Consider the following 144179-nt stretch of genomic DNA (forward strand, 5'->3'; position numbering starts at 1 on the left):
TATACTACAAAGGTACAGTAATTAAGACAGTATGGTACTGGCACATAAAGAGAAAGACAGATGAATGGAACAGGATAGAAAGCCCAGAGATAAACCCACGCACATATGGTCACCTTATCTTTGATAAAGGAGGCAAGAATATACAGTGGAGAAATGACAGCCTCTTCAATACGTGGTGCTGGGAAAACTGGACAGGTACATGTAAAAGTATGAGATTAGAACACTCCCTAACACCATACAAAATAATAAACTCACAATGGATTATAGACCTAAATGTAAGGCCAGACACTATCAAACTCTTAGAGGAAAACATAGGCAGAACACTCTATGACATAAATCACAGCATATCCTTTTTGACCCACCTCCTAGAGAAATGGAAATAAAAACAAAAATAAACAAATGGGACCTAAGGAAACTTAGAAGCTTTTGCACAACAAAGGAAACCATAAACAAGACCAAAAGACAACCCTCAGGAGAAAATATTTGCAAATGAAGCAACTGACAGGATTAATCTCCAAAATTTACAAGCAGCTCATGCAGCTCAATAACAAAAACAAACAAACAACCCAATCCAAAAATGGGCAGAAGACCTAAATAGACATTTCTCCAAAGAAGATATACAGACTGCCAACAAACACATGAAAGAATGCTCAACATCATTAATCAGTAGAGAAATGCAAATCAAAACTACAATGAGATATCATCTCACACCGGTCAGAATGGCCATCATCAAAAAATCTAGAAACAATAAATACTGGAGAGGGTGTGAAGAAAAGGGAACACTCTTGCACTGCTGGTGGGAATGTAAATTGATACAGCTACTATGGAGAACAGTATGGAGGTTCCTTAAAAAACTACAAATAGAACTAGCATATGACCCAGCAATCCCAGTACTGGGCATGTACCCTGAGAAAACCATAATTCAAAAAGAGTCATATACCAAAATGTTCATTGCAGCTCTATTTACAATAGCCAGGACATGGAATCAACCTAAGTGTCCATCAACAGATGAATGGATGAAGAAGATGTGGCATATATATACAATGGAATATTACTCAGTCATAAAAAGAAATGAAATTGAGTTATTTGTAGTGAGGTGGATGGACCTAGAGTCTCATACAGAGTGAAGTAAGTCATAAAGAGAAAAACAAATACCATATGCTAACACATATACATGGAATCTAAGAAAAAAAAAAGTCATGAAGAACCTAGGTGTAAGGCGGGAATAAAGACACAGACCTACTAGAGAATGGACTTGAGGATATGGAGAGGGGGAAGGGTAAGCTGTGACAAAGTGAGAGAGTGGCATGGACATATATATACTACTAAATCTAAAATAGATAGCTAGTGGGAAGCAGCCGCATAGCAAAGGGACATCAGCTCGGTTGTTTGTGACCACCCAGAGGAGTGGGATAGGGAGGGTGGGAGGGAGGGAGACACAAGAGGGAAGAGATATGGGAACATATGTGTATGTATAACTGATTCACTTTGTTATAAAGCAGAAACTAGCACACCATTGTAAAGCAATTATACTCCAATAAATATGTTTTTAAAAAAAAGAATTTAGATAGAGGACTTATCCCCAGAATAGAGCTATCATCTGAGACATCTACAAAACTATGGGCTAAATGTCATGGGGGGAAACTTGGCAGGGCCTGGAAATCAGTGTTCATTCTGTATCCCATTATTTTTGTATGGCCCAGCAAACATTTGTTTACTAAACATTTGCTTTTCTATCTCCATGCGAATTGCCATCTTCCCCTTTGAAGTCCGAAATCACAATCCCCAACAGCTACTTTTGTCTTTGGCTAAATGTTGCATTTAAGGTAAGGGCTTAAACCATTTTGGTGAGTTACTCAGCTTTTCTAGATCTCTCCCATGTATACATGTTATTAAACTTTTATTAGATTTCCTCCTGTTAATCTGTCTCATGTCAGTTTAATTCTTAGAGAAGCCAGAAGAACCTAGAAGTGTAGAGGAAAATTTCTTCCTCCCCAATACTAGTCAATGATTCCTCGAAGTCTGTTTTCTCCTCTGTAAAATAGGAATAATAATTGTATTAAATGTTTCACAGAGCCACTTGGCATATAACTGTTACATAAATGTGAGATATATTGTATTACTTCCCTGATATCCACACATCAATCCCACTAGCAAGTTCCCTTTATTTTCAAAGTATTCCAGACCCTGACCATTCCTTTTCATGTCTATTGTTTTTTCCCTAGTTCAAAACACAATCACCTCCTTCATGTAAAGGCCTCACAATTGACCCTGCTGCACCTGCAATTTTCCCCTCCGCTAACCATCTATTCAAAAGTCAGAGCCAGTTCATTCACGAGAAAGAGACAATACGGCAGAGTAGAAGGACATGAGCTCACCTCTTCTTATGGAAACAGCAGAATCACAACTAACTGCTGAACAATCATTGACCAAAAAAAAAAAAAAAAAAAAGAGCTGGAAACTACCAAAAAAAGATACCCTACATCCAAAGACAAAGAAGAAGCCACGATAAGATGGTAGGATGGGTGCAATCACTATAAAATCAAATCCCATAAATGTCAGGTGGGCCACCTACGAATGGGAAGAGAATTATACCACAGAGGTTCTCCCACACGAGTGAAAGTTCTGAGCCCCACATCAGGCACCCTAGCCTGGGGGTCTGGCAACAGGAGAAGAAGCCCCCAGAGAATCTGGCTTGGAAGTCAAGTGGGGTTTGATCACAAGAATTCCACAGAACTGGGGTAAACAGAAACTGCACTCTTGGAGAGTGCATACAGGGTCTTGTGCACACCAGGACTCAGGGGAAAAGGTGGTGACCTCATAAGAGACAGGTCCAGACTTACCTGCTAGTATTGGAGGGTCTCCTGAAGAGGCAAGCGCAGCTGTGCCTCACTGTGGGGACAAGGACACTGGCAGCAGTAGTTCTGGGGAGTACTCATTGGCATGAGCCTTCTTAGAGTCTGCTACTTTCTCACCAAGCCCTGGTCCCACCCAAGAGCCTTTAGACTCCAGTGCTGGGAAGCCTCAGGCCAAACAACAAACAGAGCAGGAGCACTGCCAAATGCATCAGCAGACAGGCAATTTAAGGTCATTTTGAACACAGAGCTGCCCATGAAATGCACACCCTGACATGGCCCTACCCACCAAAGCAACAAGACCTAGCTCCACACAGCAGTGGGCAGGTACCAGTCCCTCCCACTAGGAGGCCTGCACAAGCAAGGGGGACAGACAGCAGAAGCAAAACGAACTACAGTCCTGCAGCCTGTGGAATGGGAACCATAATCACAGAAAGCTAGAAACAATGAGATGGCAGAGGAATATGTCAACAGATGAAGCAAAAACATAAAACCCCAGGAAGACAACTAAGTAAAGTGGAGATAGGCAATCAACACACACACAAAAATTCAGAATAATGATAGTAAAGATGATCCAAGATCTTGGAAAAAGAATGGAGGAACAGAAGAAGAGGATATACAAGAAATGTTAAAAAAAGAACTAGAAGAACTAAAGAACAAACAAAGTGAGCTAAACGATAAAATAACTGAAATGAAAAATACACTACAAGGAATCGATAGCAGAATAACTGAGGCAGAAGACCGGATAAGTGAGCTGGAAGATAGAATGGTGGAAATTACCAGCATGGAACAGAGTAAAGAAAAAAGAATTAAAAGAAATGAGGACAGTTTAAGAGACCTCTGGGACAGCATTAAATGCACAAACATTCACATTTTTCCTATCTAGGACATAGGGGTCCTAGAAGGAGAAGAGAAAGAGAAAGCACCTGAGAAAATATTTGAAGAGATAATAGCTGAAAACTTCCCTAACTTGGAAAAGAAATCATCCACCCAGATCCAAGAAGTGCAGAGAGTCCAGTCAGGATAAACCGAAGGAGGAACATGATGAAACACATAGTAATCAAACTGACAAAAATTAAAGCCAAAGAGAAAATATTAAAAGCAACAAAGAAAAAGTAACAGACAACATAAAAGGGAATTCCCATAAGGTTATCAGCAGATTTCTCAGCAGAAAATACACTGCAGGCCAGAAGGGAATGGTATGATACATTTAAAGTGATGAAAGGGAAGAATCTACAACTAAGAATCTTCTACCCAGCAAAGATCTCATTCAGATTCAACATAGAATCAAAAGCTTTGCAGATAAACAAAAGCTAAGAGAACTCAGCACCCCCAGACCAGTTTTGCAACAAATGCTAAAGGAAATTCTCTAAGTGGAAAAGAAAAGGCCACAACTAGAAACAAGAAAATTATAAATGGAAAAGCTCACCGGTAAAGGCAATCATACAGTAAATGTAGGAAATCATCCACACACAAATATGATATCAAAAGCAGCAATCATGAGAAGAGGAAAGTACAAATGCAGGATATTGGAAATGCATTTGAAATTAAAAGCCCAGCAGCTCAAACAATCTTCTTTATATATAGACTGCTATATCAAAACCTCATGGTAATTGCAAATTGAAAATCTACAATAGATACATACACACAAAAGAAAAAGGAATCCAAACACAACACTAAAATTAGTCATCAAATCACAAGACAAGCAAACAAAAGGTAAGAAAATGACCTACAAAAACAAACCTAAAACAATTAACAACATGGCAATAAGAAATTTAATATCGATAACTACCTTAAACATAAACTGATTAAATGCTCCCACCAAAAGACATAGACTGGCTGAATGGAAACAAAAACAAGACCCATATACATGCTGTCTACAGGAGATCCACTTCAAATCTAGGGACACATGCAGACTGAAAGTGAGGAAATGGAAAAAGTTATGCCATGCAAATGTAAATTAAAAGAAAGCTGGAGTAGCAAAACTCATATCAGACACAATAGACTTTAAGATAAAGACTGTTACAAGAGAAAAAGGACACTAAAAAATGATCAAGAGATCAATCCAAGAAGAGGATATAAAAATTATAAATATATATGCACCCAACATAGGAGCATCTCAATATATAAGGCATATACTCACAGCCATAAAAGGAGAAATCGACAGTAACACAGTAATAGTGGAGCATTCTAACACCCCACTTTCATCAAGACAGAAAATTAATAGGGAAACGCCTTAAATGACATATTAGACCAGATGGAATGAATTGATATTTATAGAGCATTCCATCCAAAAGCAGCAGAATACACATTCTTCTCAAATGCATGTGGAACATTCTCCAGGACTGGTCTCATGCTAGGCCACAAAATGAGCCTCAGTAAATTTAAGAAAATTGAAATCATATCAAGCATCTTTTCTAACCACAAAGTTATGAGATTAGAAATCAACTACAAGAAAAAAAATGTAAAAAACACAAACACATGGAAGCTAAAGACTATGCTACTAAACAACCAATGGACAACTGAAGAAATAAAAGAGGAAATCAAAAAATACCTATAAAGACAAATGAAAATATAAGCACAATGATCCAAAACCTATGGGACACAGCAAAAGCAGTCCTAAGAGGGAAGATCAGATCAATACAATCTTACTTCAGGAAACAAGAAAAATCACAAATAAAAAACTTAACTTTACACCTAAAGCAGCAAGAGAAAGAAGAACAAACAAGACCCAAAGTTAGTAGAAGGAAATAAATCATAAAGATCAGAGCAGGAATAAATGAAATAGAGATGAAGAAAATAATAGAAAAGATCAATGAAACTAAAAACTTGTTCTTTGAAAAGGTAAGCAAAATTGAGAAACCTTTAGCCAGACTCATCAAGAAAAAAAGGGAGAGCACTCAAATCAATAAAATTAGAAAGAAAAAGGAGAAGTTACAATGGACGGCACAGAAATACAAAGGATGACCTAAAGTCTGTCATACAGGGTGAAGTAAGTCAGAAAGAGAAAAACAAATACCGTATGCTAATGTATATATGTGGAATTAAAAAAAAAAGAAAAAAAAACACACAATGATTCTGAAGAACCTAGGGACAGGACAGGAATAAAGATGCAGATGTAGAGAATGGACTTGAGGACATGGGGAGGTAAGCTGAGACGAAGTGAGAGAGTGGCATTGACATATATACACTACCAAATATAAAATAGGTAGCTAGTGGGAAGCAGCTGCATAGCACAGGGAGATCAGCTCAGTGTTTCGTGACCACCTAGAGGGATGGGATAGGGAGGGTGGGAGGGAGACACAAGAGGGAGGGGATATGGGGATATATGTATACATATAGCTGATTCACTCTGTTATACAGCAACAACTAACACAACAATGTAAAGCAATTATACTCCAATAAAGATGTTAAAAAAAATCTTAACTATATGCCAATAAAATGGACAACCTGGAAGAAATGGACAAATTCTTAGAAAGAAGCAATCTTTCAAGACTGAACCAGGTAGAAACAGAGAATATGAACAGGCCACTCACAAGTACTGTATTGAAACTGTAATTTAAAAATTACTAAAAAACAAAAGTTCAGGACCTGATGGCTTCACAGGCAAATTCTATCAAATATTTAGAGAAGAGTAACACATCCTTCTGAAACTATTTCAAAAAATTGCAGAGAAAGAACCACTACCAAACTCATTCTACGAGGCCACAATCACCCTTATACCAAAACCAGACAAATATACCACAGAAAAAGAAAATTACCAGCCAATATCATTGATGAACATAGATGCATAAATCCTCAACAAAATACAAGGGGCCCAATCCAACAATACATTAAAAGGATCATACAACATGATCAAATGGGATTTATCCTAGAGATGCAAGGCTTTTTCAATATCCACAAATCAGTGTGATACACCACATTAACAAAATGAAGAATAAAAAACATATGATCATCTCAATAGATGCAGAAAAAGCTTTTGGCAAAATTCAATACCCATTTATGACAAAAACTCTTCAGAAACTGGGCATAGAGGGAACATACCTCAACATAATCAAGGCCATATATGACAAACCAATAGTTAACATCATACTCAATGGTAAAAATCTGAAAGCCTTTTCTCTAAGATCAAGAACAAGACAAGGATATTCACACTCACCACTTTCACTCAACACAGTTTTGGTAGTCCCAGCCATGGCAATCAGAGAAGAAAAAGAAATAAAAGGAATCTAAATTGGAAAGGAAGAATTAAAACTGTCACTGCTTGCAGATGACATGATAGTATACGTAGAAAGTTCTAAAGATGCTACCAGGAAACTAGTAGAGCTCATCTATGAATCTGGTATGATTGCAGAGTACAAAATTAACATACAGAAATCTCTTGCATTCTTATACACTAACAACAAAAGATCAGAAAGAGAAATTAAGGAAACAATCCCATTTAACATCACATCAAAAAGAATAAAATACCTAGGAATAAGCCTACCTAAGGAGACAAAATGCCTGTACTCTGAAAACTATAAGACGTTATTAAAAGAAATCAAAGATGACACAAACAGACGGAAAGATACACCATGGGTTGGAAGAATCAATGTTGTCAAAATGACTATACTACCCAAAGAAATCTACCAATTCAGTGCAATCCCTATCAAATTACCAAAGGCATTTTTCACAGAACTAGAACAAAAAATTTTAAAAATTTGTATGGAGATACAAAAGACCCCCAATATTCAAAGCAATCTTGAGAAAGAAAACCGGAGCTGGAGGAATCCAGCTCCCTGATTCCTCTTCAGACTATGTTACAAAGCTACAGTCATCAAAACAGTAGGGTAGGGCTTCCCTGGTGGCACAGTTGTTGAGTCTGCCTGCCAATGCAGGGGACGCGGGTTCGTGCCCCAGTCTGGGAAGATCCCACATGCCGCGGAGCGGCTGGGCCCGTGAGCCATGGCTACTGAGCTTGTGCGTCCAGAGCCTGTTCTCCACAACGGGAGAGGCCACAACAGTGAGAGGCCCGCATACAGCAAAAACAAACAAACAAACAAACCAAAAAAAAAACAGTAGGGTACTGGCACAAAAACAAACATATAGGGAAACGGAACAGGATAGAAAGCCCAGAAATAAACCCATGCATCTATGATGAATTAATTTAGGACTAAGGAGTCAAGAATATACAATGGAGAAAAGACAGGCTCTTCAATAAATGGTGCTGGGAAAACTGGACAGCTACATGTAAAAAATGACAGTAGAACAATTCTTTAACACCATACAGAAAAATAAACTCAAATGGATTAAATATCTAATAGTATAGTATCATATAAAACCTGATACTATAAAACTCTTACAGGAAACATAGGCAGAACACTCTTTGATATAAATCACAGCAATATCTTTTTTGATCTGTCTCCTGGAGTAATGGAAATAGAAACAAAAATACACAAATGGGACCTAATGAAACTTAAAACCTTTTGCACAGAAAAGGAAACCATAAACAAGATGAAAAGACAATCCTCAGAATGGGAGAAAATATTTGCAAATGATGTGACTGACAAGGGATTAATCTCCAAAATTTACAAACAGCTCATGCAGCTCAATATCAAAAACAGAAAAATAAAACAATCAAAAAATGGGCAGAAGACCTAAATAGGCATTTCTCCAAAGCAGACATACAGATGGCCAAGAGGCACATGAATGGATGCTCGATATTGATATTAGAGAAATGCAAATCAAAACTACAATGAGATATCACCTCACACCAGTCAGAATGGCCATCATCAAAAATTCTGCAAACAATAAATGCTGGAGAGGCTGTGGAGTAAAGGGAACCCTCCTATACTGTTGGTGGGAATGTAAACTGGTACAGCCACTATTGAGAACAGTATGGAGATTCCTTAAAAAACTAAAAATAGAGCTACCATATGATCCAGCAATACCAGTCCTGGGCATATATATGGAGAAAACCATGGTTTGAAAGGATACATGCACCCCAAGTTTCATTGCAGCACTGGTTACAATAGCCAAGACATGGAAGCAACCTAAATGTCCATCAACAGAGGAATGGATAAAGAAGATGTGGTACATATATACAATGGAATATTACTCAGCCGTTAAAAAGAATGAAATAATGCCATTTGCAGCAACATATTACAGATGGACCTGGAGATTATCATACTAAATGAAGTAAGTCAGACAAAGACAAATAGCATATGATATTGCTTGTATGCAGAATCTAAACAAACTAATTTGTAAAACAGAAACAGAGTCACAGACTTAGAAAATAACCTTATGGTTACCATAAGGGAAATGTGGTGGGGAGAGAGAAATTTTGGCATTTGGGATTGACATATACACACTACTACATTTAAAGTAGATAGCCAACAAGGACCTACTATATAGCACAGGGGCTCTGCTCAATATCCTTTAACAACCTAAAAGGGAAAAGAAGCTGGAAAATAATAGATAAATGTATATGTATAACTGAATCACTTTGCTGTACACCTGAAACTAACACAATATTGTTAATCAAATATACTCCAATATAAAATATTTTTATAAGTCCATTAATGCAATCCATCATAGCAGCAAGATAAAGAAAATGATCAGATAATAAGATAATGATAATCTGATAAAATAAACTAACACAAAAAAACATTTCACAAAATCCAATAGTTGTTCATGATAAAAAAGAGAAAAACTCTGAAAGCTTGAAATAGAAGGAAACTTCCTCAAATTAATAAAGAGTATCCATCAAAAAACCTGTAACTATCATTATTTTGAATGTTAAACAATTGAATGTTAACCCCCTCATAGTGGAAACAAGGCAAGCATGTCCACTCTCACCAGTTTTATCCCTACATAGTACTGAAAATTCTAGCCACTTCAACAAGGCAAGAAAATAAATGAAAGACATATAGATTGGAAAGGAAGAAATAAAGCTGTTGTTATTTACAGATGAAATGATTGTCTAAACAGAAAATCCCAATGAATCTAGGGAAAAATCCCTCCTGGAACTAACAAATGATTTCAGCAAATTACAGTATATAAGAGAGAGAAAAATCAATCTCATTTATATATACTAGAAACAATCATTTTGAAACTGAAATTAAAAACACAAGGCAATTTATAATCATTACAGTTTTATATTTAGTTGTAAACTTAACAAAGCATGTATAGGATCTAAATAGTGAAAACTATAACATTGATATATGCAAATGTAAAACATAAAACTATAAATGTAAGTTGATAAAACATTTTTTCAAAATATGAGAAAATCTTTTGGATCTAGGGCTAGGCAATGAGTTTTTGGACTTAACACCAACAGCATGATCCATAACAGGAAGAATTGGTAAACTGGAACTTACTTGAATAATAAAAAAAAACTTTTACTTCGTGAAAGACCCTGTGAAAAGGATGAAAAGACAAGTTACAGACTGGGAGAAAATCCTCGCAGACTGCATATCCAACAAATGTTATCTAGAATATATGAAGAATTGTTAAAACTGAACAGTAAAAAACAATCTAATTAGAAAATGGATGAAAGACATAAACAGGCATTTCACTAAAAATGATATATCTCTTGAAAGATTGGGATTGACACATATACACTATTGATACTATGTATAGAATAGACAACTAATGAGGGCATATTGTATCGCACAAGGAACTCCACTTAATGAACTGTGGTGATCAAAATGGGAAGGAAATCCATAAAAGAGGTGGTATGTGTATATGTATAGCTGATTCATTTTGCTGTACAGTAGAAACGAACACAACGTTGTAAAGAAACTATACTGCAATAGAAATTAATTTTTAAAAAGATATATCTTCACTGAAGATGGCATATAAGCACATTAAAAGATATTCAACATTATAAGCTATTAAAGAAATGTGAATTAAAACTACAATGAGATATCACTACACATTAGAATGACAAAAAAATAATAGTGGCAATACCAAATGCTGGTGAGAATGTGGAATAACTGGATCCCTCACATTGCTGGTGGGAATGTTACTGTGGTACAGTCACTCTTGAGAACAGTGTGGCAGTTTCTTAAAAATTTAAACTTGCAATTACCATCTGACCCTGCTATTGCTATTGCACTCAGATATTTATCTCAGAGAAATAAAACTTACATCCATGCAAAAATTTGTACAGGAATTTTCACAGTAGCTTTTTCACAGTAGCTTCATGATATCAAAATACTGGGAAAAACTCAGATGTCCTTCAATAGGTGAATGGTTAAACAGACCAAGGTACTTCGGAATACTATTTAACAATAACAAAGGATGAGCTATTAATATATGCAACAGTTTGGATGTATCTCAAGGGAATTATGCTGAATGAAAAAAGTCACTCCCCAAATACCACAAAGTGTATGATTTCATTTATATTATACCATTCTTGAAATAATAAACTTTTAAAATAGGAGAACAGAGGAATGGTTGCCAGGAGTTAAAGATGGTAGGGGTAGGGTTGGTGGGGGGTGATGAGTGTGGCTATAAAATAGCAACAGAAGGGATCCTTGTACTGATGGAACTGTTCTGTATCCTGACTATATCAGTGTCAATATCCTGTTTGTGATTATGCAAGGTTTTCCTTTTGAAGGAAATAAGGTAAAAAGTACATGGTATCTTTCTGTATTATTTCTTACAACTGCATGTAAAATTATCTACCATTATCTAAAATATATTTTTTAATGTTTAATTTAAAAAGTTTTTGGGAGTTCCCTGGTGGCCTAGTGGTTAGGATTCTGGGCTTTCACTGCTGTGGCCCGAGTTCAATTCCTGGTCAGGGAACTGAGATCCTGCAAGCTCTGTAGTGCAGAAACAGAAAAAGGTTTTGATCCTAGAGAAAAATGTCTTTCTCCTAATTACTCCAGGTAATATCCCAGAGAAGACTCTGACTGCCCCAATTTGGCTTATGTGTCCATCTCTAAACAAATTGGTATGTTAATGGGGTTATTCTGATTGAGTAGCTTGTGTCACATTACCACTTTATTGAAGAGATGGATTCACATGATTGACAGCCACATCAATTAGGGCAGGGACAACTTTCAAAAGGTTGAAATACACAGCAGAAAAAAATTAACAAGTAGTCTCTCCCTTTTTTCTCTCTCTCTCTCCTTTTACTGTGGAAAATATTTATTAGTCTGTACAACTTGGTTTTAATAAACTGTTGACTGACATGTTACAATAAATTTCCAAGATTTTCATTGCAATGGTATTTTGCCACACATCAAAATCTTGAAGTAATATACCATTCTCAAATCGTCATTTAGTGTTTGTTTTGCTTTTTCGTTTTTAACATCTTTATTGGAGTATAAATGGTGTGTTTACAAAGGTGTGTTAGTTTCTGGCGTATAAGAAAGTGAATCAGCTATACATATACATACATCCCCATATCTCCTCCCTCTTGCATCTCCCTCCCACCCTCTCTATCCCACCCCTCTAGGTGGACACAAAGTACCAAGGTGATCTCCCTGTGCTATGCATCTTCTTCCCACTAGCTATTTTACATTTGGTAGTGTATATATGTCCATGCCACTCTCTCACTTCTTCCCAGCTTACCCTTCCCCCTCCCCGTGTCCTCAAGTCCATTCTCTACGTCTGCATCTTTATTCCTGTCCTGCCTCTAGGTTCTTCAGAAACTTTTTTTTTTTAGATTCCATATATATGTGTTTTAAATATCAACTGGCCATTTATGGCAGTCACAAGATGCAGATATTCATAAACATTACATAAAGGTTAGCCCAGTAGACAAACTAATACACAGTAATGAGTTGATCCACTGGTCAAAACAGAAGTTTTAAGGATGGTGATCAGCTGTGCCTAGGAGGGTAGGTCAAAGAGACAAAAAATTCTTCTCTCTCACTTTTGTTGTCTCAGATCAAGGAGCATGTATTTCAGGGAACAAGTGAGGCTCAGTTTTCCCCCAAGAGGTATCTAAGAACTTACCTAGGACTTCACCATGGAGTTATGAATTCCAGTTTGAAGCAAACAGACTTCATATTCAGCAGGTCTGGAGACAGATCCAGTCACAGGTGGAGTATAGTAAGCTTCATGGGGTAGTAAGCCCAAGGTCAAAATTATCCAGATCTAGGGCCCTCATAGCAAGTCCCAGGATTCTTATAACGTGGGAAAGGAGTTTTTAAAGAACACAAGCTTCATCTTCCCTGGTCCAGGGGACCTATCTGGGCCTATCCCCTGGGGTCCCAGAAGACAACTGATATCAGCCCTAGAGAAGCAGGAAGATAGGGTGTGTAAAGTGGATCTAACCAAAGCAAGGTACTGGTGTTTAGAGTGAGATGATGCTTGTCCTGTGGTCACGAAATGGGCTCTTATAGTGTGGTTCTGTGGTTCTGGAGATATCAAGACTACTGCAGTAGTCTTCAGTAAAGGTAAAAACTTCCTAGGAACTTCTGGTGTCAGAACTGGGTAGGTTTGTCAGGCTTAAGAGAAGAGCGACACTGGTTTAACTGGAATGCATAGACAGGGCTGATCTTGGATTTCAGGGCCTGAAAGAGTAGATCCTTCCAGTTAGGTGTCCCCAGAGCTTGATGGACCTAAGCCATGAGTTCTCCCCTAACTTCCTACCACTTCCAAACAGGAATGGACTTTGGAAATCCAAACATAGATTCACTTCTGAAGAACAGAGTAGTTCACGGATGTTAAATATATTTTATTCCATGTTCAAATTATGACTGATTACTTATGACTACCTGGATGCCCTGTTGAAAAGGATTTGGAGGCTACACTAGGCCTTAGCAGGAAAAAGTGTCATGACAATTTATTAATGTTTGTCATGGTACAGAAAGGGGTAGTGGCATCATACATGCTGTATCCTTAATTTGATGATATATATATATAGGGTGTTCATGCCCCATTGTCTAGGGGGAATTATTCAATAAAAGTTAGGGCTTTTGCATTATATAGGAATGCACCTTCGAAAAGACTTGTATCAGGAATACTTGAATGTCACAATTCTAGCTTGATGAATAGGGGGAAGAAATATGTGGGATAAATTACAATAAATGATCAAGAGATTGGGGTTTATAATACAATGATGGACTCTGGAGGGTCACAAGGCATGTGGAACTCTGAAGACAGTGGTGTTAATGGGGCTTCTTGGCTGTTTTCAAGGGAAGGGAGATAACTTGCTAGGTGTTTTTGGTAGCAAGAAACAAAATCCCACTCAAACTAGCAAGAGAACAGAGAAAGCAAGGGAAACCAGCATTAATTTGAATTGGAACTAAAAATTAGAGTAAGAAACTATGATGACTTTTTTGTCTGTCAGGGCTATATGGTCTATTTCATCTTGGCTTCTTTCTAAAAGTTTCTCCTCTTCTTTCCTTTTAATCAACTTATTAGTTGTCTCTACATATTCCTCTTGTACATGGCTAAATTTCCTATCCAAATCTACATGGTTTTTCAACTTCACCACCTGCTACCATTTCTTCAACAGTCCAACAGCCTGACATGCCATAATGAAACCATGACAAAAAACAATAAGTTGCACTTCAGACAAGTGGTTGACATAGAGGGGTTCAATATGAACTACGAGGGACCATTGACATTTATATTTGTTTCAGGTGGTAGAACAAAATGGAACCTGAAAGTGGGTGGAATTGTCCAATTAAGATAGTAGGAGGAGAGAAAGGAAAGTGTAGTCAAGACAAGAAGTTTGTACTCTACCCTTCTAGCAAGACTAGAATCATGTTTTTAAAAAGCGAAGCTAGCAGCATTTTGGAGAAAAGAGAGGTAGCTAACAGTGGAAGGAAGAAGAGAAGTTTAAACGTTATTACAGCGGTTCAAGTAAGACATTATGAGGGTTTTCTCTAAAGCTGTGGAAGTGAAGATGGAGAGAATACCTAGGAGTGGAATTGCTAGGTCTATGGTAAGTGCATGTTCAACTTTATAATAAAGTGCCAAACTGGTTTCCAAAGTGACCATACCATGCAATTTACCACATCATCATAAACACTTAGTGTTTGTTAGTCTTCTTATTTTTAGCTATTGTAATAATTCTATAGTGGTATCTCAATGTGGTTTCAACTTGTATTTCCTTAATGACTAATGTTTTAGAATAATTTTTCATGTACTAATTTACTATTCATTCATATATATTCTTCAGTAAAGTGTCCTAGTCATTTGCCTATTTTACTGGGTTGTTTATCTTACTATTATTCAGTTACACGATTACTTTATATATTCTGAATACGTAACATTTATCAGACATGTGACTTGCAAATATTTGCTCCTAGACCGTGGTTCTGGAGAAGCAAATGTCATTGTTTGATGAAGTTTGATTGATTAGTTTTAACGGTTCATGCTGTATATTTTTATATTTTTATAAGTATTTGTGAGCTTTGTTTTGAGGCATAGTTAAATTACTTGGAAACAGTTTGATTCTTTCAGGTATTGTTTGTAAACTTTGTTAAACAGGAATATAGCAGCATTTAGTCTAAGGCTAGTTTTTCGATGCTGCTGAGACAAATTCCTTCTGAGTTCTCTACCTAATAAACCATTAATTATAGGTCTGGCTTATAGGAACAGAAGAGTTCTTCTGGTCCATGTTTTATCTAAGGATTGTTTCCTCTAAACATTTTGGTCCTTTCACTGACTTTGGGAAGTTTTTTCACATATGTTCACTATTCATTACTTAGCTAACATCTCAAGGGGCATTTTCTGCAGTCAGTAAGTACCCTCTCCAATCAGCTAACTCCTCTCTGGTAACCGTCCCTAAAATTCTAGCTGCCTTACTCTCTCTGAATTCTATTCCCTGTCTCCTCAATTCAGCGAGACCACTGGGCTGATTGGGTTTTACCTTGTGGTGCTTTAGCCTAGTCCCTGTCTGCAGGCAGTAAGCTAGGGAAATCATAGACATCACTTCATTCTCAGGTCTCAGAGATCATAGTTCTATGCTGCTTCTTGTTCAATATCTTACAACAGCTGTTTAATATATTATTCTAGCTGTGTAAAGTAAGATGGTAAGTCCAGCCACCATTGCTCATGGTTGGAAGTGGAAGTCCCCAAACCAAGCTTGTTGACTCACTGTTCAATTCTCTTACTGAATTAGTCCAAGCTCCCAGGAAAATACCTCCATTTGTCTAAAACTTTGAGTTCTAACTAATGAATCAATCATTAGTCACCATGTCTTCTACAACCTTTGATACATTAGCCTTGCAAGTCTCTCAAGCATTCCCAGGTGTCCTGAGACCACACTTTGTAAATCATTGTGTTAAGAGACACATAGTCAAATATTTACTGACAAAATGTTATAATGTCTGAAATTATGTATATGGCAGATGAGGCATGGTGGACAGAGAGTTGTTATATATTGAAGCTAGATGGTAGATCCGTAGGGGCTCATTATACCAATCTCTCTTATTTTGTGTATGTTTGTGATTTTTCAAATAAAATGTTCAAAAAATCAAAGTTTATTGTTTTCAATTGGATTGAATTTTCACTCTCCCTGTAATTCAGCTTTTCCTGAGAAGCATTTAGATATGAAGCTTTCAGAGGTGAAACCAAAGACCCTGTTCATATGGCCATCCACCATCTCCCTCTATACTGTCTTTATTTCCAGATGGAAGGAGATTAGTGTCAGGAAGAGTCATAACTTTCTCCTGGAGAGTTTCTAGGTAATTATCCCGATAAATATAATTAAACCATGTATTATTTGGAGGGTCTATTACGGTCAGGCCAGCTCTTCTGGGCAGCTTGGTGTAATGAAGCATGCATGATATTGATGGAAGGCAACCTAAGTTCTAGTCTAAGTCCTGCCACTTACCAACAGTATGATACTGGGCAACTGACTTATTCTGGGACACTACCCAAATTGAAAGTCACTCTGATCATTTGTCCACCAATATTTCAGCTCCATACTGTTCTGCAGTGACACACTCTCCCAATATTGCCCTTTCTCTGAGTACTTCCATGTGCTCTCCAGAGCACCCATTTAAAGGGATTAAAAATTACCCATATCAAATCTTCAACAAAATAATAGAAAAGGAAATCCAGTAGCATATTTAAAGGATGCTGACCATGGCTACCATGATCAAGTGAGGTTTATCCTGGGAATGTGAGGGTGGTTCAACATCATAAAATCAATCAACGGAACACATCACAATAAGAGAATGGAGAAAAAAAGGCCCACAGGATCAGCTCAATTGTTGCAGAAAAGGCATTTAACAAGATCCAAAGTCCTTTTATGGAAAAAAGTAAAGCACTCAGCAAACTAGGGAAAGGAGGGAACTTCCTCAACATGACAAAGGACAATTATGAAAAACTCACAGCTAACATTACATACTCACTGTCGAAAAACTGGAAGTTTTAACTGTAAAATCAAGAATAAGAAAAATATATCCACTTTCACCTCTGCTATCCTACATTGTATTAGAAGCTCTATCAGGGAAACTAGGCAAGAAGAAGAAAAGGTTTCCAAATTGAAAAGAAAGAAGTAGCAATATCTCAACTCACAGATGACATAATCACATATATATATATTAATAAAGAATCCACAAATAATACTAGACCTAATAGATGAATTCATCAAAGTTGAAGGGTAAAAGATTCACACACAAAAGTTGTTCTTCAATACACCAGCAATGAAAATCTAGAAAAGAAATTAAGAAAACAATTCCATTTACAATAGCATTCAAAATAATAAAATACATAGGAATACATTTAATCAAGAAGCTGAAAGATGTATACACTGAAAAACTACAAAATGATGCTGAAAAAAACGAAGACCTACAGAAATGGAAACACATTTTGGTTCTTGGATTAAAATATTTAATATTCTTAAGATGGCAATAATATCCAAAGTGATCGACAGATTCAGTGCAATTGGTACTAATTCAGTGCAATAAAAATTCCAATGGCTTAACAAATGAAAGGATGCTCAACATCACTAATCATTAGTGAAATGCAAATCAAAACTACAATATGGTACCACCTCACACCAGTCAAAATGGTTATCATCAAAAAATCTACAAACAATATATGCTGGAGAGGGTGTGGAGAAAAGGGAACCCTCTTGCACTGTTGGTGGGAATGTAAATTGATACAGCCACTATGGAGAACAATATGGAAGTTCCTTAAAAAACCAAAAATAGAACCACCATATGACCCAGCAACCCCACTACTGGGCATATACCCTGAGAAAACCATAATTCAAAAAGAGTCACGTACCACAATGTTCACTAAAACACTATTTACAATAGCCAGGAAATGGAAGCAACCTAAGTGTCCATTGACAAATGAATGGATAAAAAAGATGTGGAACATATATACAATGGAATATTACTCAGCCATAAAAAGAAATGAAATTGAGTTATTTGTAGTGAGGTGGATGGACCTAGAGTCTGTCATACAGAGTGAAGTACGTCAGAAAGAATAAAACAAGTACCGTATGCTAACACATATATATGGAATCTGAAAAAAAAAAAAGGTTCTGAAGAACCTAGGAGCAGGATAGGAATAAGGACGCAGAGGTAGAGGATGGACTTGAGGACACAGGGAGGAGGAAGGGTAAGCTGGGAATAAGTGAGAGAGTGGTATGGACTTATATATACTATCAAATGTAAAATAGACAGCTAGTGGGAAGGAGATGCATAGCACAGGGAGGTCACCTTGGTACTTTGTAACCACCTGGAGGGGTGGAATAGGAAGGGTGGGAGGGAGAGGCAAGAGGGAGGAGATATGGGGATATATGTATATGTACAGTTGATTCACTTTGTTATGAAGCAGAAACTAACACACCATGGCAAAGCAAATATACTCCAATAAAGATGTTAAAAAAAAATTCCAATGGCCTTTTGGAGAAATGGAAAACTTTTTCTTTTTTTAAATTTAATTTATTTTTTATACAGCAGGTTTTATTAGTTATCTATTTTATACATATTAGTGTATATATGTCAATCCCAATCTCCCAATTCATCACAACACCACCACCCCGCCACTTTCACCCCTTGGTATCCATACGTTTGTTCGCTACATCTGTGTCTCAATTTCTGCCTTGCAAACTGGTTCATCTGTACCATTTCTCTGGATTCCACATATATGTATTATTATACAATATTTGTTTTTATCTTTCTGCCCTACCAGTCTCTAAGTCCATCCATGTCTCTACAAATGACCAAGTTTCATTCCTATTTATGGCTAAGTAATATTCCATTGTATAAATGTATCACATCTTTTTTTTTTTACATCCTTATTGGAGTATAATTGCTTTACAATGGTGTGCTAGTTTCTGCATTATAACAAAGTGAATCAGTTATACATATACATATGTTCCCATATCTCTTCCCTCTTGCATCTCCCTCTCTCCCACCCTCCCTATCCCATCCCTCTAGGTGGTCACAAAGCACTGAGCTGATCTCCCTGTGCTATGCGGCTGCTTCCCACTAGCTATCTATTTTATGTTTGGTAGTGTATATATGTCCACGGCACTCTCTCGCTTTGTCACAGCTTACCCTTCCCCCTCCCTATATCCTCAAGTCCATTCTCTATAGGTCTGTGTCTTTATTCCTGTCTTACCCCTAGGTTCTTCATGACATTTTTTTCTTAAATTCCATATATATGTGTTAGCATATGGTATTTGTCTTTCTCTTTCTGACTTACTTCACTCTGTATGACAGACTCTAGGTCCATCCACCTCATATATCACATCTTCTTTATCCATTAATCTGTTGATGTGCATTTAGGTTGCTTCAATGACATAGCTATTGTAAATAGTGCTGAGATGAACACTGGGGTGTATGTGTCTTTTTGAATTATGGTTTTCTGTGGGTATATGCCCATTAGTGGGATTGTTGGGTCATATGGTAGTTCTGTTTTTAGTTTTTTTTAAACATCTTAATTAGAGTATAATTGCTTTACAATGGTGTGTCAGTTACTGCTTTATAACAAAGTGAATTAGTTATACATATACATATGTCCCCATATCTCTTCCCTCTTGCATCTCCCTCCCTCCCACCCTCCCTATCCCACCCCTCTAGGTGGTCACAAAGCACCGAGCTGATCTCCCTGTGCTATGCAGCTGCTTCCCACTAGCTATCTATTTTACATTTGGTAGTGTATGTATGTCGATGACACTCTCTCACTTTGTCTCAGCTTACCCATCCTCCTCCCCATATCCTCAAATCCATTCTCTAGTAGGTCTGCATCTTTATTCCCATCTGGCCCCTAGGTTCTTCTGACCATTTTCTTTTTTTTTTTTTAGATTCCATATATCTGTGTTAGCATACGATATTTGTTTTTCTCTTTCTGACTTGCTTCACTCTGTATGACAGTCTCTAAGTCCATCCACCTCACTACAAATTCAGTTTCATTCATTTTTATGGCTGAGTAATATTCCATTGTATATGTATGCCACAACTTCTTTATGCATTCATCTGTTGATGGACACTTAGGTTGCTTCCATGTCCTGGCTATTGTAAATAGAGCTGCAATGAACATTTTGGTAAATGACTCTTTTTGAATTATGGTTTTCTTAGGGTATATGCCCAGTAGTGGGATTGCTGGGTCATATGGTAGTTCTATTTGTAGTTTTTTTAAATTTTTTTTTAATTTTATTTATTTATTTATTTTTATTTGTAGTTTTTTTTTTTTTTAACATCTTTATTGGGGTATAATTGCTTTACAATGGTGTGTTAGTTTCTGCTTTATAACAAAGTGAATCAGTCATACATAAACATATGTTCCCATATGTCTTCCCTGTTGTGTCTCCCTCCCTCCCACCCTCCCCATCCCACCCCTCCAGGCTGTCACAAAGCACCGAGCCAATATCCCTGTGCCATGCGGCTGCTTCCCACTAGCTATCTACCTTACTGCGTTTGTTACTATGTATATGCCCATGACTCTCTCTCGCCCTGTCACAGCTCACCCTTCCCCCTCCCCATAACCTCAAGTCCGTTCTCTAAGAGGTCTGCGTCTTTATTCCTGCTTTACCCCTAGGTTCTTCATGACATTTTTTTCTTAAATTCCATATATATGTGTTAGCATATGGTATTTGTCTTTTTCTTTCTGACTTACTTCACTCTGTATGACAGACTCTAGGTCTATCCACCTCATTACAAATAGCTCAATTTCGTTTCTTTTTATGGCTGAGTAATATTCCATTGTATATATGTGCCACATCTTCTTTATCCATTCATCCGATGACGGGCACTTAGGTTGTTTCCATCTCCGGGCTATTGTAAATAGAGCTGCAATGAACATTTTGGTACATGACTCTTTTTGAATTTTGGTTTTCTCAGGGTATATGCCCAGTAGTGGGATTGCTGGGTCATATGTTAGTTCTATTTGTAGTTTTTTAAGGAACCTCCATACTGTTCTCCATAGTGGCTGAACCAATTCACATTCCCACCAGCAGTGCAAGAGTTTTCCCTTTTCTCCACACCCTCTCCAGCATTTATTGTTTCTAGATTTTTTGATGATGGCCATTCTGACTGGTGTGAGATGATATCTCATTGTAGTTTTGATTTGCATTTCTCTAATGATTAATGATGTTGAGCATTCTTTCATGTGTTTGTTGGCAGTCTGTATATCTTCTTTGGAGAAACGTCTATTTAGGTCTTCTGCCCATTTTTGGATTGGGTTGTTTGTTTTCTTGTTATTGAGCTGCATGAGCTGCTTGTAAATTTTGGAGATTAATCCTTTGTCGGTTGCTTCATTTGCAAATATTTTCTCCCATTCTGAGGGTTGTCTTTTGGTCTTGTTTATGGTTTCCTTTGCTGTGCAAAAGCTTTGAAGTTTCATTAGGTCCCATTTGTTTATTTTTGTTTTTATTTCCATTACTCTAGGAGGTGGGTCAGAAAAGATCTTGCTTTGATTTATGTCATAGAGTGTTCTGCCTATGTTTTCCTCTAAGAGTTTGATAGTTTCTGGCCTTACATTTAGGTCTTTAATCCATTTTGAGCTTATTTTTGTGTATGGTGTTAGGGAGTGATCTAATCTCATACTTTTACATGTACCTGTCCAGTTTTCCCAGCACCACTTATTGAAGAGGCTGTCCTTTCTCCATTGTACATTACTGCCATCTTTATCAAAGATAAGGTGTCCATATGTGCATGGATTTATCTCTGGGCTTTCTATCCTGTTCCATTGATCCATCTTTCTGTTTTTGTGCCAGTACCATACCGTCTTGATGACTGTAGCTTTGTAGTATAGTCTGAAGTCAGGGAGCCTGATTCCTCCAGTTCCTTCTTTCGTTCTCAAGATTGCTTTGGCTATTCGGGGTCTTTTGTGTTTCCATACAAATTGTGAAATTTTTTGTTCTAGTTCTGTGAAAAATGCCAGTGGTAGTTTGATAGGGATTGCATTGAATCTATAGATTGCTTTGGGTAGTAGAGTCATTTTCACAATGTTGATTCTTCCAATCCAAGAACATGGTATATCTCTCCATCGATTTATATCATCTTTAATTTCTTTCATCAGTGTCTTATAATTTTCTGCATACAGGTCTTTTGTCTCCTTAGGTAGGTTTATTCCTAGATATTTTATTCTTTTTGTTGCAATGGTAAATGGGAGTGTTTTCTTGATTTCACTTTCAGATTTTTCATCATTAGTATATAGGAATGCCAGAGATTTCTGTGCATTAATTTTGTATCCTGCCACTTTACCAAATTCAGTGATTAGCTCTAGTAGTTTTCTGGTAGCATCTTTAGAGTTCTCTATGTATAGGATCATGTCATCTGCAAACAGTGACAGCTTTACTTCTTCTTTTCCAATTTGGATTCCTTTTATTTCCTTTTCTTCTCTGATTGCTGTGGCTAAAACTTCCAAAACAATGTTGAATAATAGTGGTGAGAGTGGGCAACCTTGTCTTGTTCCTGATCTTAGTGGAAATGCTTTCAGTTTTTCACCATTGAGGATGATGTTTGCTGTGGGCTTGTCATATATGGCCTTTATTATGTTGAGGAAAGTTCCCTCTATGCCTACTTTCTGCAGGGTTTTTATCATAAATGGGTGTTGAATTTTGTCAAAAGCTTTCTCTGCATCTATTGAGATGATCATATGGTTTTTCTCCTTCAATTTGTTAATATGGTTTATCACATTGATAGATTTGCGTATATTGAAGAATCCTTGCATTCCTGGAATAAACCCCACTTGATCATGGTGTATGATCCTTTTAATGTGCTGTTGGATTCTGTTTGCTAGTATTTTGTTGAGGATTTTTGCATCTATGTTCATCAGTGATATTGGCCTGTAGTTTTCTTTCTTTGTGACATCCTTGTCTGGTTTTGGTATCAAGGTGATGGTGGCCTCGTAGAAGGAGTTAGGGAGTGGTCCTCCCTCTGCTATATTTTGGAAGAGTTTGAGAAGGATAGGTGTTAGCTCTTCTCTAAATGTTTGATAGAATTCGCCTGTGAAGCCATCTGGTCCTGGGCTTTTCTTTGTTGGAAGATTTTTAATCACAGTTTCAATTTCAGTGCTTGTGATTGGTCTGTTCATATTTTCTATTTCTTCCTGATTCAGTCTTGGCAGGTTGTGCATTTCTAAGAATTTGTCCATTTCTTCCAGATTGTCCATTTTATTGGCATAGAGTTGTTTGTAGTAATCTCTCATGATCTCTTTTATCTCTGCAGTGTCAGTTGTTACCTCTCCTTTTTCATTTCTAATTCTATTGATTTGAGTCTTCTCCCTTTTTTTCTTGATGAGTCTGGCTAGTGGTTTATCTATTTTGTTTATCTTCTCAAAGAACCAGCTTTTAGTTTTATTGATCTTTGCTATTGTTTCCTTCATTTCTTTTTCATTTATTTCTGATCTGATTTTTATGATTTCTTTCCTTCTGCTAGCTTTGGGGTTTTTTTGTTCTTCTTTCTCTAATTGCTTGAGGTGCAAGGTTAGGTTGTTTATTCGAGATGTTTCCTGCTTCTTAAGGTGGGCTTGTATTGCTATAAACTTCCCCCTTAGAACTGCTTTTGCTGCATCCCACAGGTTTTGGGTCGTTGTGTCTCCATTGTCATTTGTTTCTAGGTATTTTTTGATTTCCTCTTTGATTTCTTCAGTGATCTCTTCATTATTAAGTAGTGTATTGTTTAGCCTCCATGTGTTTGTATTTTTTACAGATCTTTTCCTGTAATTGATATCTAGTCTCATGGCGTTGTGGTCAGAAAAGATACTTGATACAATTTCAATTTTCTTAAATTTACCAAGGCTTGATTTGTGACCTAAGATATGATCTATCCTGGAGAATGTTCCATGAGCACTTGAGAAAAATGTGTATTCTGTTGTTTTTGGATGGAGTGTCCTATAAATATCAATTAAGTCCATCTTGTTTAATGTATCACTTAAAGCTTGTGTTTCCTTATTTATTTTCATTTTGGATGATCTGTCCATGGGTGAAAGTGGGGTGTTTAAGTCCCCTACTATGAATGTGTTACTGTCGATTTCCCCTTTTATGGCTGTTAGTATTTGCCTTATGTATTGAGGTGCTCCTATGTTGGGTGCATAAATATTTACAATTGTTATATCTTCTTCTTGGATCGATCCCTTGATCATTATGTAGTGTCCTTCTTTGTCTCTTTTAATAGTCCTTATTTTAAAGTCTATTTTGTCTGATATGAGAATTGCTACTCCAGCTTTCTTTTGGCTTCCATTTGCATGGAATATCTTTTTCCATCCCCTTACTTTCAGTCTGTATGTGTCTCTAGGTCTGAAGTGGGTCTCTTGTAGACAGCATATATAAGGGTCTTGTTTTTGTATCCATTCAGCTAATCTGTGTCTTTTGGTGGGAGCATTTAGTCCATTTACATTTAAGGTAATTATCGATATGTATGTTCCTATTCCCATTTTCTAAATTGTTTTGGGTTCGTTATTATAGGTCTTTTCCTTCTCTTGTGTTTCTTGCCTAGAGAAGATCCTTTAGCATTTGTTGTAAAGCTGGTTTGGTGGTGCTGAACTCTCTCAGCTTTTGCTTGTCTGTAAAGGTTTTAATTTCTCCATCAAATCTGAATGAGATCCTTGCTGGGTAGAGTAGTCTTGGCTGCATGTTTTTCTCCTTCATCACTTTCAGTATGTCCTGCCACTCCCTTCTGGCTTGTAGGGTTTCTGCTGAGAGATCAGCTGTTAACCTTATGGGGATTCCCTTATGTGTTATTTGTTGTTTTTCCCTTGCTGCTTTTAATATGCTTTCTTTGTATTTAATTTTTGACAGTTTGATTAATATGTGTCTTGGCGTATTTCTCCTTGTATTTATCTTGTATGGGACTCTCTGTGCTTCCTGGACTTGATTAACTATTTCCTTTCCCATATTAGGGAAGTTTTCAACTATAATCTCTTCAAATATTTCCTCAGTCCCTTTCTTTTTCTCTTCTTCTTCTGGAACCCCTATAATTCGAATGTTGGTGCGTTTAATGTTGTCCCAGAGGTCTCTGAGACTGTCCTCAGTTCTTTTCATTCTTTTTTCTTTATTCTGCTCTGCAGTAGTTATTTCCACTATTTTATCTTCCAGGTCACTTATCCGTTCTTCTGCCTCAGTTATTCTGCTATTGATCCCATCTAGAGTACTTTTAATTTCATTTATTGTGTTGTTCATCGTTGCTTGTTTCATCTTTAGTTCTTCTAGGTCCTTGTTAACTGATTCTTGCATTTTGTCCAATCTATTGTCCATTCTATCTCCAAGATTTCGGATCAACCTTACTATCATTATTCTGAATTCTCTTTCAGGTAGACTGCCTATTTCCTCTTCATTTGTTAGGTCTGGTGCATTTTTATCTTGCTCCTTTATCTGCTGTGTGTTTTTCTGTCTTCTCATTTTGCTTATCTTACTGTGTTTGGGGTCTCGTTTTTGCAGGCTGCAGGTTTGTAGTTCCTCCTGTTTTTGATGTCTGTCTCCAGTGGCTAAGGTTGGTTCAGTGGGTTGTGTAGGCTTCCTGGTGGAGGGGGCTAATGCCTGTGTTGTGGTGGATGAGGCTGGATCTTGTCTCTCTAGTGGGCAGGTTCACGTCTGGTGGTGTGTTTGGGGGTGTCTGTGGCCTTATTATGATTTTAGGCAGCCTCTCTGCTAATGGGTGGGGTTGTGTTCCTGTTTTGCTAGTTGTTTGGCATAGGTTTTCCAGCACTGTGGCTTGCTGGTCGTTGAGTGAAGCTGGGTGCTGGTGTTAAGATGGAGGTCTCTGGGAGATTTTCGCCGTTTGATATTATGTGGAGCTGGGAGGTCTCTTGTTGATCAGTGTCCTGAAGTTGGCTGTCCTACCTCAGAGGCAGAGCCCTGCCTCCTGGCTGGAGCACCAAAAGCTTTTCATCCACAGGCTCAGGATAAAAGGGAGAAAAAGTAGAGGGAATTAGTAGAAGTATGAGGAAAGAAAGAAGGAAAGGAAGGTAGGAAGGAAGGAAGAAAGAAAGAAAGAAGCAAAGAAGGAAAGAAGGCAAGAAGGAAAGAAAGGAGGGAGGGAGGGAGGGAGGGAGGAAGGAAGGAGGGAAAGAAGGAAAAAAGACAGAAAGAAAGAAGATACAGTAAAAATAAAATAAAGTATAATAAAGTTATTGAATTAAAAACTTCTTATTTAGAAAAAAAAAAAAAGGGACGGAAAGAACCTTAGGACAAATGTTGGAAGCAAAGCTATACAGACAAAATCTTACACAGAAGCATACACATACACCCTCACTAAAAGAGGTAAATGGGGAAAAATCCTAAATCTTGCTGTCAGAGACCACCTCCTCAATTTGGGATGATTCGTTGTCTAAAGGAGGGAAGGAAGGATGGAAAGAAAGAAAGAAAGAACGAAGGTAAAGTGTAATAAGGTTATTAAAATTAATTATTAAGAAAAAAAATTAAAAAAAAAAACATGGACGGATAGAACCCTAGGACAAATGGTGGAAGCAAGACTATACAGACAAGATCTCACACAGAAGCATACACATACACATTCACAAAAAGAGGAAAGGGGGAAAAATCATAGATCTTGCTCCTAAAGTCCACTTCCTTAATTTGGGATGATTGGTTGTCTATTCAGGTATTCCACAGATGCAGGGTACATCAAGTTGATTGTGGAGCTTTAATCCGCTGCTTCTGAGGCTGCTGGGAGAGATTTCCCTTTCTCTTCTTTGTTCTCACAGCTCCCAGGGCTAAGCTTTGGATTTGGCCCTGCCACTGCGTGTAGATCGCTGGAGGGCGTCTGTTTTTTGCTCAGACAGGATGGGGTTAAAAGAGCCGCTGATTGGGGGCTCTGGCGCACTCAGGCCGGTGGGGACGAAGGGGCACAGAGTGCGGGGCGGGCCTGCGGTGGCAAAGGCCGGCGTGACTTTGCACCAGCCTGAGGCGCGCTGTGCGCTCTCCCGGGGATGTTGTCCCTGGATCCCGGGAACCCGGCAGTGGCGGGCTGCACAGGCTCCGCGGAGGAGGGGTGTGGAGAGTGACCTGTGCTCGCACACAGGCCCCTCGGTGGCGGCAGCAGCAGCCTTAACGTCTCCCGCCCGCCTCTGGGGTCCGCGCTTTTAGCCGCGGCTTGCGCCCGTCTCTGGATTCCGCGCTTTCAGCCGCGGCTCGCGCCCGTCTCTGGATTCCGCGCTTTCAGCCGCGGCTCGCGCCTGCCTCTGGATTCCGCGCTTTCAGCCGCGGCTCGCGCCCGTCTCTGGATTCCGCGCTTTCAGCCGCGGCTCGCGCCCGTCTCTGGAGTTCCTTTAAGCAGCGTTCTTAAACCCCTCTCCTCACGCCCCAGAAAACAAAGAGGGAAGGAAAAGTCTCCTGCCTCTTCTGCAGGTGCAGGCTTTTCCCCGGACTCCCTCCCGGCTAGCTGTGGTGCACTAACCCCTTCAGGCTATGTTCAAGCCGCCAACCCCAGTCCTCTCCCTGCGCTCCGGCCTCAGCTCACAGCCCCGCCCGCCCCGGCGGGTGAGCAGACAAGCCTCTCGGGCTGGTGAGTGCCGGTCGGCACCGATCCTCTGTGCGGGAATCTCCCCGCTTTGCCCTCCGCACCCGTTGCTGTGCACTCCTCCGCAGCTTCGAAGCTCCCCCCTCCGCCTCCCGCAGTCTCCGCCCGCGAAGGGGCTTCCTAGAGTGTGGAAACTTTTCCTCCTTCACAGCTCCCTCCCACTGGTGCAGGTGCCATCCCTATTCTTTTGTCTCTGTTTTTTCTTTTGCCCTACCCAGGTATGTGGGGAGTTTCTTGCCTTTTGGGAGGTCTGAGGTCTTCTGCCAGCCTTCAGTAGGTGTTCGTAGGAGTTGTTCCACGTGTAGTTGTATTTCTGGTGTATCTGTGGGGAGGAAGGTGATCTCCGCGTCTTACTCTTCCGCCATCTTCCGCCTTCCCCCCTATTTGTAGTTTTTTAAGGAACCTCAATACTGTTCTCCATAGTGGCTGTATCAGTTTACATTCCCACCAACAGGGCAAGAGAGTTCCCTTTTCGCCACATCCTCTCCAGCATTTGTTGTTTGTAGATTTTCTGATGACGCCCATTCTAATGGGTGTGAGGTGATACCTCATTATAGTTTTGATTTGCATTTCTCTAATAATTAGTGATGTTGAGCAGATTTTAATGTGCCTCTTGGCCATCTCTATGTCTTCTTTGTAGAAATGTCTATTTAGGACTTCTGTACATTTTTTGATTGGGTTGTTTGTTTTTTTAATAGTAAGCTGCATGAGCTGTTATATATTGTGGAGATTAATCCTTTGTCTGTTGATTTGTTTACAAATATTTGCTCCCATTCTAAGGGTTGTCTTTTCGTTTTGTTTATAGTTTCCTTTGCTGTGAAAAAATGTTTAAGTTTCATTACATCCTGTCTCTTTATTTTTGTTGTTATTTCCATTGCTCTAGGAGGTGGATCAAAAAGATCTTGCTGTGATTTTTGTCAGAGTGTTCTTCTTATGTTTTCCTCTAAGAGTTTTCTACTGTTCGGTCTTACATTTAAGTCTTTAATCCATTTTGAGTTTATTTCTGTGTATGGTGTTAAGGAGTGTTCTAATATCATTCTTTTATATGTAGCTGCCCAGTTATCCCAGCAGCAGTTAATGAAGAGACTGTCCATTCTCCACTGTAGATCCTTGCCTCCTCTGTCATAGATAGATTAGTTGACCATAGGTGCGTGGCTTTATCTCTGGGCTTTCTATCTTGTTTCATTGACCTATATTTCTGTTTTTGTGCCAGTATCACATTGTCTTTATAACTGTAGCTTTGTAGTATAGTCTGAAGTCAAGGAGTCTGATTCCTCCATCTCTGTTTTTTTTTTTTTCCCTCAAGTTTGCTTTAGCTCTTTTGGGTCTTTTGTGTCTTCATACAAATTTTAAGATTTTTTGTTCTACTTCTGTAAAAAATGCCATTGTTAATTTGATAGAGATTGCATTGAATCTGTAGATTGCTTTGGGAAGTATAGTCATTTTCACAATATTAGTTCTTCTAATCCAAGAACATGGTATATATCTCCATCTGTTTGTGTCGTCTTTGATTTCTTTCATTAGTGTTTTATAGTTTCCTGAGTATAGATCTTTTGTCTCCTTAGGTAGGTTTATTCGTAGTTATTTAATTCCTTTTGTTGCAATGGTGAATGGGAGTGTTTTCTTAGTTTCACTTTCAGATTTTTCATCATTAGTGTATAGGAATGCAAGAGATTTCTGTGCATGAATTTTGTATCCTGCAACTTTACCAAATTCTTTGATTAGCTCTAATAGTTTTCTGGTGACATCTTTAGGAATCTATGTATAGTAACATGTCGTCGACAAACAGTGATAGTTTTACTTCTTCTTTTCCGGTTTGTATTCCTTCTATTTCTTTTTCTTCTCTGATTGCTGTGGCTAGGACTTCCAAAATTATGTTGAATAATAGTTGTGAGAGTGAACATCCTTGTCTTCTTCCTGATCTTAGAGGAAATGTATTCAGTTTTTCACCATTGAAAATGATGTTTGCTGTGGGTTTGTTGTATATGGCCTTTATTATGTTGAGGTAGATTCCCTCTATGACCACTTTCTGGAGAGTTTTTATCATAAATAAGTGTTGAATTTTGCAAAAAGCTTTTTCTGCATCTTTTGATATGATCATATGGTTTTTATTTTTCAATTTGCTAATGTGGTGTATCACATTGATTGATTTCCCTATACTGAAGAATCCTTGCAACCCTGGGATAAATCCCACTTATTCGCAGTGTTTGACCCTTGTAATATATTGCTGGATCCTCTTTGCTAGTATTTTGTTCAGGATTTTTGCATCTATATTCAACAGGGATGTTGGTCTGTATTTTTCTTTTATTGTATTATCTCTGTCTGGTTTTCGTATCTGTGTGATGGTGGCCTCATAGAATGAGTTTGGGAGTGTTCCTTCTTCTTCAGTTTTTTGGAAGTTTGAGAAGGAAAGGTGTTAGCTCTTCTCTAAATGTTTAATAGAATTCACCTGTGAAGCCATCTGGTCCTGGACTTTTCTTAGTTGGAAGATTTTTTAATCACAGTTTCAATTTCATTACTTGTGATTGGTCTGTTCATATTTTTTATTTCTCCCTGGTTCAGTCATTGAAGGTTATACCTTTCTAAGAATTTGTCCATTTTTTCCAGGTTGTACATTTTATTGGAATAGAGTTGCGTGTAGTAGTCTCTTATGATGCTGTATATTTCCACGGTGTCCATTGTAACTTCTCCTTTTTCATTTCTGGTTTTTTTGATTTGACTCCTCTCCCTCTTTTTCTTGTTGAGTCTTGCTAAAGGTTTATCAATTTTGTTTATGTTCTCAAAGAACCTGCTTTTAGTTTTACTGATATTTGCTATGGTTTTCTTTGTTTCTATTTCATTTATTTTTGCTCTGATCTTTATGATTTCTTTCCTTCTACTAACTTTGGGTTTTGTTTGTTCTTCTTTCACTAGTTCCCTTTGGTGTAACGTGAGATTGTTTATCTGAGATTTTTCTTTTTCGGGGGTAGGATTGTATTGCTGTAAACTTCCCACTTAGAACCATTTTTTCTGCAGCCCATAAGTTTTGTATCATCATGTTTTCATTGTCATTTGTCTCTAGGGTTTATTTTTTTATTTCTACTTTGACTTCTTCAGTGATCTCTTGGTTATTTAGTAAAGTATCGTTTAGCCTCCATGTGTTTGTGTTTTTTACAGTTTTTTCCTCTGTAATTTATTTCTAATATTATAGTGTTGATTTGGAAAAGATGCTTGGTATGACCACTTTTCTTAAAATTACTGAGGCTTGATTTGGGACCCAAGATGTGATCTATCCTAGAGAATATTCTGTGTGCACTTGAGAACAATGTATAATCTGCAGTTTTCGGATGGAATGTGCTGTAAATCTATCTGGTCCAATGTGTCATTTAAAGCCTGTGTTTCCTTATTAATTTTCTGTCTGGATGATCTGTCCATTGGTGTAAATGAGGTGTTAAGGTTTCCCACTATTATTGTGTTACTGTCACTTTCATCTATTATAGCTGTTAGCATTTACCTTATATATTGAGGTGCTCCTATGCTGGGTACATATATATTTATAATTGTTATATCTTCTTCTTGGATTGATCACTTGATCATTATGTAGTGTCCTTCCTTGTCTCGTGTAACCTTCTTTATTTTAAAGTCTATTTTATCTGATGAGTATTGCTACTCCAGCTTTCTTTTGATTTCCATTTACATGGACTATCTTTTTCCATCCCCTCACTTTCAGGCTGCATGTGTCCCTAGGTCTGAAGTGGGTCTCTTGTAGACAGAATATATATGGATCTTGTTTTTGTATCCATTCAGCGACCCTCTGTCTTTTGGTTGGAGCAGTTAATCCATTCACATTTAAGGTAATTATCAATATGTATGTTCTTATTACCATTTTGTTAACTGTTTTGCGTTCGTTTTTGTAGGTCCTTTTTCTTCGCTTGTGTTTCCCACTTAGAGAAGTTCCTTTAGCATTTGTTGTAGAGCTGGTTTGGTGGTGCTGAATTCTCTTATCTTTTGCTTGTCTGCAAAGCTTTGTATTTCACCACTGAATCTGAATGAGATCCTTGCTGGGTAATCTTGGTTGTAGGTTCTTCTCCTTCATCACTTTAAATATATCATGCCACTCCCTTCTGGCTTGTAGAGTTTCAGCTGAGAAATCAACTGTTAACCTTATGGGAGTTCCCTTGTATGTTTTTTGTCATTTTCCCCTTGTTGCTTTTAATAATTATTCTTTGTTTTCAAAAAAAAAATAATAATTATTCTTTGTTTTCAATTTTTGTCAATTTGATTACTGTGTGTCTCGGCAAGTTTACCCTTGGGTTTAGCCTGCCTGAGACTCTCTGAACTTCCTGGACTTAGGTCATTATTTCCTTTCCCATGTTAGGGAAATTTTCCACTATAATCACTTCTAATATTTCCTCAGGTCCTTTCTCTCTCTCTTCTCCTTCTGGGACCCCTATTATGTGAATGTTGGTGCATTTAATGTTGTCCCAGAGGTCTCTTACACTACCTTCTTTTCTTTTGCTTATTTTTTTCTTTATTCTGTTCCATGGCAGTGAATTCCACCATACTGTCTTCCAGGGCACTTATCTGTTCTTCTGCCTCAGTTATTCTGGTATTGATTACTTCCAGTGTATTTTTCATTTCAGTTATTGTATTGTTTATCTCTGTTTGTTTGTTCATTAATTCTTCTAGGTGTTTGTTCTTTAATTCTACTAGGTCTTTGTTAAACATTTCTTGCATCTTCTTGATCTTTGCCTCCATTCTTTTTCCAACATCCTGTATCATCTTCACTATCATTATTATGAATTATTTTTCTGGAAGGTTGCCTATCTCCACTTCCTTTAATTGTTTTTCTGGTGTTTTATATTCTTCCTTCATCCTTCTCTGCCTTTTCATTTTTCTAGCTTTCTGTGAATGTGGTTTTCATTCCACAGGCTGCAAGATTGTAGTTCTTCTTGTTTCTGCTGTCTGCTATCTTGTGGATGAAGCTATCTAAGAGACTTGTACAAGCTTCCTGATGGGAGGATCTGGTGGTGTGTAGAGCTGGTTGTTGCTCTGGTGGGCAGAGCTCAGTAAAACTTTAATCCACTTGTCTGCTGATGGGTGGGTCTGAGTTCCCTCCCTGTTGGTTGTTTGGCCTGATGTGACCCAGCACTGGAGACTACTGGCTCTTTGGTGGGGCTAATGGTGGCATCTGGGAGGGCTCAGGCCAAGGAGTACTTCCCAGAACTTCTGCTGCCAGTGTCTTTTTTCCCATGGTGAGCCACAGACACCTGCCTCTGCAGGAGACCCTCCAACACTAGCAGGTATGTCTGATTCAGTCTCCTATGGGGTCACTTCTCCTTCCCCTTGGTTCCTGATGCACACCCTAATTTGTGTGTCCCCTCCAAGTGTGGAGTCTCTGTTTCCATTAGTCCTGTTGAAGTCCTGTAATCAAATCCTGTTAGCCTTCAAGGCCTGATTCTCTGGGAATTCCTCCTCCCATTGCCAGACCCCCAGGTGGCGAAGCCTGATATGGTGCTCAGAACCTTTACTCCAGTGGGTGGACTTCTGTGGTATAATTGTTCTCCACTTTGTGAGTCACCCACTCAGCAGTTATGGGATTTGATTTTTTGTGATTGTGTGCCTCCTACCATCTCATTGTGGCTTCTCCTTTGTCTTTGGATGTGGGGTGGTTTTTTTCGTGAGTTCCAATGTCTTCCTGTTGATGATTGTTCAGCAGTTAGTTGTGATTCCAGTGCTCTCCCAAGAGGGCTAGACATTATATTGAGAAATGGAAAAGTCGATCCTCAAATTTATGTGACAATTTTGAAAAAGAAGAACAAAACTGGAGGACTCACATTTCCCAATTTTGAAACTTAATGCAAAGACACTGTAATCAAAACAAAGCAGTACCAACATGAGGACAGACATATAGAACAATGGAATATAATTGAGAGTCTAGAAATAAATTCATACATTTATGGCCAGTTGATTTTTGAAAAATGTGCCAATTCCACTCACCAGAAAAAGAATAGTCTCTTCAACAAATGGTAAATGGGATGACTGGATATCAACCTGCAAACCAAAATGAAGGTGGACCACTTCTTTACACCATATAAAAAATAACTCAAAATGGATCAAGGACACAAATATAGGAACAAAAATCATAAAACTCCTAGAAGAAAGCATAGGTCAAATCAACATGACCTTGGATTTTTCAACAGTTTCTTAGCTATGACACCAAAAGCATGAACAACAAAAGAAAAAAAATTTATATAAATTGGATCTTGTCAACATTAGAAAATTTTGTGCATCAAAGTACATGATCAAGAATGTGAAAAGACAACATACAGAATGTGAGAAAAAGTTTGTAAACCATATATGTAATGAGTCTAATATTCAGAATATATAAAGAACTCTTAACAACACAAAAACAAAAAGACAACCCAGTTAAAAATGAGCAAGTCCAAATTACATATTTGGACTTGTCCAAATTACATATACAATGGCCAAAATTACATATTTGTAATTTGTCCAAATTACATATACAATGGCCAAAATTACATATTTGTAATTTGTCCAAATTACATATACAATGGCCAAAAAAAAACCCCCAAACCTGAAAACATACTCAATATCATTGGTTATTTGGGAAATCCAAATCCAAACTGCAATGAAGTGCCACTTTTCACACATTAGGATGGCTATAATTTTTAAAAATGGAAAACAATAAGTATTGGAAAGGATGGAGGAATTGGAAGCCTCATACATTGTTGGTGGGAATGTAAAATGGTTCAGATTCTGTGGTAAACAGTTTTGCATTTCCTCAAAAAGATAAACATAAAATTATCATAAGACCCAGAAATTCCACTCCTTATGTATGTATATACCCAAAATAATGGGAAAGAAGTACTAAAACAAGTACATGTACGCTCTTGTTCATAAGCAGCACTATACACAATAGTCAAAGTCTGGAAACAGCTCAAATGTCTATTAAAGGATAAATGGATAAATTGTGGTATGTGTGTATAATGGAAAATTATTTACTCATTAAAATAATATAGCACTAATACATGCTACAATATGAATGAATCTCCAAAAACATGATGTGAAGTGAAAGACAAATATAAAAGGTTACATATTGTATGATTCTGCTTATATGGGATATCCAGATAGGTACTTCTATAAAAGTAGAACACAGACTGGCGTTTTCTGGGGACCAGGGTAAAGGGGAGACAGGAAGAAACTGTTTAAATTGTGTAGAATTTTACCTTGGAGTGATGGAAATACTTTGGAACTAGATAAAAGTGGTGGTTTTACAGACAACGGACTAAATGCAACAGAAATATTAATTTTAATTTATGTGGATTTTACTTCAATAATTTGTAACATATAATAAAACTGCGAGGAGCTTCAAGATGGTGGAAGAGTAAGACGTGGAGACCACCTTCCTCCCCACAGATACACCAGAAATACATCTACACGTGGAACAACTCCTACAGAACACCTACTGAAGGCTGGCAGAAGACCTCAGACCTCCCAAAAGGCAAGAAACTCCCCATGCACCTGGGTAGGGCAAAAGAAAAAAGAGAGACAAAAGAATAGGGATGGGACTGCACCAGTGGGAGGGAGCAGTGAAGAAGGAAAGGTTTCCACACACTAGGAAGCTGCTTCGTGGGCGGAGACTGCTGGTGGTGGAGGGGAGAAGCTTCAGAGCCATGGAGGAGAGTGTAGCAACAGGGGTGCAGAGGGCAAAGTGGAGAGATTCCCACACAGAGGATCGGAGCCAACGAGCACTCACCAGCCTGAGAGGCTTGTCTGCTAATCCGCCGGGAGGGGTGGGGGCTGGGAGTTGAGGCTCGGGCTTCGGAGGTCGGATCCCTGGGAGAGGACTGGGGTAGGCTGCGTGAACACAGTCTGAATGGGGCTAGTGCGCCAAATCTAGCTGGGAGGGAGTCCAGGAAAAAGTCTGGAGCTGCTGAAGACGCAAAAGACTTCGTCTTGCCTCTTTGCTTTGAGGTGCACGGGGAGAAGGGATTAAGAGCGCTGCGTAAAGGAGCTCCAGAGACGGGCGTGAGCCGCGGCTATCAACATGGACCCCAGAGACGCTAAGGCTGCTGCTGCAGTCACCACGGAGGCTATGTGCAAGCACAAGTCATATCCACACCTCCCCTCCTGAGAGCCTGAGCAGCCCACCACTGCCAGGGTCCCGAGATCCAGGGACAAATTCCCCGGAAAAATACATGGTGTGCCTCAGGCTGTTGCAACATCACGGCCTCTGCAACCGCAGGCTCACCCTGCATTCCGTACTCCTCCCTCGCGGCGTCCTGAGTGAGCCAGAACCACCTAATCAGCTGCTCCTTTAACCTCGCCCTGTCTGAGGGAAGAAAAGACGCCCTCAAGCGACCTGCAAGCAGAGGCGGGGCCAAATCCAAAGCTGAAGCACAGGAGCTGTGAGAACAAAGAAGAAAAAGGGGAATCTCTCCCGGCCGCTTCAGCAGCAGCGGATTAAATCTCCACAATCAACTTGATGTACCCTGCATCTGTGGAGTTCCTGAATAGACAACAAATCATCCCAAATTGAAGAGGTGGACTTTGGGAGAAAGGACATATGTATTTTTTTCTCTTTTTCTCTTTTTGTCAGTGTGTATGTGGATGCTTCTGTGTGTGATTTTACCTGTATAGCTTTGTTTTTACCATTTGTCCCAGAAATGAGAAGAAAAGGAAATAAAAGGAATCCAGCTCGGAAAAGAAGAAGTAAAGATGTCACTGTTTGCACATGACATGATACTATATACATGGAGAATCCTAAAAATGCTACCAGAAAACTACTAGAGCTAATGAATGAATTGATAAATAGCAGTATACAAAATTAATGCACAGAAATCTCTTGCATTCCTATACACTAATGATGAAAAATCGGAGAGTGAAATTAAGAAAACACTCCCATTTACCACTGCCACAAAAAGAATTATATACCTAGGAATAAACTATGTAAGGAGAAAAAAGACCTGTATGCAGAAAAGTATAAGACACTGATGAAATAAATTAAAGATGATACAAATAGATGGAGAGATATACCATGTTCTTGGATTGGAAGAATCAACATTGTGAAAATGACTATACTATCCAAAGCAATCTACAGATTCAATGCAATTCCTATCAAAGTACCACTGGCATTTTTCACAAAAGCAGAACAAAAAATTTCACAATTTGTATGAGAACACAAAAGACCCCAAATACCCAAAAGCAGTCTTCAGAAAGAAAAATGGAGCTGTAGGAATCAGGCTCCCTGACTTCAGAGAATACCACAAAGCTAAAGTAATGAAGACAGTATGGTACTGGCACAAAAACAGAAATATAGATCAATGGAACAGGATAGAAAGCCCAGAGATAAACCCACACACATGTGGTCACCTTATCTTTGATAAAGGAGGCAAGAATACACAGTGGAGAAAAGACAGCCTCTTCAATAAGTGCTGCTGTGAAAACTAGACAGCTACATGTAAAATAATGAAATTAGACCACTCCCTACTACCACCGTACACACACAGAAAATAAAACTCATAATGGATTAAAGACCTAAATTTAAGGCCAGACAGTACACACGCTTAGAAGAAAACATAGGCAAACACTCTATGACATAAATCACAGCAAGATCCTTTTTGACCCACCTCCTAGAGAAATGGAAATGAAAACAAAAATAAACAAATGGGACCTAATGAAACTTAAAAGCGTCTGCACAGCAAAGGAATCCACAAGACGAAAAGACAACCCTCAGAATGGGAGAGAATATTTGCAAATGAAGCAACTGACAAAGGATTAATCTCCAAAATTTACAAGCAGCTCATGCAGGTCAATGTCAAAAAAATGAACAACCCAATCTAAAAATGGGCAGATGACCTAAATAGACATTTCTCCAAAGAGATATACAGACTGCCAACAAACACATGAAAGAATGCTCAACATCATTAATCATTAGAGAAATGCAAATCAAAACTACAATGAGATATCATCTCACACTGGTCAGAATGGCCATCATTAAAAAATCTATAAACAACCAATGCTAGAGAGGGTTTGGAGAAAAGGGAACCTTCTTGCACTGTTGGTGGGAATGTAAATTGATACAGCCACTACGGAGAACAGTATGAATGTTCCTTAAAAATCTAAAACTAGAACTACCATACGACCCAGCAATCCCACTACTGGGTATATACCCTGAGAAAACTATAACTCAAAATTGTCATGTACCAAAATGTTCATTGCAGCTCTATTTACAATAGCCAGGAAGGACACGGAAGCAATCTAAGTGTCCATCAACAGGTGAATGGATGAAGAAGATGTGGCACATATATACAATGGAATATTATTCAGCCCTAAAAAGAAACGAAATTGAGTTTTTGTAGTGAGGTGGATAGACTTAGAGTCTGTCATACAGAGTGACGTAAGTCAGAAATGGAAAAACAAATACTGTATGCTAACACATATATATGGAATCTAATACATATATATATGGTCATGAAAAACTAGGGGCAAGATGGGAATAAAGACACAGACGTACTGGAGAATGGACTTGAGGGTACGGGGAGGGGAAGGTAAGCTGTGACAAAGTGAGAGAGTGCCATGGACATATATACACTACCAAACGTACAATAGATAGCTAGTGGGAAGCAGCTACATAGCACAGGGAGATCAGCTCGGTGCTTTGTGACCACCTAGACGGGTGGGATAGGGAGGGTGGGAGGGAGGGAGAGGCAGGAGTGAGAGATATGGGGACATATGTATATGTATAACTGATTCACTTTGTTATAAAGCAGAAACTAGCACACCATTGTAAAGCAATTATACTCCAATAAAGATGTTTAAAAATAACACAAAAACCAGGTTATATCCTTTCTTCCTCCATGGTGAAAGCTTGCTGTTCCCTGAGGATATCACATGCTCTCCTCCTCTCTGTGGTAGATGATGCTTTTCACTCACAAACCAGAGAAACAGAATCCATGTTCTGCTTGCTCCCAATTGCTGTTTTCTTCTCTCATACACAGAATCTTCTTCTGAAGCTCACGCCCTTATCTTATAATACTGTTATAGAACTGTGTCATTTACCAACCTCCTATTCACTATCTTGCATTCATTGAGGAATTTGGCTTCTGGAATAGCTTATTTTCTGTTCCAAGTTTTGTCATTATCTTAACTCCCTTCAATTTTCATATTCATCCTCAATCCTGTACCCCCTGTTCCTTCTCCTTATTTCCAATTATCTTTTCTCATGGTCCTACCTTGAACTTTGTTATAAGCTGAAATTCTTTACCCTTGAAACAATAAAATTTAATCTACTACCATCTCTCCATCTCTTTCTTGGGGGAGACATTACTGCCCAGCAAGGTCTGGATATTCCACATCTGGAATGCAGCATGTGGGAAAGTTAGATGATTTCTAAAGATTTTAAGGAGGTCGGACACCTATTTTAGTGGCTGAAATTGTCCCATTGTTGTGTTCAAGGCCAGCCCATCCACTAGAAGTTTGGATGTCATCCTTTCCTTTCTCCTTGGAAAACTCAGTGGATTAATCATATTCTCTCCTGTATCTTCAACTTCATTTTTCTCTTGGCTGTTTTAAAGAATATAAACTTTCCCAAGACTCTTCCATTAAAAAAAAAAAAAAGACCTCCCTCAATCTCATGAGCATCTTCAGCTATCATCTGATTTTCCTTTTCCAGAGTTATTACATTTACACCTTCCACTACCTCATTGCTCTATGTTCTATTATCTCAATCCTAATGTCAAATTTATATATTGCTGTATAATAAAATGTCCCAGAACTTAGTGAGTTAAAAAATAGTAATTTTATTATACTCATTATTGTGCATTTCAGCAATTAAGCTAAGGTCCACTGGACAATTCTACTCCAGAAAGCATTTACTGGGGTCACTAGGTGGCATTCAGCTGGTGGTTGGTCTGGTGTGGAGGATCCAAGACAGGTTCACACACATGCCTGCTGTCTTGGTGAGGATATCTGAAAAGTTGGCCTCAGTGGATTTCTATCACTTTTCATGTTGTCTCAGGCCCTCTGCATGTGGTACATCCCAAAGAGAGATCAGCCTTTTTCCATGGTGGCTTAGCATTCCAAAAGACAGACTGAGGAAGAAAGAAACTTCATGGCTTTCTATGACCTATGCTTCGAAATTAGGCAGCATCCAATTATACTGCATTCTATTTGTTAAACTGACTCACAAGGCCAACCCTGATGCAAGGAGAGGAAATTTCACAAGGGCATAATTACTGGGAGGTATGGTTAACTGAAGTCACATGTTTTAGTCTACCACACCCATACAACTCCTCAACCCACCGCAACCTGGCCTACATGGTCTACCACTCTACTGAAATTGCAATATTCAAGGTAAACAAAGTCTTCCTCCTAGTTGTTAAATCCAATAGATGTTTTTAAGTACTTTTTTTTTTTGGCTTGTTTTTCTGCTGAATTATACCCTACTGACAACTAAATCTTTCTTGAATTTTTCCTGTATTCCTTGTATTTATCCTGTATTCACCATCTATTCAACTGCCCAAGACAAAAAACTGAAATTCATACTTTTACCTTCTTTATTATTCCCTTTCATATGTCCTTAATCTCTGAACATTCAATTTGCTAAAAATATTTTTAATTTGTCTACTTTTCTCCAACCTAGATAGTAGATGTGATAAAGGACTCAGTGGGGAAATTACCCTGGCATTCTGGCTTGTAAGTTGTAAAGAATTTATAGTTTACTACAGTAAGCTCAAATACTTTTAGTAGAGGTTTCTAGGAGATATCAAAATAGGATATACTCAATGAGACAATCAAGTAGGTGGCAGTGGGATCAGGTCTGTCAAGAGTGAAGCTGTTAGCTCACAAGAAGTCCCAAGTTCCTGCTTACCCACCTTCTTACACTCCCAAACATGTCATCCTGAAACACTATCACACTGACCTTGTGTATTTGTAAAAATATCCATTGGCAAGCCATATATTCTGGATCTAACACCTAGGTACTGAGTATGTTTTCTTACAACATCACTGGAACTATTTGCTACATTGGTTATAAGTTAAATAACCATGACCAGGAAGGTTCTGGTTTCTGGTAAAGGCTAAGTATCTCCTTCCCTCAGACAACAGCTATGTATTTTGGGTAAAATATAAAAAACAAAAAATAAACAAACAACTACCTAAAGGCACTATCAAGCAACATAAAGCAGGCATAAACTAAAGGAAATTCTGAACTTGAAAGAAAGGAACAAAATTAGGTGATATTTCAATTTTTTAGAGCTTTTAGCCAGAGGGCAAGTCACAATAAGTTCCTTACTGAGTGTCTAAATCTGGTATAGAAAACCTTCAGTCTTACTGGCATGAAGAACCAGAGGACAGAGTTTCAGTTCACCTACAGCAGCTGGAAAGTATGGGTGTAAAATCCTGAAAAGGATCCAAAGAGTGAGAGCCCTAAATTTTGTGTATAAACTTTGTCCAAATCTCTGGCCAACTATAAATGCAGGAAGCATGCTCCAGGCAGTCTAGGTAAAGCTGAAAGAACTGAATAAATATTGTAAGTGCTGCCCACCTCAGAAGAGACAGTTTATATTTGAGTTCAGCCAAGTTAACTGCTTATGAAAACAAAACAAAACAATATTTTTCAAAGGAACAAAATGTAGTCCAAATTCTCTACAACACATCTTATACAAAGTCCATTTCAAACTAACATATATATGAAGAAAGGAGAAAATATGACCCATAATCAAAAAAAGTTGCTAAAAATGGACCCTGAGATGACACAGATGTTGGAACTAGTAACATTTTAAAACAGCTATGCCCAAAGATTTAAATAAAAATGTTTAAATTGAATAGTGACCAGGAAACTTATATGCACAAATACATTGCAACTATGTAAAAATGACCAGCTGATAGGTGGGAAATCAACTCCAGGTCTAAGAAAGACTGAGCATGACAATCATAGCTAGGAATTAAAGTACCTACTGACACTGTTAGTTCAAGGCCTTATTGTTTCTCGCATACACTATACAGTGTCAAAAATAATGTTCCTGTTTTTGGCCACTACTGACTGTACCCTACTTCCCACACACACAAGCCCTAAATGCAACTTCAACATTGATTCCAGAATTACCTTTAAGAACACAGTATTATTTAGAATATTATTGATTGCAAGTGAACTAAAACACAACTTTAATTCAGGCAAAAAGAGGAATTTTTTAAAAGGTGACATAATTACAGGAAGGGGAAGAATGTAAGCGAGCCTCAAGTTCAAGTAAGACCAGAGACTTAAACACAAATAGATTTCTTTCTTTCTGTCTCTCATCCTTACCTGTTCATTTTATTCTCTTAGACCAATTTCCTCCCCGTGGCTATAAAAGAACTACCACATGTTCCTGAGCTATACATCTCCAAGTTTTGCCAGAAAAGTAGGACAGAATATTTTTACCCAGATTCAGTTAGAAATACTCTAGGGAAGAATTCTGATTTCCTGACCTAGGTGACATACACTTAACCTCAACCAATCAAATCAATGGTGACCAGGGAGAGGGATACTATGATTGGAAGTCTCTACTAGAACTCCATGATTGGAGGAGGGAAAAACAGCTCTCCTCAAAAACAAAAGGTATTATTACCAGAAGAAGAGAGAAATATACCCCCTCAAAAAAATGTTCATTCCAACAGATTTCCTCTACTCTATTCCAGTTGGTGACACCTATATCAGGATCATGGGGTTTCTCTTACAGTCGAGATTGCTCATTGTTCCCCAGTATGTGCACCATTCTTCTCCTCTTACTTCTTATTTTGCTGCTTGAAACATGAATATGATGGCTGGAGTTCTGTCTTGTACCATCATGTTGAGGTATACACCCTGGAGATGATAGAGCTAGTAGGAGCCCACCCATGAGCTTTAGGATAAAAGAGGAATATATTTATGTATTGTTACTTGGATCTCTGCTAACTCAAATTTGGACTTAATTCCAACTAAAACTCCCTTCAGTCCCCATACCTAACCAAGGCAAAGCAAATAAAGATTGAGAGTGGGTTGAACCAAAACACATGGAATTTAATCTAGGCTATTCCATGTACTAGTTTTTGACCCTCATCTTCTTTCTGTGCATTAATTTCCTGATGCTTAAAATGAGGGCTATACTCTTATCTATTTCATTGAGTGGTTATGAGGATTAAATGAGGTAATACCTGTAAGCATGTAGTAAATGTTCAATTAAGTATTAGCTACTTTTGATGCTTCCCAGTTTTACCCACTAAATAGATTGGAAGTCTTTGCTTTCCTCAACAACCCAACTGCTACTCCACTCCACTCCAATGAGCTCTTTTCTTCAGTCCCACTCCCCCATAGCATCCTCTTCACTGTCTAAGGCTAACCTTTCTAAACCACCTCAAAGACTAGATCAACTGGTCTTTGAAGTCCCTCAAGTGCTCCTCATCACCTACATAATGAAGCCCTGGTGGCTTAGTCTGGTGTTCAAGGCTCTTTGGGATGAGTGCTCAACTGGCCATACTGGCCTCACCACATCCCACATCCTAGCGACACTTAACTAGTTGCCACTATCACAACTGCTACACACACACACACACACACACACACACACACACATATACAGACACACACACACACACACAAGTACCAACCTCTCCTATTCCCACTCTCTTGAAACTCTCCTCCCTTGGCTTTTGTGGCTCCACACTTTCTTACTTTTCTTTCAATACCTCTGGCTTTTCCCTCTCCATTGTTTTTACAGGATTCTCATTTTCTACCCTCTCTATAAGTTTCAGAGTTCCCCTGGATCTCATCCTCAGGTCACTTCCATTTGCACTGCATGTCCTCTCCCTGAGAGATGATATCTGCTATCTAGCTTTTAACAACCACCTAAATGCTCATGACTCCTAGATCTATACTTTCACTTATAATCTCTTTCCTGATCATTGATCTCACACATCCCACTGGATAATGCCACATGAACATCACACACACTTCAAATTGACTTTGCTTTCCACACTCCAAACCTGCCTCTTCTTTTCATTCTGAATCTCTGTTAGTGGTACTATCATTATCCAAACTTGAATCCTGGAACTTTTCACTCTCACCCTGCATATCTAAGGAATTACTTACAAGTGCTATCAAAATCACCTTCTCAATAACTCCAATCTGTTTCCTCTCTATCCTCACTGCCTCTGATCTGGTTCTCGTCCCCATCCTCTCTATCTTGAATTCCTGAAGTAACTTCCTTCCAATTCTCCCTGCCTACAGTCAATAATGCCTCCAATCCATTTGGCAACTTGAGTACCTACCTACCTTGAAAAATCTTATATTATTACTGACATGCTTGAAACTATTCACTGTTTCCCATTGCCCAGTCAGACAAAATTATTCAGTTTCCCGTAGTTGTTAAATACTTGCTATGTGCCAGAGACTATGTTAGGTATTAAGGATAAAGTGTTGAACATGAGATGACAACTGCCTTTAAGGAATTTACTATATAGTTTAGAAGGAGAACACATAAACACATAATTATGATATAATGTAATAAGTTCTGTGATAGAAATACAGGACTTCAGGAGTGAAAAGTTGAGTCCACAGAGAGCAGGGGCTTTGACTTCTTAATCTTTGTATCCCCAAATCCTGCTTCAATGTCTGATGCAATATACATTTAAAAAATACTGAACAGACAATCCTCTCTGATTTTGTTTGTAAAATGGGGATGAAAACTTCTTCATCACATACCAAGTAAATGCAATGAATGGACTTTGCTCAAATCTTAATTTGAATCGACCAATTATAAATTATTTTTATAAGAAAACCAGGGCTTCCCTGGTGATGCAGTGGTTGAGAGTCTGCCTGCCGATGCAGGGGACATGGGTTCATGCCCCGGTCCGGGAAGATCCCACATGCCGCGGAGGGGCTGGGCCCGTGAGCCATGGCCGCTGAGCCTGTGCATCCAGAGCCTCTGCTCTGCAGCAGGAGAAGCCACAACAGTGAGAGGCCCGCATACCGCAAAAAAAAAAAAACAAAAAAAAAACAAAAAAAAAAAAAACAGAGAAATCTACATAGTAATGGAACATTTAATGATTTAAGGAGTGTTGTTATGTTTTTAAGATGTGAAAATGATACTGTGGTTATGTTTTTCTGTTTGTTTGTTTTAAGTTCTTATCTCTTCTCTCTTAGAGAAGCATTTACAAATTAAATGATATAATGTCTGAAATTTGCCTCAAAATATTTCAGTGGTGGTGGGGTGTAGGGAGTGACGGTACAGATGAAACAAGATCAGCCATGCATTTGTTAATAATCACTGAAGCTGGATGATGGATTTGTTGGGGTAATTACATGAAATGATTTTATATAAAATGCTTGATATAGTGCCCACCTCTTCAAAAAATGTTAGTTTTGCTTCTCCCCTATCCTTTTTTCCCTCTACTCGTGGTGGGGCATATCAAAGTTAACAGGAAGTCAGTGGAATTGGAATTAGATGTTCATTATCTGGTGAACTGTAAACATATTGAGCACATTTCTCTCTTCTGTCTGATTATGACAGAGTGGCTGGAGTGCCAGACAGCTTCCTGAGCAGCCTGAAGCAGGAATGTCAATTTCCAACAACAAAGGAAAGAAAAGGAAAAAGTCATGACTTAAAGCTCTAGGGAGAAGAGAGAGAAATCTTATAAACATTCTCTGGGCTGAAAGAAGCTGGCATATTCTAGTGTTTTCCTCTGCTGGTGACTCTCTTCTGCAATATTGCCACCTTGTGGCTATCAGCGTCACATTACCTGTTTCTGGATGCAAAGCTTGCTCTGAAAGCTCTGACTGTTCTATAAAATTTCTGAAAGTAAATGCCCTCTGTCAGTGAAAAGTTTCCTGATTCCTTCAAACAATATTCATATCCTCCCTCTTACCCTTTAAAGTGTCTTGTACTTGTGCTGGAAAAACTGAACAGCTACGTGTACAAGAATGAAATTAGAACATTCTCTAACACCATACATAAAAATAAAATAAAATAAAAATGTATTAAAGACCTAAATGTAAGACCTGATACTATAAACTACTAGAGGAAAACATAGGAAGATCCCTCTTTGACTTAAATTGCAACATTATTTTTTAGATCCATCTCCTAAAACAAAGTAAACAAACAAACAAAACCAAAATGGGACCTAATTAAACCTCAAAACTTTTGCACAGCAAAGGAAACCATAGACAAAATGAAAAGACAACCTACAGAATGGGAGAAAAATTTTGCAAATTATGCAATTGGCAAGGGCTTAATTTCCAAAATATAAAAACAGCTCATATAGCTCCATATCAAAAAAAAAAACAACCCAATCAAAAAAATGAGTGGAAAATCTAAATAGACATTTCTTCAAAGAAGACACACAGATGGCTGAGAGGCACATGAAAAGATGCTTAACATCACTAATTGTCAGAGAAATGCAAATCAAAACAACAATGAGTTATCATCTCACACCAGTCAGAATGGCCATCATTAAAAAGTCTACAAATAATAAATGCTGGAGATGGTGTGGAGAAAAAGGAATCCTCCTACACTGTTGGTGGGAATGTAAATTGGTGCAGCCACTATGGAGAACAGTATGGAGATTCTTTAAAAACTAAAAACAGTTACCATACGATCCAGCAATCCTACTTGTGGACATATATATGGAGAAAACTCTAATTTGAAAAGATAAATGCACCCCAATGTTCATTGCAGCACTATTTACAGTAGTCAGGACGTGGAAGCAACCTAAGTGTCCATCGACAGAGGAATGGATAAAGAAGATGTGGTACATATATACAATGGACTATTAGCCTTAAAGAAGAACAAAATAAAGCCATTTGCAGCAACATGGATGGACCTACAGATTGTCATACTGAGTGAAGTAAGCCAGGCTAAGCAAGATAAATATCATATGATATAGCTTATCTGTGGAATCTTTAAAAAGTGTACAAATGAAATTATCTACAAAACAGAAATAAAGTTACAAATGTAGAATACAAACTTATGATTACCAGCGAGTAAGAGCGGGAGAGATAAATTGGAATATTGGGATTGACATATACACACTACTATATATAAAATAGATAAGTAATTAGGACCTACTGTATAGCACAGGGAACTCTACTCAATACTCTGTAGTGGCCTATATGGGAAAAGAGTCTCATAAAGAGTGGCTATATATATATGTATAACTGATTAACTTTGCTGTACACCTGAAATTAACACAATACTGTAAATAAACTATACTCCAATAAAAATTTAAGAAAAGAAGAAAAGAAATTATACATGACCCCAATGTTCATAGCAGCACTATTTACAATAGCCAAGATATGGAAGCAACCTAAATGTCCATTGATAGATGAATGGATAAAGAAAATGTGGTATATACATATACAATGCACTATTACTCAGCTATAGAAAAGAATTAAATGTCTATCTGCAACAACATGGATGGACTTAGAGGTTACCATATTTAGTGAAGTAAGTCAGAAAGATAAAGAGAAAGCTAGAAAAATTATATAAATGAACTTATTTAGAAATAGACTCACAGACATAGAAAACAAACCTATGGTTACCAAAGGGGATAGTGTGTATGGGGGGGGGCAGAGATAAATTAAGAGTTTGGGATTAACATATACACACTACTGTATATAAGACAGATAAACAAAAAGACCTACTGTATAGCACAGGGAACTATATTCAATGAAAATAAAATAAAGTGCCTTGTACTCAGTATCTGCTGCAGCATCTATTACATTACAACTGTTTACCCATCCACATTCATCAATTCATTTAACAAACTTATTTTGTAAGTGTCTACTCTGGGACAGATACCAAGTTAAGCACTGGAGATAAACTGATAATTAAAGCTAGTTGAACAAAAACATGTAAACAGAATTTAAATAATGTAATATTTTTGAGTGTTTAGTAACTTTTCTAAATGTTTTACAATATATGCATTAACTCATTTACTTTTCACAACTTTATGACACTATTATTTTCTCCATTTTACAGATAAGGAGACAAAGGCACAGAGAGGTTACATAAATTGCCCAAGATCACACAGTAGTTTCAAGGTACAGAAATACAACTGATTTTTGCATGCTCACCTTGTATCCTTCAATTTTGCTGAATTTGTTTATTAGTTCTGATAGTGCTTTTGTGTGTATTATTTAGAATTTTCTATCTATAGAATTATGCCATCTGTTAATAGAGATAGTTTTACTTCTTTTCAACTTGGATACATTTTATTTCTCCTCTTTGCCCATTTGTTCTGGCTAGAACTTCCAGTATAATGTTGAACAACAGTGGTAAAAATGGGCACCCTTGTTCTTATCTTTGGGGGAAATACTTTTTTATCTTTTATCATTGAGTGAGATGTTAGTTGTGAAATTTTCATAATTAATATAATTAGAAATGAAAATGGGGACAATACTAATGGTTTTATAGAAATAAAAAGGATTATAAAAGAGCACCATGAACTATTGTTCACCAACAAATTGGAAAACCTAGATAAAATGGAAAAATTCTAAGAAACACACAATCTATAATATTTCACTTAATAAGGAATAGAAAATCTGAACAGACCTATACAAGTAAGGAGATTTAATCCATAATCAAAGAAAAACTTTCAACAAAGCAAAAGTTGGTGTCAAAATGCTCAAGTGGTGAATTCTATCAGACATTTTAAAAAGTTAACACCTATTCTTCTCAAACTCTTTCAAAATATTGAATATGGGGGAACATTTCCTAACTCATTCCATGATGCTAGTATTACACTGATATCAGGGCCAGACTAAAACACTACAAGAAAAGAAAACTATAGACCAATACCACTTATGTATATTGTTGAAAAAATCCTCAAAAATATTCTAGAAAACTGAATTCATCAACATATTAAAAGGATTATGCATCATGACTATGTAAGACTTATTCCTGGAATGAAAAGATGATTCAACACAATGAAAAAGGCAAATAAATTAGTATTATGATGAAGATATTTTCGATATCAGGGACCTCCTTGTGGATTCCTTAGGAGTCCAGAGACCATGTTGGAAAAGCTACAAGCATAACTCCTTTCCTGCCACATAGGTTATTACTTTAGACTTATTGAATTATCTAATTTAGATTTTTTAATACTGAGACTTTTATCTTAAATCACACTTGCTTGTACATACATAAGAAAATATTTTAAAAAGTAATTTACTAAGGTATTCCTAAAGCTTTCTTACATTAAGAGTTTGGCTCTTCTGAAATGTTTTTGAGTTCAATGTCAATGATGTTCATGATCTTGCACAGAGCATCATTCCATGGGGCATCAAAAGTATTTATGATGCAGAATTTTTAAAAAGAATACTACATTATCTTCTCTAGAATCTTCTTCCTACGTGCCAACACCCATTCTGCAAGTTTAGATGCTGATGCTTTCTTGTTCTTACTAGAGAGTGTCAACAGAAGATTTTCAGAAACTGTCGGCCCTTATACTACTTCTTTCAATAATCCTTAAATGATTTATTAATTGATATAAAGGAATTGCAGTTGTCCACTCATGCCAAAATATTTAAGAGACTCAGGCAATGAAAACTGCTATATCATGACCACGCCTGACCAACAGTGATTATAAGATGCCATCATGACATAAATGCTGATTTCACATATTTCAAAATGTTTAAAAGCATGACTTAGAATTGATTAAATATAGTATTTTAAGTAACAAAATAGCAAGGTGCAGAACAGCGTGTAGAGTGTGTCTCCATTTGTTTGAAAATGTGGGTTTTATCCACAAATGTGCTTGCCTATGCATAGACAAGGTCTAGAACATACACTCTTGTGTTTTCATAACAGCAAATTGATTCCTCTGGAGAGGGTAACTGGTAGCTGAAGGGCAGAGGTGGAATGAAGATTTTATACTGTGTACCCCCATATACTGTTTAGATGTCTTACTATGTCCATCTATTAATTTTTCAATCATAAAAAGCTAGTCTAAATAAAAAATTACACATATTATTAAAACTCATTTTTGTCTTTTACATAGGACTTTCTTAATTACTTTGTGTTTCCTAGGAAGTTGAAACTTCTCCCAGTAAATCACTGAGTATTGTCCTTTACTTCTGACTCAGGCTTGCGGTTCCATTATCCATTTTTCTTACCACTGTCTCCTGTCTTTCTACTGTAATAAATTACCTCAAACTTAGAAACTTAAAATAACACAAATTTATTATCTAACAATTCTGGGGGTCAGAAGTCAAAAATAAATCTTCCTGCACTAAAATGAAAGTTTTAGCAGGGCTGCTTTCCTTACAACTGTCCTTGGGGAGTATCTGTTTCTTGCCTTTTCCAGTTTCTAGAAGCCTCCTACATTCTTTGATTTGTGGCCTTACTCTTCCATCTTCAAAACCAGCAACATCAAATCAACTAATTTCCATGCTGACATCTTTCTACTTCTGTCTTCCCTCCCTCTTCCACTTTTAAAGACTCCTGTGATTATGTTGGGTGCACCTGTATAATCCAGAATAATCTCCTTATTTTAAGGTCAGTAAATTAGCAACCTTAATTCCATCTGTAACCTTAATTACACTTTGCCATGTAACCTAATAAATCACAAGTTCTGGGGATTAAGAATATGCACATCTTTGGTGGACCATTATTCTCTCTACTACATGCTTATTTGGGTCTAACTCTGGAATTACCACTTCCTGATTCAGAGGTGATTGCCATTGGAGTCTTCTCTACTTGCATTCAAGTCACTCTGACTTTTCTCTGCTCCAAAGATTACAAAATCTGGTAACAAAATAACTAATTTTATTATCAAGTGTACTTCCATTCAGTTCCTCACATTCCTACCTAATAGCTTTGTTACTTTGAAGAAATCACTTATTTTTCCGTGTTTCTCTTTTGTTATTTCTAAAATCAGCACAATTACACCTACTCCAACTAATTCATTTCAAAAACATTTACTAGGTAGCTACTACATATCAAACATTAGGCTGGCAGCTGGAGATTCAGAACTAAAACTGCTTCAGTTCCTGTCTTTATGGAGCTCACAACCTAGTAGGGAAATAATACAAATTACACATGGTATGACAAAAAATATATATTGATACACATAGAAAGGAGTGGTTGATTCTGATCATAGCCTCAGGAAGGTGGTAACTATGTGTGAGCTAGACATTACAATCTTATAAAGTATTTACCAGAGAGATAAGGAATTGCCTAATATGTTCTGAAAATTCCAAGCTATCCAGTACTGATGGAGCATGGGATGGGCACTTCTGTTTTTCTCTGTATCTTGGCTGTTGAGAATAAGGCTGCAATAAAGATGAGAGGGCATATACCTCTTCAATATCCTCCTTTTATTTAATTTGGGTATATGGTCAGAAGTGGAATTATTGTATAATATGTTAGATATATGTTTAATTTATTGAGAAACCTCCACATTATTTTCCATAGTGGTTGAACAAGTTTACATTTCCATGAACAATGTACAAGGGTTCACTTTTTGCCACATCCTCACCAATACTTGTTTTCTCTTGTCTTCTTGTTGATAGCCATTCTAAAAGGTAAGAGGTGATATCTCACTGTAGTTTTGATTTGCATTTTCATGATGATTAGTGATGTTGAGCATCTTTTGTTTTACCTGTTAACCATTTGTATGTCTTTGGAAAAATATCTATTTAGTTATTTTGCCCATTTTAATTTAATTTTTGTTATTGAATTAAATGAGTACTTTATATACTTTGGTTATTAACCCATTATCATTACATGGTTTGCAAATGTTTTCTCCCATTCCATAGGTTGCTTTTCAATTTTGTTGTTTCTTTTGCGTGCAGATACTTTTTAGTTTGATGTCCCACTTGCTGTGGTTTGCTTTTGTTGTTTGTGTTTTCAATGTCATATCCAGAAAATAATTGCCAAAACCAATGACAAGGGTCTTCTCCCCTAAGTTTTATTGTAGGAATTTTATGGTATTGGGTCTTATGGCTAACTCTTTGATCCATTTCCAGTTAATTTTTGTGAGCGGTATAATATATGGGTCCAATTTCATTGTTCTGCATGTGTTTATCCAGTTTTCCTGGCACCGTTTGTTGAAGAGACTATACTTTTCTCATTGGGTGTTCTTGTCTCCATAGTTGACTATTAGTTAATGTATATGTGGAGGTTTAATTCTGGGCTATATATTCTGTTCCATTGGTCTATGTGTGTATTTTTTATGCCAGTTTCATAATGTCTTTCCTGAGAAAAAAGAACAAGGCCAGAGGTATCACATTTCCTGGTTTCAAACTGCACTGCAAAGTCATTCTGATTCTTTATATGATATAGGTTATTCACGTTTGGATCTGTAAGAAACTCATTGGATATGTATCCCCTCTCAGAATAAACTAATTTCTCAAACAATAAGTATCCTTATGCTATCATTACATCAATATATATTTTTTAATCTTTTGGCTGCACCACACGGCATGTGGGATCTTAGTTCCCCGACCAGGGATCGAATCCACGTTCCCTGAATTGGAAGTGCAGAGTCTTAACCACTGGACCACCAGGGAAGTCCCCAATAAATTTTTTTAAAGCCAGCCATCCTTGGTTTCCAATGCTCTTCATGTTCATTTTTATTTTTCAAAGTTTCCAGGGTTACATCTCTTTATGAAGCAATATATATCTCAATCATATTATAGTGCACAGCAAACAACACAACAGAAGAAATTAATACTGTTCTAAAAATAAGAGCACCACAAGGTAGATTTCCCACCTCCACTGCCTTGAATCAGGCACTTACCTTCTTTTGGAAAATTGCCAACAGCCCACTAACATTTTTCCTTCTGTAGTCTACCTATCTCTTTACCACCCTCTCAATCCATCTTCTTTCAGACTATCCTTTGTAACCATAGTTCTCATTACAATATCCATTCCTCTCTCATACCCCATACTGACTCAAAAACCATTTACAGAATCATGCCCTAAATCATGGTCATAATATTCAAGGTGCTCTATATTCTGATTCTTACCACAACTCTTTCCTACACAATGTGATATTCTGGAGGTAAAGTGAGGGAAACAAAATACTGGTTTTCTCATCAGACAGATTTGGGAATGAATTGCTATCCTGCTACTAACTTTTTTTGTGACCTTGGTCAAATTACTTAGCCTTTTGGGGCTACAGTCCCCTCATCTGTGAAACAGAGTTTATTGCCTACAATCACAGGAATACTGAGAAAAAAATATCATGTCTATAAAACTACCTTGTTAAATTCCTTGTACACAGTAGGATTTACCAGACATCTTTCAAACACGCTGCATCCTTTCATGCCTTTCTCCTTGTTCATGTCACTCACTCTGCCTGGAATGACTTATATGTACATTTAATGACACTTTTTACTGAGTACCCACTAAGCTCTTGCTCAAAAGTGCATAATATAGTTTATGGTACCAAGATGCCTCTCCTTTCTCTGCCTACTTCCCTTCTAGGGTCCACTTCAACTGTTGTCTTCTCTTGGAACCTGTGATCCCCCAAGAAAATATGGTAACCATCAAAACTGATTTGTAAAGCCAAAAGTACCATAGAAAAGCCAGGTTACATATTATTATCATCACTTATACTACTATTAAGCCATCTTCAAGTTTCGGTCGTAAGCACACTTTATATAGTTTTTTAAGATTTTACTCAATATTTTCAACAGTAACTCCTTTAAGGGCACTACCTGATAACTTTCTTTATGATTCAGCTTCTTGACTAATATCAGAACCCCTATATTCTAATGGGCAGTGACATCTTATGATCAAAAATTATTAAATACTCATACCTACTAAACTTATCAGGTCTTGATGAGCTTCATAAAATTAAATTATAGGAATATCTGGAACTGGTGATCTATTTTTAAAGTTTCTTTAATTATTTTCTTGTTTTTCCCCCAGTCTATGCAGGGATATTTAATTCTTTTCATGTAATTCCATTCACTTATTTTAAAAAACTCAAAAGTCTTTAGAAATTTTATTCTTAACTTCTTCATCTCTGCCTTCAGGAGAGGGTCTAATAATTTATACTCTTTTAAAATATTTTTGTTTAACTTCTTATTTTATTTAATTTTATACTGTATTTTTTTCATTTTGGTTAATTTAGCTGGTACTCTAACATTATTATTTTTTTAAATTTTGGTTCAAATCATATTTTTATTAGCTCAGATTTCTTCACATTTCACTGCATTTGGAAGTTTGCTCCCACCTTAATGTGCTTCCCATCCAATCCTAATTGATTAACTTCTACTGATCATTCAAGGTCTTTTCCAAATGACCCCTCCTCAAAAAATAAGCTTAACACTCTCATTCAAAAGTAAATTTTACATAACGCCATATATGACAAATCCACAGCTAAGATTATACTCAACAGTGAAAAGCTGAAAGCATTGTCTCTAAGATCAGGAAAAAGACTAGGATGCCCACTCTCACCGTTTTTATTCAACATAGTTTTGGAATACCTAGCCACAGAAACCAGAGAAGAAAAAGAAAAAAAAAGGAATCCAAGTTGTAAAAGAAGTAAAACATTCACTATTTGCAGATGACATGATACTATACATACAAAACAGTAAAGATGCTACCAAAAAACTACTAGAGTTTATCAACAAATTTGGTAAAGTGTCAAGATACAAAATTAACACACAGAAATCTGTTGCATTCCTATAAACTAACAATGAAAGATCAGAAAGAGAAATTAAGGAAATAATCCCATTTACCATTGAATTAAAAAGAATAAAATATCTAAGAATAAACCTACCTAAGGTGGCAAAAGACCTGTACTCCAAAAAGTATAAGATGTTGATGAAAGAAATTGAAGATGACACAGATGGAAACATACACTGTATTCCTGGATTGGAAGAAACAACATTGTCAAAATAGAAATACTATCCAAGGCAATCTACAAATTCAGTGCAATTCCTATTAAATTACCAATGGCATTTTACAACACAATTAGAACAAAATTTTTTTTAAGTTATATGGAAATACAAAAGACCCCAAATATGCAAAACAATCTTGAGAAAGAAGAATGGAGCTAAAGAAATCTGGCTCCTTGACTTCAGACCATCCCGCAAAGCTATGGTAATCAAAACACCATGGGACTGGCACAAAAAGAGACACATAGATCAGTGGAACAAGATAGAGAGTCCAGAAGAAAACCCACGCACTTATGTCATAAAATCTACAACAAAGGAGGCAAGAATATACAATGGAGAAAAGACAGTCTCTTCAGTAAGTGGTGCTAGGAAATCTGGACAGCTGTATGTAAAAGAATGAAATTATAACATTCTCTAACACCATATACAAAAATAAGATGAAAATGGATTAAAGACCTAAACATAAGACCCAATACTATAAAACTCCTAGAGGAAAACATAAGCAGATCTCTCTTTGACAAAAATCACAGCAATATTTCTTGGATCTGTCTCCTAAAACAAAGGAAACAAAAGCAAAAATAAACAAATGAACCTAATTAAACTTCAAAGCCTTTGCACAGCAAAGGAAACCATAGACAAAAGGAAATGACAACCTACAGAATGGGAGAAAATTTTTGCAAATGATGAAACCGACAAGTGCTTAATTTCCCAAATATCCAAACAGCACATATAGCTTAATATAAAACAAAATTTTTAAATGAGCAGAAGACCTAAATAGATATTTCTCCAAAGAAGACATACAAATGCCCAACAGGCACATGAAAGGAGGCTCAACATCACTAAATATCAGAGAAATGGAAATCAAAACTGCAATGAGATATCATCTCAAACCGGTCAGAATGGCCATCATCAAAAAATCTACAAACAATAAATGCTGGAGAGGATGTGGAGAAAAGGGAACACTCTTGCATGGTTGGTGGGAATGTAAATTGATACAGCCACTATGGAGAACAGTATGGAGGTTCCTTATAAAAACAAAAATAGAACTACCATATGACACAGCAATACCACTACTGGGCATATACCCTGAGAAAACCATAATTCAAAAAGAGTCATGTACCACAATGTTCATTGCAGCTCTATTTACAATAGCCAGGACATGGAAGCAACCTAAGTGTCCATTGACAGATGAATGTATAAAGAAGATGTGGCCCATGTATACAATCGAATATTATTCAGCCATAGAAAGAAAAGAAATTAAGTTATTTGTAGTGAAGTGGATGGACCTAGAATCTGTCATACAGAGTGAAGTTAGTCAGAAAAAGAAAAACAAATACCATGTGCTAATACATATATATGGAATCTAAAAAAAAAAAAAAAAAAAAAAAAACCGGTCATGAAGAACCTAAGGGCAAGACTAAGGGCAAGGGAATAGACACAGACCTACTAGAGAATGAACTTGAAGACACAGGGAGGGGGAAGGGTAAGCTGGAACAAAGTGCGTGAGTGGCATGGCCAATATACACTACCAAATGTAAAATAGATAGCTAGTAGGAAGCAGCCGCATAGCACAGGGAGATAAGCTCGGTGCTTTATGAGCACATAGAGCGGTGGGATAGGGAGGGTGGGAGGGAAACGCAAGAGGGAGGAGATATGGGGATATATGTATACATATAGCTGATTCACTTTGTTATACAGCAGAAACTAACACAATATTGTAAAGCAATTATACTCCAACAAAGATTAAAAAAAAAAGCAGTTCTAAGAGGAAAGTTTATAGCAATAAAAGATTACCACAGGAAACAATAAAACAAAAATCCCAAAAAAGCAACCTAAGCTTACACTTAAATGAAGTAGAAAAAGAACAAACAAAAGCCAGTGTTGGTAGAAGAAATGAGAGATGAGAGAAGAAATAAGTGAAATGAAGACTAAATAAAAAACTAAATAAAAATAAGAAAGAACAATGAAACTAAGAACTTTATTTATGAAAAGATAAAGAAGATTGATAAACCATTAGTCAAACGATCAATAAGAGAGACCAAGTATAATCAGAAATGAAACAGAAGAAGTCAAAACTGACATTATAGAAATAGAAAGGATCATAAGAGATTACTACAAATAATTATGCAAAAATTAAATAGAAAATCTAGAAGATATGGAGAAATTCCTAGAAATGTACAATCTCACAAGATAGGACCAGGAAGAAATGGAAAATATCCACAGACCAAGTATCAGTAAAGAAATTGAAACAGTAATAAAGAAAACTTCCAACAAACAAAACCCTAGGAGCAGACAGCTTCACAGGTAAATACTACCAAACATTTAGAGAAGAGTTAATGCCTGTCCTCAAAATGTTCCAAATACTTGCAGAGGAATGAACACTTCCAAACTCATTCTATGTAGCCAGCATTCCCTTGATAACAAAACAAAACAAAAATATAAATAAAAAACAGAAAGAAAATTACTGACCAGTATTACTGAGGAACATAGGTGCAAAATCCTCAACAAAATACTAGCAATCCAAATTCAACAACACATTAAAAGGTCCATCACCATGATCAAGTGGGATTTATCCCAGAGATGCAAGTATGGATCAAACCACAAATCAGTCAATTTGATACACCACAGTAATAAAGTAAAGAAAAAAAAATTATGAGCATCTCGAAAGATGCAGAAAACTGTTGAGAAAATTTAATATCCATTTATGATAAGAGCTCTCAATATAATATGTACAGAGGGAACATATTTCAACACAATAAAGGCCATATATGACAAATCAACAGCTAACATCATACCCTATGTTGAAAAGCTGAAAGAACTTCCTATAAGTTCAGGATGCCCATTCTCACCACTTTTATTTAACAGTATTGGGAGAGACAGGGAAGCTGGCGGAAGAGTAAGACATGGAGATCACTTCCTCCCCACAGATACACCAGAAATACATCTACACATGGAAAAACTCCTACAGAACACCCACTGAATGCTGGCAGAAGACCTCAGACCTCCCAAAAGACAAGAAACTCCCCAGGTACCTGGGTAGGCCAAAAGAAAAAAGAAAAGACAAAAGAATAGGGACAGGACCTACACCAGTGGGAGGGAGCTGTGAAGGAGGAAAGGTTTCCACACACTAGGAAGCCCCTTCACAGGTGGAGACTGCGGGTGGCAGAGGGGGGAAGCTTCGGAGCTGTGGAGGAGAGCACATCAACAGGGGTGCGCAGGGCAAAGTGGAGAGATTCCCGCACAGAAGATCAGTGCCAACCAGCACTCACCTGCCCGAGAGGCTTGCCTGCTCACCCGCCAGGGCGGGCGGGGGCTGGGAGCTGAGGCTCGGGCTTTGGTCAGATGCTGGGAGAGGACCGGCGACTTGAACACAGCCTGAAGGGGTTGTGCACCACGGCTAGCCGGGAGGGAGTCTGGGGAAAACTCTGGACCTGCCGAAGAGGCAAGAGACATATCTTCCCTCTTGGTTTGCTGGTGCACGAGGAGAGGGGCTTAAGAGCGCTGCCTAAAGGAGCTCCACAGACAGGTGCGAGCTGCGGCTAACAGCGCAGACCCGAGAGACGGGCATGAGACGCTAAGGCTGCTGTTGCCGCCACCAAGAAGCCTCTTTGTGAGCACAGGTCACTAACCACACCACCCTTCCAGGGAGCCTGTACAGCCCGCCACTGCCAGCGTCATGGGATCCAGGGACAACTTCCCCGGGAGAACGAACGGCGCGCCTGAGGCTGGTGCAACGTCCCGCTGGCCTCTGCCACTGCAGGGTTGCCCCGCACTCCATGTCCCTCCCTCCCTCCCCCTGGCCTGACTGAGTCAGAGACCCTGAATCAGCTGCTCCTTTAACCCCGTCCTGTCTGAGCTAAGAAAAGATGCCCTCCGGCGACCTACATGCAGAGGCAGGGCCAAATCCAAAGCTGAGCCCCAGGAGCTGTGCGAACATAGAAGAGAAAGGGAAATTTCTCCCAGCAGCCTCAGGAGCAGCGGATTAAATCTTCACAAACAACTTGATGAACCCTGCATCAGTGGAATACCTGAATAGACAACAAATCATCCCAAATTGAGGAGGTGGACTTTGAGAGCAAAATTCATTATATTTTCCTCTTTTCTTCTTTTTGTGAGTGTGTATGTTTCTGTGTGAGATTTTGTCTGTATAGCTTTGCTTTCACCATTTGTCCTAGGGTTCTGTTTGTCCGTTTTCTTTAATTTTTTAAAAATAATTATTTTTTATTTTAATAACTTTATTTTATCTTTATTTTATTTTATTTCATCCTCTTTCTTTCTTTTTTCTGTCTACTTTTTCTCCCTTTTATTCTGAGCCGAGTGGATGAAAGGCTCTTGGTGCTGCAGCCAGGAGTTAGTGTTGTGCCTCTGACATGGGAGAGGCAGCTTCAGGACACTGTTCCACAAAAGACCTCCCAGCTCCACAAAATATCAAACGGCGAAAATCACCCAGAGATCTCCATCTCGACACCAAAACCCAGCTTCACTCAAAGACCAGCAAGCTAGAGTGCTGGACACCCTATGCCAGACAACTAGCAAGACAGGAACACAACACCACCCATTAGCAGAGAGGCTGCCTAAAATCATAATAAGGCCACAGACACCTCAAAACACACCACCAGACGTGGAACTGCCCACCAGAAAGACAAGATCCAGGCTCATCCACCAGAAGACAGAAACTAGTCCCTTCCACCAGGAGGCCTACACAACCCACTGAACCAACTTTAGCCACTGGGGACAGACACCAAAAACAACGGGAAGTACAAACCTGCAGCCTTCAAAAAGGAGACCCCAAGCAGAGTAAGATAAGCAAAATGAGAAGACAGAAAAATACACAGCAGATGAAGGAGCAAGGTAAAAACCCACAAGACCTAACAAAGGACGAGGAAATAGGCAGTCGACCTGAGAAAGAATTCAGAATAATGATAGTAAAGATGATCCAAAATCTTGGAAATAGAATAGAGAAAATGCAAGAGACATTTAAGAAGGACCTAGAAGAACTAAAGAGGAAACAAGCAACCATGAACAACACAAAAAATGAAATTAAAAATACTCTAGAAGGGATCAAGAGCAGAATAACTGAGGCAGAAGAACGGATAAGTGCCCTGGGAGATAAAATAGTGGAAAAAACTACTGCAGAACAGAATAAAGAAAAAAGAATGAAAAGAACTGAGGACAGTCTCAGAGACCTCTGGGACAACATTAAACACACCAACATAAGAATTACAGGGGTCCCAGTAGATAAGAGAAAAAAAAAGGGACTGAGAAAATATTTGAGGAGATTAGATTTGAAAACTTCCCTAATATGGGAAAGCAAATAGTTAATCAATTACATTAAGCACAGAGAGGCCCATACAGGATAAATCCAAGGAGAAACATGCCAAGACACATATTAATCAAACTATCAAAAATTAAATACAAAGAAAACATATTAAAAGCAGCAAGGGAAAAACAACAAATAACACACAAGGGAATCTCCATAAGGATAACAGCTGATCTTTCAGCAGAAAATCTGCAAGCCAGAAAGGAGTGGCAGACATATTTAAAGAGATGAAGGAGAAAAAGCTACAACCAAGATTACTCTACCAAGCAAGGATCTCATTGAGATTTGATGGAGAAATTAAAACATTTACAGACAAACAAAAGCTGAGAGAGGTTAGCACCACCAAACCAGCATTAAAACAAATGCTAAAGGAACTTCTCTAGGCAAGAAACACAGGAAAAGGAAAAGACCTACAATAACAAAACCAAAACAATTAAGAAAATGGGAATAGGAACATACATATTGATAATTGCCTTAAATGTAAATGGACTAAATGCTCCCACCAAAAAACACAGACTGGCTGAATGGATACCAAAACATGACCCATATATATGCTATCTACAAGAGACCCACTTCGAACCTAGGGAAACATACAGAGTGAAAGTGAGGGGATGGAAAAAGATATTCCATGCAAATGGAAACCAAAAGTAAGCTCTAGTAGCAATTCTCATATCAGACAAAATTGACTTTAAAATAAAGACTATTAGAGGAGACAAAGAAGGACACTACATAATGATCAAGGGATCGATCCAAGAAGATATAACAATTGTAAATACTTATGCACCCAACATAGGAGCACCTCAATACATATGGCAAAAACTAACAGCCATAAAAGGGGAAATTGACAGTAACACATTCATAGTAGGGGACTTTAACACCCCACTTTCACCCATGGACAGATCATCCAAAATGAAAATAAATAAGGAAACACAAACTTTAAATCATACATTAAACAAGATGGACTTCATTGATATTTATAGGACATTCCATCCAAAAACAACAGAATACACATTTTTCTCAAGTGCTCATGGAACATTCTCCAAGAGAGATCATATCTTCAGTCACAAATCAAGCCTTGGTAAATTTAAGAAAATTGAAATTGTATCAAGTATCTTTTCCGACCACAACGCTATGAGACTAGATATCAATTACAGGAAAAGATCTGTAAAAAATATAAACACATGGAGGCTAAGCAATACACTACTTAATAATGAAGTGATCACTGAAGAAATCAAAGACAAAATCAAAAAATACCTAGAAACAAATGACAATGGAGACACGATGACCCAAAACCTATGGGATGCAGGAAAAGCAGTTCTAGGAGGGAAGTTTATAGCACTACAATCCTACCTTAAGAAACAGGAAACATCTCGAATAAACAAACTAACCATGCACCTAAAGCAATTAGAGAAAGAAGAGCAAAAAAACCCCAAAGCTAGCAGAAGGAAATAAATCATAAAGATCAGATCAGAAATAAATGAAAAAGAAAGGAAGGAAACGCTAGCAAAGATCAATAAAACTAAAAGCTGGTTCTTTGAGAAGATAAACAAAATAGATAAACCATTAGCCAGATTCATCAAGAAAAAAAGGGAGAAGACTCAAATCAATAGAATTAACAAATGAAAAAGGAGAAGTAACAACTGACACTGCAGAAATACAAAAGATCATGAGAGATTACGACAAGCAACTCTATGCCAATAAAATGGACAACCTGGAAGAAATGGACAAATTCTTAGAAATGCACAACCTGCCAAGGCTGAATCAGGAAGAAACAGAAAATATGAACAGACCAATCACAAGCACTGAAATTGAAACTGTGATTAAAAATCTTCCAACAAACAAAAGCCCAGGACCAGATGGCTTCACAGGCGAATTCTATCAAACATTTAGAGAAGAGCTAACACCTATCCTTCTTGAACTCTTCCAAATAGAGCAGAGGGAGGAACACTCCCAAACTCATTCTATGAGGCCACCATCACCTTGATACCAAAACCAGACAAGGATGTCACAAAGAAAGAAAACTACAGGCCAATATCACTGATGAACATTGATGCAAAAATCCTCAACAAAATACTAGCAAACAGAATCCAACAGCACATTAAAAGGATCATACACCATGATCAAGTGGGGTTTATTCCAGGAATGCAAGCATTCTTCCAAATACACAAATCAATCAACGTGATACACCATATTAACAAATTGAAGGAGAAAAACCATATGATCATCTCAATAGATTCAGAGAAAGCTTTCGACAAAATTCAACACTCATTTATGATTAAATCTCAGCAGAAGGTAGGCATAGAGGGAACTTTCCTCAACATAATAAAGGCCATATATGAAAAAAACCACAGCCAACATCATCCTCAATGGTGAAAAACTGAAAGCATTTCCACTAAGATCAGGAACAAGACAAGGTTGCCCACTCTAACCACTCTTATTCAACATAGTTTTGGAAGTTTTAGCCACAGCAATCAGAGAAGAAAAGGAAATAAAAGGAATCCAAATCAGAAAAGAAGAAGTAAAGCTGTCACTGTTTGCAGATGACATGATACTATACATAGAGAATCCTAAAGATGCTACCAGAAAACTACTAGAGCTAATCAATGAATTTGGTAAAGTAGCAGGATACAAAATTAATGCACAGAAACCTCTGGCATTCCTATACACTAATGATGAAAAATCTGAAAGTGAAATCAAGAAAACACTCCCATTTACCATTGCAACAAAAAGACTAAAATATCTAGGAATAAACCTACATATGGAGACAAAAGACCTGTATGCAGAAAATTATAAGACACTGATGAAATAAATTAAAGATGATACAAATAGATGGAGAGATATACCATGTTCCTGGATTGGAAGAATCAACATTGTGGAAATGACTCTAGTACCCAAAGCAATCTATAGATTCAATGCAATCCCTATCAAACTACCACTGGCATTTTTCACAGAACTAGAACAAAAAAAAATCACAATTTGTATGGAAACACAAAAGACCCCGAATAGCCAAAGGAATCCTGAGAACGAAAAACGAAGCTGGAGGAATCAGGCTCCCTGACTTCAGCTTATACTACAAAGCTACGGTAATCAAGACAGCATGGTACTGGCACAAAAACAGAAAGACAGATCAATGGAACAGGATAGAAAGCCCAGAGATAAACCCACGCATATATGGTCACCTTATCTTTGATAAAGGAGGCAGGAATGTACAGTGGAGAAAGGACAGCCTCTTCAATAAGTGGTGCTGGGAAAACTAGACAGGTACATGTAAAAGTATGAGATTAGATCACTCCCTAAACCATACACAAAAATAAGCTCAAAATGGATTAAAGACCTAAATGTAAGGCCACAAACTATCAAACTCTTAGAGGAAAACATAGGAAGAACACTCTATGACATAAATCACAGCAAGATCCTTTTTGACCAACCTCCTAGAGAAATGGAAATGAAAACAAAAATAAACAAATGGGACCTAATGAAACTTCAAAGCTTTTGCACAGCAGAGGAAACCATAAACAAGACCAAAAGACAACCCTCAGAATGGGAGAAAATATTTGCAAATGAAGCAACTGACAAAGGATTAATCTCCAAAATGTATAAGCAGCTCATGCAGCTCAATAACAAAAAAACAAACAACCCAATCCAAAAATGGGCAGAAGACCTAAATAGACATGTCTCCAAAGAAGATATACAGACTGCCAACAAACACATGAAAGAATGCTCAACATTATTAATGATTAGAGAAATGCAAATCAAAACTACAATGAGATATCATCTCACACCAGTCAGAATGGCCATCATCAAAAAATCTAGAAACAATAAATGCTGGAGAGGTTGTGGAGAAAAGGGAACACTCTTGCACTGCTGGTGGGAATGTGAATTGGTACAGCCACTATGGAGAACAGTATGGAGGTTCCTTAAAAAACTACAAATAGAATACCATATGACCCAGCAATCCCACTACTAGGCATATACCCTGAGAAAACCATAATTCAAAAAGAGTCATGTACCAAAATGCTCATTACAGCTCTATTTACAATAGCCCAGAGATGGAAACAACCTAAGTGTCCATCATCGGATGAATGGATAAAGAAGATGTGGCACATACATACAATGCAATATTACTCAGCCATAAAATGAAATGAAATTGAACTATTTGTAATGAGGTGGATGGACCTAGAGTCTGTCATACAGAGTGAAGTAAGTCTGAAAGAGAAAGACAAATTCCGTATGCTAACACATATATATGGAATTTAAGGGAAAAAAATGTCATGAAGAACCTAGGGGTAAGACAGGAATAAAGACACAGACCTACTGGAGAATGAAGTTGAGGATATGGAGAGGGGGAAGGGTAAGCTGTGACAAAGCGAGAGAGAGGCATGGACATACATACCGTACTAAACGTAAGGTAGATAGCTAGTAGGAAGCAGCCGCATAGCACAGGGAGATCAGCTCGGTGCTTTGTGACCACCTAGAGGGGTGGGATAGCGAGGGTGGGAGGGAGGGAGACGCAAGAGGGAAGAGATATGGGAACATATGTATATGTATAACTGATTCTCTTTGTTATAAAGCAGAAACTAATACACCATTGTAAAGCAATTATACTCCAATAAAGATGTAAAAATATATATATATTAAAGAATGGCAATTTAGGGCTTCCCTGGTGGCGTAGTGGTTAAGAATCTGCCTCCCAATGCAGGGACATGGTTTCAAGCCCTCATCCGGGAAGATCCCACATGCCGCGGAGCAACTAAGCCCCTGCGCCACAACTACTGAACCTGCGTTCTAGAGCCTGCGATCCACAACTACTGAGCCCACGTGCCGCAACTACTGAAGCCCGCACGCATGGAGCCCATGTTCCGCAACAAGAGAAGCCACCACAATGAGTAGCCCGCGCACCACAACAAAGAATAGCCCCCGCTCGCCGCAACTAGGGACAGCCCGCGAGCAGCAACAAAGACCCAACGCAGCCAAAAATTAAAAAATTTAAAAAAAAAAGAACGTCAATTTAAAAATAAACCTTCAAGATCACCTGATTTTTATATCAGTTAAACCCTGTAAGTTGCCATACAAATAATGACAAAAAAGTTTTCCATGCTCAGCTATCCTATTACACAAATCGGTTAACTGAATTTGTCTTGTTGGAGTTACACATACTAGAGTGGAGGCCTAGACTGTGCCTTTCCATAATTTTAACTCCATCTTGCTTCCTAATGCTTTTAATTATGTTTAAAAGCTATCAAAACCAGATCAGAAATAAATCTTGCTATCTGTTTCAGTCACACTTATCCTAAAAGCCTAGTCTGAAGTTTTAGTTTGGATGAGGTAAGTGGCCTGAACATTTAGAGGCCACCGATACAATTCGCACTGAAAGGAAGGATTCATTCATCTGAACATGTATTGAGTGCCTACAATTTGCAAGATATCATACAAGGCCCTGGGGTTATAAGCCTTGGTCTCTGCTTTCAAAGTGCTTATACACGAGTACCCTCACAGCTTATATATCTTCAGCATGACAATACTTTAAAAAGAAGCAAAAGAGAAGAAAAACTGGCAGTTGGTAATTTTAAAATGATACTCTTCAGAAAGGAATGACAGGACAAAATAAAAAGCACGTGCTGATTTTAGGGAATGCCTGGTCAGGCTCTCTTTACGTATTTTGCTGTTCTAATATTTACAAGGGTAGGATTTAATGGCTTCCTTATCTGAGGTTTGGAGAGGTCTTCGCAATGATCCCTGTTCACCTTTCCTTCTTGCTATGAAGCAAGGCCACTCGCAGCCACAAAGCTCTGCTCTTACCTTACTAATGAAAGCTCGCAGTGAGGCAAAGACATGTTTCAGCGACACTTCAGATTGCCCATTTTTAAGAAAAGCAAGATGAATATCAAATACTTTTTTCATTAACGGGTTGTGGCCATCATTATTTAAAAGTTGGCTCTATAAAACATGAAAAAAAATTTGCAGAAATAGTTTATGCTGCTCCCCCTAGAATGAGAGAACAGGCTTTACCAACATCCTGTTTATCAAACCACTGCTTGAAAAGTAACAATAAAAAGTTTAACATAATCTAAAATCATCTGTGCCATCTTTCAACTTGGAAATCTCAAAATACTATATAAACTACATCTATACTTAATTCCATAATTTTAAATAGATGAAAAAAAATCTTTTTCCAGTATAACACAGCAAATACAGAACTAGTATGGGAAGAGTATTTTCTATTAACCTAACCATATTGCTCCTCAATTCAGAAATCAGTAAATTAAAACTGGATACAAGGTAACCAGCCTTTGTATTTCTCTGACAAAGTAATGTAAGAATTAAGGAAAACATCAATTCCATTTTAAAAGTCTATTATCTAATTTGCTTTTAAATGTATGTTTAGTATAAGACATCTTTAGCCACTGGTGACAAATTAAACCCTCTATGAGTAGATAATAACAGGGATCACAATTGAACAGACTACGTAAATTGTTTAAATGTTCCTTGCAAATAGAGATATAAGAGAAACAACAAATTATAGAGAAATATCTATTGGTTTGTGAACCTTTAAAAAAAAATGCATTGGTTAACACCTCCAGCCCTGCTCTCCTATCCCTCAAGCAACTAATTACCAGGTTACAACTTGGCCAAAAATAACAACAACAAACCAAAACAATATGCAAACCTGTAACAGATTTAATAGTAACCTTGATAGCCAGAATCCCTGAATGGTGTTTGATATTTCTGTAAGTCTACTTCTAAGAAGCATGGGGTAGTGGTTAGAAGCATGGACTCTTGTGATAACTGGCCTAGATCAGAATCCTGATTCTGCTAACTAACCACCTATGTGATATTAACTTCCCTGTGAGCCTCAGTTTCCTCATTTTAAAATGGGAAAAATAACAGTATCTATATCACGAAGCTAGTATGAGGATTAAAGGTGAGTTCACATTTATACTTTTAAGTTTATTAAGGTATAATTTACATACCACAAAATTTACCTATTTTAAGTACATGATTCAATTATTTTTGGTAAATTTCCAGAGTTTTGCAACCATTACAACCCAATCATTCCCATCATCTCAAAAAGATCCTTGGTGCCCATTTGCAGTTCTCTTTTCCACCTCCAGACCCATGACAAAAAAGTGAGTTAATATTTCTAAAGCACTTCGGATAGTGCCTGACATCTACCAAGAGATGTATGTTAAACAAATAAGAAGTATTTGGATAGGAGGAAAGAATACAATGCAAACCTTGAGACCAAATGTCTTACTTACTGGCACAATAAAAAATGAATTTTGGCTGCATTTTAATCAGAACTTAATACTTCATAAAGGGATTTTGCAGCCTATTTCTTATTAGTATCTAATTCAGTTTTCCCTGATAAGCCTCTTTGAAAAGCACAGACCAGGTTTCCATAGTAAATCCAGAGGGCTGAAGCAATTAACTGAATTACTTAGAGAAGGGGGGAAGAAAAGAAAAAAAATCTGTATAACTCAGATGAAAAGCCAGCAAGAGTTTTCACTTTTGAGTTCTCCCACTACTGTTACCCTTCATTATAGTTATACAGTCTTTACTTTTCAAAGCACTCTCACATCCATTATCTCATTTTACACCTTCAACAACCCTGCAAGATAATTGCTTTTAATTTCTTCTTATTTTTTTTTAATCCTAGCAATGATGATTTGTATTGAGAGGCAAGCAGCAGAGAAAAACCACCAGGCACCTGACGAGGGAAGCCAGCCAGCCGGCCTGCCTGGACATCATCTGGCTTGACAAGATACCTCATCACAACGGGTGCTTGGATAAACTGACTCATTCATAATTTGGGCTAAAAATTACTGGATATTTTCATAAAAGTGTGAAAGAAAACTGTTTTTAAACAGGAAAATAAAAGAGAAGGGAAATTCAGGGCAAATTAGTCCAATCCTCTCATTTTATGGATGTGGCACACGAGTCTCAGTGATTTCCCAAGGTCACACAGGAGCCAAACTAGGTCTGCCATCCAAGTTTCCTGACTGCTCACTGGGGGTTTTTATACTATACTAAGCTTCGTCTGACTAATTAGTTTTTGCATAATATTTTCTTTGCAATGATACCGACTGAGTTCTAACTCTTCATGTTTACCTTGAAGCACTGGGTGAAAAATGATATGGTATCTAGTACTGTTAGGGAAACTTCAGTAGCAGTATTGCCTTCAAGAAGTGCCTGATGGAAAATGTCTGCTTCAGTTGTTGCAGAACCTGGGATTTAAAAAAAAAAGAAAATTAAAACTGCCCAACAGGGCTTCCCTGGTGGCGCAGTGGTTGAGAGTCCGCCTGCCGATGCAGGGGACACGGGTTCGTGCCCTGGTCTGGGAAGATCCCACATGCTGCGGAGCGGCTGGGCCCGTGAGCCATGGCTGCTGATCCTGTGCGTCCGGAGCCTGTGCTCCGCAACGGGAGAGGCCACAACAGTGAGAGGCCCGTGTATCGCAAAAAAAAAAAAAAAAAAAAAAAAAAAAAAAAAAAAAAAAAAAACTGCCCAACACAGAGATTCACATAACAGTTTTGAATGATTTTCTCCTCCAAAGACTCAGAGAGAGAGACAAACACAAAGAAAGCAGGCTTTCAATACCTGCAGACTTAATGAGTTTCACTGTATTTACTCCTTAATCACATATGCTCTGGGTTAATCAATTCCACTATTTTTTACTTCAGCTCTGTTATCAACAGCTCTGCAACAAATAATTAGGTGCCCCCTTCTTTGGAGACAAGATTTCAGTGATGAACTATGGTGATGTAACCAGGAAATAACGCAGGAGGCATTTTAGGCTGTGCTGTTAATTATGTGTGCAAAAATGAGAAACTCATAGAAATGCAGCTACATTACATACAGTGGCACCCTATGGCCAGATGTTTTCAATGATGCCAATGGTATGAGACGTTTCTAAATCAGAAGGAAAACAAAGCATCTGGGCTAACTGAAATACATAGGCTCATTATACTGATATTTTTACAAGTGACAAAGAGCAAAGCTGAAGGCTGTAAGACTTGCATTTTTTTAAAGGTCTTGACTATTAGCTCAGGTCCATCTGCTCAAGACATTTGTTTTTATTATTAGCCCTATCGCAAAGCCAGTTCTGCTGGCTTCCTTTCATGCAATCCCCAAAGGACTGTGTGGAAATGAACGTTTATCTCACTCTCTGACTTTTTTATTAATATTTGTTTTTCAGAGGATAGCATCCATTTATATAACCCTGTAGCTTCCTCCTTGTCCTATTCAACTTGTCAGTACTTCACCTGTGTGAAATACATCTTTGTCAAAATACTATTTACAGTTCTTTGATTTCTGCAGTCAGCTCAGCATGGATAATCCCTTAAGATCACTGAATGAACAATAGTAACTCTAAACAAATATTATACATACTATTATATTAAGATGCCGTTATTTGCATTAAAGTAGGAATAAAGGATATCGAATGTAAAATAATATAAGAACAATAATTCAAAGGGAAAATTAACTTCCTTGATATTGAACTAAGAAAAAACCCATCATTACCTAAAATTGCTGAAAAATCCATGCATATTTTATCATATATTCACATATGATGAAATGACTGTTCATAAACAGAGATATGCAATTGTATCTATGTATGGGAAATGATTACCAATTGTATTGGAGATTTAAGCCAGTACTTCTTTAAGATTAAATAGTACTAATATCTGTTTCAAATGGGTACCCTACACACATTTTTCACTTACTGTGATTAAGTGTAAATGAACTTTCCAGGCTACTAAGATGCTGAAGCCGGGCCTGCATTATTCCTGATCTGTTTCGAAGAGCTGGCATGGTTTGCGATTTTCGGTCTATTCCAAAGTGTTTTGACATCCAGGCATCATGCACCCTAAAATAAATGTTAAAGTTAGGAAATGGAGCACTCTAAGAATACATCTCAACGTTAGATTTTTTAAACTAATAAATGACTAGGTTTCCACATAAACACTGTGTTATGCTCAGTATTTACTTGGCTTAAATGAGGCATCATTGGAAATTGTATGAAGCTTAATGTATATTTAAAATAGCTTATACTATACGAATACAAGTAAGGAATTTAGAGAGAGTTTCTTACTTCCCTTCTTCTTCTCAAAAATATCAGAGTAAAGTGGACAACACTCCAATAAGATCCAGTCTTTTCTCAGGAGGTAAGGAAAGGCAAGAGTCAGAGAAAACAGTGAGAGGGATACTAGGAGTTTGACATAAGGTGGAAGAATTCCTGGAGTTAGATGTTTAAGAATGAGTGCCTATCTAATCTGTTTCTGGACCCAAGTTAAACTTGGAGCAGAAATTTTTACTCTATAAACATGTCTATTTGCACATTTTTCTTTGTTTTCCTTTAATTTTAAGATTCCATTAAAAAAAATTACAACCGGGTAATACAGGAACTAAGGAAGAAAAAGAGTTTCTCTATCCTCTAATAAACATAGAGGGTGGATCAGCAGAATCTTAGAGGTTAAGGTTCATGGTGGTAGTTACCATACTAGTTCTAAACCAGTTCCCAGTGCTGGGAAGACAGTGGAAATCATCCCTTGAATTATTAGGATGTTCCAGAGACTCAGCAATAAACCCCATCCAAACAGCCTCTTTAGTTTTTGGAAGTGCCATGGAATTTACTTAAAAAAAGAATTCTATTTGAATTCCTTTAATGACTAACTCTACCCCTGAAATATATCTTATTGAAATAAGTAATCTTTTCCTTACAGTTTCTCAAACGTTTTCTTAAGTATTTATTTCACTAAGACTTACACAGCAAAAAGAAGAAATAAATAATATATAGTGCATGTCCCGATTGCTGCTGGGGATTTCTATTCACGTTAGTAACTGAGGTGAGTATTGACAGGTTGTAGATAAAAGTACAGATCTTACAGTTGTCCTCACTTTACGATTTCCTGCCTTCCCCTTGATCTAGCCCTTTCTCACATCCTTCAGAAGAGACAAGCATCTGTTCTAGGATTAGAACAGAAACTCTGCATATCAGTCTAATGATTACCCTCTGGAAAACTTAAAAAATGTTCACATCAGATTAATTTCAACTGTGAGTTGAGATGCATTAAATAAATCATGGGTATCTTGATGTCAACTCAAAATGAATCATCTAGGTTATACATGGCATAATTAAGACTGCCCTCTGTTGGAAGAGAAGAAAAAAGGTGGAAATTGCAGTGCTATGGGAATTACCTTGCTATGTTTCTTTTCCCCATATATCTAAAGTGAAACAAACATACTCTAGAAAGAAAAACAATAGCATGTTAGTAAGATATTACCATACTTTGCATTTTAACAAGTAATATTTGAAAATTCATGTGTCACAAAGAACGACCCATTTAAAATCATATTACAATAATATGTTTTGGTATACAAAAATAAATATACAAATAACTACTTGCCATATTATATCTTTCTACATTTATTTGCTACAATTACATCAACACCAAAAAGCTCCATGTCTTCATATACAATTCTAATGACATATTTTTTAGAAAACCGTCAATGCAAATCATCCTTTGTGCTTTATAGTGTGTATCACAGCAAAGGTCTCTAGCACAGTCAGTAACACCTAAAAAGGTTCTTAAGCCCTAAAAATTGGGGCAATTGCTATATTTTTTATAATGGCATTAAAACACTTTCTAGTATGGAAAATCTCAAACACCAAAGTAAAGAGGACAGCAAACTAAATCCCACATACCCAGCACCCACCAGCTTCAACAATTATCAACTCATGGCCATTCTTAACTTATACCCCAAACAGGTCCCATGCTCTCCCTCCACACTCCCTACCGCCTTTATTTTTTTTTAAGTAAATCCCCAACATCATATATTTTCATTAGTAAACATTTCAATATAATTAGAGTAGTTTTTCTAATCATAACTTTTATTTGCTGACATTTTCTGCAAAATTTTGAAAGACTTTACTAAGTTTTTATGCATAGATTACCCTCTGTGTTTTGGTAGACACACACGATATCATATATGTGTACTATTTATTTAGAAATTTCTTACATTTCATTCTAATTTTTCTTTTAGCTTTCAATAATGACATAAAAATAGCTCAGCATACAATATAGGACAATTTCCAACCTCCACCTAGGAAAAAGGCTAGATTTTTTTCCCTAAGGACCTTGCAATGGAGATATATATATATGGAAATATATATATATACGCATTTCTGAAGTGAGTAGAATTACTCAGCTCTACATGAGAGTACAAACTCTAAATTCCAACATTTAAGCTGCTCCATTAAGACAGCAACTGCTCTAAATGAATGATTTAGGACAGCTGATGCCACTTCCAGTTTTCCAGATCACAGAAAGACTCCTGATGGTCTGCAAGGATGCACTATTATTAGCTAGAGTTTTCTATAATATCACAAGTATTTCATCTCCATGTTTTTCTTCTATCTATGTGTGAAGAACCTGTACATCAGCCTCTAAACTATCAAAATAGTTTAACATCTCCTACATTATTAACAAATATGCTGTTGAAAGCAGAAAAGGGGTAATATTTTATTATGTATAAAAATTAAGCTCCCAAAAATAAGAGGAAATTTTATGAAAATAAGTTAATATAACTTACTCTAGAAGTATAAGAATGTTTATGAGCTCCTGAGGAGATACTTTATTCCAGTAAGTTAAGAGTGTATCTGAAAATGGAATGAATAAAGTGTTACATCTTGAGATAGCATAGATCTTACAGCAAATAGTGCAGTGAACTCCAAAGTACCAATAACTTAGTTTCAGCAACCATTAACTCACAGCCAATTCTGTCTCATCTATATCCTCTCCTCCTATCTCATCTCACTGCCCAATACCCACACTGTATTCTTTTGAATTAATTCCAAATATACCTTTTAATCTGTAATTATTTCAACTTCAACAATTATTTTTATGTATTTCATAAATGTTCTTTTGGATGGCTTACCATCCCTGACGACAGAGGAAGGGAAGTAGACCTGGGGTTTTTAATAAGCTTCCTAAAATTTTATGCAAGATGGTGCATTTAAGTACATTTTTCGGAAGATAGGGTCAAGCACCTTCGCCTGCTACTCAAAGGGCTCTGCGAACCAAACAGTCTGAGAACTCTAAACTTTAGAGGAAGAGACTGATAACTTTCTTTTTCCTCTTTGCCTTCGGATTATCAACCTTGAAGTCCTGGCAATATACAAACATACACACACATTAATGGAACAACTATTTCAGATATAAAAGTCCCTTAAACCTATCACATACACTTCTCTTTTGAGCTCTTCCCTTTTTTTTTTTTTTACTTTCAACACACTCATGGAGACTTTTTTAAAAAGAAAAATATTGCCCTCACTTAACCTTCCATTCCTTTTTTATCCTGCTCAGATATAGCTAATGGTGTCAGCAGGTCCACTTCTAAATTTAAAAAGCTGGTAGGGATCGCAAAAGTAGGCAATGACGTAATGGCCTGCCCCGCGAGAGCCTCTGAAGATAGGGATGGACGACTAGGTAATGTTGGCTAAACGGAGGGGTGACAGGGAGGGAAGAGTGTGTGGGTTTTGACTTTATTTCCCCAATTTACTCAAGACCATGAGTATTGATAGTTTTCAATGTTTATAAAATACTGATCATCAGGAATAAGATGCTAACATAAGGTCAAATTGGATTTGTTTCAAAAATAAAGTGAGCGCTGACTTCCGGTCCACCCCCACCACCCCCGTCCACCTTCGGGCACCCTTCCGGCTCAGCGCAGCATGGCTCTCCCAGAAGTCACTGCGTTTCCGGTCTCTCCAGCCTCTCATCACAGGCCGGCTTGCAGGCACCACCTTACTTCTGCGCACTGGCTCTTCCCGCCAAAAGGAGGCTCGGGTCTCCTTTCCGCCGCCAAACCGGGCCCTTCTGTCTACCCCCGAGCCATCCTCGCACCCGCCTTGTGCTCTGAAGCCTCTTCGCAGGTCTGTAGAAGGGGTGAAACTCTCGTCCCGTTCGAGGCCCAGCTCTAGTCAGCAGCCCTTCCGCCATTTTGCCGGCGGCGGTTTGTCTCCACTGTTTCCCAGTCCCAGTCAGGGAGACGAGATGCAGGCAGGCAACGTGGGTGGAGGAGACAAGGGAAGTGGCCAGAGATCTCCTGCAAAAGATAAAATGCAGGTTAGCGTCTGTGATTTGTCTTCTGACGCTTTTTAAAAAGCCTGGCTAACAGTAAAAGAGCTCCATGACAGGGAGCTACGCTGTCTCTAGGGGAAACTAACCAGTCTGAGGAAAGCAATTGGCAGACAGAAGGCGGACGGGCTCCAGAACCAAAATTAAAGAGTTGATGGAGCAACAGAATATCCTGAATGTCACCATCGATGACCTGCAACATAAGTTAAGCTCCAAAGTATGTGACCGCTGTTCAGTGAACGAAATGTACAGGAAGACGCTACAGAAAGTATTTGACCATATCCAACAACAAAATATGAAGCTTATTGCTGAGCTCACAGAAGAAAGGAATAAATTAAAAGAAAATAAACAGCTTTCTGCAAGACTAAAACTGAAGGAGCAACAGCTTCATCCTTCTAGTTCTGATAGTGATGACGACTTCATTCCTTGCACTCAAAAGAGGGGGCTAGATTTTTCAGTCAGGGACCCTCCACCCGGATCTCAGATGCATCTGCCTGTCAGACTGGTAAAGCAATCAAATACTGAACAGATGAAATCTGGAGGCAAAAAGGAACAGCAACAGAGTTCCAAGTTTCCAATTCCATTTTATAGTAAGGACCTCTCTGCGGTGCCAGAGACCCCTCTGGAGAGTTCCTCTAACAGCAGCAAGCCTGCCACAGGAAGGAGTGCCAACCAGAAGTCACCTGCAAGTCTTCCTTTAACATCTACACCTGGCGCTCAAAGGGGGCATGGATTTCAAGGTGACTTCAGCCGTCCTGAAGACAGGCTTGGCAGTACACAAAAGAAACCGATCTTCACACAGAAGAACTCCACACAAAAACGTAGAGCTCAGAGTTACTTCTCTTGGAGCCCTTCCAGTGTTTCTGCGGGAGAAAACTCACCTACTCCATTAGCACCTGCAACTACAGAGGAATATATGCTTGGTGATACTAGCTTATTTCCTCATTTTACACAGAGAAAGGTAAAGCCTCCTTCATATGTATTTCCTTTTGACTATACATCTCGTGGGAAAAGATCAGTGATTCGTGTTGCTCATCACAAAACTGGATTTTCGGTGAGAGATAGCTGTAACCAGACACCTTCCAATGAAGAGGTGACTGTGAGGAAGAATACTACTGAATCTGCAGGTGCAGCTGGTGCTGATAAGCCACAAGGTGAGACCCAGAGTTTCATTTTGGGGTCTACAATAAAGAGAAAAGCCAGGGTACAGCCAGGAAGAAGGAAGTAGCTTTCCCTCTTCCTCTCTCTTAAGGAGACTGCTTTTCTTTTCCAAGAGAACAGTCTTGCTGTCAATTCAGACTGTGTAATTGATAACCCCTGACTCTGATACGCTTCTCATAATATAATATACGAAGCAATAAGACCTACACAAAAGTTGGGCAAATGACTAAGACTTTGAAACAGTGAATTATTGCCAGTTAATAAATTTAAGCTACAGAGAAGGAAACTCATTATTCAGAATCCCTGTACTTTGATATGAAAGTGTAGGGTCTACCATCTTTTTGCTGAAATTAAGTTGCTACTGTTTATGAGTCAACAAAAAGCCCAAAAAACTGAAAGCCAAGAGAAGACCTAAAGGGCGTGGACTGTAAGAGTTCAACATTTAAATGCATATAGAGTAACAAAAGTGAAATATTTACTGGACTTGACAAGGTAACTAGAATACATTCATTGAGAAGGACCAAGAAGCAGATATTTTTTGGAATAAAATGAATATGACTTTACAGATACCATGCAGCATGACATTACATTTACAAAAGATAAAGAGGAGATGTGACTGTATGCTAGTCGTTAAAAATTTGCTTTTAAAAATCAAAAAGCAAGAACAGAAGAAGGAAAAACCTAATTAACAAAGATCAAATATTTAGCAAGCAAGGTCAACATTTACAAGACGAGGGGGAACTATGAAGTTCTCAAGAAACAACGCAGTTATGGTTTTACCCATGACATGAAAAAAGCAGCCAGTGGCTTGTCACTGGTTAACACTGTATGTGGCATGTGGGTGTGTGTGCACATGTGTACTGGGGTGGAGGAGAGGAGAACTAGTCAACGATGCATCTCCCTCTCCTCCTTCCTTCTCTCTCTCCCCCTACCACCCTCCTTCTTACTTTCCCTGGGCTGTGGTGGTATTCAACTACTTTTTCCTTTTTCTTTCCAGTTTTTTGTTTTCCATGTTGCCTCTTGGGCCTTAAAAAAAAAAAAAGACAAATTTATTGAGTGAATTCATGTGCCATAAAACTCACCCATTTAAATAGTGCCCAATACAGTAGTTTATGGTACATTTAAAAACTTATAAAACCACCACAGTTTTAGAATATTTTCATCACCCTAAAAAAAAAACCCATACATATTAGCAGTCACTTTATATACTCCCCCATTTTTCACCTTGTGGGGAGACAAAAACAGTGAGCTGTGGCTGTAGTTATTAACTGACCCATTATCTCCTGGAATGAAATACCACCAGGGTTGAAAATGATTTCCCTTTACTGTTTTCTTTCCCCAAACATGGAGGCTTATCACATAGCCTCAATAATCTTTGATGTTTACTCTAAATCATACATTCTTAGAACTTGAAGATTCTAGTTATTTAAACCTGTTTTATTAATATACTTTAGAATTAACCATTCATATCTAGCTTTTGATTTGTTTCAATGTTTCTAGTGAGTTAACTATCAACTTATTTTATGTTTTTATATGCTGCATTATTACAAAAAAAGATTTAATATTTACTAAAAATGAAATAAAAAATAGAAAATAAGTAAAATTTAACTACTGTATTATGATGATCAGAACCCAGGTGCTTTTACGTTCTTCATTCCTGCTTACTTTTTTTTTTTTGAGCAAAAACAGAAAAGGAAGAAAGGGGAGGGAATTGTGTAAACAAATGTGGTATTGGGAATAAGATAACCTTCTGATTTTACTTCCAGAGGACATGCAGTTTATGAAAATCCTTTGGTTATAGTTTATCATATAAGGTAAAGAGGAAATGGTAATACTAGTTAATAATACAATTATACACCAAGGAAAAAAGAACAGAGCCTGGAAAAGAACCTGACACCATGCAAAACTGTATAATGGTACTGCAAAAGATAACAACGACATTCCTTACCCTCAAAGAACCCTTCCTGTCTTTTTGTTTGCTTCTGATTTTCCAAATCCTGGGTCAAATAAAAGCTAAAGTGTTAACTATGACACTGGTTATTGTTATTTTTTTCTGTTTACGTTGGTCATTTAATGCATTATATGCTCTGCATGAAAAAAATGTTTAGCACTTCTAAAACTATTGCCTCACTTTAGAAACTAATTTTTAAATCAAAAAAAAAGTTATTTCAAAGAATCAAACTTGTATGACCGAAATGAACCTATTTTAAGTTAAAATATAGGAACATTCTAAGGTCAGAGTCTTCAAAGTTCTGTTTCTAATGTGCATGTGTTCTACATGCAGATGAGGGTCAAATATTTGTTGCATGAACTTGTAAACCTGTGAGGGTGGAGTACAGTCCACGACTAATATGCTGGTAACTCACCTTCAGAAATCATTTTTACTATATACAAATAGCACATCAAGAGGCTTCTGATTTCATACTGATCCAATCGGTTATACTGAGATACACTACTCCTTGCAGAACTGTGCCGAGTCTGTAATACAAAGACAGGACTTTTGTGAAACAGTATTGGTACTGTAGCTTCCCATAGCCTTTAACTCAATAACAGATATATTTAAGGATATATATTAAGGTGTGTATTTGAAAGAGTGCACATGGCTATAATCGTATAAGAATTTTTTTAAAAAATTCTAGTTTATGTAACAAATCATGAAGCAGTTGTGCTGTTCTTTAGACATGATTTGAAAAACCAGTGTTGTTCTTCAACAGTTATCTGAACAGTATTTTTAAAACCTAATCGTTTGAAACGGAAACAAAACGTATTTGTAAAAATAACTTCATCAATCCTCCTGTTATGTTCCTTACTGAAAACTTCACCTTGAACATAAAATCTTCTTAGAAACTAACTAATGTGATACTGATGATGATACGAACATCCTTACCTTTTGTTGGTATCGAGTGTCAAATGCATGTTTTATCAAAAGATTCTTTATGACAGAGATAGCTGTATATCTGATATCATAATTGTCTTGAAGAGCAATGGAGGTTTCCCTCAGAAGTAGACCAACCAAGAAGTGATGCTTGCAATACTCATCTGATAAACTGTATTCAAGATTTGAATCTGCAGTATAATGAAATTTAAAACCCATTTATAAAAATATTCAAAAATTAACATTAAAGCACTATATTTATTACTTAGTCATATGTGATCATGCTAGCAAGAACTATATTGTTATTATTAACAAATATGAACAATTCTTTTATCATATAGAATAAGCATGCAAAATTTTACAAGATACGAGCACTCATCATTGGGGCTAGATGATAGCCTTAATGATAATTTCAGTTGGTAAGATAGTTCCTAGAATTCTTTCTTTTTCGAGATGCTTTTCAAATCTTAGAAATCTTAGGGTAAAATCTAGAATGAAAGAATACTGTATTTGGCAATGTTTTAACACATTTCTTCATATCTGAAGAGATTTAGTTACAACTACAAATTGGAGTAACTCTCTACAGCAATACTTGATTCACTTATCTGTTTATATTTGTAAAGTAGGAAAAGGAAGAGAAACTAGACAACTGAATCACTGTAACAGTATTAACTATTGACTGTTTTAGTAAATGTTATATATTGGCCCCAATACAATGAGGTACAAGAACAATAAGAAAAACAGCCTCATCTCACTCAAATTCATCACATGAATACAAACCTTTTATTTCATAAAATTACCACTTCAAACTATTTCTTTCACTTCCTTTTAGATCCTCAGTCCATTTTAAATCCCAGCTGCTAATATCCTGGTTGGGACTTGCCTTATAAACTGATTGGGTCACAATCAGAAGACACTGTGACCAAGTTTAGTAATTTCTATGGTAAATTTCTACTATCTTTATCTCCTCTACCGTACCCTTTAATTTTAGTTAGGCCATAAAGCTGAAGGATATGTTTTCCATTTCTTTTCTGGCCTCTTCAGCACTTAATATAATGATATATATTCAGTTAGGACTTAATAAATGCTAAATCAGATTTAATCCTCATCCCTTCTTTTCCCTGAATTCCTCAAGCCATCAATAAATACTGGGGGAAGTATCAGAGCTATACATGCTCAGAAGCTAATAAGGGAGCAGCTGAATAGGGGTGCTTGGGTTTTTAAATATTTTTTCTCCATTTTCACTGGCTGGCATTCAAGCACTGAAACTGGTGCTCAGCAGCTACCTTCCTAGAGACCAAGGTAGCTGATATTCTTTCTGCCATTGGTCATGCTCTTTTGTGAATCCCAACCACTTTCTATGCACAAGAACCAGTACGGACTAACCCAGGTGGCCTTATCTGGGTCGACTTTACAATGGTAGTAAGGTTTTTTGCTTCAGGGGTTTGAATAAATCGAATCAGGTAGTTTCAGCCAACCTCCAAAACTATGGCCAAGCAGTCATTAAGCAGGGTCAGAGAGAAGGGAGGCAAGCCTGGCAGAGATGAGACACACTTAAAGAACAGCTACCCTCTAGCCCCCATTCTAGCTTGAGCCAAAACTTGTTTTCTGAGGACGGTGTTTTAAAGTTGATTCTTCTAGCAATCAACACTCAAGCTGATTTTAAGAGTTAACAAATACACCACCTCCTAGGTTTTCTGGGTACATTAACTAAAGCCTCATCTTGGCTAGGGAGGATTTAAAAAGCAAAGAAAGCCCCCATCCATCTTAGCCATTCATGAAATCAATTGTTTTTAGAGACAGCAAACTACTTTAGAGTGAACCGAGTTAAACCTACCTACTGAAGTCAAACGGTCCACCGCAAATGAAAAAAAATCTAATTAATATATGAAAAGAAAAGGGACAAATAAAAAACATAGTAACATAAGAATAGTGCTACACAACAAAGCATTCAATAAAACTAGCAATGGAGATAACTGAAGGCATTTCCTCAATTTAATACATACATATCACTATTTTACTCTGTCTTTATACTTCTCTTTTGATGTTCCAGTCAGCAGAAATGTATTTATATGGTTTTTTTTCTTAATTCAGTCTCACATAAGAGTCCAAACAGTACTACAGAGAGCAATTTAACTGGTATCTGACATCTGTGTTTAAGCAGCAATCTATGTAACACACCTAATTTCTTCATTCTATGAATACTACCACTGACACTATGAAGGAAATGCCGAGTACCATTAACGAACCTATCTTCAGATAGTAACAATTCTGACATTACCTTTAGATTGACTGGTTTAACTAGAAAACGTTATACTATACTAGCGCTAGCCAAAAACAGGAAAACACAATCCCTAATGATGGAAAACACAAATACATACCTTGAACTCGCTGAAGTTTAGGTTTTGCAAATGCCATTGGCAAATTCAGAGGAATGTAATGTTCGTGACTGCAAACTGTTTGCAGAAATTCAAACTTGTATTCAGCCAGGACCTAAACACAAAGAAATTATACAAGAACTCCTACTTAGTAGTCATTTACTATTTTAGTAATTAAATACAGTGCATTAATTTTCAAAACAGAAGTGTTTAGTATTTTAGGCATACCTTAAAATGTGACCTGTGCAGTAAAGAGTTAACATAGCAGGTCTAAGACTGCTCACCTTAAAAAGACCTGCTTGCATGGTTGGTCATTGGCTGGCATTTGGGAAATTGGATTTTTTTAAATTCTATACGTTTCAGGTATACAACATTATAATTTGACATCTGTATACACTACAAAGTGATCATCACCACAAGTCTAGTTGCCATCCATCAGCATACAGTTTACACCCCCTTCACCATTCTGCCCACCCCCAACCTCTTCCCGTCTGGTAATCATTAATCTGTTCTCTGTATCTATGAGTTTGTTTTGGGTTTTTTTTGTTCATTTCTCTTTTTAGATTCCACATGTGAGCGAAATCATATGGTATTTGTCTTTCCATCTGACTTATTTCACTTAGCATAATACTTTTAAGGTCCATCCACATTGTAAAATGGCAGGATTTCATTCTTTTTTGTTTGAGTAGTATTCCATTTTATATATATACACATACAAAGACACACACACACTTACACACATATATACCACATCTTCTTTATCCATTCATCCATCAATGGGCATTTAGGTTATTTCCATATCTTGGCGACTGTAAGTGATGCCACAGTGAACATAGGGGTGCATATCATTTTGAATTAGTGTTTTAATGTTCTTTGGATAGATACCCAGAAGTGGAAAAGTTGGGTCATATTATGGTAGTTCTATTCCTAATTTTTTGAGGAATCTCCATTCTGTTTTCCACAGTGGCTACACCAATTCACAGTCCCACAAACAGTGTACGAGGGTTCCCATTTCTCCACATCCTCTCTAACATTTGTTATTTCTTGTTTTTTCAATAATAGCCATTCTAACAGATTACGAGGTGATGTCTCATTGTGGTTTTGATCTGTGTTTCCCAATTAGTGATGCTGAACATCTTTCCATGTGCTGTTGGCCATCTGTATGTCTTCTTTAGAAAAATGTCTATTCAGATCCTCTGCCCATTCTTAAATCAGATTGTTTTTGTTGTTGTTGAATTGTATTAGTTCATTATATATTTTGGATATTAACCCCTTGATGGAGATATGATTTGCAAATATCTTCTCCCATTTAGTAGGCTGCCTTTTCATTTTGATGATGGTTTCCATCACTGTGTAAAAGCTTTTTAGTTTGATGCAGTCCCATTTGCTTATTTTTGCTTTTGTTTCCTTTGCCTTTGGAGTCAGATCCACAAAAATATCACTAAGATGGATGTCAATAAGGTTACTGCCTACGTCTTCTTCTAGGAATTTTATGATTTCAGGTCTTACATTCAAGTCTTTACTCCATTTTGAGTTAATTTTTGTGTTATGATGTAAGAGAGCGGTCTAGTTTCATTCTTTTACATGTGGCTGTCTAGTTTTCCCAACACCTTTCATTGAAGAGACTGTCTTTTCTCCATTGTATGTGCTTTGCTCCTTTGTTGTAACTTAATTGTTCATATATGTATGGGTTTATTTCTGGGCTCTCAGTTTTGTTCTGCTCATCTGTGTATCTGTTTTTATGCCAGTCCCATACTGTTTTGATTATGATAGCTTTGTAGTATAGTTTGGAATCAGGGAGCATGATACCTCCAGTTCTGTTCTTTCTCAGACTGTTTTGGCTATTCAGGATCTTTTGTGGTTTTATACAAAATTTTAGAATTATTTGTTCTAGTTCTGTGAAATATACCACTGGAATTTTGATAGGGAATACACTGAATCTGTAGATTGCTTTGGGTTGTATGAACATTTTAACAATATTAATTCTTCCAATCCATGATTATGGAATATTTCCATTTATTTGTGGCTTCTTCATTTTCTTTCATCAGTGTCTTATAGTTTTCTGTGTACAGGTCTTTCACCTCCTTGGTTAAACTTATTCCTAGGTATTTTATTCTTTTTGATGCAATTGTAAGTGGGATTGTTTTCTTAATTTCGCTGATAGTTTGTTATTAGTGTATAGAAATACCACAGATTTCTGTATGCTGATTTTGTATCATACAACATTACTGAATTCATTTATTAGTTCTAACAGAGTTTTGGTGTAGTCTTTAGGGTTTTCTGTATGTATTATCATGTCATCTGCAAATAGCGACAGTTTTACTTCTTTTCCAATCTGGATGCCTTTTATTTCTTTTTGTCGCCTAATTTCTGTGGGCATCCTTGTCTTGTTCCTGATTTTTTTTTTTTTTTTTTGGCTGCGTTGGATCTTTGTTGCTGCGTGCGGGCTTTCTCTAGTTGCAGCAAGCAGGCGCTACTCTTCGTTGTGGTGCACGGGCTTCTCATTGCAGTGGCTTCTCTTGTTGCGGAGCACAGGCTCTAGGCACACGGGCTTCAGTAGTTGTGGCACGTGGGCTCAGTAGTTGTGGCTCACGGGCTCTAGAGTACAGGCTCAGTAGTCGTGGCACATGGGCTTAGTTGCTCCACGGCATGTGGAATCTTCCTGGGCCAGGGATCGAACCCATGTCCCCTGCATTGGCAGGCAGATTCTTAACTACTGTGCCACCAGGGAAGCCCCTTGTTCCTGATCTTAGAGGAAAAGCTTTCAGTTTTTCACTGTTGAGTATGACGTTAGCTATGGGTTTGTCATATATGGACTTTATTATGTTAAGTTATGTTCCCTCTATACTCACTGTTGAGAGTTTTTATCATAAATGGATGTCGAATTTTAGCAAATGCTTCTTCTGCATCTATTGAGATGACCATATGATTTTTATCCTTCATTTTATTAATGTGATGAATCGGGTTGACTGATTTGTGGATGTTGACCCATCCTTGTATCCCTGGATTAAATCCCACTTGATCATGTTGTATGACACTTTTAATGTATTGTTGAATTCAGTTTGCTAATATTTTGTTGAGGATTTCTGAGTCTATGTTCATCAAAGATATTGGCCTGTGATTTTCTGTTTTGTGGTGTGGGAAATTAGATCTTGAAACAAACATTTCCTACATGATAAGACTGTGCCTTCTGTGCCAACCTGTTCAGCAGTGTGCAAACCATGTGATTTATGGTGAACATCTGCCTTCCTATCCTTTCCAAGACTCTGGAAATTTTGACCAGCCTCAAATACATAACTAGCCCCCAACAAAACCCCTAAGCCCTGAGTCTCAAATGGGCTTCCCTAAAGAGAAATGTTGCACGCACGTGGCTCAATTTTCACTGCTGGAGAGAGGATGTGCTCTATGTGACCCTTCACAGGAGGGAGGGCACTCAGGAAGCCTACATGTAGATTGCCAAGGACCCCACTTGATGTCTTTTCCCCTTATTGATCCAACTGAGCATCCTTTTTGTGTCACTGTAATGAATCTTAGCCATGAGTACGTCCTGTGAGTCATTCTAGTGAACCATCAAACACGGAGTAGTATTGGGGACCCCCAAAACACTATCCATTATTCCCTGCTTTGAGGTATAACTCTAGTCAAAGCACCTAAATGAAAACAGCAGTTCCAAATCCTCCAGAGGAGAATGTCACCATTGTTCTCACACTCTAATGTCTGACACCCACTGCAGTTATGTCCTTATAACTTACCTTAGGATCTTTGGGGCTGAATCCAGATATATAGTCATTTATCAAATTGAAAACAAATCCTCTATCCATTAGTGTCAGACAGCGCTATAGAAACCAAATCAAAATGAACAGTTAGTTACATAATTCTAAAGGTCTGTCAAGTTTTTAAAATTCAAAAAGTTTTAAATTTTTTCCACATTAAGGGGATGACATTCTCACTTTTACAGATAATAGAAAAACTTTCAGAGATTTAGGTGACCTTAAAGAGATAAAATGGGACTTCCCTGGTGGCACAATGGTTAAGAATCTGCCTGCCAATGCAGGGGACACGGGTTCGATCCCTGGTCTGGGAAGATCCCACATGCTGCGGAGCAACTAAGCCCGTGTGCCACAACTACTGAGCCTGCACTATAGAGCCTGCAAGTCACAATTACTGAGCCAGCGTGCCACAACTACTGAAGCCTGCACGCCTAGAGCCCGTGCTCCACAACAAGAAGCCACCACAATGAGAAGCATGCACACCACAACTAGAGAGAGCCTGAGCACAGCAATGAAGACCCAATGCAGCCAAAAATAAATAAATTTATTTTTTTAAAAAAGAGAGAGATAAAGGGCAAATGACTTATCATTGGAATTGGGACTCAACTGTATAATTTTCAAACTAAGATATATATACATATATATATATACACACACAAATACATGTATACATATATATACACATATATGTATATAAACATATACACATATATATTGATATGTAATCTATTAGCTATACTGCCTCATTTTGGTTAACTCTCAAAGCTCAAAGTGAACTGGAGGGTGGTTAGTGGGGCTTACCTATGTGAACATTTCAGGCCAAAAGTGAAGTTTTTCTTTGGGTCCTGTGAAGTCTTGGCCTACAAAACATTCTTCCTCTGTGACAACCCTACTAGTTGTTCATATGTTCCTGCTATCGCTCTCCTGGTTAAGGCTTTCATTACCTTGCAACTGCACAACTGCAGTTATCCTCCAAACCTGTCTTCCTGCCACTAATCTTTCCATCCAACTGCTTCCAGATTAATCTCTAAGTCCTAGCCCTAATCATGTCACCTTTCTTCCCAAAAGCTTTCAACAGTTTCCTATTGCCTCTAATATAATTTCAAACTCCTTAGCTTGGCATTCAAGGGCACTCACAATCTTGTCCCAACCTACTTTTCCAGTTTTATTTCCCAATACAGCTCATCTACTTATTACCCACTGAAGATGCACTGTGCATTCCCACCTCTGGGTCTCTGCTCATGCCAGGTCTAGCTAGCAATTCTATCACTGCTTCTACATAATCCTGCCCATTCTTCAATGATGAAGCCCATTTTCATTAACCACCTTGGTCTACAGGGCCCTTTAAACACTTTATACTAGCTTGTATTTTCCTTATTATTTTCCTGTTTTTACCTACAGAGGACAATAGGAATGATCTCTTTTTCTTATGTTCTCCATGGTACCTACAGTAACCCTGTGAAATAGAAGGAACTCAGTATTTGATTAATCAGCCATTTGCATCTCACTTCTCATCTCTCCTTTCAACTTCCACTGGCTCATCACCTCTCACCTGGATTAATGAGGTAGGCTTATATTTATCTGTTCATCCAAAAACATTTTGAGGATCTACTGTGTTTGAAACAAAGCATTACATTCTAGAGAAATACAAAGGTGAATAAGATATGGTCTTTAGTCTTGTCTAATGGTAAAGACAAATAAACAAATAATTAAAATACAGCACAATAAAAAGTTATACAAGTATGTAAAGGACGGACGGGTAAACAACAGAAGGGGTGATCAGCCCTGTGTGGGAAGGTTAGGAAAGAGTTGAGCCTAAAAGATGAATGGACTCTGCCAGGCAGACAAGGGGGAAAGACTGGTCTTCTAACTGGTTGCCTTGACTCTGGCTTTTTCCTCACCTCTTCCAAAATCTTTGGTATATAGATAGCTCCATGGCACATAGCTCCGAATCTAAATCCCTTAGCCTGACATTCAAGGCCTTTCATCATCTGGCATCAGATGGTCTTTCCAGCTCTACCTCCACACATCCTAAACTCTGCACAATGACTTTCTTGCTCCTCCCCGAACAATTCTTGAATGCATATATCTCATCTTTGCTCATGAATCCTCTACCTGAAACACGCTCAACCCTGTCTTGGGGAACTATTCTTCTAGTCTCTGTTCATACTACCTGGTCCTAATCCCTCCCTTTCTTGTTTTCTGATTGTATTTTGTTTGTATTTTCAGTATAGCAGTCATCACACTTGATCTTGTACATGTATTTGAATATAATTACAGAGATAGCCTCTCACATCTTTGGATTCTCACATAGAAGACAGACAAATGTTTGTTGACTTGAATGAGGTAAATACTGCTACTAAATCGACTATGTTCTATTCCGTTTACATAGCAAACTTTAAGTTTAAACTCCATGGAAGAAACGGAGATTTTATATTTCAAATAGTCTCATCTTTACTTTAAAAAGATATGTGGATGTTTGGTTTTTAATACACAAAAGGGCTCATGTAATAGTGTTAAAACTTTGTTTTAATTCTGGTAAACAGAGGTCTTACATCAGAAAATCATGCTCTGGAGATCTGAAACCTAGTTGTGAATTTTTAATAAGAAAACAAGGGTATGTGAGATACTAAAACTGCTTGGGTCGATTATTGACTATGAGGTTCTTAAGATAAGGTTGAGACATGCTGAAAGGCTGTGAGAAGATGGGGAGTGGAGAGAAGTAAAAACTAAGTGCCTTACAAATCCATGCCCCTTCTCTGCAGCAAATCAAATATTATTATTACCCACTTTCTAGAACAATCGCATTCCAGCATTGCCCCTTACATATGGAGAATAAAAATACAACAACGAGAAATGTGCTATCTTTCATAAATATAGGAGTTTCTGATATCTCTCAAGATAGTCTCATTGACCAAACTCAACCATTTTCATTTACATGTATTAGCAACAAGTAGATGGTGATTATATTAGCAATGTGTAGACTGTGCCTTTAGTTCAAGAGTTACAAACTCAGAGGCCAACAGGGTCAGAGAACCTATTTAAATGTATAAAGAGTGTCGGGGTATATTAAGGAGTGGTGGGGTTTGTGGCAACATAGAAAGTACATGCCCCACCTAAAGGCATTCAAATTAATATTTCTGAGAAACACCATGTAAAACCAGCAAGACGTGCCTTCTGGTTAAGCCACCTATGTGGGACCTCTGGTTTAAATAATTAACCATTGGGGGTGGGGGATCAAACATGGCTGTTTAACTGAATTGATGGATTAACTCAGTCAAAAGTTTCTCCAGCAGCCTAGCTGAGTCTCTAGAAAGTAGGTAATTTTTTTTCTTTGGCTTTAAAGACCATATTGATGAAGAATAATTCCTTACCATGTTCTGGCTGCCTTTAACTCACCTTCAGGAAGCTAGCCAAACTATAATTGACGTTTCTGGACTCATCAGGAATCTCTGCATAGTGAATAGTCACGTGAGGAATTACTGCAAGAAACAATGAATGTAAGACATGATGATACGCCTCAGAAAATTTCTGGCCTATGGGAAGCTTAAATTAAATAGGCATAGAAAAAAGAGTTGCAAAAGATCTAAATCAATTGCTGTTTTTATTTTCAGACACATTCTGTACAAAAATGTGTTTTTAACTGGAGTTTAATTTTTCTCCCAACTTAAAAATTACATGGCTAGTTCAGTGTATACTTTAGATCATTATAGGAACTATCTGGACATCTAATACCATAACTGACTGAAATCATGAACAAGAGTAGGTCATTCTGACCCGACTTTGGAATCGTGCTCCTGAGATACAGACACATCCATTTTTCATTCCATGTTTTTCCTGACACACAAAGTATACATGTATCCATGCATCTCAATTTTAGTAAACCTGCTCTGTGAAGATTCTGATAAACATGATAAGTATGAGGTGAATATTTTTTACTTCACAAATCTTAGCTTTCAATTCCTATAGCTAAGAAAATTTCTTTGTACTTTCGAAAGAGTTTAAAAATATGACTAAATGTATACAGCACATGCCAGGAACACATGTATTATTAAATAAAGTGTTTTTAACTTTGTACATGCCTTCGACCTTTCTAAGAGAATGGTTCTTTCTTATTTGGTACTTGTTCTTCTTCCAAATGAATGTTCTGACATAGACATTTTAAAACCACAAGACAAAGGGAAAGCTTCAAAGATAATACATTTAACATGGCAAATACCTCACAGGAAACAATCTATGTGGAAGAGTCTCTGACGATTAGACTTTGAAAACAAATGAACTGTCAGATTTTTGCAATACATCCATTGTTTGTTTGCTTGTTTTCAGCAAAATTGAAAAGCTAAGGGCTAAGAGCCCTTAAAATATAAAAGAGGATTTGCATGTCATGGCTACATGTGAATAAGATTAGCCTTCTTTGTCTATGTTAAATATTATTCTTGAGCCTACTTACCTTAATTTTATTCTCTTCCAACAAGTATGTGGCCATAGACTTTGCAATAATTTCAAAGAAAAACCATGAGTACTAAAATAAACAAATCAATCATTAACAGTTACCCAAATCCTTGAAGCTTAGCAGAGGTTGACAAATCACTATGGATTTTGTCTCTGAACTTTAGTAACATTTTAAAGTGATTGCAATTGTCCAAGTCCCACAGGATACCTTCAAATTGTGTTGGCAAAAAGGTAGTAGTATACCTTAGGGCTGGCTGGTGATGTACAAAGGCTGTTTGGTGGGAATGTTTAACTCAGTGGGGAGGGGTGTTTTATCAATGACACTGCTTTGATTTGCCTGCATGTGGTGATAAGAGCAAACCAACTTTTAGTCTACTTTAGTATTGCTTTTAAATTCTCTATAGACAATGAATTGTATTATGGCCTGCACCCAGTGGGGGACCCAACCCTGCCCTTGGTACAACACTGGGGCCAGCCCAAGTAGCAGAGGTGTTTGTGTAAATGTAATTTGAAGGGTACAGAGAAGCCTCAAGCAGATACATCCCAAAATACCCAAAATTGAAATTCTACCATTATTAACAGGAATAGTAAAAACATGACAATAATAAGAGCCACCATTTGAGTGCCTACTATGTGCCAGAAACAACATGTTAAATGCTTTGCTTATATTTTAGAAATGAGGAAGTGGAGGCTCAGGACTGCTAAATAACAGGCTCCAGGTCACAGAACTATTATGCAGTGAATAGAGGATTCTAGCCCAGGTCTATCTCCTCCAAAATTCTTTCTATTACACATTCGACTGTGGGCAGGATGGGGTGGGAAGCGTGAAGGGAATGAAGGAGGTTCTGTGGAGAACTTGGGGGAAAAGGATGTGTAGGTAAAGTGGTGAGGAAAAGGAAAGTCACATGAGGAAACGATGAAAGACTAGAAGTGAAATGGGAGGGTATCAAACAAGCATATCTCTGGCTGCTTTTCTTGCCTGCCGTGTCCTGTGCCCTTACCTTTAGCAGTTTGTTTATTGCTAAAAAGTCTGCAGACTGTTTCAATACTGCTATCATTGTAGTAGCCAGAGTTTCATGTATCAGCTGGGCCTGAGGAGTACTGGGTTTTTCAGGTCGGAAGCTATACTACAATCAAAGAAAACGAGCTGTGAGACAAAATTCTCTCAGAAGACAAACTGCTCAGAAACAAAGCTTTACTCCACAAACCTTTATGAAGGATCTTAAATAATTATCCAAGCCTTCTTCATGGCACTTTGATACAATATGTAAGAGAACCCTGAAACAACATTCACAAAAGTCAGCATGTCAGGCTACAATTAACCACTATAGTTTGATTGTTCGATAAAACCATCATACTTAACCCTAAAAATACCTAATACTGCCTAAATAATTAAAGGTGAGATGATTGCATTAAATGTCATCTTAGTTTGGGTCTAACAGAGATTTCAGCATCTAACATGCTCAGGGTCTTGTAAAATATGTTTCCTGGTTCAAAAGACGGATATTTTACTTTGGCAACCCAGATATTTCATCTCCTTTCTAAACCACATTTGAAGTATGGTCATAACTACCATATAGTAAAAAAAAAAAAAAAAAAAAAACCTTCAGTAAGGTAAATATTGAAATCCCCTCTAGTGAGAATAAAAGGAAAAGAATAGAAAAAAATGTTAAGCATGACAACAGATGGGGGAAAAGGGAAGGGAGAGACAGAGCAGGTATAATGATATGAACTAAAATTGGAAGTAAACCTAAGATTCATAGAAAGTTTTAAAATTATGAGACCAGCAGTGGTTCTCCAACTTTAGCGTGCCTCAGAAACACCTGGAGGGTAAAGTGCTCACCCCTCTCCCAGAGTTTCTGATTTTTTAGGTCTGGGGTGAAGTTCAATGATTAGCATTTTTAATAAGCTCCTAGGTGATATTGATGCTGCTGGTCTGGGAACCACATTTTGAGAACAACTGGACTAGAATAATGCTTTTTAAATTTGCAACCAGACTATGCCCAGCAGCAGAGAAGAGCAAACAGTATGGAGGTGTGTGGTGCTTCAGCCCTGAGGCTCCAGAGAGGCTCAACAGAAGTGGCAACAGCAGAAGCAGCAAAGCCAGAAAGAGCCAGCACTGAGCTCACAATTTTTTGGAAAACTCCTGTTTTAATTTCAAAATACAGGTGCATTTTGCATCCTACTCTACAATATATCCTTGTTTGTTTTCATATAAAAAGAACACTCCATTATTCTTTCGAGTACAATTTGATGGCCTAGGGCAACTCTGTCCAATGTGAGAGCCGCTCGTCACAAGTGGCGATTAAATGAATTAAAATTAACTACGATTAACACTTCAGTTCCTGGGCTTCCCTGGTGGCGCAGTGGTTGAGAGTCCGCCTGCCGATGCAGGGGACACGGGTTCGTGCCCCGGTCTGGGAGGATCCCACATGCCGCGGAGCGGCTGGGCCCGTGAGCCATGGCCGCTGGGCCTGCGCGTCCGGAGCCTGTGCTCCGCAACAGGAGAGGCCACAGCGGTGAGAGGCCCGCGTACCACAAGGAAAAACAAAACAAAACAAAACAAAAACTTCAGTTCCTCAGTTACACTAGCCACATTTCAAGTGCTCAACAGCTAAATGTGGCTAATGGCCACCATATTGGAAAGCACAGGTATAGAACATTTCCACGACTGGAGAAAGTTGTATTGGACAAGACTGGTCAAGGGCAATGGTTCTCAAACTCCCTTGCATTAGGGAATCATCAGGGAAACTTAAAAAAAAAATACTGATTGAGAGTTCCACCTTCAGAGATTCTGGTTTAATTGGTATGAAGTATGGTCCGGGAACAGACATTTTTAAAAGTTTCTAACATGCAGCAGCTTTAGAACCTCTGGTTGAGGAAGTTTATCCTATGGTTTCTGGTATCACCTGTCCCTGGGGATATAAGTCCCCTGGTATGAGAAGTATGAAACTAGAGAAAACTGATATTAGATTTCTGACTTTGGGGTTCTCATTTGGAAGATAAATTTATATTTCAAATGAAGAAATGCAAAAGGAAACAAAAGTTGCTTCTTGGTATTATGACACTGAAACTCACATGGTGCAGTTGATAGGCACGTCATCTTCATGGGTCATATTTGTGAGGACTCGGAAGAGTTGCATAAGAATTACAGGTAGAAACTGTATCATGACTTGGATCTCCATGGCATGCAAACACTAAAATAAGTCATTATTAGTTATGAAAATAAACCAAAATATGATATAACTTGCAAAGGTGAAACAACAAAAAATTAAGTAATGAAAACTACATTCACTAGAATATAAGCTCACTTTAAACATGAGCTTCAGGGGATAGGGGACTTTGTCAGTTACTTTAGCCACATCTCTATTTTGGCACTCAGATTCTGTTAGTTCATTTAATATTAAATGCTCTATTGAAGATAAGTATAACTGGGATCAACAGGTTTTGGAATAAAGACAACAGACTCTTGGTAAACCAACACTTAATCGGGGCGAGGAGCAGGCACGTTTGGAGGTAATGGAGACGGGCCTACCAGCCCTCAAGTTCGTGTGTTTTACAGGGGCAAGTGGGCCATTACTTTGTGGCGAGAAGCTACATGGGATTCAATAAAGTGTGTTTCTATATATAATTGGCTTTACACTAGCACCATCCACAAGCTGAGACAGTTCTGCATTCTAACATCTCACAATACATTTTTTCAAAGTGCTAACACTCATCTCTACTGATCAGTATCTTGACATCAAAAAGAAGAAATATGTCCGTGTATATACAGAAATGATACAAGCAGCTAAATATGTAAAATGTCTTTCTTCTTACTTCCCTTCTCTCCGCATTCATTTATTCACTCATTCATTCACTCACTCATTTAGTCAACTGGCCAACCAAAAAAACCTCACTGAGCACCTTCTACACCAATTCAATATTTAGCGCCCTGGGAAATACAGACACGGGTAAAACAAGTCTCTGTACTAAGGAACTCAGCATTTATCTTTCATAGGCTCCCTTACTCTTGCTCTATGTTGCCATCCTTACTCTCAGCATCCCTTTTCAGGCTTTTCTCATCTATATTTGAATCATCTCAACAGTGACCTCTGAGATTTCCGGGCAGCCTCTCTTCAATCGGATGCATAAGGCAAGAAACTGAGCTCAGGGAACCCATGGTCTATCCTTCAGGTTTTTCCTTCCTTTTGCCCTCTCTCTTCTATCCTTACAGCCATCGCCCTTTTTCAGAACTCTAACCTATAACCAAAATAGTCTAATAATTTTCTAGTAGGTCTATGTACACTTTCTCCTCACTCCCAATATGTCTCTCATTTCCAAAACTTAATCCTCCTCAAATAGGGGTTACATCAGGCCACCTTGTGCCACCAACAAGAATCTTTTGATGCTTCCCCATGACCTAGGGCAGTGGTTCTCAACCAGAGACCATGTGCCACAACCCAACCCCAATGTCCGGAGACGTTTTTGAGCTGTCACAATTGGTGGGGGTGCTACTGACATCTAGTGGATAGGCCAGAGATGCTTCTAAACACCCTCCAGTGAACAGGACAGCCCTTTACAACAAAGACTTATCCTGCCCCAAATGTCAATAGTGCCAAGTTTGAGAAACTCTGACCCAGGTATTAAGTCTAAGTTACTTAAGACCCAGCTTACACTCTTAACCTTAACACTCATCATTCTTCACGAGGCCACACTGGTGTCTTGACTGCTCCTTGAATATATCAATGCACTGCTACCTTTGTTCACACTTTGTAGCCAAATCCTCGCCACCCTTCCCAGTCAAGTTCAAACCCCCAGTTCAGTGAAGCCATTCATTCACTCATTCAACAAAGGCATACTGAATGAACTTTCAATTGCCAAGCACATCAAAAAAACATGGTTCCTACCATCAAGAAGTTCACAGACTGTGTGGGGAAAACACATGGAACTAAATCACTGCGATACAAACACTAAACAGTACAACAGCGGTATATACAAGGCGTACAGAGGAAGAAGCAGCCGAGTCTGCCAGTGAGGAGGGAATGTCATATGAGGCTTCAGAAAGGAGGAAGGTTCAAGGATCGTAAGTAGGATCACATCAAGTAGAAAAGAGAGACGGACCTTCCATGCAGAAGTGATCTCCCTGCACCAGTACTGTTCCTCTGGAATTTATTCTCCACACAGCAGCCAGAGGGTTCTTTTGGAAAGGCAAATTCCACAATGTCATTTCCCTCTGCTACAAACAAAATCAACCACCATGAACAAAAAGTTGTGAAGGGCTCCCCGTCCTACATGTACCCTGCCTATCACTCCCCACTCATCTGAGGCCATCCTCCTGCTTTGCTGCTCAATGTGCTCTAGCTACGTTGTCTTTGTTTTTCTTCTTTCCACACATCCCACTGCAAAGTGTTTACACCTGCTGCAATATTCTGTCATCCTTTTACACAGCTTTATCACCTATGGCTGTCTTCCTCCCATCAGCTTCTTTTCAGCTTGAAATGGTGTCATCTCCTAGACAGGCCTTCCCTGACAAGTCCATCTTGACTGCACTCCTGGTCATGCTAGAGCCCATTAACCTGTTCTATTTTCTTCACAGCACTCATCCCTATGTAATGTGACTTGCTTATATATAATCTCTCTACCCCAACTAGAGTAGGTATGTTGCCTAACTCGTTCCCATTATAGTCCCAGCATCCAGTACAATATGTGACCCATAGTAGGTTCTCAATAAATATTTGAGGGATGACTGAATAAATGAATAAAATAAGGAACCAAAGGGATAAAGATGGGAACCCTCTAGTCTCAGTGGTTCCTCGGTTTTGTGAACTCTTAGCATTTATACCCTGTATCACGCATTTGACATTTAACTACATATTGCTTTGGACTATCATTTGTACTACTGACTTATATTGTCATTTGACTTAAGTGGATCCTGTCTCTCTGACTGGTTGTAAGATTCCTATAGACAATGAGCCTAAGTTATTCTTCTCTGCAAGCCCCACAGCATCTAGGAAAATACTGAACACATAATAAGGGCTCAACATGTAGATGGTAAAATGAAGTGATGAAACACTGTCATTTACAAGGACAACAGGTAGCAAGGTTTGATAGAAAGAAAACAGGACTAGGAGTCAAGAGACACATCAAGAGACAGGCTTGGCTCAGCTCTGCTAGTAACCAGAATGACCACAGGCAAATCACTCTCCTCGGGCCTCAGTTTCCTCATCTGTAAAACCACATCGCTAAAGATCCCTTTCAGCGCTAACATTCCATACAGGAGTTTGGCTCTTTCTATAATCACATGACATTTCATTCACTGCCACTAGAGGGCAAGCATAGGTCACATAAATATCAGAAATTCCACACCCTTAAAAACGCAAATATGAGTACTTTCTTTTTCCTCCATTCTAAGAATACCAGTATAGGAAAATAGTGTTCTGTTCAATTCTGTTAAAACTTTTACAAAGCTTCCCCACTGGAAGAAAAAGACAATGATCTCAACAGACAATGCATTCATACGTAGAGTGGGAGTTCTAGACATTACCCAAGAAAAGGATTTGAAGTTAGATGACTACTATACTTCTTAATGATAATTAAGAATCGTAGCCACCATTTATCGGCTACCTCCCTGATTCTACCCTTCCAACAATATATTTTCTGTATGGTAGGCAGAATGATACTTTACAACCAAAGTCACATCATGTGACTCCTCTGTTCAACGCTTTCCATCTCATTCAGGGTACAATTCCAACTCTCATCATGGCTTAGGAGGCCTGACCTGACCAGCAACCCAGCCACCCTTCCAATGTGAGGGCAAATCATTCTGTGTGCCAGACACACTGGAACTCCGGCTGTTCCTTGAGCACACCAAGCAAGCTCCTCAGGGCCTTTGCCCTTGCTATTGCCAGCTCTCCCCCAGAATTCCACATAGTTGGCACCCTCCTTTCCTTTAGGTCTCTGTCAAACATCACTTTACTGGAGAGCTCTTCTCTGACACTTTATCTAAAAGAGGGACTCATCACTCCTACTCCCCTGCACTATGTTTTGGTTTTCTTTATAGCACTTATTACCACCTGACATGACAAACACAGTCGGCCCTCCGTATCCACACGTTCTGCATCTGTGGATACGGAGAGCTGACTGCAAGGGACTTGAGCATCTTTGGACTTTGATATCTATGGAGGGTCCTGGAACCAATCCTCCGAGGATACAGAGGGACCACTGTGTGTGTGTGTGTGTGTGTGTGTGCATTTGTTTATGTGTTTATTGTCCATCTGTCTCCACAACAAAGTAAGCTCCTTGAAAGCAGGGATACTGTTTGTTTTTTTCATTTATCCTCCCAATGTTTAGAATGAAGCCTGGCCCATAGGATGCACTCAAGAAAAAAGTGTGGAATGAATGAATACTATATAGCAGATGCTTTATCTCACTGAGGCCTCGTAACCACCCTACAAGTGGGTTGTTTTTTTTGTTTTGTTTTTTAACATCTTTATTGGAGTATAATTGCTTTACAATGGTGTGTTAGTTTCTGCTGTATAACAAAGGGTATCAGCTATACATACACATCTATCCCCATATCTCTTCCCTCTTGCGTCTCCCTCCCACCCTCCCTATCCCACCCCTCTAGGTGGTCACAAAGCACCGAGCTGATCTACCTTTGCTATGCGGCTGCTTCCCACTAGCTATCTATTTTATATTTGGTAGTGTATATATGTCCATGGCACTCTCTCACTTCATCCCAGCTTACCCTTCCCCCTCCCCGTGTCCTCAAGTCCATTCTCTAGTAGGTCTGCGTCTTTATTCCCGTCTTGCCCCTAGGTTCTTCATGACCATTTTTTCTTTTTTTTTTTTTAGATTGCATATATATGTCTTAGCATATGGTATTTGTTCTTCTCTTTCTGACTTACTTCACTCTGTATGACAGTCTCTAGGTCCATCAAGCTCACTAAAAATAAAACAATTTTGTTTCTTTTTATGGCTGAGTAATATTCCACTGTATATATGTGCCACATCTTCTTTATCCATTCATCTGTCAATGGACACTTAGGTTGCTTCCATGTCCTGGCTATTGTAAATAGAGCTGCAATGAACATTGTGGTCCATGACTCTTTTTGAATTATGGTTTTCTCAGGGCATATGCCCAGTAGTGGGACTGCTGGGTTGTATGGTAGTTCTATTTGTAGTTGTTTGAGGAACCTCCATACTGTTCTCCATAGTGGCTGTATCAATTTACGTTCCCACCAACAGTGCAAGAGGGTTCTCTTTTCTCAACACCCTCTCCAGCATTTATTGTTTGTAGAGTTTTTGATGATGGCCATTCTGACTGGTATTAGGTGATACCTCATTGTAGTTTTGATTTGCATTTCTCTCATAACTACAAGTAGGTTTTTATCTTTATGTGAGAGAAGAAGAAACAAAGGCTTGGAGAAGTTAAGTAAGTTGGTCAAGGTCAATCAAAGAGCTAATAAGTGACATACCTGGGACACAAATTCAGTTTGTGATTCCAGAACCCATACGTGTATTACCTCATGTCATACTACCTCTCTGAAAGAAATGAACCTTTTCATTTCCTGAGAATATCATTCACTATTAACATATGCCTAAAGGGAAATCCTGTAGAGGCTTCATTTAAAATAAAAATGCTTGACTGGCCATGGCTGATCTACTGAAAAGAAAAGTCACTGTTAGCTGGGTCCCATGACGTGCACCCTGTCCCACCCCATTAGGAATAAATGGAGTCTTGGATTCTCAATACATTTGATAAAATATGGCGTTACTTATGACTCCCTCCTATGCAACATGCAGAAACTAGGTTCTCTCTTTTTAGCTGACCCTTCTGATAATCTTTCACCTATGAACACAGGAATCATTTCACATTTCATTCCAAGCAAAAGTGACTCCATTTCTCCTGGCCCTTTTCCCCAAATTTTTTCCACCTTTACCAGGCCATCGGCAAGATGAGAAAAGGCCTGGAAAAATCAATTTACGGAACTGAAATAAACATTTTCATGAGATTTTCAAAAATATGTCAACGAATTCTGGCTAAAACATTTTCTTCCTAATGTAGCAATTCTGCGGTCTGCTTCTAAACAGCCCTTTGATGGAAAAGCACATAATAGAAAGTGTTCTCTTGAGGATACACAGCCAAAAGTATTTTTAAAGGGTTCGTTTGATATTTTTTCCCCCACGTCAAAAAATGTGGCAACCGAACGACATGAAAAACAAACCTTTCACAGAAAGCTACTGTTCATTTACCTTTAAATATTTAATGAGCTCCCCTGGAACTTCATTCGAGCCTGACTGAATCAGCTGGCAATGATGGAAGAACTTGTACACATGTAGATCCTGAAAAACATATGGACACAGCCATATGAAATTTGATTCATTTCTTTTTAATTTTATCTTTTTAATTTTTTTAACATCTTTATTGGGGTATAATTACTTCACAATGGTGTGTTAGTTTCTGCTTTATAACAAAGTGAATCAGTTATACATATACATATGTTCCCATATCTCTCCCCTCTTGCATCTCCCTCCCTCCCACCCTCCCTATTCCATCCCTCCAGGCAGTCACAAAGAACCGAGCTGATATCCCTGTGCTATGCACCTACTTCCCACTAGCTATCTACCTCATGTTTGGTAGTGTATATATGTCCATGCCTCTCTCTCGCTTTGTCACAGTTCACCCTTCCCCCTCCCCATATCCTCAAGTCCGTTCTCCAGTAGGTCTGTGTCTTTATTCCTGTCTTACCCCTAGGTTCTTCATGACATTCCTTTCTCTTAAATTCCATATATATGTGTTAGCATACACTATTTGTCTTTCTCTTTCTGACTTACTTCACTCTGTATGACAGACTCTAGGTCTATCCACCTCATTACAATTAGCTCAATTTCATTTCTTTTTATGGCTGAGTAATATTCCATCTTATATATGTGCCACATCTTCTTTATCCATTCATCCGATGATGGGCACTTACGTTGTTTCCATCTCCGGGCTATTGTAAATAGAGCTGCAATGAACATTTTGGTACATGACTCTTTTTGAATTATGGTTTTCTCAGGGTATATGCCCAGTAGTAGGATTGCTGGGTCATATGGTAGTTCTATTTGTAGTTTTTTAAGGAACCTCCATTCTGTTCTCCATAGTGGCTGTACCAATTCACATTCCCACCAGCAGTGCAGGAGTGTTCCCATTTCTCCACACCCTCTCCAGCATTTATTGTTTCTAGATTTCTGGTGATGGCCATTCTGACTGGTGTGAGATGATATCTCATTGTAGTTTTGATTTGCATTTCCTTAATGATTAATGATGTTGAGCATTCTTTCATGTGTTTGTTGGCAGTCTGTATATTTTCTTTGCACAAATGTCTATTTAGGTCTTCTGCCCACTTTTGGATTGGGTTGTTTGTTTTTTTGTTATTGAGATGCATGAGCTGCTTGTAAATTTTGGAAACTAATCCTTTGTCAGTTGCTTCATTTGCAAATATTTTCTCCCATTCTGAGTGTTGTCTTTTGGTCTTGTTTATGGTCTCGTTTGCTGTGCAAAAGCTTTGAAGTTTCATTAGGTCTCATTTGTTTATTTTTGTTTTTATTTCTATTTCTCTAGGAAGTGGGTCAAAAAGGATCTTGCTGTGATTTATGTCATAGTGTTCTGCCTATGTTTTCCTCTAAGAGTTTGATAGTTTCTGGCCTTACATTTAGATCTTTAATCCATTTCGACCTTATTTTTCTGTATGGTGATAGTTAGTGATCTAATCACAAACTTCTACATGTACCTGTCCAGTTTTCCCAGCACCACGTATTGAAGAGGCTGTCCTTTCTCCACTGTAGTTTCCTGCCTCCTTTATCAAAGATAAGGTGACCATATGTGCGTGGGTTTATCTCTGGGCTTTCTATCCTGTTCCATTGATCTATATTTCTGTTTTTGTGCCAGTACCATACTGTCTTCATTACTGTAGCTTTGTAGTATAGTCTGAAGTCAGGGAGCCTGATTCCTTCAGCTGTTTTTCGTTCTCAAGATTGCTTTGGCTATTCGTGGTCTTTTGTGTTTCCATACAAATTGTGAAATTTTTTGTTCTAGTTCTGTGAAAAATGCCAGCAATAGTTTGATTGGGATTGCATTGAATCTGTAGATTGCTTTGGGTAGTAGAGTCATTTTCAGCATGTTGATTCTTCCAATCCAAGAACATGGTATATCTCTCCATCTATTTGTATCATCTTTAATTTCTTTCATTAGTATCTTATAATTTTCTGCATACAGGTCTTTTGTCTCCTTAAGTAGGTTTATTCCTAGATATTTTATTCTTTTTGTTGCAATGGTAAATGGGAGTATTTTCTTGATTTCACTTTCAGATTTTTCATGATTAGTGTATAGGAATGACAGAGATTTCTGGGCATTGATTTTGTATCCTGCTACTTTACCAAATTCATTGATTAGCTCTAGTGGTTTTCTGGTAGCATCTTTAGGATTCTCTATGTATAGTATCATGTCATCTGCAAACAGTGACAGCTTTACTTCTTCTTTTCCGATTTGGATTCCTTTTATTTCCTTTTCTTCTCTGATTGCTGTGGCTAATACTTCCAAAACTATGTTGAATAAGAGTGGTGAGAGTGGGCAACCTGGTCTTGTTCCTGATCTTAGTGGAAATGCTTTCAGTTTTTCACCATTGAGGATGATGTCGGCTGTGGGTTTGTCATATATGGCCTTTATTATGTTGAGGAAAGTTCCCTCTATGCCTACTTTTTGGAGGGTTTTTATCAAATAGGGGTGTTAAATTTGGTCAAAAGCTTTCTCTGCATCTATTGAGATGATCATATGGTTTTTCTCCTTCAATTTGTTAATATGGTGTATCACAGTGATCGGTTTGCGTATGTTGAAGAATCCTTGCATTCCTGGGATAAACCCCACTTGATCATGGTGTATGATCCTTTTGATGTGCAGTTGAATTCTGTTTGCTAGTATTTTGTTGAGGATTTTTGCATCTATGTTCATCAGTGATATTGGCCTGTAGTTTTCTTTCTTTGTGACATCCATCTCTGGTTTTGGTATCAAGGTGATGGTGGCCTTGTAGAATGAAATTGGGAGTGCTCCTCCCTCTGCTATATTTTGGAAGAGTTTGAGAAGGATAGGTGTTAGCTCTTCTCTAAATGTTTGATAGAATTCACCTGTGAAGCCATCTGGTCCTGGGCTTTTGTTTGTTGGAAGATTTTTAATCACAGTTTCAATTTCAGTGCTTGTGATTGGTCTGTTCATATTTTCTATTTCTTCCTGATTCAGTCTTGGCAGGTTGTGCATTTCTAAGAATTTTCCATTTCTTCCAGGTTGTCTATTTTATTGGCATAGAGATGCTTATAGTAATCTCTCATGATCTTTTGTATTTCTGAAGTGTCAGTTTTTACTTCCCCTTTTTCATTTCTAATTCTATTGATTTGAGTCTTCTCCCTTTTTTTCTTGATGAGTCTGGCTAATGGTTTATCTATTTTGTTTATCTTCTCAAAGAACCAGCTTTTAGTTTTATTGATCTTTGCTATTGTTTTCTTCATTTCGTTTTCATTTATTTCTGATCTGATGTTTATGATTTCTTTCCTTCTGCTAACTTTGGGGGTCTTTTCTTCTACTTTCTCTAATTGCTTGAGGTGCAAGGTTAGGCTGTTTATTCGAGATGTTTCCTGTTTCTTAAGGTGGGCTTGTATTGCTATAAACTTCCCTCTTAGCACTGCTTTTGCTGCATCCCATAGGTTTTGGTTTGCCGTGTCTCCACTGTCATTTGTTTCTAGGTATTGTCTTATTTCCTCTTTGATTCCTTCAGTGATCACTTCGTTATTAAGTAGTGTATTGTTTAGCCTCTATGTGTTTGTATTTTTTTACAGATCTTTTCCTGTAACTGATATCTAGTCTCATGGCGTTGTGGTCGGAAAAGATACTTGATACAATTTCAATTTTCTTTAATTTACCAAGGCTTGATTTGTGACCAAAGATATGATCTATACTGGAGAATGTTCCATGAGCACTTGAGAAAAATGTGTATTCTGTTGTTTTTAGATGGAGTGTCCTATAAATGTCAATGAAGTCCATCTTGTTTAATGTATCATTTAAAGCTTGTTTCCTTATTTATTTTCATTTTGGATGATCTGTCCATTGGTGAAAGTGGGGTGTTAAAGTCCCCTACTATGAATGTGTTACTGTCGATTTCCCCTTTTATGTCTGTTAGTATTTGCCTTATGTATTCAGGTGCTCCTATGTTGGGTGAATAAATAATTACAAATGTTTTATCTTCTTCTTGGATCGATCCCTTAATCATTATGTAGTATCCTTCTTTTTCTCTTGTAATAGTCTTTATTTTAAAGACTATTTTGTCTGATATGAGAATTTCTACTTCAGCTTACTTTTGGTTTCCATTTGCATGGAATAACTTTTTCCATCCCCTTACTTTCAGTCTGTATGTGTCTCTAGGTCTGAAGTGGGTCTCTTGTAGACAGCATATATATGGGTCTTGTTTTTGTATCCATTCAGCCAATCTGTGTCTTTTGGTGGGAGCATTTAGTCCATTTACATTTAAGGTAATTATCGATATGAATATTCCTATTCCCATTTTCTAAATTGTTTTGGGTTCATTATTGTATGTCTTTTCCTTCTCTTGTGTTTCTTGTCTAGAGAAGTTCCTTTAGCATTTGTTGTAAAGCTGGTTGGGTGGTACTGAACTCTCTCAGCTTTTGCTTGTCTGTAAAGATTTTAATTTCTCCATCAAATCTGAATTAGATCCCTGCTGGGTAGAGTAATCTTGGTTGCAGGTTTTTCTCATTCTTCACTTTCAGTATGTCCTGCCACTCCCTTCTGGCTTGCAGAGTTTCTGCTGAGAGATCAGTTTTTAACCTTATGGGGATTCCCTTGTCGGTTATTTGTTGCTTTTCCCTTGCTGCTTTTAATATGCTTTCTTTGTATTTAATCTTTGACAGTTTGATTAAAATGTGTCTTGGCATATTTCTCCTTGGATTTATCCAGAATGGGACTCTCTGTGCTTCCTGAACTTGATTAACTATTTTCTTTCCCATATTAGGGAAGTTTTCAACTATAATCTCTTCAAATATTTTCTCAGTCCCTTTCTTTTTCTCTTCTTCTTCTGGAACCCCTATAATTCGAATGTTGGTGTGTTTAATGTTGTCCCAGAAGTCTCTGAGACTGTCCTCAGTTCTTTTCATTCCTTTTTCTTTTTTCTGCTCTGAACTAGTTATTTCCACTATTTTATCTTCTAGGTCACTTATCTGTTCTTCTGCCTCCGTTATTCTTCTATTGATCCCATCTAGAGTCTTTTTCATTTCATTTATTTTGTTGTTCATCATTGTTTGTTTCATTTTTAGTTCTTCTAGTTCCTTGTTAAATGTTTGTTGCATTTTGTCTATTCTATTTCCAAGATTTTGGATAATCTTTACTATCATTATTCTGAATTCTTTTTCAGGTAGACTGCCTATTTCCTCTTCATTTGTTAGGTCTGATGCGTTTTTAACTTGCTCCTTCATCTGCTGTGTGTTTTTCTGTCTTCTCATTTTGCTTATTTTACTGTGTTTGGGGTCTCCTTTTTGCAGGCTGCAGGTTCGTAGTTCCCATTGTTTTTGATGTCTGTCCCCAGTGGCTAAGGTTGGTTCAGTGTGTTGTGTAGGCTTCCTGGTGGAGGGGACTAGTGCCTGTGTTCTGGTGGATGAGGCTGGATCTTGTCTCTCTGGTGGGCAGGTTCATGTATGGTGGTGTGTTTTGGGGTGTCTGTGGCTCTATTATGATTTTAGGAAACCTCTCTGCTAATGGGTGGGGTTGTGTTCCTGTTTTGCTAGTTGTTTGGCATAGGGTGTCCAGCACTGTAGCTTTCTGGTCATTGAGTGAAGCTGGGTTCTGGTGTTGACATGGAGATCTGGGAGATTTTCACCGTTTGATATTGTGTGGAGCTGGGAGGTCTCTTCTGGACCAGTGTCCTGAAGTTGGCTCTCCCACCTCAGAGGTACAGCACTGACTCCTGGCTGGAGCACCAAGAGCCTTTCATCCACACGGCTCAGAATTAAAGGGAGAAAAAGTAGAGAGAAAGAATTAGTAGAAATAGGAAGAAAGAATGAAAGAAAGGAGGGAAGGAAGGAAGGAAGAAAGAAAGAAGAAAAGAAGGACAGAAGGAAAGAAGGAAAGAAAAAAGGGAGGGAGGGAGGGAGGGACGGTGGGAGGAAAGAAGGAAGGAAGGAAGGAGGGAAGGAAGGAAAAAAGAAAGAAAATAAAGTAAAATAAAATATAATAAAGTTATTAAATTAAAAAATAATTATTAGAAAAAAAACGGACGGATAGATCCTTAGGACAAATGGTGGAAGCAACGCTATAGAGACAAAATCTCACACAGAAGCATACACATACACACTCACAGAAATAGAAAAAGGGGAAAAAATCATAAATCATGCTCTCAAAGTCCACCTCCTCAATTTGGGTTGTTTCGTTGTCTAAAGGAGGGAAGGAAGGAAAGGAAGGAAGGGAGGGAGGGAGGGAGGGAGGGAGGAAGGAAGGAAGGAAGGAGATAAAGTAAAATAAAATAAAGTTATTAAAATTAAATTATTAAGAAAAAAATTTAAAAAAAAAAACAGATAGAACCCTAGGACAAATGGTGTAAACAAAGCTATACAGACAAAATCTCACACAGAAGCATACACATACACACTCACAGAAAGAGCAAAAGGGGAAAAATCATAAATCTTGCTCCCAAAGCCCGCCTCCTCAATTTGGGATTATTCGTTGTCTATTCATGTATTCCACAGATGCAGGGTACATCAAGTTGATTTTGGAGCTTTAATCCACTGCTCCTGAGGCTGCTGGGAGAGATTTCCCTTTCTCTTCTTTGTTCTCACAGCTCCCAGGGGCTCAGCTTTGGATTTGGCACCGCCTCTGCATGTAGGTCACTGGAGGGCGTCTCTTTTTTGCTCAGACCGGACAGGGTTAAAGGAGCCGCTGATTCGGGGCCTCTGGCTCACTCAGGCCAGGAGGAGGGAGGGGTGCAGAGTAAGGGGTGAGCCTGCGGCGGCAGAGGCCAGCATGACGTTGCACCAGCCTGAGGTGCGCCATGTGTTCTCCCAGGGAAGTTGTCCCTGGATCCCAGGAACCTGGCAGTGGGAGGCTGCTCAGGTTCCCCGGAAGAGGGGTGTGGATAGTGACCTCAGCTCGCACACAGACCCCTTGGTGGCGGCAGCAGCAGCCTTAGCGTCTCCCGCCCGTCTCTGGGGTCTGTGCTTTTAGCCACGGCTCACACCCATCTCTGGGGCCGTGCTTTTAGCCACGACTCGCACCCGTCTCTGGGGTCCGTGCTTTTATCCGCGGTTCACGCCTGTCTCTGGGGTCCGCGTTTTTAGCCGTGGCTCACACCCGTCTCTGGAGTTCCTTTAAGCAGCGTTCTTAATCCCCTCTCCTCGCGCACCAGGAAACAAAGAGGGAAGAAAATGTCTCTTGCCTCTTCGGCAGCTCCAGACCTTTTCCCAGACTCCCTCCCGGCTAGCTGTGGTGCACTAACCCCTTCAGGCTGTGTTCACGCAGCCAACCCCAGTCCTCTCCCTGCGCTCCGACCAAAGCCCGAGCCTCAGCTCGCAGCCCTGCCTGCCCCAGTGGGTGAGCAGACAAGCCTCTCGGGCTGGTGAGTGCCGGTCGGCACCGATCCTCTGTGCAGGAATCTCCCCGCTTTGCCCTCCGCACCCCTGTTGCTGTGCTCTCCTCCGCGGCTTCAAAGCTCCCCCCTCCACCACCCGCAGTCTCTGCCCGTGAAGGGGCTTCCTAGTGTGTGGAAACCTTTCCTCCTTCACAGCTCCCTCCCACTGGTGCAGGTCCTGTTCCTATTCTTTTGTCTCTGTTTTTTCTTTTTTTCTTTTGCCCTACCCAGGTACATGGGGAGTTTCTTGCCTTTTGGGAGGTCTGAGGTCTTCTGCCAGCATTCAGTAGGTGTTCTGTAGGAGTTGCTCCACGTGTAGATGTATTTCTGGTGTATCTGTGGGGAGGAAGGTGATCTCCGCGTCTTACTCCTCCGCCATCTTCCCCTCCGCTCCATTTCTTTTTATTTTTTAACATCTTTATTGGAGTATAATTGCTCTACAATGGTGTGTTAGTTTCTGCTGTACAACAAAGTGAATCAGCTGTACATATACATACATCCCCGTATCTCCTCCCTCTTGCATCTCCCTCCCTCCCACCTGCAAAGCACAGGCTCCGCCCCCACACCACCCCGGAATCTTGGAAACCTGTTTCCCTGGGTCTTCTAATGGCCAGACTCAGCATCTGCAGCTACCAACATGCATGTTCCTAAATGAGTCCCATAGTCCTCTCGACCATCACACAAAGCAGCAAAACCAGGCACATTCAGCATGTACCTAAGCACACTGGGTAGGGTCACCATTTATGCCCAAGTAGTCACACATTTGTTTAATCTCTTTTTTGGCTAGTGTAGCCTCTGAAGTTGGGCTGCTTCTATATTTTAATGAAACGAGCAGGAAGAGAGGTCTGAATTCACGGGTGAAGAAAACATAGCAGCAGGGAGTCACCAGAACAAGTCCCAGGCATTCAGTACCCAGTGTACCCTGGCCCTGCACCGGTCAGTGTCCAGCTGTCCTGTATGGAATCTACAGATATTGAATTTGTGGACGGCATGGACTGTATCAGGAACCAGAATCATGAAATTCGGATTTTGACCTGCTTTCTCTAATTATTACCTGTGTGACCTCGGGTAAATCATCTAACCTGAGCAAGCCTCGGTTTCTTTTCCTCTAAAATGATGAAGTGGGCAGGGGAAATTGAGAGGGACCTTGTAGGCCACACCAAAGAGCGTGGACTTCACCTTCTCCATCCGTGATTTTTCAAACTGTGCTTGAGGCATCTCACAGATACTTGATCCTAATTTCATGGATGCCGAGGCTAAGAGCAAACTGTAGTAGCCAGCCATGATCCACTGACTGCAAATTTCTGTGTTCAACTCTAGTCTAACCATGAGAAAAATGTCAGAGAAATCCCAACAGAGGGCCATCCTACAAAATACTAGTAGTCCTGAAAACTGACAAGGTGACCAAAAACAATGAAAGTCTCGGAACTTGTCACTGCCAAGAAGAGCCTAAGGAGATATGACAACTAAATGTAACACGCTATGCTGGATAGAATCCTGAAACAAAAAAGGGGCATTAATAGGTAAAAGGATTTGGTAATTTGAGAAGAATTTTTAAATTTGAGCTATTATTAAGAATGATGTTATTACTAATGAGAAAGTCTTTCAGGCCACAACTTCTCTAAGGCTGTAGAATCGAATATAGTCTATTTTAGTCCAGAAATATACTCAAGTATTAAAATTGACAAAATTCAGGTGATGAAACTTACTTGAGTATAAATGGTAGACTCCAAGTGACTTTTAATCTTCAACAAAGGCTTTGTACCATCTACCCACTTAATATCCACATTAGACTGCTGTGAAGAGAAAATACACACATGAGTTTCTGTACCATAGCAATGGATAGATGAGCAACATATAATGCCTTTATGCATTTCAACATTTTCTTTCAGAAACAAATGTGTTAGTTTTGCACATAGGGAATTATTGGAGAAAATAACATGTCTTTAGAATAAATGTACACTAAACCATTTTGAATTTCCAATCCTTTGCAGGCTGATACTTTTCCAAATGACAATAAAAATTACTAAATAAATGAATTCTTTTCATTATGCACAAAATCAAAGTCCCATTTTAAAAATCGTTATCAGAATCAACAGACATGAGGTTACTTTGTCAAACTATTAAACAAGCTTCTCAACACTCATTTTCTATACTTATTTGTCGTGGACCAGCACCGGCCCTCAAACCACACTCTGAGTAGCTATCAACCAGACCAAACTATCGACTATGCCAACGGTATTCTACCTTTTAAACATTTCATCATATATGTATAACTGAATCACTTTGCTGGACAGCAGAAATTAACACGATGCTGTAAATCAACTATACTTCAATACAGTTTTTTAAAAAGAGGAAAAAAACACTTCATCATGATTCCTTCAACAAATACAGATATTTTCCTACCCTTGTTGATTCAACATCATTCAGATTCAAGTAGCCTGGGGGAAGATTAGCGGAAACTGGCAGCTGCTGCTCAAATGTGATGATTCTACCATCCTTCAGCAAAGGTACCCAGGCAAAGCCAACTGCCAAGACAATAAACAACCATGAGAAATGAAATCGCAAATGCAATTAGCTACACCAATGTCTGGTCACTGGGGAGCAGGGCAGGTCTGTATGTGGGAGTCCTGGTACTGGGCATCCGAGTACTGGGGAAGGAACAATGAGTTTGTATCGCTTCCTAATCCTAGCCTGACCACTAACAGGTTATTCATGCTACCTCCTTGACTATAATGATGGAAACAACAACACACAGCTCTTCTATCAAACAGAGTGATTGAGAGACCAAAGTGAGCTAATACACCAAAACACTTGAAAACTTTTAAAGTGCATCAATTTCATTCTCTTGACACATTGGGGGAGAATTTTTGGTAGACTTATTTTTTAAACGATTCAGATGTCTCTTGTCCATCCTTACAGAGTCTCATATCTCAGACAACAATCACCATTGTTGCTTCCAGCAACCCTAGGGTAAGCAAGGGACTGCAGAAAATTAAGGTCACAAGTCAAGGTTACATTCTATACTTATACAAGGCAGTATCTATCTGGGCAGTTTTCCTGATTACAGAAGGAAGAGGGGTAGTAGGAGAATGCAGCCAGGGCACAGTGCTTACAACTGCAATCCACTGAGAGATTTTCCTCCCAGTCTCTACATTTCTTAACAGTTCTACCCCAAAGAGCCTCTTGGCTTCCTATTAGAAAACTCATCATGTTCTAGCTAAAAAAGCCAGAGCCATCTGTGTTGCTCAAGTCAAGCGATGTCAGTATTTCCATTTTAGAGATTACTCTGGGCTTCAAGTGTTTATATAACTCAGCTATAAAAAAGCTTGCTCTGGACTGAGTTCTGGCATATGAGAGAGGGTGTTGGCTGGAGAGTACTTTTGAAAGCCATTGCTTTCTGATGTTTTGAAATACTTTGCGTGAGTGCGTGTGTGTATGTGTGTCTGTGTGTGCACACGTGCGTGTGTTTACACTGTGAGCACAGAAGTCAACACAAATCTGGTTAGAATGTTTTCATTCACGTGTTTAATTTGGCAAATGCTTTAATTCTTAAAGAGATTAATATGTTGCTTTCTCTAAGCAGATTGAAAGGCTTTCTTAGATGCTGAAACATGCCTGAAGGGCATCTTACTAGTACAACTTCAGAAATGCTCTACCCAGAGATCTTCTTTTAGAAAAAGCAGAGGAAAGTAACATGAGCAGAAAAACCATGCAAAAGGACTCTGTCAAAGTAGTTAAACTGAAAATTAGAAAAATGACAAAAGGTTTCCAGTCCAGAAAGTAAGAAAAGGAAAATATATTTCTTCTTCTTCTTAGGCAACATTTTTTTTCCTTATAGAAATTCTTACTGAGATATAATTCAGATGCCATACAATTTATCTACTGAATATTTAAAGTATACAATTCAATGGTTCTTAGTATATTCACAGAGCTGTGCATCTATTGCCACTATCTAATTCCAGAACTTTTTCATCATCCCAAAAAGGAACTCCATATCCCCTTAGAAGTCACACCCTATTTCCCCTTCTTCCAGTCCTGGCCAACCACTGATCTCCTTTCTGTCTCTGTGGAATTGCTTAGGCAACATTTTGCACTGTGAATCAATCAGGGCATGGCCAAGGGTGTCTTGCAGTCAAAACTCATCTAGCACACTTGGAAGCTATCAAGGTACAATGTCAAGCACAAGCCATCTGGCTCAAAGATGTGAAGCCACTTAAAGGATGGACAGTTAAAAGTGATGAGTGGTGGGGAGGGAGGGATAAATTAGGAGTTTGGGATTAACAGATACACACTACTCTATATAATATAGATAAACAACTAGGACCTACTGTATAGCACAGGGAACTATATTCAATATCTTATAATAACCTATAATGGAAAAGAATCTAAAAAAGAATATATATATATATATATATATATATATAGGTGTATATACTGAATCACTTTGCTGTACACCTGAAACATTGTAAATCAACTATACTTCAAAAAAATTTTTAATATATTTTTTTAAAAAGTGATGAGTGGCACATAGAACAACCATCTCACACTCCACTAAGCATCTTGCCCAATCTGTCTAGGATTTGGATAAGGAAATAGTCATTTGTTGCTCAGGAGGTGCACTGTCATAGGTTCTCATCATTCTGCCAGATTTCTTCTCAACCTGCAAGGTCCCTACCCTGAATGAACTGCAATTTCTATGGGGATCTAGAAGAGGACCACCCTATCCACAAAGGAAACTTCCTAATATTCAGTCCTGCTGTGGGCCGGGCATCACTCAGATGTCTCACTAGCACCTCAAACTCAACATCAGTCAAAACCTACCATCCCTACCCACAATTCTGCTACCTGGCAATACCTTCTTTCCAGTTTTGAAACTTTAGTGCTAACTTTGAATTACCTCTCTAGTAGCCAATCACTTGCCAGGTTCAGTATATTCCTCTGCAATTCTCTTTTCCTCCACCCACCCACCCCCGTTACAGCCATAGTGCGGCCCCCTTTCTCTCCTGGACTTCAGAAATAGCCCCCTACCTGGTATTTCCTCTTTCCTTCCTTCTTCCTGCTCCAAATCACCTCACCCATTATATTGCCACCTGATTAGATTTCCTGCAAAACAGCTCTTACTAGTGTTTACAACCCCCCAGTATTTCCTTATTAGTAACAGAATAAAATCAAACCCACAATCTGGCATTCAGGGCTTTCCACCATCTGATGCTTCCTTTCCAACCTGGCATCCTATGATTCCCTCCCCAGTACCCTGTGCTTTGATCCTATTGAATTACTTGTGGTTCCCTGTTCAGACCCCTCAATACTCTGCCTCTGTACCAGCTGTTCCTTCACCTTGGAATCCTCTACCTTCCTACCAAAACTGCATTATCAAACTCTACCCTGCCCTTTAAGGCCTCACACAAACACCATCTCCTCCTGGAACCCTTACCTAATTCCCAGCCACTTGTCCCTCCACCAGCTGAAGTAATAACTCGCTCTTCTCTGACATCACATAGCGCCATTTTCTTGGTAACTACTACTTTCTATCTTGTGTTATAAATGTCTACATAGGTCTCATTTCCCCTACTAGATCATGTGCTCACTGAAGATGAGATTTATGCTTGGTTCTCCACTGTATTCTCCATAGTACCTCCTATAATATCTTGTACATAATACATACGCAGACATATTTGCTGAGTGAATGAACAAACGAGCAAATTTAAGATTGGTTCAGGGACTTCCCTGGTGGTGCAATGGTTAAGAATCCACCTGCCAGTGCAGGGGACATGGGTTCACGCCCTGGTCCGGGAAGATTCCACATGCCGTGGAGCAACTAAGCCCGTGTGCCACAGCTACTAAGCCTGGGCTCTAGAGCCCGTGCTACACAACAAGAGAAGCCACCGCAGTGAGAAGCCCATGCACTGCAACAAAGAGTAGCCCCCACTCGCCACAACTAGATGAAGCCTGCACGCAACAAAGACCCAATGCAGCCAAAAATAAATAAATAGAGAGGAGCTTCAAGATGGTGGAAGAGTAAGACGTGGAGATCACCTTTCTCCCCACAAATACATAAGAAATACATCTACATGTGGAACAACGCCTACAGAACACCTACTGAATGCTGGCAGAAGACCTCAAACCTCCCAAAAGGCAAGAAAGTCCCCCTGTACCTGGGTAGGGCAAAAGAAAAAAACAGAGACAAAAGAATAGGGACGGGACCTGAAACAGAGGGAGGGAGCTGTGAAGGAGGAAAGGTTTCCACACAGTAGGAGGCTCCTTCGTGGGCGGAGACTGCAGGTGGTGGAGTGGGGGAGCTTCGAAGCCATGGAGGAGAGCGCAGCAACAGGGGTGTGGAGGGCAAAGTGGAGAGATTCCCGCACAGAGGATTGGTGCCGACTGGAAATCACCAGCCTGAGAGGCTTGTCTGCTCATCCGCCGGGACGGGTGGGGGCTAGGAGCGGAGGCTCGGGCTTCGGTCGGAGCGCAGGGAAAGGACTGGGGTTGGCAGAGTGAACACAGCCTGAGGGGCGCTAGTGTGCCACGGCTGGCCAGGAGGGAGTCCGGTAAAAGGTCTGGACCTGCCGAAGGAAAGAGACTTTTTCTTGCCTCTTTGTTTCCTGCTGCATCAGGAGAGGAGATTCAGAGCGCCACTTAAAGTAGCTCCAGAGACAGGCGCGAGCTGCAGCTATCAGCACGGACCCCAGAGCCAGGCATGAGACGCTAAGGCTACTACTGCAGCCACCACGAAGCCCGTGTGCAAGCACAGATCACTCTCCCCACCTCCCCTCCCGGGAGCTTGTTCAGCCCGCCACTGCCAGGGTCCCGGGATCTAGGGACAACTTCCCCGGCAGAACGCATGGCGCGCCTCAGGCTGGTGCAATGTCACGCCGGCCTCTGCCGCCGCAGGCTCCCACCCCGCACTCTGTGCCCCTCCCTCCCCCCGGCCTCAGTGAACCAAAGCCCCCGAATCAGCAGCTCCTTTAACCCCGTCCTGTCTGGGAGGGAACAGACGCCTCAGGTGACCTACACGCAGAGGCAGGGCCAAATCCAAAGCTGAACCCCGCGAGCTGTGCGAACAAAGAAGAGAAAGGGAAATCTCTCCCAGCAGCCTCAGAAGCAGTGGATTAAAGCTCCACAAGCAACTTGATGTACCCTGCATCTGTGGAATACATGAATAGACAACGAATCATCCCAAATTGAGGAGGCAGGCTTTGGGAGCAACGATATATATTTTTTTTTCTCTTTTCGTGAGTGTGTATGTGTATGCTTCTGTGTCTGATTTTGTCTGTATAGCTTTGCTCTTACCATTGGTCCTAGGGTTCTGCCAGGGTTTTTTTTGTTTTTTTTTTTTGTATAGTTTTCATTGCTTGCTATCATTGGCGGATTTGTTTTTTGGTTTGGTTACTCTCTTTTTTCTTTCTTTTTTTATAACTTTTTAAATTTTTTTAATAATTATTTTTTATTTAATAACTTTTATTTTCTACTTGCTTGCTTTCTTTTTTTTCTCCCTTTTATTCTGAGCTGTGTGGATGACAGGCTCTTGGTGCTCCAGCCAGACGTCACGTCTGTGCCTCTGAGGTGGGAGAGCCAAGTTCAGGACATTGGTCCACAAGAGACCTCCCAGCTCCACATAATATCAAATGTCGAAAATCTCCCAGAGATCTCCATCTCAACACCTAGACTCAGCTCCACTCAATGACAAGCAAGCTACAGTGCTGGACACCCTATACCAAACAACTAGAAAGACAGGAACACAACCCCATCCATTAGCACAAAGGCTGCCTAAAATCATAATAGAGTCACAGACACACCAAAACACACCACCTGACGTGGACCGACCCACGAGAAAGACAAGATCCAGCCTCATCCACCAGAACACAGGCACTAGTCCCCTCCACCAGGAAGCCTACACAACACACTGAACCAACCTTAGCCACTGGGGACAGACACCAAAAACAACGGGAACAATGAACCTGCAGCCTGCAAAAAGGAGACCCCAAACACAGTAAGTTAAGCAAAATGAGAAGACAGAGAAGCATACAGCAGATGAAGGAGCAAGGTAAAAACCCAGCAGACCTAACAAATGAAGAGGAAATAGGCAGTCTACCTGAAAAAGAATTCAGAATAATGATAGTAAAGATGACCAAAATCTTGGAAATAAAAGGGACAAAATACAAGAAACTTTAAACAAGGACCTAGAAGAAGTAAAGAGCAAACAAACAGTGATGAACAACACAATAAATGAAATTAAAAATTCTCTGGAAGGGATCAATAACAGAATAACTGAGGCAGAAGAATGGATAAGTGACCTGGAAGATAAAATAGTGGAAATAATTACTGCAGAGCAAAATAAAGAAAAAAAATGAAAAGAATTGTGGACAGTCTCAGAAACCATTGGGACAACATTAAACACACCAACATTCAAATTATAGGGGTCCCAGAAGAGAAACAGAAAAAGAAAGGGACTGAGAAAATATTTGAAGAGATTATAGTTGAAAAATTCCCTAATATGGGAAAGCAAATAGTTAATCAAGTCCAGGGAGCACAGAGAGTCCCATACAGGATAAATCCAAGGAGAAACACACCAAGACACATATTAATCAAACTATCAAAAATTAAATACAGAGAAAAAATATTAAAAGCAGCAAGGGAAAAGCAACAAATAACACACAAGGGAATCCCCATAAGGTTAACAGCTGATCTTTCAACAGAAACTCTACAAGTCAGAAGGCAGTGGCAGGACATACTTAAAGTGATGAAGGAGAAAAAACCTACAACCAATTACTCTACCCAGCAAGGATCTCATTCAGATTTGACAGAGAAATTAAAACCTTTACAGACAAACAAAAGCTAAGACAATTCAGCACCATGAAACCAGCTCTACAAAAAATGAGAAGGAACTTCTCTAGGCAGGAAACACAAGAGAAGGAAAAGACCTACCATAACAAACCCAAAACAATTAAGAATGGTAATAGGAACATACATATCGATAATTACCTTAAATGTAAATGGATTAAATGCTCCAACCAAAAGACACAGACTGGCTGAATGGATACAAAAACAAGACCTGAGGGCTTCCCTGGTGACACAGTGGTTGAGAGTCTGCCTGCCAATGCAGGGGACATGAGTTCGTGCCCCGGTCTGGGAAGATCCCACATGCCGCGGAGCAGCTGGGCCCGTGAGGCATGGCCACTGAGCCTCGCGTCTGGAGCCTATGCTCCGCAACGGAAGAGGCCACAACAGTGAGAGGCCCACGTAACACAAAAAGAAAAAAAAAAAAAAGACCTGTATATATGCTGTCTAAAAGAGACCCACTTGAGACCTAGGGACACATAGAGACTGAAAGTGAGGGGACAGAAAAAGATATTCCATGCAAATGGAAATCAAAAGAAAGCTGGAGTAGCAATTCTCATAACAGAAAAAAGAGATTTTAAAACAAAGACTATTAAAAAGGCAAAGAAGGAGACTACATAATGATCAAGGGATCAATCCAAGAAGAAGATAGCACAATTGTAAATATTTATGCGCCCAACATAGGAGCACCTCAATACATGAGGCAAATACTAACAGCCATAAAAGGGGAAATCGACAGTAACACAATCATAGTAGGGGACTTTAACACCCCACTTTCACCAATGGACAGACCATCCAAAATGAAAATAAATAAGGAAACACAAGCTTTAAGTGATACATTAAACAAGATGGACTTAATTGATATTTATAGGACTTTCCATCTGAAAACAACAGAATACACATTCTTCGCAAGTGCTCATGGAACATTCTCCAGGATAGATCATATCTTGGGTCACAAATCAAGCCTTGGTAAATTTAAGAAAATTGAAATCGTATCAAGTATCTTTTCCGACCACAACACTATGAGACTAGATATCAGGAAAATATCTGTAAAAAATACAAACACATAGAGGCTAAACCATACACTACTTAATAACCAAGTGATCACTGAAGAAATCAAAGAGGAAATTAAAAAATACCTAGAAACAAATGACAATGGAGACACAACGACCCAAACCTATGGGATGCTGCAAAAGCAGTTCTAAGAGGGAAGTTTATAGCAATACAATCCTACCTTAAGAAACAGGAAACATCTCGAATAAACAACCTAACCTTGCATCTAAAGCAATTAGAGAAAGAAGAACAAAAAAACTCCAAAGTTAGCAGAAGGAAAGAAATCATAAAGATCAGATCAGAAATAAATGAAAAAGAAATGAAGGAAACGATAGCAAAGATCAATAAAACTAAAAGCTGGTTCTATGAGACGATAAAAAAAATTGATAAAGCATTAGCCAGACTCATCACGAAAAAAAGGGTGATGACACAAATCAATAGAATTAGAAATGGAAAAGAAGGAACAACTGACACTGCAGAAATACAAAGGATCATGAGAGCTTACTATAAGCATCTCTATGCCAATAAAATAGACAACCTGGAAGAAATGGACAAATTCTTAGAAATGCACAACCTGCCAAGACTGAACCAGGAAGAAATAGAAGATACGAACAGACCAATCACAAGCACTGAAATTGAAACTGTAATTAAAATATTCCAACAAACAAAAGACAAGGACCAGATGGCTTCACAGGCGAATTCTATCAAACATTTATAGAATAGCTAACACCTATCCTTCTCAAACTCTTCCAAAATATAGCAGAGGGATGAACACTCCCAAACTCATTTTACAAGGCCACCATCACCCTGATACCAAAACCAGACAAGGATGTCACTAAGAAAGAAAACTACAGGCCAATATCACTGATGAACATTGATGCAAAAATCCTCAACAAAATACTAGTAAACAGAATCCAACAGCACATTAAAAGGATCATACACCATGATCAAGTGGGGTTTTTTCCAGGAATGCAAGGATTCTTCGATACACGCAAATCAATCAATGTGATAAACCATATTAACAAATTGAAGGAGAAAAACCATATGATCATCTCAATAGATGCAGAGAAAGCTTTTGACAAAATTCAACAACATTTATGATAAAAACCCTGCAGAAAGTAAGCATAGAGGGAACTTTCCTCAACATAATAAAGGCCATATATGACAAACCCACAGCCAACATCATCCTCAATGGTGAAAAACTGAAAGCATTTCCACTAAGATCAGGAACAAGACCAGGTTGCGCACTCTCACCACTCTTATTCAACATAGTTTTGGAAGTTTTAGCCACAGCAATCAGAGAAGAAAGGGAAATAAAAGGAATCCAAATCGGAAAAGAAGAAGTAAAGCTGTCACTGTTTGCAGATGACATGATACTATACATAGAGAATCCTAAAGATGGTACCAGAAAACTACCAGAGCTAATCAATGAATTTGGTAAAGTAGCAGGATACAAAATTAATGCCTAGAAATCTCTGGCATTCCTATACACTAATGATGAAAAATCTGAAAGTGAAATCAAGAAAACACTCCCATTTACCATTGCAACCAAAAGAATAAAATATCTAGGAATAAACCTACCTAAGGAGACTAGCTAGAGGGATGGGATAGGGAGGGTGGGAGGGAGGGAGACACAAGAGGGAAGAGATATGGGAACATATGTATATGTATAACTGATTCACTTTGTTATAAAGCAGAAACTAACACACCATTGTAAAGCGATTATACTCCAGTAAAGATGTAAAAAAATAATAATAATAAAAAAGGGATTCTTGGACGAATGTTTTGTCATCATCAGCTTTCAGACCTCTAATGACAAAAAACTGACTGTTACTCCAAAAAGCCTTTTTGAGTTATTAAGACCTAACCAGGAATTAAACTGAGCTTGCTGGCCTAGGTTTTACCTACTTGAGAATATTTATATTTCAATGGCAAGTGCGATAGGTAGAAATGCCTCCCATGGTGCATGGCTGCTGAGGAAAAACTTTAAAATGTACCACACTGAGAGGCACTGGGCAGTGTTGAGGGGCCAGGAAACTGAATCAGGCATGCTGTAACAAATATATTTCAGTGACATACAACAGTAATTATTTCTCATGCATCTGTAGTTTGGCTGTGGTGGCACTACTGAACACAACTGAATTCAGGTAGGCAATTCTGTGATATAGGTTAGGTTCGAGTCTGGTCTATGAGCCTCTCATTTACCCCAGTGATAGCCAAGACATGCTCTCTTTTTGGAGTTGACAAAGTACAGAAAGACACAGAGGCATGCAAAACTTGTAAAGGCTTAAATTCAAAATTAGTATACTGTCACCTTCTGACCACATTCTCTTAGCCAAGGCAAGTCACATAGCCAAATATAAGTACATGCTGATGACCAATGATGTTGAGCAACTTTTCATGTGCTAATTATCCATATAATTTCTTTAGAGACATGTCTATTAAAATATTTTTCTATTTAAATATTTGATTATTTGACTTATTCTTAATTTTTGAGTTTTTAAAATATTCTGGGTGTAAATTCTTTATTGGATGTAAGATATATAATTATTGTCTCTAATTCTATGGGATATCTTTTCACTTTCTTGACAGTATAGTTTCATGCACATAAGTTTTTTTTTTAATGAGTCCCAATTATCTTTTCTAAATTATGCTTTTGGTGTCATATCTTAAAAAAAATTTCAGTTAAAAAAAATTTTGCTGAACACAAGGTCACAACAATTTAATGCTATGCTATCTTCCAATAGTTTTATAGTTGTAGCTCTTACGTTGATGTCTTTGATCTATGTGCACTTTGAATTAATTTTTTTATGTAATGTAAGTTAGGAGTCCAATTTCATTCTTTTGCATATAGATATTCAGTTGCCCTAGCACCATTTGTTGAAAGGACAAATTTTTTGATTGAGGTAACACTGGTTTAAAACATAAATAATTTTCATGTGTACAAAATTATATTTCTATCTATATACCCTGCAGTGTGCTCAAAATCAAAAATTTAGTTTCAATTCATCACCATAGATTTGATCGCCTTTACCCATATTGCTCCACGCACATTGCTCTTTGGTAACCACTACATTGTTCTCTGTGCCTATGTGCTTGTTTTTCTTTCATTTGTTCATTTATTTTGTTTCTTCTTGTTCTCTGCTTGTTTTTTTATATTCATATATGAGTGAAATGATATGTTATTTGTCTTTCTACTTCTGACCTACTTCAATTAGCATAATACCTTTAAGTTTCATCCATGTTTTCACAAATACCAAGACTTCATGTTTTGTTTTCTTTTGTTTTATTGGCTGAGTAGAATTCTAGTGTATATATATATATATTGTTTCTTCTTTATACATTCATCCACTGTTGGGTACTTAAGTTGCTTCCATATCTTGGATATTGTAAATTATGCTGCTATGAACAGTGGGGTGCATATATCATTTAGAACTCGTGTTTCTGCATGTAGGAAGTAAATACCCAGAAGTGGGAGAGCTGGATGATACAGTAGTACTATTCACTTTTTATTTTTTTATTTTATTATTTTTTAACATCCTATTGGAGTACAATTGCTTTACAATGATGTATTAGTTCCTGCTATATGACAAAGTGAATCAGCTATACCTATACATATATCCCCATATCTCCTCCCTCTTGTGTCTCCCTCCCACTCTCCCTATCCCATCCCTCTAGGTGGTCAAAAAGCACCGAGCTGATCTCCCTGTGCTATGCATCTGCTTCCCACTATCTAACATTTGGTAGTGTATATATGTCCATGCCACTCCCTCACTTCACCCCAGCTTACCCTACCTTCTCCCCGTGTCCTCAAGTCCATTCCTTATGTCTGCATCTTTATTCCTGTTGTGCCTTGAGGTTCTTCAGAACCATATTTTTTTAGATTCCATAAATATGTGTTAGGATACGGGATTTGTTTTTCTCTTTCTGACTTACTTCACTCTGTATGAAAGACTCTAGGTCCATCCACCTCACTACAAAAAATTCAATTTTGTTTCTTTTTGTGGCTGAGTAATATTCCATTGTATATATGTGTCACATCTTCTTTATCCATTCATCTGTTGATGGACACTTAGGTTGCTTCAATGTCCTCGCTATTGTAAATAGAGCTGCAATGAACATTGTGGTACACGACTCTTTTTGAATTATGGTTTTCTCAGGGTATATGCCAAGTAGTGGGTCTGCTGGGTCATATTGTGGTTCTATATTTAGTTTTCTAAGGAACCTCCATACTGTTCTCCATAGTTGCTGTATCAATTTACATTCCCACCAACAGTGCAAGAGGCTTCCCTTTTCTCCACACCCTCTCCAGCATTTACTGTTTGTAGATTTTTGATGATGGCCATTCTGACTGGTGTGAGGTAATACCTCATTGTAGTTTTGATTTGCATTTCTCTAATGATTACCAATGTTGAGCATGCTTTCCCGAGTTTGTTGGAAATCTGTGTATCTTCTTTGGAGAAATGTCTATTTACGTCTTCTGCCCATTTTTGGATTTGTTTTTTTGTGTTTTTTGATACTGAGCAGCATGAGCTGCTTGTAAATTTTGGAGATTAATTCCTTCATCAGTTGCTTCATTTGCAAATATTTTCTCCCAATCTGAGGGTTGACTTTTCATCCTGTTTATGTTTTACTTTGCTGTGCAAAAGCTTTTAAGTTTCATTGGTTCCAATTTGTTTATTTTGGTTTTTATTTCCATTTCTCTAGGAGGTGGGTCAAAAAGGATCTTGCTGTGATTTATGTCATAGACTGTTCTGCCTATGTTTTCCTCTGAGAGTTTTATAGTGTCTGGCCTTACATTTAGGTCGTTAATCCATTTTGTGGGTTTTTTGTGTGTATGGTGTTAAGGAGTGTTCTGATTTCATTCTTTTACATGAAGCTGTCCAGTTTTCCCAGCACCACTTATTGAAGAGGTTGCCTTTCCTTCATTGCATATTCTTGCCTCCTTTATCAAAAATAAGGTGACTATATGTGCATAGCTTTATCTCTGGGCTTTCTATCCTGTTCCATTGATCTATATTTCTGTTTTTATATTCACAATTCATTGCGGAATCTCCATACCCTTGTCCAAAGTGTCTGCACCAATTTACATTCCCATCAACAACGTATAAGTACTCCTTTTTCTCCACATCCTTACCAAAAACTGATATCTGTTTTGTTTTCTTTTTTTTTTTTTTTTTTTTTTGCAGTACGTGGGCCTCTCACTGCTGTGGCCTCTCCCGTTGCGGAGCACAGGCTCCAGACGTGCAGGCTCAGCGGCCATGGCTCACGGGCCCAGCCACTCCACGGCATGTGGGATCTTCCCGGACCGAGGCACGAATCCGTGTCCCCTGCATCAGCAGGCGGACTCTCAACAACTGCACCACCAGGGAAGCCCTGCTGTATTTTTGATAATAGCAATACTGACGGGTGTGAGGTGATATTTTATTATTGTTTTGATTTGCATTTCCCTGATGATTAGTGATATTAACATCTGTTTCATGACCTTCTCCGTGGCTCCTTTGAAAAAATTTTTCTTTGGAAAAATGTCCTCTGCCTATTTTTAATTGGGTTGTTTGTAGTTTTGATATTGAGTTTTATGAGTTCTTTATATACTTCGGATATCAACCTTTTGCTGGATATATCATTTGCAATTACCTTCACCCATTCTGTAGCTTGTATTTTAAATTTTGTAGGTTTCATTCACTGAAAAAAAAGGTTTTAATTTCACTGCAGTCCCATTTGTTTTATTTGGCTTCTGTTGTCCTTGCCTGAGGAGACATATCCAGAAAACTATTGCTAACATTCGTGCCAAAGAGTAAACAGCCTATATTTTCTTCTAGCAGTTTTATGGTTATAGGCTTTACATTCAAGACTTTTTTTAACACCTTTATTGCAGTATAATTGCTTTACATTGTTGTGTTAGTTTCTGCTGTATAACAAGGTGAATCAGCTATATGTATACTTATGCCACTACATCCTCCCCCTCTTGCATCTCCCTCCCACTCTCCATATCCTACCCCTCTAGGTGGTCACAAAGCACTGAGCTGATCTCCCTGTGCCATATGGCTGCTTCCCACTAGCTATCTATTTTACATTAGGTAGTGTATATAAGTCAAGGCCACACTCTCACTTCGTCCCAACTTAACTTTTCCCTCCCCGTGTCCTTATGTCTATTCTCTATGTCTGCATCTTTATTCCTGTCCTGCCCCTAGGTTTTACAGAACCTGTTTTTTTTTTTTAGATTTCATATATATGTATTAGCAAGCAGTATCTGTTTCTCTCTTTCTGACCTACTTCACTTGGCATGGCAGATTCTAAGTCCATCCACCTCACTGCAAATAACTCATTTTTGTTTCTTTTTATGGCTGAGTAATATTCCATTGTATATATGTGCCACATCTTCTTTATCCATTCATTTGTCAATGGACACTTAGGTTGATTCCACATCCTGGCTATTGTAAATAAAGCTGCAATGAACATTGTGGTGCATGACTCTTTTTGAATCATGGTTTTCTCAGGGTATATGCCCAGTAGTGGGATTGCTTGGTCATATGGTAGTTCTATTTTTAGTTTTTAAGGAACCTCCATACTGTTCTCCATAGTGGCTGTATCAATTTACATTCCCACGAACAGTGCAAGATGCTTCCCTTTTCTCCAACCCCTCTCCAACATTTATTGTTTCTAGATTTTTTGATGATGGCCATTCTGACTGGTGTGAGATGATACCTCAGTGTAGTTTTTGATTTGCATTTCTGTAATGATTAGTGATGTTGAGGATCCTTGCATCTGTTTGTTAGAAATCTGTATATCATCTTTGGAGAAATGTCTATTTAGGTTTTCTGCCCATTTCTGGATTGGGTTATTTGTTTTTTTGATATTCAGCTGCATGAGCTGCTTGTATATGTTGGAGGTTAATCCTTTGTCAGTTGCTTCATTTGCAAATATTTTCTCCCATTCTGAGTGTTGTCTTTTCATTTTGTTTATTGTTTCCGTTGCTGTGCAAAAGCTTTTAAGTTTCATCAAGACAGTATGGCACTGGCACAAAAACAGAAATATAGATCAATGGAACAGGATAGAAAGCCAAGAGTTAAAACCATGCACATATGGTCACCTTGTCTTTGATAAATGAGGCAAGAGTATACAATGGAGAAAAGACAGCCTCTTCAATATGTGGTGCTGGAAAAACTGGATAGCTACATGTAAGAGAATGAAATTAGAACACTCCCTGACAAAAACCATACACAAAAATAAACTCAAAATGGATTAAAGACCAAAATGTAAGGCCAGACACTATACAACTCTTAGAGGAAAACATAGGCAGAACACTCTATGACATAAATCACAGCAAGATCTTTTTGACCCACCTCCTAGATAAATGGAAATAACAACACAAATAAACAACTGGAGCCTAATGAAACTTAAATTTGTCTTTAATCATTTTTGAGTTTATTTTTGTGTATGGTGTGAGATAGTGGTAAAATGTTACTTATTTTTTGTGCTTTTGTTTTTCATGTGGCTGTACAATTTTTCCAACACCATTGATTGAAGAGGCTATCCTTTCTCCATTGTATGTTCTTTGCTCTTGTGACAAATAGTTGTCCATACATCTGTGGTTTTTATCTGGGGTCTCAATTCTAATCCATTTATCTATGTATTTGTTTTTCTGAGAGGACCATGCTGTTTTGATTACCATGGCTTTGTAATATAGTTTGAAATCCAGGTGTGATACCTCCAGGTTTTTTGTTTGTTTGTTTGTTTTTTGGTCAGGATTACTTTATTTGTGTTCTTTTGTGGTTCCACATAAATTTTAGCATTTTTTGTTCTATTTCTCTGAAAATTAACCTTGGGTATTTGTTAGGGATTTCACTGATTCTGTAGATTTCTGTAGGTAATATGGATATTTTAACAATTCTAATTCTTCTAAACCATGAGCATGGAATATTTTGCATCTGTTTGTGTCTTCTTCAAGTTCTTTTAATAATGTCTTATAATTTTCAGAGATCAGGTCTTTCAACTCTTTCGTTAAATTTATCCTTAGGTATTTAATCTTCTTGTTGAGATTAAAAATAGCATTGTTTTCTTAACTTTTCTTTCTGCTAACTCACGGTTAGGATATAAATACCCAGCAGATCTTTATATATTGATTTTATACCTTGCAAATTTTAATGTATCATTTATTGTATCTAACAGTTTTCTTGGTGGCATCTTTAGTGTTTTCTCTATATATTTATATTTCTTGCTTTCTTATTTGGATACTTTTTCTTTCTTTTCTTGTCTAGTTCCTCCAACTACAACTTCCAATATTATGGTGAACAAGAGTAGAAAGGTGGTCATCCTTGCTTTGTTCCTGATTTTAGAGGGATAGCTTTCACATTTCACTACTGAGTATGATGTTAGCTGTGGGTTTTTCATATATGGCTTTTATTATCTTTAGATACTCTCTTACTACTCCCACTTTATTGAGCGTTTTTTGTCATAAATGGATGTTGAAATTTGTAAAATTCTATTTCTGGACCTACTGAGATAATCAAATCGTTTTTATCCTTCATTTTGTTAGTATGGTATATCATGTTGCTTGATTTGTGGGAACTATTCTTGCATCCCTAGAATAACTGCACTTTATCATGGTGTATGACCTTTTTGCTGCGTTGTTGTATTTGGTTAACTAATGTGTTGTTGGTGATTTGGAGGTCTACATTCATCAGAATTATTGGCCTGTAATTTTCGGTGTATGTGTGTGTGTGTCTGTGTTGTTTTTGTCTGGGTTTGATACTAGTGTGATGTTGGCCTTGCAAAATGAGTTAGGATGTGTTCCATCCCCTTCAGATTTTTGGAAAAGTTTGAGAAGAATAGGTATTAAATCCACTTTGAATGTTTGGGAGAAATTACATGTGAAGCCGTCTGGTACTGGAATTTTTTATTGGGAGCATTGTGATTACTCTATCAATCTCTGTCCTAGCTATTGGTCTATTCAGATTTTCTATTTCTTCACGATTCAGTCTTGGAAGGTTGTATGATTCTTAGAATTTGCCCATCTTTTCTAGATTGGCCAATTTGTTTACATAGAGCTGTTCATAATATTCTCTTACACTCTTTTATATTTATGTGACAACCATGGCTATTTCTTCTCCTTTGTTTCTGATTGCATTTAATCAGAGACTTCTCCCTTTTTTTCTTAGTGAGTCCAGCTAACAGTTTCTTAGTTTTGTTTATCTTTTACAAGTCAGCTCTTAGTTTCACTGACATTTTCTATTGTTTTTGTAGTGTCTATTTTATTCATTTCAGATCTTGTCTTTATTATTTCCTTCCTTTATTTTTTTATTTTCTTTTTTAAAAAAATTATCCGAGTATACTTGATTTACAATGTTGTGTTAGTTTCTGCTGTACAGCAAAGTGAATCAGTTACACACACACACACACACACACACACACACACACACACACACATATACTCTTTTTTAGATTATTTTCCCATATAGGTAGAGTTCCCTGTGCTATACAGTAGGTCCTTATTAGTTATCTGTTTTATATATAATAGTGTGTATATGTCAATCCCAATCTCCTAATTTATCCATTCCCCCTTCCCCCTTTTAACCATCAGTTTGTTTTTAACATCTGTGACCCTCTGTTTTCTAAATAAGTTCATTTGCATCATTTTAATAGATTCCACATATAAGCAATATCATATATTTGTCTTTCTCTGACTTTCTTCACTCAGTATGACAATCTCTAGGTCCATCCACGTTTCTGAAAATGGCATTATTTCATTTTTACTTATGGCTCAGTAATATTTCATTGTACATAGGTCCTATATCTACTTTATCCATTCCTCTGTCGATGGATATTTAGGTTGCTTCCATGTCCTGGCTACTGTAAATAGTGCTTCAATGAACAGAAGAAATCGAAAAATACCTAGAGACAAATGACAACAAAAACACGATGATCCAAAACCTATGGGATGCAGCAAAAGCTGTTGTACAAGGGAAGTTTATAGCAATACAATCTTACCTCAGGAAACAAGAAAAATCTCAAATAAACAACCTAACTTTACACCTAAAGCAACTAGAGAAACAAGAACAAACAAAACCCAAAGTTAGTAGAGAGAAAGAAATCATAAAGATCAGAGCAGAAATAAATGAAATAGAGACAAAGAAAACAATAGCAAAGATAAATGAAACTATCAATAAATCTGGTTCTTTGAGAAGATAAACAAAATTGATAAAACTTTAACCACACTCATCAAGAAAAAAAAGGAGAGAGCTCAAATCGATAAAATTAGAAATGAAAAAGGAGAAGTTACAACGGACAACACAGAAATACAAAGGCTCATAAGAGACTACTATAAGCAACTATATGCCAAAGAAATGGACAACCTAGAAGAAATGGACAAATTCTTACAAAGGTACAACCTTCCTTCCTTTAATTTTGAGCTTTGTTTGTTTTTCTCTTTTAGTTTCTTTAGGTGTAAGGATAGATTGCTTATTTGAGATTTTTATTGTTTTTTGATATAGACATATATTGTTATAAATTTCCCTCAATATCACTTTTGCTGCATCCATAGATTTTGGTATGTCATATATTTATTTTCACATGTCTTCATGTCATTTTTGATTTCTCCTTTGGTTTCATCTTTGGCCCAATAGTTGTTCAGCAGCATGTTGTTTAGTCTCCACATATATGTGACTATTCCAGCTTCAGTAATCAATTTCTAGTTTCACAACACTGTGATCAGAAAAGTTATTTGATATGTTTCCTATCTCCATAAATTTATTGAGACATCTTTTGTCTCTCAATATATAGTCAATCCTTGAGAAAATTCCAAATGAACTTGAGAGGAATGTGTATTCTTCTACATGTGGATGGAATGGTCAGCACAAATCTATCAAATCCATGTTATCTAATGTTTCATTTGATTCCAAACAACTGTTTGCTTGTTGACTTTCTCTCTGGATGATCTATCCACTGATGTATTTGGAGTGTTCAAGTCTCCTGCTATTATGACATTTCATACTGTTTCAAAACAGTATGAAATTTTACTGTTTAGGTTTGTTAGTAATTTTTTTATACTTACTTTGCTCCTATGTTAGGTGCATATATGTTAATAACTTAATTTTTTGATGAATTGTCCCCTTCATCATTATATACACTCCATTTTTTTCTTTTGTTACCATTTTTGGCTTAAAGTCTATTTTGTCCTATATGAGTATGGCTACACCCTCTTTCTTTGGACTGCCTTTTTTTTTTTCTATCATTTCCCTCCCTGAATTTTTAGCCTATGTTTGTCTTTAGAAATGAGGTTAGTCTCTTTGAGGCACCATATAATTGGACCTTATTTTTAATCCAACCATCCACTGTGTGTCTTTTGATTGGTGAATTGAATCAATCCACACTGATATTCATTACTGATAGATGAGGACTTAGTATTGCCATTTTATCCTCTGTTTTCTGGTTGCTTTGTATATCTTTTTTCTCTTTATGTTTCGGCCTGCCATTGTGGTTTAGTAACTTTCTATGCTGGTTTTCTGAGTTTCCTCTTTTTATTGTTTCATATCTCTGCTCTAGATTTATATTTTGTGTTTACCATGGGGTTTGTATGAAATGTTTCATAGATAACATAGTCCTTTTTCTGCTGATCATCTCTTATCTTCGTTTACTTATATGGGTACCATCCTTTTCTTCTTCCTCTTGTTTGTCTTGTTTCAAATTATACCTTTTTTATGTTTTGAATTTGTTACCAAGTTAAGTACATATAGCTGTTTTTCATCTACTTCTATCCCATTTAACATTCATGCTATAATAGTTATTTTATTATTTTTAAAAATTAAATAATTTATTTAGTTTTGGTTGTGTTGGGTCTTTGTTGCTGCATGCAGGCTTTCTCTAGTTGCAGTGAGTTGGGGCTACTCTTCGTTGTAGAGTGCAGGCTTATTATTGTGGTAGCTTCTCTTGTTGCAGAGCACAGGCTCTAAGCGCACAGGCTTCAGTAGTTGTGGCACACAGCCTCAGTAGTTGTGGCTCATGGGCTCTGGAGTGCAGGCTAAGTAGTTGTGGCACATGGGCTTAGTTGCTCCATGGCATGTGGGATCTTCCCAGTCCAGGGATCGAACCTGTGTCCCCTGCATTGGCAGGCAGATTCTTAACCACTGTGCCACCAGGGAAGTCCTAATAAAGTGTTTTAAAATCTATTCTGATTAATAGCTGCAATTTTCTTATTCTGTCTATATATCATGTTACTCAAACTTTTGTGTAATTTCTCCTTTTTTAACATCTTTATTGGAGTATAATTGCTCTACAATGGTGTGTCAGTTTCTCCTTTATAACAAAGTGAATCAGCTATACATATACACACATCCCCATATCTCCTACCTCTTGCCTCTCCCTCCCACCCTCCCTATCCCATCCCTCTAGGTGGTCACAAAGCACCGAGCTGATCTCCCTGTGCTATGTGGCTGCTTCCCACTAGCTATCTATTTTACATTTTGTAGTATATATTCTGGTAGAAGAGCTCCATTCAACATTTCTTGTAATGCAAATCTAAGTGTTCTCTTAGCTTCGTGGACTTCTATATCCAGTTCCTTCTCCAGGTTTGGGAAGGTCTAAGCTATTATTTCTTTAAATAAACTTTCAGCTCCCTTCTCCCTCTCTTCTCCTTCTGGAATACCAATTCCCCTAACATTGATCTTCCTAAAAGAGTCAGATAGGTCTCATAGTATTTCCTTATTATTTTATACCTTATTTCTCTATCATCTTCTACTTGTATCATTTATAGATTTCTATCTCAAGCTCACTAATTCTCTCCTCCATGTGATATGTTCTATTTCCAATGTTTTCTAATGCATTCTTCATCTCATTTATTGTTTTCTTCAGCTCCAGAATTTCTGTTTGGATATTTTTTAGAGTTCAAATCTCTTTGATAGTATTCCTTCTGTTAATTTTATTCCTGAGTTCATTGAATTACCTTTCTGGGTTTTCTTGTATTTCAATGTGTTCCTTTATGACAGCTATTTTAAATTCTTTATCAGATAGATCACAATCATCTGTGAATTTAAGTTTGGTTTCTGGAGAATTATCATTTTCCTTTTGTGGTACAGTGTTACTGAGGTTCTTCATGCTACTTATTAAGTTGTTACTCTGTCATTGCATCTGAAGTATCAACAAGTTAGAAATTAAAGGTCTTTCTTTTGTTTTCCTAGATAGAGCTATAGCATAAGTTTTCAGATTTTCTTACCTGATCTGCCTCTGGTTACACTGGAGAGTCTTCAATTTTCACCCCCCACAGTCTCTCTCATAGTTGTGGCTCTATGCCCTTGTTATTGCTTCTTGTGCCTTCAAATCATTGGTGCCTTTGTCTGCCAGTGTTGCCGGCAGTGATGCCTTGTGCACTGGAATGTTGGGCTCTTCTGCCACATCTGGGATCCCTGAGTTTCAAACTCTGCTGCTGCAAGGGGAGGGGCTGGGGAAGAGTGGGAGCCCTGGTGGTGCAGGCACCCCTACCTTGCCCAGTGTTGTAACGTTCATGGGTTCTGCTGCTGTGCAAGGGGGAACAGGAGCCAGAGTTATGGCACCTCAGCAGCTAGAGAGATGGTGTCTCAGGTCCTACTGCCACTGTTGCCCACTTACCTGTGGCCTTAGGCACTGCTATAGCCAGGATGCTGGAGTCCTGTGCACTGCTTGCCTGCTACTACTGGGATCTCTGGGGCTGTGAACTCAGCAGTCTTGGCCAGAAATCTCAGATTGTCAACACTACTTCCACTGGTCCTCAGGTTCTGCACTTTCTACATGTTCCAGTCAAACCACCTTTAGATGTATAGATATGGGGAATTCTCCAGTGTCCTTGTGTGCTAGGCACAGGCTACTTTTTTGTACTATGGATGTTTTATAGGTTGTAGATTGAAGGGGGGAGACAAAGGTAGCTTTTTGCTCATCCATGTTGCTCAAAAAGACTATTCTTTCACAGTACTCTGGTATAAATCAACTGACATAAATGTGAGGGTCTATTTACGAACACTCAATTCTATTGTATTGATTTTATAAAATTAACAAAAAGAAACATCAATTAAATAAAACTGGGACACCAGAGAGAGGAGCTTTCATGCCCTGCAGTGATAGCAGAGCCCAACTGGAACAGAGAGGCCCGTGTACCGCAAAAAAAAAGAAAGAAAGAAAAAAAAAGAAATACATCTACATGTGGAACAACTCCTAAAGAAAACCTACTGAATGCTGGCAGAAGACCTCAGACTTCCCAAAAGGCAAGAAACTCCACATGTAACTGGGTAGGACAAAAGAAAAAACAGAGACAAAAGAATATGGACAGGACTGGCCACTAGAGGACGGAGCTGTGAAGGAAGAAGAGTTTCCACACACTAGGAAGCAGCCTCACTGGCAGAGATGGGGGGTGGTGGCAGGGGGGAGGGGGAAGCTTTGGAGCCATGGAGGAGAGTGCAGCAACAGGGGTGCAGAGGGCAAAGCAGACAGATTCCCACACTGAGGATCAGTACCTACCAGGATTCACCAGCCTGAGAGGCTTGTCTGCTCACCCACTGGGGCCGGTGGGGGATAAGAGTGGAGGCTTGCGCTTTGGAGGTCAGATCCCAGGGAGGGGACTGGCATTGGCCGCATGAACACAGCCTGAAGGCAGCTAGTGCACCACAGCTAGCAAGGAAGGAGTCCAGGAAAAAGTATGGACCTGCCAAAGAGGCAAGGGACCACTGTTTCGGGGCGTGCGAGGTGAGGGGATACAGAGCACTGCCTAAACAAGCTCCAGAGATGGGTGCAGGCTGCGGCTATCAGCCAGACATCAGAGACAGGCATGAAATTCTGAGGCTGCTTCCGCAGCCACGAAGAAGTCTATGTGAAAGCACAGGTCACAATCCACACATTTCCTCACAGGAGACTGTGCAGTCCGCCAATGACAGGGTCCCGTGATCCAGGGACAACATCCTTGGGAGAACACATGGCACGCCTCAGTCTGTTGCAATGTCACACCAGCCTCTTCAGCCACAAACTCGCCCCACATTCCATACCCCTCCCTCTACTTGGTCTAAGTAAGCCAGAGCTCCCTAATCAGCTACTCTTTAACCCTGTTCTGCCTAGGTAGGAACAGATGCCCTTAGGTGACCTACATGCAGAGGTGGGGCCAAATCCAAAGCTGAATCCCAGGAGCTGTGTGAACAAAGAAGAGAAAGGGAAATCTCTCCCAGGAGCCTCAGGAGCAGTAGATTAAATCTCCATAATCAAGTTGATGTACCCTGCATTGGTGTACTACCTGAATAGCCAACAAATCATCCCAAAATTGATGGGGTAGACATTGGAAGCAACTGTAGACGTGGGGTTTGCTGTATGTGACTGACCAGTTTCGGGTTTTATTTTTATCATACTTTAGTATTTAGAGTTAATTATCACTGGTAGATTTTTTATTTATTTCATTGCTCTCTTCCTTTTTTTTAGATATATATAGGTATATACACTTTTCCTTTTTTTCTTTTTGTGAGTGAGTTTGCTACTTTGTGTGATTTTGTCTGTATAGCCTTGCTTGTACCATTTGTCCTAGGGTTCTGTCTCTCCATTTTTTTTTAATATAGTTTTACTCCTTGTTATCATTGGTGGATTTGTTTTTTGGTGTGGTTGCTCTCTTCTTTCTTTCTTTTTTTTTTTGTATTACCTTTAATTTCTTCTTTAATATTTTTTTTAATTTTTTACTTAAATAACTTTATTTCTTGTTATATATTTTTTTATTTTTTATTTCTTTTATCTCTCTTTCCTTCTGAGTCAGGTGGCTGACCTGGTCTTGGTGCTCTGACCGCATGTCAGGCCTGTGCCTCTGAAGTGGGAGAGCCAATTTCATGAATTTGGTCCACCAGAGACTGCCTGGCTACACGTAATATCAAACAGTGAAAACCTCCCAGAAATCTCCATCTCAATGCTAATATCCAGCTCCACTCAATGACCAGCAAGCTACAGTGCAGGACACCCTATGCTAAACAACTAGCAAGACAGGAACACAACCAAACACATTAGCAGAGAGGCTGCCTAAAATCATAATAAGGTCACAGAAACCCCAAAACACACCACCAGCCATGGTACTTGCCCACCAGAAAGACAAGATCCAGCCTTATCCACCAGAACATGGGCACTAGTCCCCTCCACCAGGAAGCCTACACAACCCACTAAGCCAACCTTAGCCACTGGGGGCTTACACCAAAAACAAAAGGAACTATGAAACTGCAGCCTGTGAAAAGGAGACCCAAACACAGAGTTAAGCAGAATGAGAAGACAGAAAAACACACAGCAGATGAAGGAGCAACATAGAAACCCACCAGACGTAACAAATGAAGAGGAAATAGGCAGTCTACCTGAGAAAGAATTCACAGAAATGATAGTAAAGATGATCCAAAATCTTGGAAATAGAATGGATAAACTACAAGAAATGTTTAACAAGGACCTAGAAGAACTAAAGAGCAAACAGACAATTATGATCAACACAATAAGTGAAATTAAAAATTCTCTAGAAGGAATCAAGAGCAGAATAACTGAAGCAGAAGAATGGATAAGTGACCTGGAAGATAAAATATTAGAAATAACTATTACAGAGCAGAATAAAGAAAAAAGAATAAAACGAATTGAGGACAGTCATAAAGCCCTCTGGGACATTAAACACACCAACATTCAAATTATAAGGGTCCCAGAAGAAGAAGAGAAAAAGAAAGGGACTGAGAAAGTAGTTGAAGAGATTATAGTTCAAAACTTCCCTAATATAGGAAAGGAAATAGTCAATCAAGTCCAGGAAGCGCAGAGACTTCCATACAGGATAAATCCAAGGAGAAATACGCCAAGACGCATATTAATCAAACTGTCAAAAATTAAATACAAAGAAAAAATATTAGAAGCAGCAAGGGAAAAACAACAAATAACATACAAGGGAATCCCGATAATGTTAACAGCTGATCTTTCAGCAGAAACTCTGCAAGCTAGAAGGGAGTGACAAGACATATTTAAAGTGATGAAAGGGTAAAACCTACAACCAAAATTACTTGACCCAGCAAGCATCTCATTCAGATTCAACAGAGAATTTAAAACTTTTACAGACAAGCAACGGCTAAGAGAATTCAGCATCACGAAACCAGATTTACAGCAAAAGCTAAAGGAACTTCTCTAGACAGGAAACACAAGAGAAGGAAAAGACCTACAATAACAAACCCAAAACAATTAAGAAAATGGTAATACGAACATACAAATTGATAATAACCTTAAATGTAAATGGATTAAATGATCCCACCAAAAGACATAGACTGGCTGAATGGATACAAAAATGAGACCCATATATAAGCTGTGTACAAGAGACGCACTTGAGACCTAGGGACACATAAAGATGGAAAGTGAGTTGATGGAAAAAGATATTCCATGCAAATGGAAATCAAAAGAAAGCTGGAGTAGCAATTCTCATATCAGACAAAATAGACTTTAAAATAAAGAGTATAACGAGAGACAAAGAAGGACACTACATAATGATCAAGGGATCAATCCAAGAAGAAGATAGAGCATTGGTAAATATTTACGCACCCAACATAGGAGCACCTCCATACATAAGGCAAATGTTAACAGGCATAAAAGGGGTAATCAACAGTAACACAATCATAGTAGGGGAATTTAACACCCCACTTTCACCAATGGACAGATCATCCAAAATGAAAATAAACAAGGAAACATAAGCTTTAAATGATACATTAAAAAGATGAACTTCATTGATATTTATAGGACATTCTGTCCAAAAACAACAGAATACACTTTCTTCTCCAGTGCTCATGGAACATTCTCCAGGATAGATCATATCTTGTGCCACAAATCAAACCTTGGTACATTTAAGAAAGTTGATGTCGTATCAAGTATCTTTTCTGACCACAACACTATGGGACTAGATATCAATTAAAGGAAAAAATCTGTACAAAATACAAACACATGGAAGCTAAACAGTACACTACTTAATAACCAAGATATACCTGAAGAAATAAAAGAGGAAATCAAAAAAATACCTAGAAACAAATGACAATGAAAACACGATGACCCAGAACCTATGGAATGCAACAAAAACAGTTCTAAGAGGGAAGTTTATAGCAATGCAATCTTACCTAAAGAAACAAGAAACATCTCAAATAAATAACCTAAACTTACAGCTAAAGCAATTAGAGATAAAAGAAAAAAAAAGTTAGCAGAAGGAAAGAAATGATAGAGATCAGATCAGAAATAAATAGAAAGGAAATGAAGGAAACAATACTAAAGATCAGTAAAACTAAAAGTTGGTTATTTTGTTGAGAAAATAAACAAAATTGATAAACCATTACTCATACTCATCAAGAAAAACAGGGAGAATACTCAAATCTACAGAATTATAAATGAAAAAGGAGAAGTAACAACTGACACTGCAGAAATACAAAGGATGGTGAGAGGTTACTACAAGCAACTCTATGCCAATAAAATGGACAACCTGGAAGAAATGGAGAAATTCTTAGGAAAGCACAACCTTCCAAGACTCAGCCAGGAAGAAATAGAAAACATAAACTGACCAATCACAAGTAATGAAGTTGAAAATATGATTCAAAATGTTCCTAAAAAAAAAAGTACATGACCAGATGGCTTTACAGGGGAATTCTATTAAATATTTAAAGAAGAGTTAACACCTATCCTTCTCAAACTCTTCCAAAGAACTGCAGAGAGAGGAGCACTCCCAAACTCATTTTATGAGTCCATCATCAGCCTGATACCAAAACCAGACAAAATATCACAAAAAAAGGAAATTGTAGGCCCATAGTGCTGATGAACATAGACACAAAAATCCTCAACCAGACACTGGCAACCTGGATCCAAAAACACATTAAAAGCATCATACACCATGATCAAGTGGGATTTATCCCAGGCATGAAAGCATCCTTCAATAAATGTAAATCATTGTGATACACCATATTAATAAACTGCAGGAAAAAAAACACATGACCATCTCAATAGATGCAGAAAAAACTTTCGACAAAATTCAACACCAATTTATGATAAAATCCCACCAAATTAGGCATAGAGGAAACTTACCTCAACATAATAAAGGCCATATATGACAAACCTTAGCCAACAATGTTCTCAATGGTGAAAAATTGAAACTATTTCCTCTAAGGTCAAGAAAAAGACAAGGATGTCCATTCTAAGCACTATTATTCAACATAGTTTGATAAGTTTTAGTGACAGCAATCGGAGACGAAAAAGAAAAGAAATCCATGTTGGAAAAGAAGACGTAAAGGTGTCACTGTTTGCAGATGACTTGACAATATACACAGAGAATCCTAAAGATGCTACCTGAAAACTACTAGAGCTAATCAATGAATCTGTTAAAGTAGTAAGATACACAATTAATGCACAGAAATCTCTTGCTTTCCTCTACACTAATGATGAAATATCTGAAAGAGAAATTAAGGAACACTCCCATTTACCATTGCAACAAAAAGAATAAAATACCTAGGAATAAACGTACCTAAGGAGGCAAAAGGCCTGTATGCAGAAAACTATAAGACACTGATAAAAGAAACTAAAGAGGATACAAACAGATGGAGAGTTATACCATATTCTTGGATTGGAAGCATCAACATTGTGAAAATGACTATATTAGTCAAAGCAATCTACAGATTCAATGCAATCCCTATCAAACTACCAATGGCATTTTTCACAGAACTAGAACAAAAAATTACACAATTTGTATGGAAACACAAAGACCCCGAATAGACAAAGCAATCTTGAGAACGAAAAATGAAGCTGGAGGAATCAGGCTCCCTGACTTCAGACTATACTACAAAGCTACAGTCATCAAGACAGTATGGTACTGGCACAAAAACAGAAATATAGATCAATGGAACAGGTTAGAAAGACCAGAGATAAAATCGCACACATATGGTCACCTTATTTTTGATAAAGGAGTCAAGAATACACAATGGAGAAAAGACAGCCTCTTCAATAAATGGTGCTGGGAAAAGTGGACAGCTACATGTAAAAGAATGAAATTAGAGCACTCCTTAACACCATACACAAAAGTAAACTCCAAATGGATTAAAGACCTAAATGTAAGGTCAGATACTATAAAACTCTTAGAGGAAAACATAGGGAGAACACTCTATGACATATATCACAGCAAGATCCTTTTGACCCATCTGCTAGAGACATGAAAATCAAAACAGAAATAAACAAATGGGACCTAATGGAACTTAAAAGCTTCTGCACAGCAAAGGAAACCATAAGCAAGGCAAAAAGACAACCATCAGAATGGGAGAACATATTTGTAAATGAAGCAACTGACAAAGGATTAATCTCCAAAATTTACAAGCAGTTCATGCAGCTCAATATCAAAAAAGCAAACAACCCAATCCAAAAACGGGCAGAAGACCTAAATAGACATTTCTCCAAAGAAGGTATACAGATTGCCAACAAACACATGAAAGGATGCTCAACATCACTAATTCTTAGAGAAATGCAAATCAAATCTACAGTGAGGTATCATCTCACACCAGTCAGAATGGACATCATTAAAAATCTACAAACAATAAATGCTGGAGAGGGTGTGGAGAAAAGGGAACCCTCTTGCACTATTGGTGAGAATATAAATTGATACAGCCACTATGGATAACAGAATGGAGGTTCCTTAAAAAAACTAAAAATAAAACTACCATACAACCCAGCAATCCCAGTACTGGGTATATACCCTGAGAAAACCATAATTCAAAAAGAATCATGGACCACAATGTTCACTGCAGCTCTATTTACAATAGCCAGGACATGGAAGCTACCTAAATGTCCATCAACAGATGAATGGATAAAGAAGATGTGGCACATATATACAATGGAATATTACTCAGCCATAAAAAGAAACAAAACTGATTTATTTGTAGTGAGGTGGTTGGACACAGAGTCTGTCATACAGAGTGAAGTAAGTCAGAAAGAGAAAAACAAATACGTTATGCTAACACATATATATGGAATCAAAAAAATTGTTCTGAAGAACCTAGGGGCAGGACAGGAATAAAGACGCAGATGTAGAGAATGGACTTGAGGACATGGGGAGGGGGAACGGTAACCTGGGACAAAGTGAGAGAGTGGCATGGACTTAGATATACTACCTAATGTAAAACAGATAGCTAGTGGAAAGCAGCTGCATAGCACAGGGAGATCAGCTCGGTGCTTTGTCACATCCTAGACGGGTGGGATAGGGAGGCTGGGAGGGAGACAGAAGGAGGAGGAAATATGGGGATGTATCTATATGTATAGTGATTCACTGTGTTATACATCAGAAACTAACACACCATTGTAAAGCAATTATACTCCAATAAAGATGTTAAAAAAAAAAGATAGGATACCAAAGCCTCAGGTTCTTCCTACTTGACTTCTGCTTCTCAAGCTCTGCCTCCAGCACCATCTTATCTCTCTCCTTCAGCATTTTTGTTATCAGACTGCCTCCAGCACTATCTTCCTCCTTCTTTTCTCCAGTGAATACACCTCCTCTTTACCCTCAATTCCCACATACTATTTACCTTGCCAAACTTCCCCTTTACTCTAAAACTCTTCCCCTTTTCTCTGATTTTGTCAGAACTTCTTATCTTTTATCTCTCCTTCATATTAGAAGGATAGTTTTGTCAGATATAATATTGTTGGATTGGCAGTTTTGCTTTTCTTTCAGAACTTTGAATACGCCATCCCAGTACCTTCTAGCCAGCAATGTTTCTGCTAAAATATCCATTGACAGTCTTATAGAGATCCTCTTGTACATCACAAGTCACTTTTCTTTTGTTACTTTCAAAATTCTTGCCTGGTCTTTTAACAATTTTTTTATAATTTATTTCAGTGTGGACTTCTTTTTTCATTTATTTTAACTGGCAAGCTTGGAGCTTTCAGGATCTGGATATTCATTTTCTTCCCCAGATTTGTGAAGGGTTTAGCTATTGTTTCTTTGAATTAACTTTCTGATCCTTTCTTTCCCTTTTCTTTTGAGGCTCTCCTGATGTGTATATTGTTCTACCTGATAGTGTTGCATTAGTTACTTAAGCTTTATTCACTTTTTACTTTGCTTTTTTATTATTTTAAGTATTACCATATTGTTTTTTGTCTCGTTTATGAATGTTCCTTCATTGTGGCAGCAGTGAGTGGAAAAAAAGGAAAAAATAAACTTTCTTCATGCATACACATAGGTTGTGATGTTGACCAAAGATGATGGTGAAAATTTCTCAACATGCTTGCACCAACTGAGGCTGGCCTGCAGTGGACCTTGGAAGTGAATTCCAGTGCCTGAAACCAGCCCAGCATGGGGAGGGAGGAATTTGTCTCCTTACCAACATTTGTACCTTCCCCAGGGACATTCAAGAAAAATGTTATCAGGTCACTGGTCCCCAGTCCCTGGTCTCTGGTCCCTGGTCCCCTGTTCATTGTCTGTGGCCCCAAACAGAGAAATGCTCACCAAGAGGATCGAGTTCAGCAATGAGTCCTTAGCATGCAGCATGCCCAATGTGTCCCACTCACTCGACTGACAGTTGTCCTTTATTCATTTTTTAGATTCTTATTCAGTATCCTTCTCTTACTGAAACATTTCCAATGATCTATCTTCAGGTTCACTGATCCTATCTTCTGCTTTAACTTGTCTGTTGTTGAATGCCTCTAGTGTTTTACTTTTATTTATTTATTTTTCTGTTCAGTTATTTTATTTTTTATCCCCCATGATTTGTTTGGAACTTTTTAATATTTTCTGTTTGTTGAAATTCTCAGTTTCTCTATGCATTATTCTCCTGGCCTCAGTAAACATCTCTATGATGCTCATTTTAAATTCTCTCTCAGGTAAAATATATATCTTGGTTTTATTAGAATCAATTTCTACAGATTCGTCTTGTTCCTCTCTTTGGAACATATTTCTGTGTCTCTTCATTTTCTGTGCCTCTCTGGTGTCTGTGCATTAGACAAAACTCATTTCTCCCAGTCTTTATTAACTGGCCTTGTACAGACAAAAATATTCACCAATCAGCCTGGAGAGAAATTCTCGGGCCTCTCAACCTTTGTGCTAATCTAATCTTATTTGTTTGTAGCAGTCCTCATGCATCTACAGAATGACAGTCACATCACTGTTCCAAGGCAATAAAGACTAAATAAAGTCAGTTCCTTGGACAGCCTACAGAAAAGTTAGATCATTGGATGCTCTAACTCTTTCACTCCCCAGTGAGAACCTGGTATCTTGGATTTTTCACCTGTTTGCTCTTTACTGAGCTGAGAGGGAGGGGCTGTGGCAACTAGTTGTGTGCTATATTATACCACTATCTTTGTTTCCATTGAACCCCAGGTAGCTAGAATATGCTGGTAATACAGAAGCCATTCCTTTGGGTATCCCCTTATAAAGTTTGTACATTAGACATATAGTCCATCTTTCCCTCCCCAGGGAAATGAAATTTTCACTAGAGGGGATCAACAGTAAATTTGAACTAGCAGAAGAATAAATATACATGAAGACAGATTGATAGAGATTATGCAATCTGAAGAAGAGAGGGGAAAAAATGAAGAAAAATGAAAAGAGTTTTATAGAAATGTGAGACACCATTGATAAATTCAAAGTAAAATAAACTTAAAGAGATCCATACCCAAACACATCATAGTCAAAATGTTGAGAGCCAAAGAAAAAGAGAATATCTTGAAAGCTGCAAGAGAAAAACTGTTCTCTATGTACAAGGGGGCCCCCAAAGAGATTAACAGTTGATAGTTCATCAGAAAAAATGGAAGCCAGAAGACTGAAGGCAAATATATTTAAAGTGCTAAAACTTGCCAACCAAGAATCTTACATACAGAAAAACAATATTTCAAAACTAAAGGTGAAATAAAGACATTCCCATATAAACAAAAATTGAGAGAATTCATTGCTAGCAGACCCATTTTACAAGAGATAGTAAAGGACGTTATTTAGGTTGAAAGCAAGTGACCCAAGGCAGTAATTCAAATACACATTAAAAAACAAAGAACACATATAAAAGTGATTATGTAAAAAAGAAAATATAATTGTGTCTTTCTTCTCCTTTCTTCTGTTATCCAATTTAAAAGCCAATTGTGTATGTGTGTGTGAGTGTGACTTTATTTTGGTCCCCTAACATATACTAATGTAACATATTTTACAATAGAAGGAGGTGGGGAGAAAAAAGCCATAAGAGTAAGGAAATGACAGTAGGTGGTGAATCAAAGTCTTGAGAACAAATAAAGAGAGCCAGAAATGGTAATTAAGAAGATTAACATAACCAACTCTATAAAATATACTTGCTTTCCTTTTTTCACTCAGCTTCCTTAAAAGACATATAATTCTATAAATTGATAATTATGACAATGTAATCTTAGGTCTATAACATATAAGATGTAATATGAAAAACAACAACACATAAAAGAGAAAGAGGAAATAGAGCTATATAGAAGTAAACATTTCTATATCTCACTGGAAATAAGTTAGTATAAATCTTACGAATATTTTTATAAGTTAAGATGTATATTGCAAAGCTTAGAACAATCATTAAGAAAATAACCCAAAGTACTAAAATCAGTAATGAAAGAGGGGTCATGACTACTGACATTTCCTAAGTAAAAAGACTATAAGAAAATACTATGGACAACTGTATGCAACAAACTATGTAACTTAGATGAAATGGGAATATTCTTTAAAAGACACAAATTATGAACAATGACTCAAGAAGAATAGAAAATCTGAACAGATACATAACATAACATTACTAATTTACATAAGTAAATAGATTTAATTTATGTTTTCTTCCAACAAAGAAAAACATAAGGCCCATATAGCTTCACTTTTGAATTCTACCAATTATATAATAATTAATTTCAACTGTTCACAAATTCTTCCAAAAACTAGGTAAAGAGGGAAAACTTCTCAAATCACTCTGAAGTCATTATTATCCTGATACTAAAACCAGAAAATGACATCACAAGAAAACTATAGAACAATATGCTATTGGAATACACATGGAAAAATCTGAACCAAATTATGTCAGAGTCCAGAAACAGATATAAAGGACTAAACACCACAACCAAATGTGATTCATTCCCGAAATGCAAGGTTGGTTTAGCATCTGAATATTAATTAATGTAATACACCACACTGGTAGAATAAAAGGCAAATATCATGTGATTATCTCAACAGATGCAGAAAATATATTTGACAACTTCAAACACACTTTCCTGAGAGGAATGTTCCCCTGCTGGCCTGCTGCCAAGCAGGACAGAGAGGGACCAGCACTGATGGCTGCCATGTTGCCACACTTCCTAGGCTGAGACACATACCTGCAGATGTGCACAGTGTCTGGGTGCTGAAACTCAGGGTTCAGTGGACAGACTCGGGGAGAAGGCTTGGTTTGGCTGCACGGAAACAGCCCATATGTCCTGGAATGTGGTCCAGGCTGCAATTGGGAGTGTATGCAGAACGGAGTGTGGGTCTGCCATAGAAGTCCCATTATCAATGCCCTGATGGTGGGGTGTGGGTCTGACATAGAAGCCTCATTGCCAGCATGCTCACAGCAGGGTACAGCTCTGGCCATGGAAGAATTTGGGAGAACACATGCACAGGGACTGAAGTCCAAGCCGATTATTGGCCCTCCCACAGTGGAGCATGACTTCAGTGGGATTTGAGAGCTTGTGCTTTGTGAGCAAACACACATGGAAATTAACACTGAAGTCTGAGTGATTATCAGCACTCCCACACCAGGGCATGGATTCAGCAGGCTTTGGGAGCTTGTGCTTTGTGAGAGCACACATGCTGAAGGCAGGATGACGACTGACCTGATTATCAGCACTCCTGCAGTGGAGGCAGGTCCAGGGGTAGTACCAGCAGCAGTGGATTTTTTGGGAGCACACAATGGGTGGTGGATGGTGTCACAGTGTCATACATCCTGGCTGACATCTCCTGGGGAGGAACATGCAGTGGCTCCTTTCACAGAGGGAGCACTCCAGCTCCACCTACCTCACACCTCACCTTAGAACCAGATCTGGAGCCTTCTACTCCAACAATTGGGGAGCAGACTCTGCCCCTGACAAGGCTGTGACAACCACAGAGCAAAGAGAAGCCCGCACCCAACATCCAGTGGAGGCTCTGGTCACTACAACACCAAACACATCCCTTATCAAGGGGACAATAGCCAACACACTCTGAAGAAAGACCAAGGAGGCAACCGTAACAAATACAGCCCTTGCAACAAAAATGTTGGACTTACACAGTCTACACAGGGATGCTCCCACATTAAAAACAGCCCTTCCAGACTGCAGTAGATAACTGTTTCTCCTGAATTCATAGTCAGAGAAATATAATTAAAATAAAAAAGCAGGGGAACTACTCCCAAATAAAAGAACAAAAGAAAACCCCTAAAGGAACAATGAAACAAACCACACCATTCTACTAGACCCTGAGTTCAAAAAAGAGGGAATAAAAATGTTAAAGGAACTAAGAAAGACTATTAATAGAAATCCAGATCACTGCAACAAGGAACTAGAAACCATAAAGAGGAGTCAATCAAAATTAGACAACTGAACTGCCAAGATAAAAACTGAGCTAAAGGAAATAAGTAGCAGACTAAATAATGCAGAACAAATAAGTGATCTGGAAGATAGTATAATAGAAATGACCCAATCAGAGCAGCAGACAAAGAGACAAGTGAAAAAAATGAAAGCAAAATATGAGATCTATGGGATAATATAAAGTGTGCCAACCTATGCATAATAGGGATTCCAAAAGGAGAAGAGAAAGAAAGGGTGTCAAAAATGTATTTGAAGAAATTATGGCAGAAGACTTCCCAAAGCAAAAGAAGGAAATATATACCCAGGTACAGGCAGCACAGAGGGTTCCAAACAAGATGAACACAAACAGACCCACACCAAGACATATCATGATTAAAATGGTAAGAGTTAAAAATAAACTGAGAATTCTAAAGGCAGCAAAAGAAAAACAAAAGGAAAGGGAAAAAAAGGAAAAACAAAAGTCAGCTACAAAGGAACCCAATAAGGCTATAAGCTGTTTTCTCTACAGAAACTTTGCAAGAAAAAAGGGAGTGGCGAGATATATTCAACATCCTGAAAGGTAAAAACCTATAACCTAGGATACTCTAACCCAACAGGATTATCATTTAAAAATAGAAGAAATAAATAATTTCTTAGACTAGCAAAAACTAAAAGAATACAGCAATACTAAATCTATACTAAAAGAAATAGTGAAAGGTCTTCTCTAAGGCCTTCTCTAACGTCTTCTTGATTCTATAGAAGCAAGAATCTATAGGAAAGGGAAAATCACAATAGGAAAGGCAGGTATATAAAAGAATTGAAAATCATTTAAATAAGGCAGCACATAGATTAAAAACAATAAAAAATTGTGAAAACAATTATAACTACAAAGAACAGCAAAAGGATAAACATAGAGATAAAGATGTAAAATAGGATATCAAAATCATCAAAATGTGGGGGAGGGGAAGAAGAAAATGTAGATCTTTTAGAATGTGTTTGTGCTTATATGACTATCAGTCTAAAGCAAGTAGATATAGTTATGGGTTAACATACTTGAAAACCAGGATAACTACAAATCAAAAAACATACAAAAGACTCACAAAAACCAGAAAGAAAGGAACTCAAGCATAACACAAAAGAAAACCACCAAACCACAAAAGGAAAAACAAAAAGAAAGGAACAACAAAGAAATACAAATCAACTTGAAAACAAGGTTTAAAATGGCAATAAATACATACTTAACAATAATTACTTTAAATGTCAATGGATTAAATGCTTTGATCAAAAGACAGAGTGAGTGACAGGTTGTATAATAAAAGAAGAACCTACAATATGCTGTCTACAAGAGATTCACTTTAGGGCAAAAGACACACATAGATTGAAAGTTAGGGGATGGAAAAAGATATTTCATGCAAATGGAAATAACAAGAAAGCCAGGGTAGCAATACTCATACCAAACAAAATAGACTTTAAAACAAAGGCCATTAAGAAGTACAAAGAAAGACACTATATAGTGATAAAGGAATCATTACAAGAGGATATTACACTCGTTAACATATATGCACCCCAAATAGGAGCACCTAAATACATAAAACAAATACTAATAGATATAAAAGGAGAAATTGATAGGAATAGAATAATAGTAGGAGAATTTTAACACCTCACTGACATCGATGGACAGATCTTCCAGACAGAAAATCAATAAAGCAACAGAGACACTAAATGACATAATAAAAAAGTTAAGACTTAACTGACATCTATAGGACACTACATCCAAAAACAAAACAAACAAACAACAACAACAAAAAAAAAACCCAGAATATACATTCTTTTCAAATACACAGGGAACATTCTCTACAGTAGACCACATACTAGGACATAAAAAATGCCTCAGTAAATTGAGGAGGATAGAAATTATTTTAAGCATCTTCTCTGACCACAACAGCATGAAACTAGAAATCAATCACGGAAAGAAAAATGAGAAGAAAACAACTATATGGAGACTAAAAACCATGCTACTAAAAAACCAATGGGTGAATAATTAAATCAAAGAGGAAATCAAAAAATACCTTGAGACAAATGATAACGAAAACATAACCATACAAAATCTATGGGATGCAGCCAAAGCAATCCTGAGAGGGAAGTTCATAGTTATACATTCCTTCCTCCAAAAGCAAGAAAAATCTCAAATAAGCAACCTAAACTACCACCTAAAATAATTAGAAAAGAACAAACAAAGCTTAAAGTCAGGAGAAAGAAGGAAATAATAAAGATCAGAGAGGAAATAGAGATTTCAAAAAATAGATAGAAAAAAAAATCAATAAAACCAAGAGTTGTTTTTTGACAGGATAAACAAAATCAACAAACCTCTGGCCAGGCTCAGCAAGAAAAGAGAGAGGACCCCAATAAAGAAAATA

General features: G+C 38.1%; 3 protein-coding genes across 6 annotated transcripts in view; all 3 read right to left on the reverse strand.

The window, feature by feature from the left end:
* Window positions 1-17424: 17424 nt before the first annotated feature.
* LOC307180587 (dedicator of cytokinesis protein 11-like) lies at window positions 17425-73509 on the reverse strand (the record flags this gene model as incomplete). Its single annotated transcript, XM_079910966.1, has 8 exons — window positions 73263-73509; window positions 72517-72583; window positions 71122-71169; window positions 69648-69790; window positions 68032-68147; window positions 65722-65859; window positions 33713-33766; window positions 17425-17466 (listed from the first exon to the last, which is right to left on the reverse strand). The coding sequence occupies exons 1-8, from the start codon at window positions 73267-73269 to the stop codon at window positions 17425-17427; spliced, it is 615 nt and encodes a 204-aa protein (XP_079767092.1). The 5' UTR covers window positions 73270-73509.
* A 181-nt stretch (window positions 73510-73690) lies between these two features.
* On the reverse strand, window positions 73691-98028 carry LOC307180702 (dedicator of cytokinesis protein 11-like; the record flags this gene model as incomplete). Of its 4 annotated transcripts, none has more annotated exons than XM_079911072.1 (11): window positions 97937-98028; window positions 91778-91896; window positions 89908-89977; window positions 89701-89826; window positions 87647-87729; window positions 84230-84313; window positions 80481-80592; window positions 79937-79975; window positions 78112-78290; window positions 77591-77702; window positions 73691-74028 (listed from the first exon to the last, which is right to left on the reverse strand). In XM_079911072.1, the coding sequence occupies exons 6-11, from the start codon at window positions 84296-84298 to the stop codon at window positions 73967-73969; spliced, it is 573 nt and encodes a 190-aa protein (XP_079767198.1). In that variant the 5' UTR covers window positions 84299-84313; window positions 87647-87729; window positions 89701-89826; window positions 89908-89977; window positions 91778-91896; window positions 97937-98028. The 4 variants fall into 4 exon arrangements, with proteins under 4 accessions (XP_079767198.1, XP_079767201.1, XP_079767199.1 ...); XM_079911074.1 differs by lacking the exon at window positions 73691-74028 and adding an exon at window positions 76198-76250; XM_079911075.1 differs by lacking the exon at window positions 79937-79975.
* An 8946-nt stretch (window positions 98029-106974) lies between these two features.
* LOC307180798 (dedicator of cytokinesis protein 11-like) overlaps window positions 106975-144179 on the reverse strand; it is a 46506-nt gene continuing 9301 nt past the window's right edge. Inside the window, exons 2-3 of the mRNA XM_079911297.1 lie at window positions 107749-107870; window positions 106975-107138 (exon numbers count right to left, since the gene is read on the reverse strand). Coding sequence (XP_079767423.1) covers window positions 107034-107138; window positions 107749-107870 — 227 coding nt within the window. The 3' untranslated portion in view covers window positions 106975-107033. The remainder of the gene's footprint in view (window positions 107139-107748; window positions 107871-144179) is intronic.

Source organism: Stenella coeruleoalba (genome assembly GCF_951394435.1).
Source record: "Stenella coeruleoalba genome assembly, chromosome: X".
In the NCBI taxonomy this organism is placed as follows: Eukaryota; Metazoa; Chordata; class Mammalia; order Artiodactyla; family Delphinidae; genus Stenella; species Stenella coeruleoalba.